Source organism: Scyliorhinus canicula, chromosome 3, assembly GCF_902713615.1.
Source record: "Scyliorhinus canicula chromosome 3, sScyCan1.1, whole genome shotgun sequence".
Taxonomy (NCBI): Eukaryota; Metazoa; Chordata; class Chondrichthyes; order Carcharhiniformes; family Scyliorhinidae; genus Scyliorhinus; species Scyliorhinus canicula.
In genome coordinates, this window is record NC_052148.1 from 16,164,071 (window position 1) to 16,308,249 (window position 144,179).

The following is a 144,179-nucleotide window of genomic DNA, read 5'->3' on the forward strand; positions in this document are numbered from 1 at the left end:
ATTGGAGAGAAGAATTGTTGACTATCCCTCTAGAAATTAATTGTATTGTTTCGCTGTCTTTACTTCGGCCCTTATTAACGTGCGTTACTACTTTTAGTGGGTAGATCCCTCTGTTCCTCTCTTCACATAGTCATTTATTTTCCAGTATAAATCCTCTTTACTCTGCCGAACGAAATGAATGATGTCGCACTCACCGACACTGAAATTCATTCACCAATTACGCACCCATTCTCCAGGTTTCTGAATGGATTCCTGTGCATTTCTGCAGTATTCTTCTCTATTAGCTGAACCCACAAATTTGGGGCCATCCACAAATTTTGAAGATCAGTTGCCAATTCCGGAGTCCAAAACGTTCATGTAAATGGTGAAAAATGTTGAGCCCACCCAGGTCCTTGTGGAACACCACCTTCCTGAGTAACTAGGGGCTGGTTTAGCTCACTGGGCTAAATCGCTGGCTTTTAAAGCAGACCAAGCAGGCCAGCAGCACGGTTCAATTCCCGTGCCAGCCTCCCCGGACAGGCGCCGGAATATGGCGACTAGGGGCTTTTCACAGTAACTTCATTGAAGCCTACTCGTGACAATAAGCGATTTTCATTTCATTTTAATTTCAACTAACTTCTACTCTCCATTCTCTTTTTTGTAACTAGTTACTCATCCATTTTTCTCATTGTTCTTTGACTCTAAATATCCTGACCTTATTGATGAGTCTACTCTGCAGTCCCTTACTGAAAGCCTTCTGAAAATCCCAGATATATTGGGTGGAGAATTGGTTCCCACTCCAAATTCGCGGTGGGTGCCGATTTCACGCCATATCGCAATTGTCCGTTGCCTTGACATCGGCATTGCAGAACGCACGTACAGTAAACACTGTTTGCATATCAATAGCGGGCCCAGCCCGGTATTCTCCGGGGCCTCCGTGATTCTCCCCCTCCAATGGGTTGAATTCCCAATGGTGAGGTTCATCTCTGCTTTTAAAAAGCGTGAAACGGGCACCTTGGCTGTTGAGGAAGAGAGACGGGGTAACGGAAAGCGTCCAACATCTCCATAGTTTGCTGACAGTTGTACTGCTGGCCGGGGGGCTTCTGCCAGGGCCGGGGGGGGGGGGGGGGGGGGGGGGGGGGGGAGTAGTGGGGCATTGCTAGGAGGTGGGTTGTGGGGTCGGGGTGGACTGGCATGGAACACCATTGCCACGACCGGCAAGGCAGCCATGCAGCTGCACACGCCACTGTCTGCTCACTGTGAACTTGAAATGAAAAATGAAATGAAAATCGCTTATTGTCACAAGTAGGCTTCAAATGAAGTTACTGTGAAAATCCCATAGTCGCCACATTCCGCCGCCTGTTCGGGGGGGCTGGTACGGGAATTGAACCGGGCTGCTGGCCTGCCCTGGTTTGCTTTAAAAGCCAGAGATTTAGCCGTGTGCTAAACCAGCCCCTAACTTCGGGCCACAGGTCATATGGGCTTCCTCCCAGGCCACCCTCCTCGGTGCCCTCTGGCCCCAGCCGACCAATTAGCTGTATGGGCCGCTCCAGCGTACCCAGTGCCATCTTGTTCACTGGGATGAGTGTGTGTGGGGAGTGCAGCGTGTATATGCAGCTGCAGCTTGTCAGCCTCCTCAGTGGCAATCCCGGACCCAGAGAATCCAGCACCGTTTCTCATTGCAATAAATAGTGTTCCATGTGGCAATGGTGCTAACTCCTCAACAGTCACTGAATCGGTCCAGGTTCAGCGCCAGTTTTGCTGTCGTGGAAGTCCATGAATTCTGTCCCAGCATCAAACTTCGTCACAGGAACGGCGAATCACGCCCACTATGACTATGGCATTGAACTTACTTACCCGGTCTTCTTCAAACATTAGTCAAGCATAAACTTACTTTTTGAAATCTGTTTGAAACTGTTGCATTTTCAGTTTCTAGATTTTTTTTTCTATTACATCTCTGGTTATGAGCCGAATCCCCCACTATCAATATCCTGGGGGTTACTATTAACCAGACACTGAACTAGACTAGCCACATAAATACTGCGGCTACAAGAGCAGGTCAGAGGTTAGGAAACCTGCAGGGAGTAACTCACCTCCAGATTCCCCAAAGCCTGTCCACCATCTACAAGGCACAAGTCAGGAGTGTAATGGAATACTCTCCACTTGCCTGGATGAGTGCAGCTCCAATAACACTCAAGAAGCTCGACACCATCCAGGACAAAGCAGCCCGCTTGATTGGCACCCCTTCTACAAATATTCAATCCTCCACCACCAACGCACAATAGCAGCCGTGTGTACTATCTACAGGATGCATGACAGTATCTTGCCAAGGTTCCTTAGACAGCACCTTCCAAACCCACGACCCCTACCATCTGGAAGGAGGCCGGTTTAGCTCAGTTGGCTGAGGTCTGGCTCATGATGCAGAACAAGGCCAGCAGCGCGGGTTCAATTCCCGTACCGGCTGAGGTTATTCATGAAGGCCCCGCCTTCTCAACCTTGCCCCTCGCCTGAGGTGTGATGATCCTCAGGTTAAACCACCACCAGTCAGCTCTCCCCCCTCAAAGGGAAAGGAGCCTCTGGTCATCTGGGATTATGGCGACGTTTTAACATCTAGAAAGCCAATGGCAGCAGATACCTGGGGACCCCACCACCTGGAAGTTCCCCTCCAAGCCACTCACCATCCTGAAATATATCACCGTTCCTTCACTGCTGCTAGGTCAAAACCGTGGGACATCCTCCCTAACAGCACTGTGGATGCACCTACACCACAGGATCTGCAGCGATTCCAGAAGGCAGCTCACCAACACCTCCTCAAGAGTAATTAGGGATGGGCAATAAATGCTGGCTGAGGTAGTGAGAAATGGTGCTCCGAACAGGAACACAGGTAATGGAGCTTTTGCAATGTGTGCCCACATCCCAAGAATTAATTCTAAAAAGCCGTCTAGGCCCTGTTGGGCAGTGGATAGCATCCCTGCCTCCAAGCCAGAGACTCCAGGTACAATTCCCACTTCGCAGGACTTGATGGTCAAGGAAGCTTCATTCATATCACGGTATCAACCTGCAAGATCCTTCCAAACGCGCCAATGGCTGGTGGTACGAGTGGGCGAGACTCCTGGTCAGACGTGGTGTGACGCCTCTCAAGCTTTAAGCCTCTGGTGACAGACTAGCAACCTGTTCTGGGAATAAGAGACAAAAATCTGGTTAAGTGCACCACGAGGTGTGGGAAGAGAATTGGAATTATATTTTCCACTGCCTCATAATTCAATGCACTTATTCTATTTCTCCTTTTTATATGTCGGAACCGCATACACTATTCCCTTTAATAATGATTTACACACACATATATATATAATGATACCTTTGCTATTTCCTCCCTAGCTTCCGTATAGATGCAAGGTTACAATCCATAAAATATCCCATATTATTATCCAACACCTTTTTGCTCAAATGATCATATTTGTTTCGATCTTGCTTTCTGCCCATCTCTCCCACTATTAAGTGATTAGTTGTATAGCCCTGTTTCAGCTTCTTCTCTTGTTGGACTTGTAAGAAAGGAGTCTTACACACATTGAAAAAGCTCCATTCCCTGTGTTCCGGTTCGGAACACCATTTCTCACTACCTCACCCTCTGCTCCTATAACACTGGGTTGTCATCATCAGTCCCTTCACCCTCCACTGTACGACTGCCCATTTCTCCGCACACCTGTTCTGGTCCTGCACCCCCTTATTTATTTTTTATTCATTTGCAGGATGTGGGTGTTGCTGGCTGGGCCAGCATTTATTGCCCATCCTTAACTGCCCTCCATCAAGGGCAGCACACTGGCGCAGTGGTTAGCCCTGCTGCCTCACAGCGCCGAGGTCCCAGGTTCGATCCCGGCTCTGTGTCACTGTCTGTGTGGAGTTTGCACATTCTCCCCGTGCTTGCATGGGTTTTGCCCCCACAACCCAAAAATGTGCAGGATTCACCCGGATGAAACCCACGCAGACACAGGGGAGAACGTGCAGACTCTGCACAGTCACCCAAGGCCATAATTGAATGCGGGTCCTTGACACTGTGAGGCAGCAGTACTAGGCACTGTGAGAATCAACCACATTGCTGTGGGTCTGGAGTGACATGGAGGCCAGACCGGGTAAGGACGGCAGATTTCCTTCCCTGAAGGACATTGTGAACCAGATGGGTTTTTCCAACAATTGCTAATGGTTTCTTGATCATCATTAGATTTTTAATTCCAGATTTTTTAATAAATTGAAATTTCATCAGTATTACCCTGGGTCTTTGGATTACTAGTCCAGCGGCAATACCACAACATCCCTGCCTCCACTACCACTCCTTCCCTACAATTGCCAAACTAAGCTATTCTAAAATTTACATTTGAATCGTTTTTAACATTTAAAAACTCGTTTTTGTTTCAATCGCTCACTCTGGTAGTGAGTGCTTCAACCTAATAATAATCATTATCACACGTTGCCTTACATTAACACTACAATGAAGTTACTGTGAAAAGTCCCGGTGCCTGTTCGGGTACACTGAGGGAGAATTCAGAATGTCCAATTCACCTAACAGCACTTCTTTCTGGATTTGTGGGAGGAAACCGGAGCACCCGGAGGAAATCCACGCAGACACGGGGAGAACGTGCAGACTCCGCACAGACAGTGACTCAAACAGGAATCGAACGTGGGACTCTGGCGCTGTGAAGCAACAGTGTGGAACCGTGTGAAGCTAACCACTGTGCTACCGTGCTGCCCAAGCACCCTTCTGCGTAATAAGACATTACTTGCTCCCTGCGCTAAATCATATCATCTTAAATTTATGTGCAGCCATTATGGGCCCCACAACCACTGGAAACAGTCTGTTCCTATCTGCTCTGTCTCGTTCCTTTATAACTTTTAAACACCTCAGTCAGATCACCACGAAATATCCTCCAACTTTGACCTCTTGCACATCGCCCGCTTCCGTCCGCCTGGGGGAGCAGACAGTGCTTCGGTTTAGCATCTCATCCAAAGATCAGCATCTCTGACAGTGTGGAACTGCCTTCTGTCCCAATCCACATCCTTCTGAGTCAGAGGCAAGAGTGGCACCCACTGAGCCACACCTGATGCAGTAAACAGCCCGTGACAAAGTTATAGAGAAACAGCCGGAGTAACAGGGAGATCTTCAAAGTGGGAACAGGGTGGGGAAGGAACCACAATGCGATCTGGGCCACTCCGGATCAGCTGAAGGAACCCTAAGACACCAGTTAAATACGGTGGTCTGCCAATCTTCCACTCAAATCTCTTCATTGTTCGGGACAACATCGGAGGAAATTCTAGCAGTAAATTACTTCATTACGGTCCCAGTCATTTAAACACAGCCAGTACAGTTTACAGCAGTAATCACACATAGCTCATGTTTATGTGGTGCAAGTGCTCCCTCTGTTGGTGACAGATTGACATAACTCTCAGACGATAAACCTTTACCTCTCAGGCCCCGTTAAAATATTGCAATCACTAGAAGCTTTGCACTGAGAGCGCTGTTGCAAGCAGATGAGGAGGAGTCAATCAGCTCACCTCTCCTCAGTTTATCACAATAGATTTTGGGCAGCACGGTAGCACAAGTGGATGGCACTGTGGCTTCACAGTGCTAGGGTCCCAGGTTTGATTCCCCGCTGGGTCACTGTCTGTGCGGAGGCTGCACGTTCTCCCCGTGTCTACGTGGGTTTCCTCCAGATGCTCCAGTTTCCTCCCACAGTCCAAAGACGTGCAGGTTAGGTGGACTGGCCATGATAAATTGCCCTTAGAGACCAAAAGGTTAGGAGGGGTTAGTGGGTTACGGTTAGGGTGGAAGTGAGGGCTTAAGTGGGTCGGTGCAGATTCGATGGGCCGAATGGCCTCCTTCTGCACTGTATGCTCTATGTTCTTTGTATTTCTCAAAAAGGGTATAATTGGGCTGGTTTAGCTCAGTGGGCTAGACTATTGGTCTGTGATGCAGAACAAGGCCAGCAGCGTGGGTTCAATTCCCGTACGAGCTTACCCGAATAGGTGCCGGAATGTAGCGACTAGGGGCTTTTCACAGTAACTTCATACTTGTGACAATAAACGGTTCTTATTATTGCCAATTCAGCAAGTAGTCAAATAAAAGCAAAATACTGCAGATGCTGGAAATCTGAGACGATAACATAAAATGTGGTGGGAAAGTGCAACCTATCAGGCAGCATCTGTGGAGAGAGAAACAGAGTTAACGAGTGTGATTCACACAGAAATGACTCCGGGCGCGATCTTCCCAAAAGGGAACAAAGTCCCCTAGCGAACACGTTTAGCCACGTGTTTCCCGGCACTCACAGTTGCATGGCTACGCAACGCTATTCATGTTGAATAAGGAGCCTATCGAGGAATACGAGACCTCACATAGCCCCGTTTATTACAAAGAGGAGCTCTGCTCGCTGGAACTCCCCGTTGTCGCGAGAGATTGGGACACCATGTTTAAATGGGGTCCCGATCTCCGAGTTCCTCAAATAAAATCCCCGACCTCCCCCCAGCCAGGACGCAACATGGGAGGGTCCGCCGGACCTTCTAAATCCACGGTGGGCAACCACAGCCCAATCACGTGTGTGCAAAATATTCCAGCTTGGCACCCTGGCAGTGCCAGGATGGCACCCAGGTGGCATTGCCAGGGCACCAAGATGGCACCAGCAATGCCACGGCACCACTCTGCCCAAAGGGCATGCAGCTACAGGCCTCCGATCCCCTTGGAGACCCCCCACGAGTGCCGTTCCATCTGGTCCTCGTTCATGGGGACAAGTGCTGAACGGCGCTCGCCTGCGATCTCCGGGGCAAAGGGATTTAATCCGAAAGGCTCAGGTACCGGTGAATCAGCACATTAGAGTGAGGCTTACTGTGAGGTGTTTAAAAGTGATCCCACCCATTGTGGGCGAGATTCCCTTTGGAACGTCTCGCAAGATCGGGTTGAATCTCGCAAGGCGTTGTGAGCCGGGTAGATCCTGGGAGCGTGGTCTCCCGGCTTTCACCGGCCACGCTGTGTCGCAGCGAGGTGCTTATCCGGTGCAGGGTGGCTGGAAGATTGTGCCCTAAGTCTCCTTTAGGGAGAGCTTGGCGGGATATTTTGCACCGGCTGTAATGGGTGGATCTGTATTCACCCACATGAAACCCACCTTGTCTGACTCCCTCGCGTCTGATTCACCCAACTCGCAACTCAGCTGCTCACCGCTAACAAGGGGGAGCTGCTTTTAAACGCTCCCTCACCACTCACTCCCAGTCAAGGTACGAGATGGCAGCAAGGGGAGCTGCTCCTTGCTTTGGGGATACCGACATGGCCGGGCTTCTCAACGCCGCGGATAAGTGACGAGACATCCTGTTCCCTTGAGGGGGGGTCGGAGAACTAGCAGCAGCACTGTCAGCAATGCTGCGCAGCTGCAGTAAGTGCCTGTGCCACCCCACCTCCCCACCAAACCACCGGCTGACACCTCGCACCATCCCAACATACAACCTGGCACCCACCATCAGAACCCCTTCATGTCTAGGTGCAGTGCCCACATATGCCATCTGCTATAGACCCCTCCCCGACCCATCAAGCATGCAGCTCCCAATGTCTTCTCTTTGTCCCCGCAGGAGGAGATAGTCCATAATATGAGAGAGAGGGCAAAGGCGGTGCGAGGTGGGAAGGAATCCCAGAGATTTGGGCCTGTACCCCTTATCAGGAACGGGCCCTGGAAATCACAGGGTTACCCAAGGAAAGAGCAGTCACCGAGCTTGGCCTGCGTGCTGAGAAGTGACAATCCACCCAGATGGCTTGTCTCGAATAATGTCCCAGACAATGATCCTTCCCTTTCACTGAAACCGTGTCCATTGTCTCGCAGGGGACAAAGGAGTTTCAGGAGGATGTTGCCTGGGCTGCAGCGTTTCAGCTACGTGGACAGACTGGATAGGCTGGAGTTGTTTTCCTTAGAACAGAGAAGGCTGAGAGGAGAACTCATCAAAGTTCACAAAATCATCAGGAGCATGGATGGGATAGATGAGGAAGAAACAGTTCCCCACAACTACTATAGTTTTGCAAAGGGGGCATGCAAAGAGGAACAAGGAAATGGGGGGATGGACAGGAGGGGAGGTGGGGGTAGACAGCAGGGGTGGAGATCATACTGTGCCCCTCCTAAATGCCCTTTCTCCCTGAGGAAACATGTGCTTATGTAATGTTTTTCAGACCCACAAGAAGCCCAAGGTGTTTTCCAGCCAATGAAGTCGAAGGTGTAGTCACTGTTGTTATGTAGGGAATGTGGCAACCAAATGGTGCACAGCAAGATCCCATCAAACAGCAATGACATAAGTGTCGTGTTATTCACCCTGGGGTAACACGGACTGCAACACGATGCAGATAAACGATAAAGCATGCACCAAACGTAGGCATTGGTTCAATAAGATTTATTGAACTCCAGTAACGAAGCACACAGCTGCCTGTGGGTTGACTCTCTACTACTCTAAGTAAACTAACACTAACTATCTAGATCAGTCTAGCTCTGATCCACGTGTAGAACGTGTTGAATGATTTGTACACCCTGACTGTCACTACAGTTGTCACCAGTGGAAAGAGGCGGAGTGCTGATGCCTCGTGTTGTGGTATTGTGTGAAGCAAATAATGGCATGATGGGAAAAGTAGTCAAGTTTTCTTGGTACAAGTGAATTTAAACTGATTTCATATAACCTAAGGCACAGAATACACAGAGACAGCATGTCCTGAGAACTGGGTGACTCTGAGAGTCAAGATAAGGCTTGAAACTAGAAGTAGTCTTAATACGTAACAAGCTGAACAACTATTTCTTCCTGTTCCTAAACAAATTCTTCCCTTTCTTAAAACAAAGACAAGATAATGATATGAAACTCAAGTCCCCTAAAGGTCAGCAAGGTGACAATATTACTTATGTTTTACTTTCGATCAAATTCCTGACCAAGTTGTATTCATGTTATCTTGATCCTATAATGTATAAAAATCATCTTATTCTTCTGTGAGATCGCAGACTTGGGACGGACTCAGCAGTTTGTATTTGACTGCCTTCCGACTTCAAAAGTCTCAGCCATTTACTGCTAGCAGTCAGTTCTAATTCGGAAATAAAGTTCAGTTTTGCTTACCTAATGAATCATGTTTATATTTCTCTATCACAGTCAAGACACGGGGAAAATATTGAATATGACATTGTATTTTATAGTTAGAAGCTCCCTTTTGGTGTTCTGTCTGGTGATTGGTCGTGTTCCATTCTGTATATTACCTGGGTGTCTGTCACTGCCTGCTTTTACCTCATGATGTGCACGGGTGCATATTATGACAATAAGGACCAGATAATTAGGGATGTTGATTGAGGGATAAATATTGGCTGGGATACCATGAAGAGCGTTTCTTCCAATAAGACCGTGGGATCACATACATTCACTTAGAGGGCATTCAGCGCCTCAGTAAAGTACGTGGAAATAGGAGGAGTAAACCATCCGGCCCCTGGAGTCCAGATTCAACAAGGTCATCTTGACCTTCAAACTGCATTCCGCTATTGTACCCCATCTCCATAATCGCTTGGATTCCCTTTCGACTTCATAAATCCAATATCTCATCTGTAAGATTGCACCTCCGAGAGTCCAACACTGCTTCAGCACTGTACAAACCATCAGAACTAAAGGACAAGAGTGAAGCACAGATCAACACAGAGAAAAAGTGAACAATGTTAAGAAACAACACAAAGGCAGGTGAAAAAGGGAGGAGAGTGCCCGATGAGTGTAACGTACACATATACACTGCACAAGATTTATCGTCAGTGATTGAATTTGCAGATAATTCATGATGAGAGGAAAAGGTGTGGCACGGTAGCACAGTGGTTAGCACTGCGGCTTCGCAGGGACCCAGGTTCGATTCGCAGCTTGGGTCACTGTCTGTGCAGAGTCTGCATGTTCTCCCCGTGTCTGCGTGGGTCTCCTCCGGCTGCTCCGGTTTCCTCCCACAAGTCCCGAAAGACGTGCTGTTAGGTGAATTGGACGTTCTGAATTCTCCCTCAGTGTACCCGAACAGGTGCCGGAGTGTGGATTTTCACAGTAACTTCATTGCAGTGTTAATGTAAGCCTATTTATAACACTAATAAAAATACTATTAAGTTTATTAAAAGGGAATATGGGTGGAATGGCAGAATAGTAGCCTCAAGAGCAATTTTTGTCGCAAGATTTTACTATCCACCAGATGGTGCTGTTGTCCAACAAGCTACAAATGGTCGCGGAACAAGCCAAATCCAGCATCAAATCAGTGGTCCACAACCTCTGTTCCCCAGACTCACATTTAGGGGGGATCGCAGTGAGGCACTGCTGATCCCTCCAGGGAGCTCCCACGTAAGTGTTTACTCAACAGTTGCCCAGAAGTGCGAACTCCCGCTGGGCAATTACACTGGGCTGGCCTGGGAGCCATCCCGCAGAATTCATTTAACTTGTTAACTTTGGATTGTTCTGCCAGTTTGACCCTTTTGTTAAAAAATGTTTTAATAATCTTTATTGTCACAAGTAGGCTTACATTAACACTGCAATGAAGTTACTGTGAAAATTACCTAGTCGCATTCCCGCGCCTGTTCGGGTACACTGAGGGAGAATTCAGAATGTCTAATTCACCTATCAGCACGTCTTTTCGGGAGTTTATTGCAAAAGAGTTAGAAGGAGAAAATCGCTTCTAACTCCAGAGTAACTAATTAAAAAACCCTGACCCAGGCTTGGACAGGACACCCCCACACCACATGACCCGATCCCCCCCCCCCCCCCCCCCCCCCCCCGTTCACTGAACCAACATCTGGCATCTCCCCTAACCCTCTGACCCCGACTCATTTCCCGACACGACCCGCTTCCCAACACCACTCGCTTCCCAACACCACTCGCTTCCCGACACGACCCGCTTCCCAACACCACTCGCTTCCCAACACCACTCGCTTCCCAACACCACTCGCTTCGCAACACCACTCGCTTCCCAGCACCACTCGCTTCCCAACACCACTCGCTTCCCAACACGACCCGCTTCCCAACACCACTCGCTTCCCAACACCACTCGCTTCTCGACACCACTCGCTTCCCGACACCACTCGCTTCCAAACACCACTCGCTTCACAACACCACTCGCTTCCCAACACCACCCGCTTCCCAACACCACCCGCTTCCCAACACCACTCGCTTCCCAACACCACTCGCTTCCCAACACCACTCGCTTCCCAACACTACTCGCTTCCCGACACGACCTGCTTCCCAACACCACTCGCTTCCCAACACCACTCGCTTCCCAACACCACTCGCTTCCCGACACCACTCGCTTCCCGACACCACTCGCTTCCCGACACGACCTGCTTCCCAACACTACTCGCTTCCCAACACCACTCGCTTCCCAACACCACTCGCTTCCCGACACCACTCGCTTCCCGACACGACCCGCTTCCCAACACCACTCGCTTCCCAACACCACTCGCTTCCCAACACGACCCGCTTCCCAACACCACTCGCTTCCCAGCACCACTCGCTTCCCAACACCACTCGCTTCCCAACACCACTCGCTTTCCAAAACCACTCGCTTCCCAACACCACTAGCTTCCCAACACCACCCGCTTCCCAGCACCACTCGCTTCCCGACACCACTCGCTTCCCAACACCACTAGCTTCCCAACACCACTCGCTTCCCGACACGACCCACTTCCCAACACCACTCGCTTCCCAACACTACTCGCTTCCCAACACCACTCGCTTCCCAACACCACTAGCTTCCCAACACCACTCGCTTCCCGACACGACCCACTTCCCAACACCACTCGCTTCCCAACACTACTCGCTTCCCAACACCACTTGCTTCCCAACACCACTCGCTTCCCAACACCACTCGCTTCCCAACACCTCTCGCTTCCCAAAACCACTCGCTTCCCAACACGACCCATTTCCCAACACCACTCGCTTCCCGACACGACCCGCTTCCCAACACCACTCACTTCCCAACACTACTCGCTTCCCAACACCACTCGCTTCCCAACACCACTCGCTTCCAAACACCACTCGCTTCCCAACACCACTCGCTTCCCAACACCACTCGCTTCCCAACACCACTCGCTTCCCAACACCACTCGCTTCCCAACACCACTCGCTTCCCAACACCACTCGCTTCCCAACACCACTCGCTTCCCAACACCATTCGCTTCCCAACACCACTCGCTTCCCAGCACCACTCGCTTCCCAACACCACTCGCTTCCCAACACCACTCGCTTCCCAACACCACCCGCTTCCCAACACCACTCGCTTCCCAACACCACTCGCTTCCCAGCACCACTCATTTCCCAACACCACTCGCTTCCCAACACCACTCGCTTCCCAACACCACTCGCTTCCCAACATGACCCGCTTCCCAACACCACTCGCTTCCTAGCACCACTCGCTTCCCAACACCACTTGCTTCCCAACACCACTCGCTTCCCGACACGACCTGCTTCCCAACACCACTCGCTTCCCAACACCACTCGCTTCCCAACACCACTCGTTTCCCAACACCACTCGCTTCCCAACACCACTCGCTTCCCAACACCACTCGCTTCCCAACACCACTTGCTTCCCGACACCACTCGCTTCCCAACACCACTTGCTTCCCAACACCACTTGCTTCCCGACACGACCCGCTTCCCAACACGACCCGCTTCCCAACACCAATCGCTTCCCGACACGACCCGCTTCCCAACACCACTCGCTTCCCAACACCACTCGCTTCCCAACACCACCCGCTTCCCAACACCACTCGCTTCCCAGCACCACTCGTTTCCCAACACCACTCGCTTCCCAACACCACTCGCTTCCCAACACCACTCGCTTCCCAACACGACCCGCTTCCCAACACCACTCGCTTCCCAACACCACTCGCTTCCCAACACCATTCGCTTCCCAACACCACTCGCTTCCCAACACCACTCGCTTCCCAACACGACCCGCTTCCCAACACCACTCGCTTCCCAACACCACTCGCTTCCCAACACGACCCGCTTCCCAACACCATTCGCTTCCCAACACCACTCGTTTCCCAATACCACTCGTTTCCCAACACCACCCGCTTCCCAACACCACTCGCTTCCCAACACCACTCGCTTCCCAACACCACCCGCTTCCCAACACCACTCGTTTCCCAACACCACTCGCTTCCCAGCACCACTCGCTTCCCAACACCACTCGCTTCCCAACACCACCCGCTTCCCAACACCACTCGTTTCCCAACACGACTCGCTTCCCAACACCACCCGCTTCCCAACACCACCCGCTTCCCAACACCACTCGCTTCCCAACACCACTCGTTTCCCAACACCACCCGCTTCCCAACACCACTCGCTTCTCAACACCACTCGCTTCCCAGCACCACTCGCTTCCCAACACCACTCGCTTCCCAACACCACTCGCTTCCCAACACCACTCGCTTCCCAGCACCACTCGCTTCCCAACACCACTCGCTTCCCGACACCACTCGCTTCCCAGCACCACTTTCCCAACACCACTCGCTTCCCAGCACCACTCGCTTCCCAACACCACTCGCTTCCCAACACCACCCGCTTCCCAACACCACCCGCTTCCCAACACCACTAGCTTCCCAACACCACCCGCTTCCCAGCACCACTCGCTTCCCGACACCACTCGCTTCCCAACACCACTCGCTTCCCAGCACCACTCGCTTCCCAGCACCACTCGCTTCCCAACACCACTCGCTTCCCAACACCACTCGCTTCCCGACACCACTCGCTTCCCAACACCACTCGCTTCCCAACACCACCCGCTTCCCAACAGCACTCGCTTCCCGACACGACCCGCTTCCCAACACCACTCGCTTCCCAACACCACTCGCTTCCCAACACCACTCGTTTCCCAACACCACCCGCTTCCCAACACCACCCGCTTCCCAACACCACTCGCTTCCCAACACCACTCGCTTCCCAACACCACTCGCTTCCCAACACCACCCGCTTCCCAACACCACTCGCTTCCCAGCACCACTCGCTTCCCAACACCACTCGCTTCCCAACACCACTCGCTTCCCGACACCACTCGCTTCCCAACACCACTCGCTTCCCAACACCACCCGCTTCCCAACAGCACTCGCTTCCCGACACGACCCGCTTCCCAACACCACTCGCTTCCCAACACCACTCGCTTCCCAACACCACTCGTTTCCCAACACCACCCGCTTCCCAACACCACCCGCTTCCCAACACCACTCGCTTCCCAACACCACTCGCTTCCCAACACGACCCGCTTCCCAACACCACTCGCTTCCCAACACCACTCGCTTCCCAACACCACCCGCTTCCCAACACCACTCGCTTCCCAACACCACTCGCTTCCCAACACCACTCACTTCCCAGCACCACTCGCTTCCCAGCACCACTCGCTTCCCAACACCACTCGCTTCCCAACACCACCCGCTTCCCAACACGACCCGTTTCCCAACACCACTCGCTTCCCGACACGACCCGCTTCCCAACACCACTCGCTTCCCAACACCACCCGCTTCCCAACACCACTCGCTTCCCGACACGACCCGCTTCCCAACACGACCCGCTTCCCAACACCACTCGCTTCCCAACACCACTCGCTTCCCAACACCACTCGCTTCCCAACACCACTTGCTTCCCGACACCACTCGCTTCCCAACACCACTCGCTTCCCAACACCACTTGCTTCCCGACACGACCCGCTTCCCAACACGACCCGCTTCCCAACACCACTCGCTTCCCGACACGACCCGCTTCCCAACACCACTCGCTTCCCAACACCACCCGCTTCCCAACACCACTCGCTTCCCAGCACCACTCGTTTCCCAACACCACTCGCTTCCCAACACCACTCGCTTCCCAACACCACTCGCTTCCCAACACGACCCGCTTCCCAACACCACTCGCTTCCCAACACCACTCGCTTCCCAACACCATTCGCTTCCCAACACCACTCGCTTCCCAACACCACTCGCTTCCCAACACGACCCGCTTCCCAACACCACTCGCTTCCCAGCACCACTCGCTTCCCAACACCACCCGCTTCCCAACACCACTCGCTTCCCAACACGACCCGCTTCCCAACCCCATTCGCTTCCCAACACCACTCGTTTCCCAACACCACCCGCTTCCCAACACCACTCGCTTCCCAACACCACTCGCTTCCCAACACCACTCGCTTCCCAACACCACTCGCTTCCCAACACCACTCGCTTCCCAACACCTCTCGCTTCCCAAAACCACTCGCTTCCCAACACGACCCATTTCCCAACACCACTCGCTTCCCGACACGACCCGCTTCCCAACACCACTCACTTCCCAACACTACTCGCTTCCCAACACCACTCGCTTCCCAACACCACTCGCTTCCCAACACCACTCGCTTCCCAACACCACTCGCTTCCCAACACCACTCGCTTCCCAACACCACTCGCTTCCCAACACCACTCGCTTCCCAACACCACTCGCTTCCCAACACCACTCGTTTCCCAACACCACTCGCTTCCCAACACCACTCGCTTCCCAACACCACTCGTTTCCCAACACCACTCGCTTCCCAACACCACTCGCTTCCCAACACCATTCGCTTCCCAACACCACTCGCTTCCCAACACCACTCGCTTCCCAACACCACTCGCTTCCCAACACCACTCGCTTCCCAGCACCACTCATTTCCCAACACCACTCGCTTCCCAACACCACTCGCTTCCCAACACCACTCGCTTCCCAACACGACCCGCTTCCCAACACTACTCGCTTCCCAACACCACTCGCTTCCCAACACCACTTGCTTCCCAACACCACTCGCTTCCCAGCACCACTCGCTTCCCAACACCACTCGCTTCCCTACACCACTCGCTTCCCGACACCACTCGCTTCCCAACACCACTCGCTTCCCAACACCACTCCTTTTCCGACACGACCCGCTTCCCAACACCACTCGCTTCCCAACACCACTCGCTTCCCAACGCCACTCGCTTCCCAACACCACTCGCTTCCCAACACCATTCCTTTTCCGACACGACCCACTTCCCAACACCACTCGCTTCCCAACACCACTCGCTTCCCAACACCACTCGCTTCCCAACACCACTCGCTTCCCAGCACCACTCGCTTCCCAACACCACTCGCTTCCCAACATCACTCGCTTCCCAGCACCACTCGCTTCCCAACACTACTCGCTTCCCAACACCACTCGCTTCCCAACACCACTCGCTTCCCAGCACCACTCGCTTCCCAACACCACTCGCTTCCCAACACCACTCGCTTCCCAACACCACTCCTTTTCCGACACGACCCGCTTCCCAACACCACTCGCTTCCCAACACCACTCGCTTCCCAACGCCACTCGCTTCCCAACACCACTCGCTTCCCAGCACCACTCGCTTCCCAACACCGCTCGCTTCCCAACATCACTCGCTTCCCAACACCACTCGCTTCCCAACACCACTCGCTTCCCAACACCACTCGCTTCCCAGCACCACTCGCTTCCCAACACTACTCGCTTCCCAACACCACTCGCTTCTCAACACCACTCGCTTCCCAACACCAGTCGCTTCCCAACACCACTCGTTTCCCAACACCACTCGCTTCCCAACACCACTCCAACTCTCAACCCGACTCCCCCTTTCATTGCAACACCGTCCATTCCCTCTCGCCCGGACTGACCACCCCAATCCGGTATGTACACCGCCCCACTCCCCCAGCCCGTCTGTTACAACCCCTCCCCCTCCTGTATTGACTCCCTCCACACATAGTCCATACCCCCTTCCCAGTGTCACCCGATTTGAACCCCCCCACAACTCCAAACCCGCCCTGGACTCAACCTCCCCCTCACCAAGCCCAGGCCGTCCCCACTCCTGCTGTGACCCAGTCCGACCCTCCGTCCCAGTGCGACCTGATCCAATCCCCTCTCATGTATCTCAGCCTCCCCTTTGATTGACCCCCTTCTGGACTGACCCATTCTCCCGGTTTGATTCACCCCCTCCTCCCAGAGAGATCGCCCCCCACCCGTTGTCCTGGTGCCACCCGATCCTCCCTGTGGGCCAGACCACCAGACTGATCCCGCCCCACCCAGCCCAATCCTACCAACCTGACCCAACCTCTTGTCCCGGTGTGACCCAGTTCGACCACCCTCCTCCAAATGGACACGCCCCACCCTCCGCCCACACAGTCCGAATCACTCTCCCTGACATTGCCCCCTGCCAGTCTGACCCTCCCTGCCCACCCTCATGGACTGGCCTTCTCTCTCCGGTTAACTTCCCCCTCCCTCCCAGACTGACCGCTCCCCCCCCACTCCCACTCCGATCCGACCCAATCTGCCCACCCCCCGGTTTGACCCACCCCCCTGCTCTTCCGTTGTCTGAACCACTTCCCTGTTAATTGTCCCTTGAAACACCTCCTTTATGGCAGCTAGTGGGGTAAAAAGGGGGCACTCCTTGTCTCTCAGCTCCCTCGTTCCTCCTCGTCGATGCAGCAGGGGCCATGCTTCGCTACTCCTGTCTCACCCAGCCTGAGTGAGGAACGTTGGACGAGACAGGGGCTTTGGAATCCCAACGTGGGGAAGTCCATTACGGGTGGCCACCCGCCTGGCACTACCACCACAAGGAAGCTACGGGCCATTGCCTGGGTTACCAATGAGCCACAGACTAACATTTTGTGTTGTTTCTCCCTGGTTTCACTTTTTAAGCACGCTTCTTAGCCCATAGGATGTAGGAGCAGAATCAGGCCATTCGACCCATCGAGTCTGCTCCGCCATTCAATCATTGCTGATATGTTTCACATCCCATTCTCCTGCCTTCTCCCTATAACCCCTGATCCCCTCATTAATCAAGAAGAACAGATTTGTGCTTGAGATGTTGTTACTTACAGGAATACAGGCCAAAAGCTGGAATTGGACAGAATAGTTCTTTCTTAGAACATAAGAGCCAGGAGCAGGAGTAGACAATTTAGTCCCTTTAGTCTGCTCCACCATTAAAGACGATCATGGCTGATCTATCCTGGCCTCAACACCACCGCACTGCCTGTTTTCCGTAACCCTGCAACCCATTACCACTTAAAAATCTAACTACTGCTTACATTTACTCAACGTCCCAGCAACCACCGCACTCTGGGCTAGCGAATTCCATAGATTCAGAGAGAAGTCATTTCTCCTCATCTCTCTATATTAAATTTGCTACCACTTATCCTGAGACTGTGACCTCCCATTCTAGAATGTTCCACAACAGGAAGCATCCGCTCCATGTCTACTTTATCCATACCTTCTATCATTTATGTACCTCAGTTTGATCTCCCCTCATTCTTCTAAACTCTAGAGTATGGGCCTAAGCTGCTCAATCTTCATTCAAGAAACCCCTCATCTCTGGAATCAACTGAATAAACCTTCTCTGAACTGCCTCGAATGTCACGATCTCCCTCCTCAAATAAGGGGAGCAAAACTGTGCACAATACTCCAGGTGCGGTCTCACCAATGCCTTGTACAGTTGCAGCAACACTTCCTCACCTTTATACTCAATTCCTTTAGCAATAAATGCCAACATTCCATTTCCTTTCCTTATTATCTGCTGCACCTGCACGCTCATTTTCTGTGACTCTTGCACAAGGACACCCAGATCCCTCTGCATTCGGAGCACCCCATTTAGATTATAAGATAATAGGGGCTGGTTTAGCACACTGGGCTAAAACGCTGGCCTTCAAAGCAGACCAAGGCAGGCCAGCAGCACGGTTCAATTCCCGTACCAGCCTCCCCGAACAGGCGCCGGAATGTGGCGACTAGGGGCTTTTCACGGTAACTTCATTTGAAGCCTACCTGTGACAATCAGCGATTTTCATATTCATTTCAAGTTGCCTTTCCATTTCTCCAACCAAAATGGATGACCTCACACTTATCCACGTTAAGCTCCATCTGCCACATTTTGTTTGGAATATTATAACCAACTATCTTCGCTGCCACTTCCTTTAACACCCAAGGATGTCGGCCATCAGGCCCTGGAGACTTGTCTGCCCTTAATCCCAGTAGTTTGTTGAGTACTGTTTCCCTATTGATGCTGATTGTTCTAAGTTCCACCCTATTATCTCTGAATTACCCATTCCTATACTGTACTGCTGGCTGGTCCGGTGTTCCCATGGCGCTGGCGACCTCTGCCACCTGCGCCCAGGCATGGGGTGGCGACAATTCGCCTCTCCTCCATAGCGTCCAGGAGGGTCTCAAGCTCGGCACCAATGAAACGTAGGGCCGTGCGTCTTGCTGCCATCTTGTTGGCTGGTATGGTGTGTGTGGGCAGTGCAGTGTGTATATTCGACTGCAGCTTGTCAGCCGCATGTGTCAATTGTGAATCCGTCAAATCCAGCACCGTTTCTCATTGGAATCGATTGTGTTCACATGGCACCGGTGCTAGCCCCTTAACAGTAGCTGAATCGGTCCGGGTGCAGCACCAGTTTTGCTGTTGTGGTACCCCACGAATTCTGTGCCGGCATCAACACTTAGTCTCAGAAATAGAGAATCCAGCCTCATGTGTTTCTGTAGAAGGATTAAAACTTCAGTTAGTTTATGTCAAACAAAGGTGCCTGCATGTCTGTGGTTGATGACGTGAACAACTAGGTTGTTGATTAGCAAGCAGTGGCTCACAATGAAATGCATAAGCAGTTGTCCAATAAAGCAGCTCTCACAGAAACTGAGAGAAAAGGCAGATCAATAGAGACAGAAAGCAAGTCCGAGAAGTTAAAGATTATACAGTTCTAGAAACTAGAGAATGGAAGAGTCCCAGAAAGACTGAAGTCAAAGAGACAAAGATCTGGAACCTGAACAAGGTACTGTTCACTGAAGGTTAAGAAGGGGCTCCCAGTTAAAGACAGAGCTGAAAGGTGGAGAACTGGAGAAGTCGGCTGGCGAAAAGTCAGACATCCTAAGGACGTTGACATCTTAAAACAGCTTGTGAAGCAGTTGTGTTCTTTTGGCGAGGTTGGGTACCAGAGAAACCATGTGGAAGCTTGAATGCACGTGGATAGCAATCCAAGGCAAAGGAATACTGAAAGAAGAGATTGAAATCCTGGAAGTGGATCTTTGGTGAAGACATCTGAAAGAAAGCGTTGTTTGGGAGAAGATTCCAAGGTGAATTTATTCAAGAGTGGAGTCTGGAAACACTCATGTGGAAGTCAGAGTTCCAGAGACACCAGTTAGCTCACAGTGTGACAAGCATCTGTGTACGTTTGATGAGAAGCCCACGGAAGTTGTTTTGGGTGGTATCTGCCACTTGGTTTCAGAGTGCGGGGTGTCTGACCACATTTGGTCTTTGGGGTCACATGGTTTGTGTACTTACTGAGAACATTATCATATGATGTATTTTGTAACTTGCGTTATCCTTTAAAAATGTGTATATCTGTGAAGATGGGGGGGGGGGGGGGGGCACAGTGGCACAATGGTTAGCACTGCTGCCTCACAGCTCCACGGACCCGGTTCAATTCCGGCCTTGGGTAACTGTCTGTCTGGAGTTTGCACTTTTTCCCCGTGTCTGCTTGGGTTTTCTCCAGGTGATTTGGTTTCTTCCCACAGTCTAAAGATTGAGAACAACAACATCACCCTGTCTACTCAAACGCAATGGTCTGAAGTGTATTTGTTTCAAAGCCAGAAGTATAGCAGGTAAGGCGGGTGAACTTAGAGCACTGATTAGCACTTGGAAGTATGATGTTGTGGCTATCACAGTGGTTAACGAAAGGGCAGGATTGGCAGCTGAACGTTGGAGGATATAGATGTTTCAGGAGAGATAGAGGGGGATGTAAAAGGGGTGGGGGCGTAGCATAACTGGTTAAGGAGAATATTCTAGCTGTACTGCGGGAGGACACCACGTAGGGCTCAGACAATGAGGCAATCTGTGTAGAATTCAGGAACAGGAAAGCGGCAATCACAATGTTAGGCATTTATTACAGGCCCCCCAACTGCCAGCGAGAGATAGAGGAGCAGATAGGTAGAAGATTTTGGATGGGTGCAAAAGTAACAGGTTGTTGTGGTGGTAGGGGATTTTAACTTCCCCTATATTGACTGGGACTCACTGCTAGGTGCTTGGATAGGGCAGAGTTTGTGAGGGATTCTTGATGCAATATGTTGATAATCCAACTAGGGAACGGGCGATACTGGACTTGGTATTGAGGAATGAGCCTGGACGGGTGGTTGAGGTTTCAGTAGGGGAACGTTTTGCGAGCAGTGACCACAATTCCGTAAGTTTTAGCGTACTTTTGGACAGAGATGAGGGTAACCCACGCGTTAAAGTGCTGAACTGGGGAAAGGCAAATTGAGATAACATTAGACAGGAATTGAAGAATTTGGAATGGGTGCGGCTGTTGGAGGGGAAATCAACATCGGACACGTGGGAGTCTTTCAAGCAACAGTTGATTAGGATACAGGAAAGTCACGTCCCTGAGAAAATGAAGTGTGGGAAGTTTAGGGAGCCTTGGATAATGAGGAATATTGTGAAATGCGTCAAAAAGAAAAAGGAGGTGCTTGTACGATCTAGAATGGTGGGGACAGTCAAAACCTTGAGGTGTATAAAGAAAGTAGGAAGGTACTTAAGCAGGAAATTAGGAGGGCTAGGAGGGGTGATGAAAAGTCCTTGGCAAGTAATAATAATAATAATTGCTTATTGTCACAATGGGAACAGGCTTCAATGAAGTTACTGTGAAAAGCCCCAATTCCGTAAGTTTTAGTGGCCACATTCCGGCGCCTATTCGGGGAGGCCGGTACGGGAATTGAACCCGCACTGCTGGTGTTGTTCTTCATTACAAGCCAGCTACTTAGCCCACTGTGCTAAACCAGCCCCTCGGATTAAGGTGAATCCCAAAGCTTTTTATTCAGATCTACAAAGCAAGAGGATGGCCAGGGAAAGGATTGGATCACTTAAGGACGGGGTGAATGAATCTATGTGTTGAGCCAGAAGAAATGGGTGAGGTACTAAATGAATATTTTGCATCAGTGTTCACCAAAGAAAGGGACTTTGTGGAAGATAATTCTTGGGTAGGATGTATGCACAGTCTGGGTCATGTTGACAATGAAAAGGAGGAGGTATTCGGTCTTTTAAAAGACATTAAGGTAGATAAGTCTCCTGGGCCAGATGGAATTTACCCCAGAGTCCTGAAGGAAGCAAGAGAGGAAATTGGTGGGGCCTTAACTGACATCATTGTATCCTCATTGGCTACAGATGAGATCCCAGAGGACTGGGGAAAAGCTAATGTGGTACCACTGTTTAAGAAAGGTAGCAGGGATAATCCAGGAAACCATAGGCCGGTGAGGCTCACGTCGGTTGGAGGTAAATTATTGGACAGAATTCACAAGGGCAGAATTTATACCCATTTAGAAACAAATGGACTCATAAGCGATTGACAGCATGGCTTTGTGAAGGCCTCACTAATTTGATCGTTTTTTGAAGAGGTGACAAAGATGATGGATGTTGGTTACATGGACTTCAGTAAAGCTTTTCACAAGGTGGCTCAAGGCAGTCTGTACAAAAGGTGAAGTCACACGCAATCAGAGGTGAAGTGGCAAGATGGATACAGAACTGGCTCGGTCACAGAAGGTAAAGGGTAGCAGTGGAAGGGTGTTTTTCTGAATGAAAGATTGTGACTAGTGGTGTTCCACAGGGATCTGTGCTTCGGCCTCTGTTGTTTGTGGTGTACATAAAAGATTTGGAGGAAAATGTAGCCGGTCTGATTAATAAGTTCGAGGATGACACCAAGGTTGGTGGAGTGGCAGGAAGTGTTGAGGATTGTCAGAGTATACAGCAGGACATAGCTAGGTTGGAGACTTGGGAAGAGAAATGGCAAATGGAGTTTAATCCGGACAAATGTGAGGTAATGCATTTTGGTAGATCTAACAGAGAGGGGAAATATACAGCAAATGGCAAAACTCTTAGGAATATAGAAAGTCAGAGAGATCTGGACGTGCAGGTCCACAGATCATTGAAAGTGGCAACACTAAGTGGACAAGGTAGTCAAGAAAGCAGACGGAATGCTTGCCTTCATTGGCTGGGGCATCAAGTATAAAAACTGACAAGTCATGCTACAGTTGTATGGAACCTTGGTAAAGCCGCACTTGGAATATTGCGCACAGTTCTGATCGCCACACTACTGGAAGGATGTGGAGGCTTTGGAGAGGGTGCAGGGGAGGTTTACCAGGATGTTGCCTGGTATGGAGGGTGTTAGCTATGTGGAGAGGCTGAATAGACTCGGACTGTTTTCATTAGAAAGACGGAGGTTGGGGTGGCATGTGGCGCAGTGGTTAGCACTGGGATTGCAGTGCTGAAGACCTGGGTTTGAATCCCGGCTCTGGGTCACTGTCCATGTGGAGTTTGCACATTCTCCCCGTGTCTGTGTGGGTTTCACCTCCACAACCCAAAGATGTGCAGGATAGGTAGATTGGCCACTCTAAATTGCCCCTTAATTGAAAAAAAAATTTGGGTACTCTAAATTTAGATTTAAAAAACTTCCAAAACAAAAAGAAATACAGAGGTTGAGGGGAGACCTGGTCGAGGTCTACAAGATTATGAGGGGCATGGATAGAGTGGATAGGCAGGCACTTTTTCCCAGGGTGGAGGGGGGCAGTCATCGGGGGCCATAGGTTTAAGGTCCGTGGGGCAAAGTTCAGAGATGTGCGATGCAGGTTTTTTTATGCAGAGGGTGGTGAGTGCCTGGAAAGCTTTGCCAGGGGAGGTTGTGGAAGCAGATACAATAACGGCATTCAAAAGGCATCTTGACAAACACATGGATAGGATGGGTAGAGGGATAGGGCACCAGGAAGTGCTGAGGGTTTTGGCCAAGGGTGGCATCATGACCGGTAGGGGTTTGGAAGGCCGATGGGCCTGTACCTGTGCTGTATTGTTCTTTGCTGTATCTTGTAGGATAATGGGAACCAGGATACAGAAACATGAAGAATTGGAAGAGACAGGTAGCACTAGGATGAGAAATAACAAGGTAAAAGGTAGAGTCAGAGTAACAGGGATTGCAATAAAGTTTAAATTGAGTTTATTATGCATGTGCACAAAGCAGTAAATAAGCTGCAGGCTCAGGTAACCACATAGAAAAATGATGTTGTGGCGATAACAAAGACCTGGCTCGAGGAAGGACAGGATTGGGCACTACTTGGTCTTGGATACAAGGTGATCAGAAAAGATTCGGAAGGTGGAGAATTGGTAGGATCGATTAAGGAGAGTATTGAAGCGCTGGAGTAGGAGAATGTCCTAGAGAGGTCAAGGACAGAATCAATTTGGTTAGAGCTATGAAACAATAGAGGTAACATTAAACAATTGTGTATTCCATAGACCACCAATTGGTGTGAAAGATATAGAGGAACAAATTTGCAAGAAAGGTTAGAGGTGCAAAACTATATAGTTATAATGGAGGACCTTAGTTGTTCTAATAAAGACTACAATGGTAATAATGTAAAGAGGAGACCGGGTGAAGATCTTTTAGTCATTCTTTGCTGCTTTTACATTGTGTCCAATCTTCTGACCTGCCACCCATTGTTGTGCAATTGTATGAGTTTTCTTTACGTTTGATATCACCATTAACGTTTTTAGTTAACCACGCATGGTGGGTCCCCCCTTTGGACTTCTCTCATTGGAATGTATTCTGCGTATTCTGAAATACCCCTTAAATCTCTGTCCCACATCTCTATTGACCTATCAAGAAGGAGAGTAGAGACAACCCCGGTAACTATAGACCAGTGAGCCTTACTTCTGTTGTGGGCAAAGTCTTGGAAAGGTTTATAAGAGATAGGATGTATAATCATCTGGAAAGGAATAATTTGATTAGAGATAGTCAACACGGTTTTGTGAAGAGTAGGTCGTGCCTCACAAACCTTATTGAGTTCTTTGAGAAGGTAACCAAACAGGTGGATGAGGGTAAAGCAGTTGATATGGTGTATAAGGATTTCAGTAAAGCGTTTGATAAGGTTCCCCACGGTAGGCTATTGCAGAAAATACGGAGGCATGGGATTCAGGGTGATTTAGCAGTTTGGATCAGAAATTGGCTAGCTGGAAGAAAAGGGTGGTGGTTGATGGGAAAAGTTCAGACTGGAGTCCAGTTACTAGTGGTGTACCACAAGGATCTGTTTTGGGGCCACTGCTGTTTGTCATTTTTATAAATGACCTGGAGGAGGGTGTAGAAGCATGGGTGAGTAAATTTGCAGATGACACTAAAGTCGGTGGAGTTGTGGACAGTGCGGAAGGATGTTACAAGTTACAGAGGGACATAGATAAGCTGCAGAGCTGGGCTGAGAGGTGGCAAATGGAGTTCAATGCAGAAAAGTGTGAGGTGATTAATTTTGGAAGGAATAACAGGATGACAGAGTACTGGGCTAATGGTAAGAATCTTGGTAGTGTGGATGAGCAGAGAGATCTCGGTGTCCATGTACATAGATCCCTGAAAGTTGCCACCCAGGTTGAGAGGGTTGTTAAGAAGGCGTACGGTGTGTTAGCTTTTATTGGTAAAGGGATTGAGTTTCGGAGCCATGAGATCATGTTGCAGCTGTACAAAACTCTGGTGCGGCCGCATTTGGAGTATTGCGTGTAATTCTGGTCGCGGCATTATAGGAAGGATGTGGAAACATTGGAAAGGGTGCAGAGGAGATTTACCAGGATGTTGCCTGGTACGGAGGGAAGATCTTATGAGGGAAGGCTGAGGGACTTGAGGCTGTTTTCGTTGGAGAGAAGAAGGTTAAGAGGTGACTTAATTGAGGCATACAAGATGATCAGAGGATTAGATAGGGTGGACATTGAGAGCCTTTTTCCTCGGATGGTGATGTCTAGCACGAGGGGACATAGCTTTAAATTGAGGGGAGATAGATATAGGGCAGATGTCAGAGGTAGGTTTTTTACTCAGAGAGTAGTAAGGGCGTGGAATGCCCTGCCTGCAACAGTAGTGGACTCGCCAACATTAATGGCATTCAAATGGTCATTGGATAGACATATGGATGATAAGGGAATAGTGTAGATGGGCTTTAGAGTGGTTTCACAGGTCGGTGCAACATCGAGGGCCGAAAGGCCTGTAATGCGCTGTAATGTTCTATGTTCTATGATCTATCACTTAGCCTAAATTGCCAGTTCTGCTTTTATACCCTCATAATTGCCCACAAGTTCAAAATATTAGTCTGAGACTTACATTCGGTTTGAGGAAGGCAAGTAAAATTTAAACATATTATGATAACGCCTACCTAGGGACACCCTACACCATGAGGACATTAATTAATTGCACAATTCCATGTCTAGTATAGAGTCCTCCCTGGTTGGCTTCAGAACATGCTAATCTAATAAATTATCCCAAAACATTCTATGAATCTGAAATGTATGCTATCTTTGCCCAGCTGATTATTCAGCCTGTATGTAAATTAAAATCCCCCCTTATAATTACAAAGAACAGTCCAGCACAGTACAGGCCCTTCGGCTCACAATGTTGTGCCGGCCATTTATCCTAATCTTAGATCAACCTAACCTACACCCCTTCAATTTACTGCTGTCCATGTGCCTGTCCAAGAGTCGCTTAAATGTCCCTAATGACTCTGACTCCACCACCTCTGCTGGCAGTGCATTCCACACACCCACCACTCTCTGTGTAAAGAACCGACCTCTGACATCTCCCCTATACCTTCCTCCAATCACCTTAAAATTATGTCCCCTCATGACAACCATCTTCGCCCTGGGGAAAAGTATCTGGCTATCCACTCTATCCATGCCTCTCAACACCTTGTACACCTCTATCATGTCACCTCTCTTCCTTCTTCGCTCCAGGTATAGGGGAGATGTCAGGGGTAGGTATAAAAGCCCTAGCTCCCTCAATCTTTCTTCATAAAACATGCCCTCCAGTCCAGGCAGCATCCTGGTAAATCTCCTCTGCACCCTCTCCAAAGCATCCACATCCTTCCAATAATGAGGCGACCAGAACGGGACACAATATTCCAAGTGTGGTCTAACCAGGGTTTTATAAAGCTGCAGCAAAATCTAGCGGCTCTTAAACTCAATCCCCCTGTTAATGAAAGCCAACACACCATACGCCTTCTTAACAACCCTATCAACCTCGGTGGCAACTTTGAGGGATCTATGTACATGGACCCCAAGATTCCTCTGTTCCTCCACACTTCCAAGAATCCTGCCTTTAAACCTGTATTCAGCATTCAAATTCGACCTTCCAAAATGAATCACTTCAAAATGGATTTATCTAGGTTGAACTCCACCTGCCACTTCTCAGCCCAGCTCTGCATCCTGTCACTGTCCTGTTGTAACCTGCAACAGCCCTCGACACAATCTACAACTTCACCAACTTTGTGTCATCGGCCACCTTACTAACCCACCCTTCCGCTTTCTCTTCCAAGTAATTTATAAAAACCACAAAGAGTAGAGGTCCCAGAACAGATCCCTGCGGGACACCACTGGTCACCGACCTTCAGGCGGAATATTTTCCATCCACTACCACTTGCTGTCTTCTCTCGGCCAGCCAATTCTGTATCCAGACAGCCAAATTTCCTTGTACCCCATGCGCCTTGACTTTCTGAATGAGCCTACCATGGTGAACCTTATCAAATGCCTTACTGAAATCCGTATATACCGCATCCGTGGGACAGCACGATAGCACAGTGGATAGCACAGTTACTTCACAGCTCCAGGGTCCCAGGTTCGATTCCCGGCTGGGTCACTATCTGTGTGGAGTCTGCACGTTCTCCCCGTGTGTGCGTGGGTTTCCTCCGGGTGCTCCGGTTTCCTCCCAATTCAAAGATGTGCTGGTTAGGTGAATTGGCCATGATAAATTGCCCTTAATGTCCAAAAAGGTGATGTGGGGTTACGGGGATAGGGTGGAGGTGTGGGCTTAGGTAGGGTACACTTTCCAAGAGGCGGTGCAGACTCGATGGGCCGAAGGGCCTATTTCTGCACTGTTAATTCTATGATCCACTGTCCGATCTTCATCAATGTGTCTCGGCACATCCTCAAAGAATTCAATGAGGCTTGTGAGGCATGACCTGCCCCTCACAAAGCTATGCTGACTATCTTGTCATACCTTTCTGACAAGCTCCCATTATTTCTTTTGTCCTACTGAGCGATTGCTGTTCGGGAGCTTATACACCATTTCTACAAGTGACTTATTGCCTTTATCGTCATTCATCTCTACCCAAGCCTCTCCTCTATCCTGGTTTCCCGAAATTGGTTCATCCTTGTCAAAGGTGCTAATATGTCTTTAATTAACAGAGCCACTCCGCCACCTTTTCCCAACTTCCTTCCTAAAAGTCACATACCCAATCCATGTCATCCTGCAACCATGTCTTTGTAATGATCATTAGGTTGTACTTGCATTTGCACTACCCATTCATCGGTTTGGTTTCAAATACTATGTCCATTCAGATACAGAGCCTGAAGTTTTATTATTTTTGAAACCTCTAGCCTGATCTGTTTATTTACTCTTAGACTTGCACTCTGTCCTTCCTGTGATCCCTCGCCCCCTCCCCCCCTCGCTATCGCATTCACTGATCTGATGAGGGAGCTGCACTCTGAAAGCCAGTGATTTCAAACAAACCTGTTGGACTTTAACCTGGTGTTGTAAGACTTCTAGTTATGCAGCTTGCAAGAACACATCCCAGCGTGGTTCAGGTGTAGACTGTCCCAATGGTACAACCCTAGCTTTCCCCACCTCTCCCACACTAGAGCTGTATATTCATCTCTCTAATTGTATGTATCGTATTCCAAATTGCATGTGGCTCATGTAGTAATCCAGCGATTATAACCTTCGAGGTTCTGCATTTTAGTTCCTAGCTCCTCATCCTCTCTCCACAGAAACTCCTTATTCTACGTTTGTCATTGGTACCAACTTGTATCATAACAACTGGATCTCCCCACCCCCCCCCCCCCAACGGTTCTCCAGCCCTCAGCAGATGTCTAAAATCCTGGCAATAGGCAGGAAACACAAGTCTGAATTTTTACTCCTGCTGCAGAAAGTGTCTATCTCCTCCCGATAGCGTCTCGAGAGAGTACAGGACGTAGACAGGCTGATGAAATAACATATGGCAGATTAAATTTAATGCAGTGAAGTGATGCATTTTGGCCAGGGAAATGAGCAGAAGCAGTATAAAATAAAGGGTACAAAGAGTGCTGGAACTGAGCGACCCAAGGGTATATTGTGCACAAATTGTTGAGGTTGACGGAGAGGCTAAGGGAATGATTAAAAAGGCATTTTTAAAAGGACCAGGTGGCGCGGGCAGACTCCGGGGTCCTGGGTGGGGGGGGGGGGGCGATCTGGCCCCGGGGGGTGCCCCCACGGTGGCTTGGCCCGCGATCGGGGCGCACCGATCGGCGGGCGGGCCTGTGCCTTGGGGCACTCTTTTCCTTCCGCGTTGGCCATAGTCTTCACGATGGAAGACGCGGAAAGTCACCCCCTCCCCTGCGCATGTGCGGGGATGACGTCAACAGCCGCTGATGCTCCGGCGCATGCGCGGACTTCCGCCGGCTGAAGTCCCTTCGGCCTTGCTGGCGTGGCGCCAAAGGCCTTCCACGCTGGCCGGCGAGGCGCCAACCACTCCGGCGCGGGCCTAGCCCCTCAAGGTTAGGGCTTGGCCCCTAAAGGTGCGGAGAAATCCGCACCTTTGGGGCGGCCCGACGCCGGAGTGGTTCACGCCACTCCATCCCACCGGGACCCCTCCCGCCCCACCGGGTAGAGTATAAAGCGAGGAAGGTACGATGAACTCTTATTTATAAAACACTGGGTCGTGAGGTCCAAATATGTGCACTATACTTTAGGAAGGATAATGAAGGCTTTAGAGATGAGGGGGTGAGGGGCTTTGTTTCTGCAGATATATTGTCCTCAAAGGTGCTCAAAATCATGAGGGATCAAGGCAGAAACTCTTCAGTGACGGAATGATTAGAAACCAAAAACACAGGTTAAAGAGTTTGGCAGAAGCAAAGGCAAGATGAGGCATGATTAGTGTGGTGGAGTCAGACTGAATCTTCGCTAATTTGATAAGAAACTGGACAGAAGAGAAAAAACAGCAGGTAATGGGAAACACCAGGTAAGTGGGATGGGTGACTTGCTCATCCAGAAGTGAGCATGGATAGCCAAATGGCCTCCTTCTATGCTGAATCATTCTACCATTTGAACAAGATATAAAAGGAGAATGGATAAGGAAATAGGCAATTGGTTTTAGTTTGCAAATGGAATTTGATTTTTACATGGAGATAGATAATACCTTCAGCTAAAGAAAATGTAAATGCCATGGGGCAAGTACATTGTTAGGTCGCAGGTTACCCAAACAAATGCAAGATCAGGCTCAAGGGGCTAAACAGCCTGTTCCTGTCATTATTCTCCTACCTCCGCTTTCTGTCACTCCACAATAGGCAGCTTTGCCATCAACCATCTAGGCCCAAATGATGGGACGTACAACCCTCCTCTCCCAAATGTGATGGATAAATGAATCTAAATGTACTTTAATCCAGGGCCAGAAGGATACAGATCAATGATAAAAAGCCGCTGACAAATTGTCCCAAAGCTTCATGCAAAAGGTCACAGAATAATTGCTGTTTTTTAAAACAAAATTCATTCATCGGGTTGTCAGCATTTATTCTCCATTCCCAATTGCTCTTTAAGATGTGGCAAGCTGCCTTCTTGAACTGCCACATTCATGTGATGAAGCATGACCATTTGTATTAAAGTCCTCTGCATAAAAAGACCAGCGTTCAATTCACCTTTTTGATGAGTTGCTGCACCTGTTCATGTCATTTTATTGGTCAATGTATATTCCAGAGGATCCCATCTCCTGTTTAGCGCATCTCCCTGGCATACCCATGAAGAATAGAAACTAGGGTAATGTGCCTTAACCTAGTTGGAGTCAATGCCCATCCCATTTGGGTTAAGGAATAACCTTAACCTAGTTGGAGTCAATGCCCATCCCATTTGAGTTAAGGAATAACCTTAACCTAGTTGGAGTCAATGCCCATCCCATTTGGGTTAAGGAATAAAGGAGGAAGAAATTCAGGTTGGAGGAAAAAAAACCCTCAAAAATGCCATTTGTTTAGATTCCAATGTCAATATAATTTTCATTTTGCAATTTACACGGAGGCACTGAATGCTTTAAGGAACTGAAAGTACAGAACCGTACAAAACAAATCTTACACAAGTTGAAAAACATTTATTCTTCAATACCCTTAAAAAAACAAAGGAATATTTTGAAGTAGAGGAAACTATCGAGGTTACATCACTGAAAATTAACTGCATCAGCGGCAAAAGAAATAGGTTTCAATTTCCACCTGTGGCTGATACCAACTACAAGGGGCTTTAAATAATATAGAAAACACTCTCCCTTTAACAGAATGCTGTTGGCTTCAATACTTGCTCGGTACACATGAATGCAGTTATCATTTCATAGTGCATTATTTAAAAAGCCATTCTGTTAGTGCAAATATCGCTGAAAGTTTCTGGCACTCTAAATATCCCACCAGAAAAAAAAAGGAAATAAATAAGCAGACAAGCTATTTAACTTATATTACTGGCAGCCAGGGCAAGCTCTCCTCGGCGGTTTTGCACCAAAGCACCTACAGGTAAGGCTCCAGGTTTCACCCAGCCCCATCTTGAATTAACTGTTCCGACTTGGTGGAGCCCGGGGTTGCCTTCAACATCCTGGTGTAGGAATAGCTAGGTTTTTGGCACAGGCAGGAGTTGAAACATCTGCATGTGTGTGTTTTTGGGAGGGGCAGATGGGCAAGAGCGAAAACAAGTTCAGCTTTAAATACCCTCCACTTTTGAAAAGGCCAGCCAACAGTCTTTTCCATGCTGATTGGGGGGGGGGGGGGGGGGAACTAAATGACCAACAAGACTTAACACCTGCAGAAGATTGAGGGGGGGGGAAAGACAAGAGAGCCAATAATGGCAGAGTGCCTGGTTCTTTCACAAACTGCCACCAGACTACACAGAACAGATTGCTTTAAAGCAGAACCAAGCTGGTTGGACACTTGTCTATTCAGTAGTTGGCGATACACAGGCTGTACAGTTGGAGGTAGGTATTAATGGTTCCCACCCCTGGCTTGCTCAGCGTGCCAGTTTCTTTTTCTTTTAAAGAACATGCCAGGTGAGTCGTTCGTCCGCCTCAGGCTTTCACCTTCCTCGTTTCTCCTTCACGCTATACTGGAGGATCATCGGTGTCGGCTGAAGGCAAAAGTAGGAAGTGAGGTTAAACAATTCTCGCCATCATATAACAACAAAGGAAATGGTAACAAGGCTGGGCTGTAAGGCCCCTAAAGCCTGTTCCACCATTCAATAAGATCATGCTTCATCTTCTATTTCAACCAATCCTAGCATTGCATTTATATAGCATTTTTCACAACCACCCAAGATCTCAAAGCACTCTGCAGCCAATTAAGTATGACATGAATTCACTGTTGTAATGTTGTAAACGCAACAGCCAATTTGCACATAGTAATCAATGTAATAATGATCGGATAATCTGTTTCTGTGATGTTGATTGAGGGATAATTATTGACCAGGACATACCTCTCCACTTTTTTCCCCCCAGTCCTGTGTGGCATATATTATATCTACACGAGGGGGCCGACAGAGCCCCTTGTTTGGCATTTCTCTGGCTGTTTGCTGGTGGCAGGATTCTCTGGTCCTGCCACCAGCAGCATACCTCCACTCGCGGGTTTCCCAGCTGCATACCTCCACTCGCGGGTTTCCCAGCTGCATACCTCCACTCGCGGGTTTCCCAGCTGTGTGGGGTGGTTCAATGGGAAATCTCACTGACAATAGACACACTCGCACCAGGAAATGGCACACCCCCTCCCCCCACTGCCGAGAAACACAAGGCTAGGGGACGGGAGAATGCAGCCTCTCACCTGAAGGGTGGTACCTCTAACAATGCAGCACTCCCTCAGTACTGGGCTGGTGTGCAAGCTTTGTGTGTTCGTCTTGGAATGAGACTCAATACATAATCATGTGCTATCCTCAATCCAACAAGCACTAAGCCTGTATAACATTAATGTGGGGAGAAAGTTACTGGCCCCTGGACTGTTTCATAGCCATTCACAGGATACTCGAGCTGTCTGTCTCTTTTAATTCTCTTTTCAATGGCTGCCAACGCTCAATGTTCACCTGGGTAGAAAAGTGTGGGTTAGAGCCCCACTCCAAAGACTTGGACACAATATATAGATTGACACACGGGTGCAGGGTCTCTTCATATGGCTCAGTGCTACATTTTGTCAGATAATGCTGTTGTGAGCACCTGGACAAAAGTCTTTGTCAAAGGAACAAACTGCAATTGTTGAAGGTGAAGATTATGGCAGGATGACAACAGACTGGAAGCTTTTAAAACCCCCGGCATCACGAGCCCCCATAGAAACCAAGGGATTCCCGTTCCGACTAAAGAGAATAGCGAGCAGCTGCAGGGGGTTACACAATTTCTGGTGAGAGTCCTTTTGTAATATGGTGCCAGTTCACAAGGGCAAGTTATCCCACTTTCCCACTACAACCCCCCCCCCCCCCCCCCCCCCAACCCCAACCAGTCGTAGAGAAAGTGCATTTGCAGAAGTTGCATTGCTCCGAAAACTCAGCCTCATGTGAGTAATAGCGAACAACAGAAAATCTGACTTCTAAAGCTATTCATCAATGTCACTATCCCGGCTTCTCAACATATGCTGTAAATGGATTCAAAAATTGGGTAGTCATTACAGAGCATGATGAAGTGCACACTTCAACCATCGTTCCCCACACTCTGGAACTCTCCCTAATCTGGTGATGTTACGCTGTATTTTTGCTGTGAATTGCTTTACCATGGACATGTGATTCCTATTTGAGTTACTTTTACCACGGACTGCATGTCATCTCAGCATTGTAGCTGATTCTGTGGACTTGCCCTCAGGAATGGTCAATAAATTTTGGTACAGCCAGCTTTCCCCACATTCCATGAATGAATAAAAATCTCCCCTAATCTCTATCACTTTGCCCTCGGGCACTCTCCCTACTTATAGACTGATCCGTCATCTGCCAACTGGCTTGGCACAATGCACTGTTAAAAGTGGCTCGAGGGGGGTAAATTGTCAAAGTTGGGAACCTGACTCTGAGTTAAGACCAGTGGTGAGCAACATTTGGCCCATCGGGGTTCCGAGTTCGGCCCACAAGTCATTTTGTTGTCTGTTGCCCATCTGTGTAGCTTTTTTCCTATTCAATGTCTGAAGTGATACGTACGTAAAGAAAGATCACATGAAGTGAGCTGCATGGTAATTGCACACAACAGTGATAGAGAGCCGAGCACTCCCTCGGCATCCAATCAAGCATAAATATGTCTTTTTTGTTTTATAATAATAATATTTATTGTCACAAGTAGGCTTACATTAACACCGCAATGAAGTTACTGAGAAAAGCCCCTAGTCGCAACCTGAGGGAGAATTCAGAATGTCCAATTGACCTAACAGCACGTCTTTCGGGACTTGTGGGAGGAAACCAGAGCAACCGGATGAAACCCACTCAGACACAAGGAGAACGTGCAGATGCCGCACAGATGGTGACCCAAGCCAGGAATTGAACCTAGGACTCTGCCGCTGTGAAGCAACAATGCTATCCACTGTGCTACCGTGCCGCCAATTACCACTTGAAGTTGATTACAGTTCTATTAATATGATTAAGCATTTTCTATATCTTAATTCGGATTAAATGCATTCAATCTTATTCAAGTCAAAGTTTGTGAACAAGACCAATTTCGATCTTGCAGCCCACTAAGACGAAGGGGATCATTCACACGGCCCACTCATTCTCTGAGGTTGCCTATCACTGGTTTAGATGGTTATGGGCTCAAGCTTACGCCAAAAAATCCAAACTGTGTACCATGGCAGTGCTGGGAGTGCTGCACTGTTGGAGGTGCTGTCTTTCAGAGGACATGGTGAACAGGGGCTGGTTTAGCACAGGGCTAAATAGCTGGCTTTTAAAGCAGACCAAGGCAGGCCAGCAGCACGGTTCAATTCCCGTACCAGCCTCCCGAACAGGCGCAGGAATGTGGCGACTAGGGGCTTTTCACAGTAACTTCATTTGAAGCCTACTTGTGACAATAAGCGATTTTCATTTCAAACAGAGGCCCTATCTGTTCCCCAAGATGGATGTAAAAGATCCCATGCTGCCATTTCAAAAGGGAGAGGGGGGGGGGGGGGGGGTGGGGGTGTTCTCACCGCTATCCCGGTCAATAGGAATCCCTCAACCAACGTCACTATACAAGATGCTAAGGGGGATTAGCAGGGTAGGCGTAGAGCAGATGTTTACCATTGTTGGGTAACAGTGGCCGGGCAACACAGTGGTTAGCACTGCTGCCTCACATCGCCAGGGACCCAAGTTCAATTCCAGCCTCAGATGACTGGGTGTGTGGAATTTGCACTTTCTCCCCATGTCTGTGTGGGTTACCTCCGGGTGCTCCAGTTTCCTCCCACAGTCCAAAGATGTGCAAGTTAGGTGGATTGGCCACACTAAAGTACCCCTAACTGTCCAGAGGTTAGGTACTGGGATGAGGTGGAAACGTGGGCTTAAGTAGGGTGCTCTTTCAAGGGCTGGTGGAGACTCGTTGGCCGAATGGCCTCCTTCCGCACTGTAAATTCAATGGTTTCAACAAGAGGCCATAGTTTTAAGCTAAAGGGTGGCAGACTTAAAACAGAAACGAGAAGGAATTTCAAAGGGTTGTGAATCTGTGACCTTCTCTATACCAGACTGCAATGGATGCCGGAAGACTAAACAAATTTGAGGAGATAGACAGGTTTTTAAATTAGTAGTGGAATGAACGGTTATGGTAGCGGGATGAAAGGTTATGGGGAAACAGCCAAGGCAAGACAGCATGTGGGTAGATAGGGAAGGGAGTATCTCTGAATTCCACTTCTCTTGCTAACACATGTGACAACAAGGACAATTTCTGCTGATCCCCACTCCCACAAAAAGTAACTCAGTCAGAAGAATGACCACTTGAATGATGCACCAAGGAATCGTACTGGTCTCAGCTGAGATGGGGAGTTAAATTATTTTTAAGACTATTTTCTCTTCAAACCTGCAGCAGGAATCATTTTTAAATTTGTGATGTTACTGTGTATTTTGCTAATGCTGCTTTCAGACAGATTGCTTTACTTTATGTCTGGACTGCATGTCAATTTGTTATGTGTGCAGAGTAAAATGAGCAGGTATGGGGAACTACAGGAGAGACTAGAGGCGCTGGGTTGTTGTCCTTAGAGCCGGTGGGGTGGGAGTTCTGGGGATATTTAATTGATGCGGGGGGTGGGAGTTCTGGGGATATTTAATTGATGCATTCAAAATTACAAAAAATAATAAATAGGAACATAAAAAATAGGAACAGGAGGAGGCCATGCAGCGCTTTGAGCCTGATCCACCATTCGTTATCATGGCTAATCATCCAACTCAATAGCTTAATCCCCACCCCCCCCTCCCCATACTTTAATCCCCTTTGCAGGAGGAGAAACTAATTCCACTGGAAGGAGGGACAGTAACTAGATGACACAGATTTAAAATTGAAAGAACCAGAGAAAGATGACAAAATATAATTTTATTCAGCATTTATTTTTTACAATCTCCACCTATAGTAGTCGATGAAGCAGATTTAATAGTAACTATGGAGAAAGGGAGTGGATGTGGCTTATTGGACTGCTATTTTATGCCAGGTAACACACAATGGGCTGAATAGCCTCCTTCTGTGTTTCAGGTTTTGATAAACTGAGTAAAAAACGAGGAGGAAAATTTTACTTACATATTGCATAGTTTTTACAACTGACCTGTTTATAGAACATAGTGCAGAAGGCCATTCAGCCCCTCGAGTCTACACCGACCCACTTAAGCCCTCACTTCTACCCTATTCCCGTAACCCTCCTAACCTTTTTGGTCACTAAGGGCAATTTATCATGGCCAATCCACCTAACCTGCACGTGTTTGGACAGTGGGACAAAACCGGAGCACCCGGAGGAAACCCAAGCAGACACAGGGAGAACGCGCAGACTCCGCACAGACAGTGACCCAGCGGGGAATCGAACCTGGGACCCCGACGCTGTGAAGCCACAGTGCTATCCACTTGTGCTACCGTGCTGCCCATGAGTATCCATCTACCCTTACAGATCCTTCCACTCCTATCTCTCATGTCCTTACCATGCTACATATTTATCTAGCGACCCGAATATTGATTACCCACCTTGCCATACCATCTCAAGAGCCAGAGCTGTTTCATGGTCATGTGTTCTGGCAGAGGCTCATTGTCAAATAGTATCTGCACCTGCAAAAAGAAACTCCATTAAATTTTCAGAAAGCTTGTGAAGAAACAAACAAATTAATTGCCAGCCCTCCCCAGCTTACCTGTTGCTGATCCAGCACATTAATTCTGTGGCAAAGAACTCTCCTCAAGTGCCTGATCTCTGCTCGGACTGAACACCGGACGTACTTTTGCTGCAAGTGTCAGATTTTTAAAATATGTTTAGGCAATATTTTACACAGAAATATTTTACACATGTAAAATATAAAGACAAAAGCACTCCTGAACCTTTCTATTCAAAAACAAAATCTGTCAGGGATTCAAACCCAGTAAAGCCATACAGTCAATGGTTTGATCACATAGCGGTGTTCTAATGGGTTGTTGTTCCAAATGGACCCATTGGTTTAGGGTAAAGGAAGGGGAAAATATGCAGGGGCTCCAATTCCTCAGGCCGTGCTATGATACTGGAGATGCAGCTGGACAAGTCCAAGCATTGACCCTATCCCAAATCTCAAGCAAGGGGTTATCAGCATGAAAGAGTCGAGTACCATGTCACTTCTACGCAGCACTTTATGGGTATCCCTGATCACAGCGGCATAGGGGTGTATTTTACTCCAATCACTGCTAAAGTCCCTTGTAAAGCTCTGTTAACACTTATGCAGAGTAGCACTTGACCATTTGCCTCTGTGAAACTAGCAATGGACCCCAAACACAACACCGGTGCAATGCATCTCTCTGCTGTATGAAGGCGTACTTATAAGCAGACCCTAGTATGGGAGGCAGCTCCGCCTCTTGTGAGAACTTTAAGATGGAACTGGGAGATGCTGGGGAAAAGATACACACAATGTTAAAATTGGGAGATCTGAAGAACTATGTACCACCCCAAATTCGTAAATACACCTTCTGCATTCCCAGGCATTGTCAAGGCTTCTTCGCCATTCAGTCACATGCACACATACATAAAATGGGAGGCAGAATGTGAGCCGGGATGTCTTTCCAGGGGCACACAGCAAATCAACAGGGACCATTAGACTGGTGTGTATTTTGATGAAGTACTTGGGACTCAGCTAAGAAATAGTACCTCAGGAAAGCAGGCATCACCGTCAAAATTAGAAAAAAATATATATTCTTGTGAAAGGGCAACAGTGCACATTCGCAAAATACATTACGGGTGGGATTTAACTAAATGGGAACAAAGTCCCATAGTGAAGATGCTTAGCCACGTGTTTCCTGATGCTTGCAGCCAGGAAACACAACGCTATAAAACAGTACCCTGGTTAGATAGGAGCCTCAGCGGGGAACACGTGGCTGAGGCTGAACATAGCCCCGTTTTGTGTACCGAGGAGCTCCACTTGCGAAACTCTGGCCTCCTGATCTCTGGAGCCTCCAAACAGAACGCCCTATCCATAGTGCAAAGCACTATGGAAGGGTCTGCGAGCCCCACATGCCCCCCAACACCTATGCAGGGCCTTATCCCTACCATGCATTAAATACCAATACCATCCTGAGACCCAGAAGGCACTGCTAGGGTGCCCAGGTGGCACCAGTGCCAGGGGAGCACCAAGCCCAGAGGGCAAGCACATGATCCCCTGGGAGATCTCTCATGAGTGCCATTCCACCTGGCCGCATTTTGTGGAGACCAGCACTGAACAGTGCTCGTCTGAGATCTCTGAGGCAAAGGGGATAGAGCCCAAAGCCTCGGAAAACTGCACATTAAAATGAGACTAGCTGTTTTGCTTTAATATGTAGATTTGCCAAAAAATAATCCTGGCCAGAATGGACGGGATTTACATTGCAACGTCTTGGGAGATCACGTTAGATCTCGTACGTCGTTTCAAGCCGGGTAGATCGTGGGAGCGGGTCTCCCCACTTCTATCGGCCATGCTACCCTGAAGCGTGCAGCTTTTCAGGCACAGTGTGGCCTTTCGATCACGCCCCAAATCATTCTGGTCATGTTATACTTTGCTTTCGCGATTTTGTTGCCTTTAAACAGTTGGGAGTATTGGTCGTCCCCAAGAACTCTTTCGATACCATTCTTCATACGTGACCGAGTAGATGGAGCATGGCAGTATGAACCTAGACCGATTTTCCCCCCCGCCCCCCAACCCCATACTATCTAACCAACAAACGTGCCCTTCCAGTCTTTCTCAAATAGTAAAGCCCACAATTGCTTTGGTGTTTTAAAAGTATGGAGGGAATGGGACTAAGGAGGTACTGTGAGCCAAACAACAGCCTTCTCTGCTGTAAAAGTTCACCAATCTTGTTCCAGCGAAGGTGGGTGGGCAAAGTCATGTAGAGGAGTACACAAGGGAGCACAAGAACACGTGGGCACGAGAGGGTGGGCAAGAGGGAGTGCGCAGTAGCATGAGTGGAATAGAAAGAAATACTGAGGAAAATAAAAATGAAGACTTGCATTTAGATAGTGTTTTAACATCTCACAGCACTTTCCAGTCAGGTTTGCTTGATGCAAGAAAGTGCAAGCATTGTAAATCTTTAGAATTGATTAGCCCAGAGTATATTTACGGCTGAGATCAATAAACATTTTATCTTTCATGGAATTAAATAAAAGGGGAGCAGACAGGAAAGTGGATGGGAAGCAAAAGATCAGCCAACACTGAGTAGCAGGTGTGGCTCGACGGGCTGTATAGTCTACTCCTATTTCATATGTTCTTATGTGAAAAATACAGACAAGAGCAAGAGAAAAAGAGTTGAGACATTAAAAAAAACTTGCATTTATATAACACCCTTCACAATCTTAACCGTTTCAAAAGTTACTCAAGTATGGAGGAAAATGCAGCAGCCAATTTGTGCAGAGCAAAAATGGCAGTGGTTTGGCCTAGGTTATCTAATGAGGGATAAATATTGGTCAGTAGAGCCATGGGATCTCTTACCTCTCCTTGAAAGGGTATAGACGAGTCCTCAATTTAATGTCTCACTGAATATTGCTACGACCACCAGGACCACTTAATCTAGGCCTGTGCCGTGGGCTTCTGTGCTCACTGCAACGGCCCTCCTACTCATCGTGGCACAGCAACTCCCTGGGCTCTCCATTGTTGTCGACAGCTGAGTATGGATCAGACAGTCTAGTGTAATCTATTTTCAGGGCTAGTTGATTCAGCAGTTGAGTTGTTACATACTTTGTTGTTACATACTTTTAGCAGATTCTGACTTCCATGGCCAATATATGAACAACACCTTTTGTGGAGTCTGTTGAGCATCCGATCATCCAAAAGTAGACGCCTCCAACAGCGCTAAAATGGCTGTGCCAACCTGGTTTCTGGTGCTCAAGCTTCCAGAGTAGAACTCGGAACCACAACCTTTCTTTGAGAGGAGTGTGCTACCCACTGGGCCACAGGTCAACCTACGTTGTACATTATGAGATACTAGTGGAGTGGTGTAACAACAACAAACAATCTATCCCTCAACATCAGCAAAACTAAAGAGCTTGTCATTGACTTCAGGAAGCAAAGTATCGTACACACCTCTGTCTACATCAATGGTGCCGAGGTCGAGATGGTTGACAGCTTCAAATTCCTAGGTGTACACATCACCAACAGTCTGCTGGTCCCCCACGTCGACGCTACGACCGAGAAAGCACAACAATGCCGATACTTCCTCAGGAAACTAAGGAAATTCGGCATGTCCACACTGACTCTTACCAATGTTTTACAGATGTACCATAGAAAGCATCCTATCTGGCTGCATCACTCACAGCCTTGTATGGCAACCGCTCGACCCAAGAAACTACAAAGTTGTGAACACAGCCCAGTCTATCACTCAAACCCGCCTCCCATCCATTGACTCTGTCTACAACTCCTGTTGCCTTGGGAAAACAGGCAGCATAATCAAAGACCCCTCCCACCCGGGTTATTCTCTATTCCATCTTCTTCCATCAGGCAGGAGATATAAAAGTCTGAGAATACGCACTAACAGATTGAAAAACAGTTTCTTCCTCACTGTTACTGGACTCCTGAATGACCCTCTTATGGACTGAACTGATCTTTCCATGCATCTTCCTTACTGAGTAACACTGCACTCCGTATGCTTCACCCGATATTTATGTATTTATTGTATGACCCTCTTTCTTGTATGGAACATTTTCCTGGGCTGTACTTTGCACTGTACCTCAGTGCACATTACAATAAATCCAAATCCAAAACCAAGAGAAAAAAAAGAGGGAGATGGGGGTTAAAAATACAAAGCCCAAGATTTTTTTTATTTTTAAATTGCTTGCAGCACAGCAATATCAATTTACAGCTTGAAAACATGTGACTGGATTACAGATTTAAGAGAGAAGCAAAAAGTTTTGAAACGGACATTGTACAACATCGATATTCGCCAACAAGGAGCAGGTGATGTTTGAATTCCACCTGACACTGTGCTGCATGATTTAACAACTCCAATGTTATTTACTCTATGCACGTGTCTTCTGGGGAAGGGAGGGTGTACATAGACTGCCTTCTGACAAGAGTAGGAATAATTGAATTTTACTTCAATGATCTGAGAACACAGGGCGAAAAAAAAAAAAATCAATAGATCCCATCTGCTGCAGTGTAGCGATGTGAAATGATTCGTGACCCTTGAGCCCTCACATTAACTGCAGGCTTTGTATCTACTTCGTGTTAAATATGTTTTGGATTTACTGAGGGTCTGGCTATTAGAACAGACACACAGAAAAAGGCCTTCTGCATCTGGGAATTGTGTTCGAGGAGCAAACAGGCTGAATGAAGTATTCTCCTGGCAGTGAGTATGATTATATATAGGACCCTTGTGCAAAACCATTCTCCACCTGATTAAGTAATCTCTTCCCCACCCATCCCTCACTCACCCTGTCATGGGTATCGATATGTTCAAAGTTCTGACGCTGAAGTTTGAGTGACCACATCCCACCATAAATAAATTCAACAATTCAGCAAGAAGTTAGGAAAAATCCAGACTGGTTCACTGCTGCCCTCGGGGAAGGGAATGCCCTCTTCTCACCCTCATCTGGCTTCCCTAATGCCCAGTCGCTTAATTCTCTCCGAAAATAATGTCCCAGCAAGCCACTCAGTTCGAAGGCAAATAATGTCAAGACGTCAACCTACATCCACCGCCACTTTCTCAGGATGACTATGAAGATATTGTCAGTGTTGTCCACATCCCAATAATCAACTGATCTCTCCAGCGGAGGAGCATCAGGAGTTTTGTCAACGTTGAGCAATGTCACTTTCCCTACAGTTGAGGATAGTGACAGTGAACAGTGACCCAGGCTGATTTTTCTTCCCACTCTCTCTTCTCTGGGGTAACCCACTATACAGTGGAGTTTCTGAGTATACATTTCTCCTCAGCACGATGGGAGTGCTCTTACCCACAAATTAGGTCATTAGGAAAGCACAGCCATAGTGCATGGGACTGCACAGAGCTATTGCCAACTGTGTACACTGCTAGTGTTGGACAGAAACAAATTGCCACACAAAACATTCTTAGCCATTTGTCGAGAGATCAGATGGTAAATGTAGCACTGCGCCACAATGATGAGAAAGCTTGCAGGTTCAAGCTCATTTAACCTGCAGTGCAGCTGGTACTGGTACAGCTACTGCTGCCAATGTACAGCAACAACTTGCATTTATACTGTGCCCTTAGTGTGGGCAAATCACATTTTTCAGGAGTGCCAGAAAATTTGACACTCAGCCTCATAAAGGAGAAATTGGGACAGGTGCTCAAAAAATAGGTTTTAAGGGGGCATCAGAAAAGGAGGAAGAGAGAGAATGATAAAGCAGCAGAAAGGTTTGGGGCCTAGATAGGTGGAGGTACGTCCACCAGTTGTGAAGTAATACAAATAGAAGATAGAAGGTGAACAAGAGGCCAGAATTGGAGGAGTCTAGCGATCTCAGACGACTGCAGGGCTGAAGGAGGTTACAGAGACAGGGAGAGGCGAGGCAACAGAGGGCAAAAGTGAGAGAGTTCAGAATCACAGATTGTTGTAGCGCAGGTGGTGGTTATGTGGCCTGTTGTGTCTGTGTGGCTCTCTGAATGAGCAGTTCACCTGGTGAAATTTCCCCAACTTTTCCCCATAACCCTTCACATTCTGCCTTTTCAGAGAAGAACAGTCGAATTCCCTTTTGAAAGCCTCGCCAGAACCTGCCTCTATCATACTTGTCAAGCAGTGTATTCCAGACCACAGGCTATTGTAGGTCAGCGAGCACGAGGGTGACTGGCAAGTGTGAACCGAATTCAAGGTAAGTCCAACAATAGATGACTAAGAGAGCCCAACTCAGTATCTTACCTGTAGCACAAGCTTCCCCTTCTCTTTTCCTAGGGAGGAGCTGCAGGACCCAAAGAGAAAAACACAGTCAGCATACAGATCAGATCACTTTGCAAGGAATAGAACTCTGTAAATACAATGGTCCCACAAATTTACCAATTTGGAAATTCTGGGCATCCGATTGGTAAGAGTGTGTCTGGCCCTGGGTCTATGGAGTCTCTGGCTAGATCAACGCAAGTGCAAGTCCCTCGTTCTGGCATTGCTTGTGCGGACTGGATACGCCACAAAATCATGAAGCCAGGCAGGCCCTATGACCAGTTGCATGCCATCTGAAACGTGTTACATGCATCATGATTTAAAGCTAACCAACATAACAAACTCAGCGTGTTTTACAAGGCAGGTCAGGAGCTACCAAACGGTAGCTTGGCAGCCCACAGGCCCATAAAGGAGTGGTTAGAATCAGCTAGGATGGCCTTCTCACTGTAAGTGCCTGCTGGACAAGAGGCCTAGACCTATAAGTGGACACTCGTGGAAAGCTACTGGCACTTGAGGGAACGTGTACCACAGTTAATAGATGGCATTTTTGAAAGTGGAAGGGGATTAAAAGCACAAATTTTTTTAAAAGTGCAAACAAAAGAATCACGCACTCGGGCTACAATCGTCATGGGAATGAGGGAAAAGAATACAAAATTCAAATTAAATTCACCTCCTAATCTTGCAGCAATAATGGTTACAAAATGAATTATTTTCTTAATACACTCACAATAAACTCTTGACTGCGGCTGATCAATCAGACCACGGTGACCATAAAATTGTTTTATTATGCGCAACATTTTATCCCATGTGCAATGGGTGAATAATAAGCAGATTTACATCAGGCTGCCCGAGTCCCAACAAGGTTATCCCTGTTTCATGAATAAAACAGTCTGCATCAATTCTCATTATTTTGGTGGAAGTGTTAACTCAATATGTCTAATGAAATTTGGTACTGAGCCATTTTCTCACTTCCCTGCCTATCAATCCCTTATAACCAGTGCTTTTGTCTCTGCTTAGGGTTTGCTATGGCACCTGGATGGAATTAAGAGTACATTTACACGCTAACTTTAGAAAAGAAAGTGAAGGCTGACCTTCTGGCTACCACTAAAGTAAAGCTGATAGTGAGCCAAGGTTGACAACTTTAGCACCGCGCCAAAGTAGTTTCTGCTAAGGTTGGTGTGTGAACAGGGATTCGTTTCGGATGGCATGCTAAACTGAGGCCCCATCTGCCCTGTCAAGGGAAACTAAAAGATTTCATGGTATGATTCTGAAGAAAGGCAGAGCAGTTCGCCCCACGTACTGGCTAATAATTTATCCTTCAATCAACACCTACAAATTACAGAAGATTTCTGGGAATGCCACAACCTGGAGGTTCCCCTCCAAGTCACCCACCACCCCGACATGGAAATATATCACCATTTCTTCACTGTCACTGGGTCAAAATCATGGAATTCCCTCCCTAACAGCTCTGTGAATGTACCTACACTTCAGTGATTGCAACGGCTCCAGAAGGCAGTTCACCAATGCCTTCTGAAGGGCAACTAGGGATGGGCAATAAATGTTGGCCAAGCCAGCAATGTCCACATCCTGTAAAAATTAATTTAAAAAAGTGATCATCATATTGTCGATTGCAGGGTATTGCTGTGTGCATTTGCTGTATTGCTGTATGTGTGCATTTGCAAGTATCAAAAGTCATTGCTGTCACTGAGACAAGAGTCGAGAGAGGCAGGATTGACAGCTCAATATTCCAGGATATAGGATCTTCAAGCTAGTGGGGGTGTTGTAATTGACATCTTAGAAGGATCTTCAAATGAAGCCTTATGGGTAGAACTTAAAAACGAGCAATCACATTACTGGGGATGTTTTATCGGCCCCCTAATACTCAAGGCATAAATAGAAGAACAGATATGTCGGCAAATTTCAGAAAAGGGTAAAGTAATAGGGCAGTGATAGTGGGGGATTTCAACTTCCCCAACATTAACTGGGGTAGTCACAGGACAATGGGGTGAGGGCCAGATTTAGCTCAGTTGGCTGGACAGCTGGTTTGTGATGCAGAGTGAGGCCAACTGCACGGGTTCAATTCCTGTCTCGGCTGAGGTTAGTTATAAAAGCCCGCCTTCTCAACCTTGCCCCTCGCCCGAGGTTGGTCATCATCAGATTAAATCACCACCAGTCAGCTCTCCCTCTAGGAAAGCAGCCTATGGTCATCCGGAACTATGGTGACGTTACATAGGGCGAAATGTTTAGAGGGAGCGGAATTCTTAAAATGCGCCCAGGAGAACTTTTTAAGCCAGTACATTGAAGGTCCTACAAGAGAGGGGCGGTCCTGGACTTAATTGTAGGTAACAAAAGCCAGGCATTTCACAGATTGCAATCATTAACTCTGTTAGATTCAAGACTGTTATGGAAAGGACTAAATTAAAAGTTTTGGAAAGGACTGAAATTAAAAGTTCTAAACTGGAGCAAGGCCAATTTTGATGATTTGGCCAGAGTGGACCGGGAGCAGACACTATGTGTGACAGAACAGTGGGACGCATTCAAGGAGGAAATGGGGAGAGCACAGGGCCAACATGTTCCAATAAAGAAAAAAAAAGGGTGGGACGAACAAGTCCAGTGAAGCCCGAATATCAAGGGATATACAGCACTGGATAAACAGAAAAAGGGAGGCTATGGCAGTTAGAGGGCTCAAAACAGCAGAAGCTCAAAAAGGTGTGTAGAATGTGCAAGAGGGAACTTATAAAAGGAAAGTAGGAGAGCGAAAAAAACCAAATGGGAATAGAAGGATAGTGGCAGGTAATAGAGGAAAATCCTAAGTGTTACAAGTACATTAAAGGTAAAAGGATAACGAAGAGTTAAAGATCACAGTGGTAATTTGTGTGTGGAGCCGGAGGTTGTAAATAGGGTTCTAAATGAATACTTTCTGTCAGTGTTCACTGGGGAAAAGGCCGGTGTGGGTATAAACATCAGGAGGGTGAAGGACGGTGATAAAATTAAATAAATTAACATACACAAAGAGGTGGTTCTGAGTGGCTGGTCATGCTTTTAGTAGACAAATCTCCAGGGCGAGGCAGAGTGAGGCAAGGCAAGGGAGGAAATAGTAGGTGCTCTGGCAATAGTATTCAATTCATCTCTGGCCACAGGACTGGAGGACAGTCAAGAAGGGAGGAAGGGATAAACCAGGAAATTATCGGACAGTCAGTTTAACCTCAATGCTGGGGAAACTATTGGAAGCAATTCTGAGAGATCGGATTTATTTGCATTTGGAGCGGCAGGAATTGCAAGAAGAAGATTACAGAGTAGAAAGCACTGCTGCCTCAAGCTCAAGGGATCTGGGTTCATTCCGACCTCTGGTGACTGTCTATGTGGAGTTTGCACATCCTCTCCGTGTTTGCATGGGTTTCCTCCGGGTGCCCGGATTTCCTCCCACAGTCCAAAGATGTGGTTAGGTGGATTGACCGTGCTAAATTTCCTCTAAATGTATAATAATAATGTTCTTTACTGTCACAAGTAGGTTTACATTAACACTCCAGTGAAGTTACTGTGTGAAGCCCCTAGTCACCACATTCCGGTGCCTGTTTGGGTCACAGAGGGAGAATTCAGAATGTCCAATTCACCTAACAGCACGTCTTTCGGGACTTGTGGGAGGAAACCGGAGCACCCGGAGGAACCCCATGTAGACACGGGGAGAACGTGCAGACTCCGCACAGACAGTGACCCAAGCCGAATCGAACCTGGGACCCTGGAGCTGTGAAGCAACAGTGCTAACCACTGCAAAGTTTGGATGGGGTTGCAAGGATTGGATCTAGGTAGGGTGGTCTTTCGAAGGGTCTTTGCAGACTCAATGGGCCAATTGGTCCCTTCTACACAGTAGGGGTTCTATGCTTCTATGAACAAGGGGAGGTCACGTCTGACCAATTTGATTACATTTTTGAAGAGGTGACCAGATGTGTGGATGCATTCGAGTAGTCTACTTGGACTTCAGCAAGGCTTTGATAAAGTCCCACAAGGGTGACTGATAGTGAAGGTAAGAGCCCATGGGATCCAAGGAAATTTGGCAAATTGGATCCAGAATTGGCATAGTGGTAGGAAGCAGAGGTTGATGGTGGAGGGATGTTTTTCTGACTGGAAGCTCGTTTCCAGTGGGGTCCCATTGGTGCTGGGGCCCTTGCTGTTTGTGCTTTATATCAAATATTTAGCCTTGAATGTGGGAGGGTTGATCAGTAAGTTTGCGGATGATAGGAAATTGGTGGGGTTGTAAATAGGAGGTTAGCCTTAGATTGCAGGAGGATCTTGGCAGGTTAATCAGCGGCAAATTGAATTCAATCCAGATACGTTTGAGGTGATGCACTTGGGCAGGACAAAGCAGGAGAATACATGAACAGCAGGACCCTGGGAAGCACCGAGGGTCAGAGGGACCTTGGTGTGCAGGTACACTGGTCCCTTAAGGTAGCAGGGTAGGTGTATAAAGTGGTTAAGACGACATATTGTATATTTGCCTTTAGTAGCTGAGTAAGAAGTCTTACAACACCAGGTTAAAGTCCAACAGGTTTGTTTCGAATTACTAGCTTTCAGAGCACTGCTCAGGCTGTACTGAGGCAGAGTTTCAGAGCAGGGAGGTTATGCTGGAACGGATAAAACATTGGTTAGACCACAGCTAGAGTACTGTGTGCAGTTCTAGAATCCACATTATAGGAGGGATGTAATAGCACTGGAAATGGTGCAGAGGAGATTTACCAGGATGTTGCCTGGGATAGAGAAGTCTATTAATGGAGAGAAATTGGTTAAACTAGGCTTGCTTTTCTTGGAACAGGAGGAGACAGAGGGGAACATGATTGAGATGTATAAAACTATGAGGGGCATAAATAGAGTTCACAGGAAGAAATTTTTACCCTGGGGAGGATCGCTGTCAACTGAAAATGGGGGGGGGGGGGGGGGGGGGAAGAGGAAGAGAGAAGAAAAATACCTCTTCTAATCAGGCTTGCCCAATACAAATGGAACCCTTTCAAACCACATAAAACATCCACTGGATCAGTTTTGTTCCCTTTCAAAAATATATATATTTTAAATTATTGGCAGGCAGAAAAAGCACCAGCCTCCTTAAACACCGCTGGTAAACTGTTTATCAGGGTTTCCAACAGCTTTGTGTGAGTGCTTTGCTGATAGCAACATATCCAAACTAATTGCTTTAAAATTAGTATCGACCCCAGTGCCTTCCAGCTGCTGCAAATTCACCAGATTGAGTGATGAATCTGGACTCAGACAAGCCGCTCGATAGGAATTTTTCATTTTTTCCCCTTGGTGTATTGATTGAACATGCTCCCTGCCTGAACATGCTCCCTGCCTTCTGCACTGTACAAAGCCAACTCTCCCTTCTCTCTCTTCCCCATCCCTTCCCTGCTGTCAAGGTAACACTCCACAAGTGCTTCACACAGTAATTAAAATCAATGTAGGTAATAGCCATCAGAAATGCCAATGCAGGCGATAGCCACAAGAGAGAATGAAATGCCAATGCAGGTGATAAGATACAAAGAGGGATGAAATGCCAATGCAGGCGATAAGACACAAGAGAGAATGAAATGCCAATGCAGGCGATAAGACACAAAGAGGGATGAAATGCCAGTCAATATCCATGTAAATAAAACAATATTTTCACAAGTGTCAAGACAAGGGCACAACATCACTTGCATTTGTGTTTAATGTCCCAGGACGTTCATTTCACAAAAGTGTAAATCAGACAAAGATGTATACTGAGCCAATCCCACACACTAACCCAACTTGGAACTATGTCACCATTCCTTCAGTGTTCCTGGGTCAAAATCCTTGAACTCCCTCCCTAACGGCACTGTGGGTGTACCTACACCACATGGACAGCAGCGGTTCAAGTAGGCAAATCATTACCACCTCCTCAGGGGAAATTATGGAAGGGCAATAAATGCTGGCCGAGACAGTGACACCCATATCGCAGGAATGAATTGTTTTGAAATGAAAGACACATCGGGAGGTGTAGTCACAAGACTGGAACCACCTGTTCCTTTGGCATGAGAGAATTTGCTGTGCACAAACATGCCTATAAAGCAAGTTACTCAAGTAATTTGCACTTTGCACTTTGAGATGATAATAAGAGGTGTGACAAGGTATTACGCAGATCCAAGCTTTCCTTCTCTGCCCAAGGCGATGTAAGTGTCAGAACTCCAAAATGAATCAGATATGTGCTCTCAATTACAGAGAGAAACCCTTCAATTCACCTTCATACTCAGCAACAACATTCAGCATTTTCAGGTTAGGCAAGGCAGGAGCCAATCATTAACATTTACAAGATTAAAAACAATTAAGCAGCAAAGATACACCCCGATTTGCTTTAATTCCCGATGTACTGCTTTGTGCTGTCTTTCTCATTTGGATCCCACAAACTGTTATTCCACTCAAGGGACCATTCCATGTGAGAAGGGCGTGGTAGTGGCAGGGGGCTGGGGTGCTGCTGAGATACGTGGCAAAGCTTCATATGATGGTCAAGACCAGTCATTTCAGTGCAGGCAAGGTTAATGGAATATAAACCAGTTTAGCATTGCACAAGCAGTGTCTATACTCGCCGGTGATGTGGAGATGACGGCGTTGGATTGGGATGAGCACAGTAAGAAGTCTTACAACACCAGGTTAAAGTCCAACATGTTTGTTTCGAATTACTACCTTTCAGAGCGCAGCTCCTTCATCAGGCGAGTAGTCGAGGCCAAAATGTTGTGAGATTTCAGGAAGGAATTAGATTTAGCTCATGGAGCTAAAAGGGATTAATAAAATTCATTTATGGGTTGTGGGCGTTGCTGGCTAGGCCAGCATTTATTGCCCGTCCCTAGTTGCCCTGGTGGTGAGCTGCCTTCTTGAACTGCTGCAGTCCTCGAGTTGTAGGTACACCCACAGTGCTGTTGGGGAGTTCCAGGATGTTGCCACAGTGAAGGAACAGTGATATATTTCCAAGTCAGGGTGGTGAGTGACTTGGAGGGGAACCCTACAATGTAGGATATGGGGAGGGGTATTGATCATAATGAATGGTGAAGCAGGCTTGAAGAGCCAAATGGCTGGCTCCTATTTTCTATTTATGGGGCTGGTGAGGGAAACCATCACCAGGCTAGATAGAGCATCTCACCCACTGGAATCCATTTCAGTGACTGCAGGATTATCTTAGCACAAGCTATGAGCTGAGAGGGTTGAAAAAGGAAGAGATGGATTGCTATTAGTAGGAAATTCTTTCAATAACTTACCCATGTCTCTCCAAACATAATGAAACCTGCTCATCATATCTGTAGTAGTGGGCTTTGGAGTGGTCGAAGGTGGTGTAGGGAGAACTGGTCAGGTCCGGTGTCATAGCTGAGAAAGGGAGGAGGGGGGGGGGGAATAAATCAGAAAAATGTGTAAATGACATTCAGACACCAGCAAAAACAGATCAAAAAGATGCACAAAAACTAGCCAGACCAACACATAAACAGACGTGGACTAGCTGGGCCAAAAGACTTGCTGTATATTTTATGTAATTCAATGTAAAAACAGACCAAACACAAAGACATGCCAATTCCTCCGAGCCTTCCAAATTCCTAAAGCCTACATGGCCAATTGTTCAGTTCTCTTTTTGTTTTAAATGCTTATTGAATATTCTATGGGTGGGGACGGAAGTCACTAAAGTCCCATGAGCCTCACCCTGCTCTTTTGTAGCTAATAATGTCCAACATTTAGGGATTTAAAAAAATGGAAAGTTCAGACAGACCACATGCAAAAGGAAAAAGGAGGTTAAACCTGGAGGACTCTGAAAAACATCACTTGCAGTTGCTACATGATTCCAAATAATGTGGTTTATTTTAGTTTTAAAATCATGTGGTGGGGCATTATAAAATGCATTACAAGGTATGAGGAGGAGGAGGGGAGAAGTGGAGGTCACTGACGAAACCTCTAGAAATCTGTCCAGCTGAGAGTTGGCAACACCTACCTGCTCTCTATAAAATTCCTCAGATAACACAGCTTGGGCACAAAGTCTAACAAATAACCTCACCTCCTCAATACAAATCCCACCATCTGCACCCCCACGAGTTATAATTAAACAAGGCCGTCCTAGTCCAGAGCACACCACTGCCCTCAAATAAGGGCCTCTTGCATTGCTTATGAACAAATGCAGTTTTCTACAGCTTTCCCCCAGGCTTCGCTTCAATTTGAAAAGGCTGTGATTATTGTCTCCCGCTTTAGTTTCCTGGTCAGACATACACAGCCCCAAGCATTTCCCATCATGCTACCTTACCAGCAGCTTTGGTTAATTTGTGAGCCAATTTTGAACACTTTTGCCTCCTTTGTGCCAATATTCCTCGTGAAGCTGCTGGCAACCACTGGGCTATTGTTCCTGCAGTTAAATAAAATACATCGCACATAACAAGCCCAACATCTGGTGTTTGTTCTCCACACGGTTCCATAAAACCATAAGGGTGGGTCTTCTCCCACCTCCTTCATCTCACCCTATCTGTATATTTATTTCTCCCCCATGTGTTTATCTAGCTTCCCCATAAATGCATCCATGTATTTCACCTCAACTATTTCACGTGATAGCAAGCTCCATCCCTCCCCCTAGTAGTCTGTTCTTAATGTCAAGGCTGAGACAGAGTACCAACAGGATTTTACAATGGGGTAGAGTGGGGAAACGTCAGTGGAGCCCCAAAGCAGTTATCACCTAGAGTTGCCAGCTCTGGTTAGAGGTATTCCTGGAGGTTTCATTTCATGATCGGACACCTCTAACAAGTCAAAGTGCCTTCCAAGCCACCTCAAATACTGGTACAGATGAAATTACTGGATGAACCTGGAATTGCTTGCTGCCGGTGGGCAGGACCTTACTCCTTAATTTACGAGGACTCAAAGACAATCTAGGCGGGTCTGCAACTCCTATCCTGAGCTATACATTTGCACATTTACAAGTCAGTGTCTGTACTGAAGCATTGCCAGGTACAGCTGCACCAGCACTTCTGGGAAAGGTAAGGGGACGGTGGCAATGTGACCATCTTCCTGGGTTAGCAACCAAAGGCCGAAATAAATTATCTGAGACAGGCATGAATGACTTCTCAGCAATAGCACAATATTTGACAGCACTCTGGTTTAAGCCCTGAGCAGCAAAAGCATCCACTATCCACCTCTCTAATTTCGATACCTTCATTAACTGGTTGGATGATCCTGTCCAAACCCCGAGACTGATAGAATTCTCGAATTCGTTTCTCTTCACCTGTGAAACAAGGGAACATATTTCACAATATTTGGAATCGGATGGGGCAAGATTAATGCCACATTATACAGAATATAAACAAAGTGACATGGGGGTCAGGGCACACAAATCCGCCCCAAGGAAATCAGTATCTATGTGGAGAGGAAATCCAAGACACACAGATACGAACGGCAATGTTTTATGACATGTCCCATTCCTGGAGGAGGAAGATAGTGGGGAGTTAACACAATGAAGCAAAAGGTTGTGCAACATAATGGTTGTCGCTTTTTACATCCACTCTCCCAAATCAGCAGTGAACAGTCTACTCTTATGGTTAGATCTCAGCCCCAAGAATATGGCACTGTGAGGGAAGAGCAGAGCTGGGCCTGCGCACTGAGAGGACCCAAGGGCATCAGGCAGGAATGTAGCTCTTTGACAAATATTAGGCCCTGCTCCCAAACAATATTAAAGGCCCAAAAAGGAAACAGCACAACTCCTGGAATAAATAGACACCTCTGCTCTGGGACTGAGGGACAGGCATGTCACTTTGTCTGGCATTGGTGGGGTGCAGGACAGAAAGTGGTCTCCATCCCAGCTCCCGGTCACATTATTCCAGGCATTTATTACTCTTTTGCACACTGCAGTGGCTTTGAAATCTGATTACACTTCAGACCTGAAATTGCAAATTGGTTAGAAAGTAAAACGGGACCAGGATGAAAGTTCTATATTGAGAATTCACCCTCTTTGCAATTCTTTGGTGGTTAGCGAGCGAATTAACTTACTCTCCTGTAGACCTGGCACTAGTTTGTAGACAATGTCCTGCATCACTCGATCGAGCTTAAGGTTAAGAAGAGGCTGTGTCTCATGGATTTTAATATTGCACATTGGACAGTATTTGCTGGTCTGCAGGTACTTCACGATGCAACTCTTGCAGACTGGAAAGAAAAAAAGGCACGTTGAAAAATACACACTAGGCTCAGCACTCCTGTCAAATATTCATAAGATACAGTCGCAGAAGGAGGCCATGTCACCTATGCCAACTCAGAATGAAGCACAACATTAGTCCCACTCCCCCGCTCTTTGCCAATATCCCTGCAATTTACTGACATATTTATCCAATTTTTAAAAAGTGAATATTGAATTTGCTTTCATCACCATTTCAGGCAGTGCATTCCAGATCACCATAAATCACTGCACAACATGTCCTCTTCTCTCCCACCCCATGCCATTTTTACCCTCACCGTAAGCCCGTTCTATGCTTACTGACCCTGCTGCCAGTGGAAAACAGCGACTTGGAGAAGGAGAGAGAATCAAACAAAGGAACGAATGCCCAGTACTGCTCAATGCAGAGATATTCCATTGGGGTTACAGCACAGAAATAGGCCACTTGGTCCAACTGGTCTGTGCCAGTGTTTATGCTCTACACAAGCTTCCTTCCAATTTACTTCACTGAACCCCATTCACATATTCTCCTATTCCCTTCTCCTTCGTCTACTTATCTGGATTCTCCTCAAATGCAAGTCTGCTATTCACCTCAATACCCCCTGTGGCAGCACGCACAATATTCTACCTTCCGAGTAAAGAATCTTTCCTTCAATTCCCAAATGAATTTATTTGTGACCATCTCATATTTATGGTCCTAGTTCTGGTCTCACCTCCCCCTGACATAGTACAGTGAATTAGCAATTGAATGCATTTTTATCTCCCGACCCTCGCACAGCACCTACAACCTAACCCAAGTTGCAAACCGCCCCAGTTTTCTTTCACTGTGGCAAAAGTTTTTTTTTAAATTTCTGGAAAAACAGCATCACCTGGTGGTAAAATAAAAACCTGCAAGAAATCAGATTGAAGATTTAAGCTGCATATACTGGAAATGGGAAGCATAAAATACTGGAAAAATAATTTCATGTTTCAGGTGGATGTTGTGTCAGAACTACTCATTAGACAAGGAGATTAGACAAGGGTGGGGAAATGGAGGAGTGGAGATGTCAATCAATGATGATCTGATGCAAGTAAAGTTGCCATAATCCCAGATGGCCATAGGTTGCTTTGGAGGGGGGAGAGCTGACTGGTGGTGATTTAATCTGAGGATCACCTCACCTCAGGCGAGGGCAAGGTTAAGAAGACAGGACCTTCATGAATACACTCAGCTGAGGGGAATTGAACCCACGCTGCTGACCCCGCTCTGCATCACAAACCAGCTGTCCGGCCTCGCTCTGCATCACAAACCAGCTGTCCGGCTTACTGAGCTAAAGTACAGGTGTCGATCAACGACAATCTGATATCATAGTAGAGCAGGTCAGAAGGGCTGAAAGGCCTGCTCCTGTTTGTAACCGGAACCATCCACAAAGTGTCCTTTCTCTCTGGTATGCTGACAGACATGTTGCATTTCCAGAATATCTAATTTGTTTCAGATTGGACATTTCTGCTGCGTGTAAAATTGCGAAACAAGGAAGAAAGAATAGCAATTGCAGACAATTATGTAATTTTGATGTGTAGTTACTCTTATATAACGTACAAAGCCTGGGTAATTCTGCATTACAAGCTCCCACACATAGCAATGCGATAATGGCCAGAATATATTGAGGGATGAATTTACAGGTCACTGGGAAAAAAATCAGCCATGATCTGATTGAAAAAGGGCTGAATTGTCTACTTTTGCTCCTAATTCCTATGTTCCTCACTATCTGCTGTGGGTTGTGCCTCTCAGTGGTACTGATTTACTGCCTATCTAGTGGTACATTTAAGTATCCTTGGTGCTGCTGAGCTGCAGCCCGATATTGACAAACGTGTTCCAAATCTGCAGTTCCGTGAGCAGCCACCAACTGTTACAAAGCCTAATGGTTCAAATAACAAGAGGTTCAGGCCAACCAAAGGTAAACCTACGCTCCTCATCCTGTCTACAGCCTCTGACATGGTTAAACTGAGATGAGACAAAGTCATGGAAGGTGGAATTGGGTGTGGTCTTAGTGATTGTATGATTAGGAAATCCAAAGCTGATCTCGGGACCAAATGTGAAACGGAGGTTGTGAACAAATGAGCTTAATCTCATGCTGCCAGGCATGGAGCCAGGAATTAGGAAGTGGAGTTTGGAGCAGGAACCAATGTTTAATTGGAAAAGGTTTCTGCTAGCCAGTACTGGCCATTGAAAAAGCAGTCTGACAATTGGGGACAGTAGAGACGTGGGAGAGGGGTGGTAGTATCGTAGAGCTGGGTGATAATATGCATGTGGTGGATGAGAAATAGGACGGGACTAAGGATAGATCCTTGTGGATACTGAAGTTAACAGTGCAGGAGCAGGAGAAGAAGCCACTGCAAATGATTCTTCGGTAATGGTTAGATGAGAATGGAGCCAAGTGAGAGCAGTTCCACACAGCTGGATGAAAGTGACTCAAAGATAGGCCTGTAAACACCAGTACTACATTACCCTAATGTTAAATAGTTCAAAATCCTACCTCCAGACACAATCAAGTTGAATTTTGGCGTCTTTAAAACATAATAAACACCACAAAATGGATTGGACTGGTTTGTCCCATGTACAGAGGTACAGTGAAAAGTATTGTTCTGCTCGCAGCTCAAATAAATCATTCTGTACATGAAAAGTAAATAGGGCAAACATAAAATACACAAGGTAAATTCACAGACACAGGCATTGGATGAAGCATACAGAAGTGTAGTACTATTCAGTAGAGAAGATGTGTGAATCGATCAGATCAGTCCATCAGTCCATGAGAGGGCCATTGTAGGAGCCTGGGAATGGCGGGGCGGGGGGGGGGGCAGCTGGTTTTGAATCGGTTTGGCATGTTCTCACACATTTGTATCTCTTGCCCGATGGAAGAGTGAGTAAGGTGGGTGGGAGAGGTCTTTGATTATGCTGCCTGCTTTCCTAAAGCAGCGGGAGGTGAAGATGGAGTCAATGGATGGTAGGCGGGTTTGTGTGATGGACTGGGTGGTGTTCACGACTCTGACGTTACTTGCAGTCTTGGGCCAAGCAGTTTCTATACCAGGGTGTGATGCAGCCAGATAGGATGCTTTCTGTGGTGCATCTGTAAAAGTTATGAGTCAATGTGAACATGCCAAATTTCCTCAGTTTCCTGAGGAAGTATAGGTGCTGTTGTGCTTTCTTGGTCGCAGCGTCGACGTGGGTCGAATGCTTTGCAGGCGTGTTATCGAGAAACAAAAATTAACTCCAAGCTGCATAAAGAGATATCAGGACAGGTAAAAGAGGGAAAGTTGGAAAACCTCAGGTCTGGCTCTTTGGAGTTGATGAAGGGTCCGATTGATGAAGGGTCCGATTGAGTTCAAAATGTTTCCTCTGTTTCTCTGTCCATTGGTGCATTCAGACCTGCTGAGTTTTTCCACTGCATTCTGTTCTTATGAGATCTCCAACATTCAATCTTTTGCTTTTATTTTAGGTATTTTAGGCCTTGGCAGAAAGAAGTGTGACTCAGAGTGACATTCTCGGCCATTTCAGAGAGCAAAGTCAACCACACAGACGTGGGTCTAGAGTGGAGTAATGTGGCCCCGTCAGATAAGGAAGGTACATTTCCTTCCCTAAGGGACATCAGTGAACCTGATGGGTTTTTACCATAACTGATGACAGTTTCATGGCATTATCACTTGAGACTAGCTTTCAGTTAATTGAATTCAAATTTATTATATTCACTCATGCTTGAAGCGGCAATCATCGTCAGATTAGTACAACACTCCTGTATCTTTCACCCGATGCCTGTGTTTTTACATTTGTGTATTTTTATGTCTGTCCTATTATGTATTTTCTTTTCATGTTCAGAATGATCTATTTGAGCTGCATGCAGAAGAATACTTTTCACAGTATCTCGGCACACATGACAATAAACCAAACCAACCAATTGTCACTCCACATTTCTTACCTAGAAGCATCAGCAAGCTCCACTGCAGTGCTGTGGTGCCCAGGGAACCGGGGGTCAATTCTGTAGTTATCCAGTAGTTACACCAACTATTCAGATAAGTCTCATGGAACTGTCCAAAGTGTCCAACTCTAGCTCAGGAGTAGAAAACTTCCATGGAGGATCCCAAGGAGCAGGGAAATTATCCATTAGAAGTTTGAACATCCCAGTTAATTCCCATGGAAGTCAGTGAGTCCGGATTTCGATGGATTCCTGATGTGCATCTTGTGTTATATGTCTGGTCTCAGCTGATCCGGACAGTGGATATCCTGGACCTTTATAACTCAAGATCATTTGTTCATGAAATACAAATATTGATACTATGCCAAAATGAAAGTTTGCCATTTCCCAGAACTAATTTCCCTTTGACGTGGCTAAGGATTCAACCAGATGATGCTCGGGCTTCCCAGTATACAATGAACAGCTTAAAAATAAAATGAATTGTCCAAAGACCATCAAGAAGACAGTTATAAGACAGCAATGCTATACTGTAAGCAACTGGCCCAGTCAAAATTCCCATATTTTATTACAGAGCATTTATTTGCACCAAAAACAGCTGAACAATTACAGCTGTGCTTTTGCTAAAGTCCTTTCCTATATCATATCTCTACCACTCATATGCTGCGCATCTGTGAAACATATTTCATTGGACTGTTGCAGGGAATACTTTAAAACACAAATCAAGGTTCGGAGAGCTCTGGCTCACTGGGTGCACTGGCTCACTCTAGAATCTCACCCAAGGAACCAATCTTTATGTGTGAGCTCAGACGGTGAGCACGGGCAGGCTATCCCACTTCATGGAACCCCAACCAATCCCTTGATGCACAGACACACAGCAAGAACTTCAATTTCATTCTCCGTCAAACTCCAGTTTCAAATTCCTACGGGTGCACATCTCCAAAAATCTGTCCTGCTCCACCCACGTCGGCGCTACCACCAAGAAAGCACAACACGCCTATACATCCTCAGGAAACTAAGGAAATTCGGCATGTCCACATTAACCCTTACCAACTTTTACAGATGCACCCTAGAAAGCATCCTTTCTAGGGGCTGGTTTAGCTTACTCGGCTAAATCACTGGCTTTTAAAGCAGCAGGCCAGCAGCACGGTTCGATTCCCGTACCAGCCTCCCTGGACAGGCGCTGGATTGTGGCGACTAGGGGCTTTTCACAGTAACTTCATTGAAGCCTACTCGTGACAATAAGCGATTTTCATTTCATTCCTATCTGGCTGCATCACAGCCTGGTATGGCAACTGCTTGTCCCAGGACCGCAAGAAACTTCAGAGAGTCGTGAACACCGCCCAGTCCATCACACAAACCTGCCTCCCATCCATTGACTCCATCTATACCTCCCGCTGCCTGGGGAAAGCGGGCAGCATAATCAAAGACCTCTCCCACCCGGCTTAATCACTCTTCCAACTTCTTCCATCGGGCAGGAGATACAGAAGTCTGAGAACACGCACGAACAGACTCAAAAACAGCTTCTTCCCCACTGTCGCCAGACTCCTAAATGACCCTTCTTATGGGCTGACCTCATTAACACTACATCTGTGTGCTTCATCCGATGCCGGAGCATATTTAGTTACATTGTACACCTTGTGTGGCCCTATTATGTATTTTCTTTTATTCCCTTTTCTTCCCCATGTACTTAATGATCTATTGAGCTGCTCGCAGAAAAATAATTTTCACTGTACCTCAGTACACGTGACAATAAACAAATCCAAACCAATTCTCGCACCAGAGTTCATAGGCTCTAATTTAGGAGAGCAAACAAAGATCTGACTTCAGATCATACCATGAAATGGGAGATTTGGATCAGCCACCTCGATTTTTACTTCAATTTATAGGTTGGGCAGATCCAATATTCCCTTTTACTTTTGATCTATTAGTCTAAATTACCCTAAGGACTTTACACAGAGGCTGGCTAATGGGATCAACTGATAATGGATGGACAGTGGTGAAATAATTTGCATAATGCTGGCAAATCCTGAACTTGCCCATCCCAAATAGCCCTTGAATTGAACATTTCAGAGTCAGTTAAGAGTCAACCACATCGCTGTGGATCTGGAGTCACAAGTAGGTGAGATCAGGTAAGGACAGCAGACTTCTTTCCCCACAGAGCATTCGGTGTATTATAATCCCAGGCCAGACCCCAACAGTGGCTCGGATGCTGGACCAAAACACCAATATTTTGTTCTATTTTAAGACTGTGCGGAAAGAATGATTCGCTCCAGGAGTGATTTGCAAGAAGAAAATAGGACTTTGGCATTTCTAAAATAAAACTTTTACAATATTAAACTTTAACTTCACACCAGGAAAAGAACAGCTTACAATTACCGCTTAACACAATACATACATAGAAACATAGAAGATAGGAACAGGAGGAGGCCTTTTGGCCGTCGAGCCTGCTCCGCCATTCATTACGATCATGGCTAATCATCAATAGCCTAATCCTGCTTTCTCCCCATAGCCTTTGATCCCATTCTCCCAAGTGCTATATCCAGCCGCCTTTTGAATATTTTCAAAGTTTTAATATCAACTACTTCCTGTGGTAATGAATTCCACAGGCTCACCACTCTTTGGGTGAAGAAATGTCTCCTTATCTCTGTCCGAAATGGTTTACCCTGAATCCTCAGGCAGTGACCCCTGGTTCTGGACACACCCATCATTGGTAATATCTTCCCTGCATCTACCCTGTCTAGTCCTATTAGAATTTTATAAGTCTAAACAACAAGATACAGAAGCTCTTAATCCAGTTTACAAATAGCAGGGTATAGAGTAATACACTTTCCCCCCTATCCTACTGGGAAAGAAATATCTTTATCTGTGGTCTAAAAAAAAACCCACAAGGATTGCCAGATCAGACTACACTTCCAAAAGCCTATTCTCCAAAACGCTGCCTCTTTCTGCAGCTTCTCAAAATGTCTCTGCATTCCTTGGCGCCATCCAATAATGACCTCATCTCCCCAATCACTACAGGCACACATTTTGCCCCCAGGTTTTTAAACTCTTATTAAAATGTGTCCCATTATTTATAATCCAATTTTCCTAATATCTTCCAATCACCACACCTCCCCACTTATAAAAAACGAACGAGCAATGTAAACAGATGGCTCCATTTTTCTAAAACCCTTTTAACGTTAAACATTAGCACAGAACATCCAACTTTTCTTACGATAACATTTTACATTAACATGAACATAGTCCATTTTTGTCTTCTCACACATTATAGTCGTGATAATAAATTTATCCACTCTAGAGCAAGAGAAATTTCCAAAAACATGGGCAGCCAAGATTGCATCCACATGGTTACATCAAAAACTTCATCAACAATTCAGCTCCACGTAGTTGCCTGGCCCTGCCAGCAGAATTCTTCACTCGATAGAAGAGTCATTGATCGATGCTGCAGCATTCATCATCAGTTCTTCACATTTATCAACTGTTTTGTATTTTGCTTCCTTTGGGATCTGTGGAGGATAGTCAAAAATAATTGATAACAGCTGGTGCAAGGCAACTGTGACTGTATGCTGAAAGTTTGCTGAATATTTTGGCTTTTGTACCAGCTTCTGCCAGCATTCTACTACTGAAGATGCTCCTTGTGAAACGGTGAGACAGTTCCAGTCCTTCATCTGTCCCTCCTGCCCAGATGTGGGTTTCATCACCTCCTGTGTCACTGTAATGATAGGAATTTGACTGCTCTTCAGGGCTCCACAGTTCTCCAGTTCCTTGCATTTTCTTTCACTGCAACCTGATGTTTTGAGATTAATTTGACTGCTGGCATGCTGCAGCTCCTGTGCAAATTGATGCTGGATCCCAAATCTGCTTTGCCAAGTTAGCTTTCGCTTCTGTATAACCATCACCGATACCTTCTGCTGGAGCTGGATGTATGAGGCTCCAATGCCAGCTGCTCTCTAGCCTTCAGCTCTTCATTAACTCTGTCGAGGAGTTCTGTTTGGCATCTAAATCAGCCATCTCGGTTTGTACCTGTGCTAACTTTAGTGGATTGAGCCTGCATAGATGTTGTTCAATGGGAATAGTATATAATTACTTTTGTATTCCCAATTTATTCCCACATACAGCTCTACGTGACTGTAATCACTCTTTTAGGACATTTTCGTCAAGATAACTCAATAATTTATCCCAATTAAAAAAAAAAAAATTATGAGTACCCAATTCATTTTTCTCTAATTAAAGGGCAATTTAGGGTGGCCAATCCACCTACCCTGCACATCTTGTGTTGTGGGGGCGAAACCCATGCAAACACAGAGAGAATGTGCAAACTTCACACGGACAGTGACCCAGGGCCAGGATTCGAACCTGGGACCTCGGCGAGTGAGGCAGCAGTGCTAACCACTGCATGCCCACGCTGCCCTTATCCCAATTTGTTAATACTTCCTCAGTATTCAATTTAATTTGAGGAATGTCACATTTAGAATCAAAGAACAAAGAAAATTACAGCACAGGAACAGGTCCTTCGGCCCTCCAAGCCTTCACTGCCCATGCTGCCTGTCTCAACGAAAACCCCTTACGGGACCATATCCCTCTAATCCCATCCTATTCATGTATTTGTCAAGATGCCCCCTTCCCATCCTATTCATGTATTTCTCAAGACGCCCCTTAAATGTCACTATCATATCTGCTTCCACCACCTCCTCCGGCAGCGAGTTCCAGGCACCCACCACTCTGTAAAAAAACTGCCTCTTGCATCTCCTTTAAACTTTGCCCTTACACCTTAAATCCATGCGCCCCTCGCATCTTAAATCCATGCCCCCTAGTAATCGACTTCCACCCTGGGAAAAAGGCTTCTGACTATCCACTCTGTCCATGCCCCTCATAATTTGGTCGACTTCTATCAGGTCGCACTTCAACTTCCATTGTTTGAATGAGAACAAACCACGGCCAGGATTCTCCCCTACTCGGCGGGGCGGGGGTCCCGGCGTAGCAAAGTGGCGCCAACCACTCCGGCGTCGGGCCTCCCCAAAGGTGCCGCACCTTTAGGGGCTAGGCCCGCGCCGGAATGGTTAGCGCCACGCCGACTGCCGCCAACGGCCTTTGACGCCCGCCGGCCGGCATCAGGGGTGGCCGAAAAGCCTTTGCCGGTTCGCGCATGCGCCGGTGCGTCAGCGGCCACTGACGTCACCACCGGCGCATGTGCGGTAGGGAGGGGTCTCTTCCACCTCCGCCATGGTGGAGGCCGTGGCGGTGGCTGAAGAAAAAGAGTGAGCCCACGGTTGGCCCGCCGGCCGATCGGTGGGCCCCGATCGAGGGCCAGGCCACCGTGGGGGCACCCCCCCGGGGTCCGATCGCCCCGCGCCCCCCCAGGACCTCGGGGGCCCGCTGGCGCCACAAATCCCGCCGCCACCAGAGGTGGTTGAAACCACGTCGGCGGGATTGGCCTGTCAGCGGCGGGACTTCGGCCCATCGCGGGCTGGAGAATCGCCACGGGGGGGCACGCCAATCGGCACGGCGCAATTCCCGCTCCTGCTGATTCCCGGATGGCTGACAACTCCGGCCACGGCGGGAACCGGATTTACGCCGGCCCCGGGCGATTCTCCGACCCTGCGGGGGGTCGGAGAATTCCGCCCCACGTTTCTCCAACCTCTCCTCACAGCTAATGCCCTCCAAACCAAGCAACATCCTAATAATTTTTTTTTGTATCCTCTCCAAAGCCTCCACATCCTTCTGGTCGTGTGGCGACCAGAACTGAACACTATATTCCAAATGCGGCCAAACTAAGGTTCTATAAAGCTGCAGCATGACTTGCCAATTTTTAAACTCAATGCCCCAGCAGATGAAGGCAAGTATGCCGTATACCTTCTTGACTATCTTCTCCACCTGCGTTGCCACTTGTGACCTGCGTACCTGTACACCCAGATCCCTTTGCCTAGCAATACTCTTTAAGGGTTCTGTCATTTACAGTATATTTCCCATTTGTATTAGACCTTCCAAAATGCATTACCTCACATTTGTCCAGATTAAACTCCATCTGCCATCTCTCTGCTCATGTCTCCAACTAATCTATTTCATGCTGTATCCTGATGGTCCCCATCGCTATCCGCAATTCCACCAACCATAGTATCATCCACAAACTTACTAATCAAACACATTTTCCTCCAAATCACATATTACAAAACAGCAAAGGTCCCATCACTGATCTCTGAGAAACGCCACTACCAACAGCCCTCCATTCAGAAAAGCACCCTTCCACTGCTACCCTCCGAGACAGTTCTGTATCCATCTTGCCAGCTCACCACTGATCCTGTGTGACTTCACCTTTTGTTCCAGTCTGCCATGAGGGATCTTGTCAATGGCCTTACTGAAGTCCATGTAGACAACATCCACTGTCCTACCCTCATCTATCATCTTCGTCACTGCCTCGAAAAGCTCGAACAAGTTAGTGAGACACGACCTCCACTTCACAAAACCATGTTGCCTCTTTCTTATACGTCCACTTAGTTCCAAGTGGGAGTAAATCCTGACTCAAAGAATCCACTCCAATAATTTCCCGACATCACATTGTCACTTTGCGATTCTGCTTCTCTCCCCTTCTCCTACACCCCATCCCTACTGTTGTCCCCCACTCTGTTCTCTACTGCCCCCTCACCGTCTACCCCTAGCTATCCCCCCCCCCCAATGGTGTCCGACCCGCCTCTCTTCACCAGGTGCTCTCTCCCCAGTGGGAAATGCGCCGCAGCCCCCCACTCACTCGTACCTCCTGCCGCTGGCTTTTAAAAAATTTGATTTATTATTGTCACATGTATTGGTATACAGTGAAAAGTACTGTTTCTTGCGTGGGGTCCTTAATTATGCTGGTTACCTTTCCGAGGCAGCGGGAATTGTAGACAGTCAATGGATGGGTTTGCTTGATGGACTGAACTTTTATAGTTTCCTGCGGTCCTGGGCAGAGCAGGAACCATACCAAGCTGTGATACAACCAGAAAGAATGCTTTCTATCTGTAAAACATGGCGAGAGTCATAGCTGACATGCCAAATTTCTTTAGCCTTCTGAGAAAGTAGAGTCATTGGTGGGCTTTCTGAACAAGTGTCGGAATGGGGGTTGGGGACCAGGACAGGTTGTTGGTAATCTGGACAACTAAAATCTCTCGACCCTTTCTACTTCGTTCCCATTGATGTAGATAGGGGCATATTCTCCACTACGCTTCCTGAAATCAATGACAATCTCCTTCGTTTTGTGACATTGAGGGAGAAATTATTGTCGTCGCACCAGTTCACCAGATTCTCCATCTCATTCCTGTACTCTGCCTCGTCATTGTTTGAATTCCGACCTACTGCGGTGGTGTCATCAGCAAATTTGAAAATAGAGTTGGAGGGGAATTTAGTCACACAGTCATAGGTGTATAAGGAGTATAGTAGGGTGGCTGAGGACACAGCGTTGTGGGGCACCAGTGTTGAGGATGATCGTGGAGGAGGTGTTGTTGCCTATCTTTACTGATTGCGGCCTGTGGGTTAGGAAGTTCAGGATCCAGTCGCAGAGGGAGGAGCCGAAGCCAAGGCTATGGAGTTTGGAGATGAGTTTTGTAGGAATAATGGTGTTGAAGGCTGAGCTGTAGTCAATAAATAGGAGTCTGACATAGGTGTCTTTGTTATCTAGGTGTTCCAGCGTTGAGTTCAGGGCCAAGGAGATGGCATCTGCTGTGGACCTGTTGCAGCGGTAGGCGAACTGCAGCGGATCAAGGCAATCCGGGAGGCTGGAGCTGATTCGTGCCATGACTAACCTTTCAAAGGACTTCATAATGATGGATGTCGGAGCCTTTGGACGATAGTCATTAATTCACGCTGCTTGGCTTTTCCTTGGTACAGGGATGATGGTCGTCTTCTTGAATTCAGATTGTTGTAAAGAGAGGTTGAAGATGTCTGCGAATACGCCGGCCAGCTGATCCGCACAAGATCTGAATGCCCGTATGGGCACCCCATCCGGGCCAGTGGCTTTCTGTGGGTTGACCTTCGAGATGGCTGCTCTGACGTCTGCAATAGTGACCTCAGATAAAAGTTCATCGGAGGCTTTCCCGCTAGTGTGGGGGCCCCCACCTGGAGTCGGCCCGAGTTTAGGGAAAGGAGCAGTGATTCCATTTATGATTTAGGAGATTGATAGGGTTGAGAATCAAGAGGTTGCGTTCTTTGGCTAATGAGTAGAGAACATGTGGCAATAGTCTTGATAAGAGATTGATCATCTAGAACTGAGACAAAGAAACTGGGACAAAGAAAAATTCCGTCACTTGGTAGGTGGTGAATCTTTGGAACACATGCTCCAAGTGTATGGATGCTCCATTGTTGAGCGCCTTCAAAGCAAAGATTGATACATTTTTGATCTTTTGGGGATTCATATGGAGGGCCAGTGGGAAAGCGGAATGGAGGTAGGACATCAACCATGATGTTATTGAATGATGGGGCCACATGGTCTATTTCTGCTCCTAGGATAGGTGTTTGAGGGAGTGGACAATGAAGATCATTATTTCTTAGAGCTGGCCATCTACAGTGAAGATTCATTTTTAGGTGCTGTGTTTCTAATGTTCAAGCGAGCATAACTTAACACCTCATCAGCTGACTTGACTGTTTGGAAGACCCCAAAGTAAAAGTTGTCTATTTTGAATGGAGCATTCATCCTGTCGGTTGTGTCCTGCAGTTTCTTATGGTTCAATTGAAGAGTGGCATAATATGGGCATGGAGCCTCACCAGGGAATGATAATCTTCAGTCTGGTAAAGTACCAGAATCTAAAATATGCAACTCAACATTTGAGTAAGTTGAAGCACATCATGTGCCAAGTTTAACAGGTTAGGAGCAACAGGTAACTTTGGCCAATAGTTCCCAAAGTTCTGCACCAGTGGGGGCTTTCCTCACCTCATATCAATGTATGTTGCAGGTGAATGAAAATATGTTTATCCTAACTAGACAACAGTGCCATTATTGTTGGATCACATAAATGCAAGGATGTTAGAGGTGACCTCGATATAAATTTGTTTTTTCCTTCATCTGGAAACTCCTTATGTTTCTATAAAATTCCAATATGGTTTTGAAAGACTGGAGTTAATCAGGACCAGTCAGAATTATAGGCAAAGCTGGGGAAAAAGATCTTTAACCAGAGGGTGGTTGGACTGAGGAAACCTTTGCAACAAATATCACTGACGTACACTCTATAAACTCTTTTACCAGCGAATTAAAGATTGGCCTGCAAGAGAAACATATTGAGGAATACTGGAAAGCCAGATTAGACTGGATAGTGATCAGTGTTTTTACAGCACAAGAGGTGGCTATTTGGTCCATTGGGTTTGAACCAGCTGTAATGTTCGATGTTCTCCGAAAGAGCAGCAAGACTTAGTGCCTTTCCTCTGCCTTTTCCCCGTAACCTTGCACTAACCTTGCTTCAAACAAACAACCGTCTAATGCCCTCTTGACTGCCTCGATTGAACCTGCCTGCACCACATTACAGGCAATGCATTCCAGATGTGAAAAAAAATTTCAAGTCTATGTGTATACGTAACATTGTCCTCCAATATTCTTTAGGTCAGTCACCTAACCACTTTTTTCTCTTGAAGCATCACTGATGCTGAAGCAGGGGCCAAGCTGCTGCCTAAAATCTCCATTAAGAACAATAGGTGGGACAGATAAATCGAGGAAGAACTTCTTCAGACACCCTGAGTTACAGGTTTCTCTCTTCCCTTCTTACACAGCATGCAATACATGGGTACCAGCAACCTTCCAGTGCTTCATCCAAGTGTTCATTCTTCCCAGTGCTTCATCCAAGTGTTCATTCTTCCCAGTGCTTCATCCAAGTGTTCATTCTTCCCAGTGCTTCATCCAAGTGTTCATTCTTCCCAAGAGTCTAGATTGTCATGGCAGACTATGATTTTTACTTTGGCAACAAGGTGTAACAGTTGCTGGTGTTTGCAAACTACTTAACATTGAGCATGTAGCTATGTGTGTGTATCAAGTTTGTTAATGAATTATTAAGCCCCATGCCAAGATGTTCCAGTACAGCTACAACATTGGCATCTATCTGATAACCAGGGCAATTTTTCTCATTTATATCCCATCCATACAAAGCAGGATGAAGCCAAACCAGTTATTACTTCAGCCTCCTCTCAACTATCAGCAAAGTGATAGCATCGTCAATAGCTCTGCAATGCAGCACTTGTGCAGAAATAGCCTGCTCACTAATGCTCAAGTTAGCATTCCGCCAGGTTCCCAATTTCATTACAACCTTGGTCCAAACATGGACAAATGAGCTGAAGTCCAGGGTGTGGTGGGAGTGACTGCTCTTCACTTGACAACATCTGGCAGTGTGGCAGAAAGGAACTCAGGAAAAACGAGTCAACGGGGAAAACTTCTCACTTGTTGGAGTCCTACATAGCACAAAAAAAGATGGTTGTGGTTGTTGGGTCCCAATCATCTCAGTTCCAGGACATCACTGCAGGGGTTCCTCAGGATAGTGCCCTTGGCCCAACTATCTTCAAGCTTCTTCATCAATGACCTCTCCACAGTGGCACAGTGGTTAGAACTACTGCCTCTCAGCCACAGGTTCAATTCCGACCTCGGGTCACTGGCTGTGCAGAGTCTGCACGTTTTCTCCGTGTCTGCGTGGGTTTCCTCTGGGTGATCGGGTTTGCTCACACAGTCCAAAGAAGTGCAGGTTAGGTGGATTGGCAGTGATAAATTGCCCCTCCCAGTGTCCAAAAAAAGTTAGGTGGTGTTACTGGGGTAGATTGGAGGCATGGGCTTAAGTAGGGAGCTCTCTCCAAGGTCCAGTGCAGACTCGATAGGCCGAATGGTCTTCTTCTGCACTATAAATTCTATGATTCTATGACACATTAGAGGGTCAGAAGTAGGGATTTTTGCTGAATGGTCAGTACCATTCACAACACTTCTGATGCTGAAGCAGTCCATGTCCATACGCAGCAAGGTCGAGACAACATTCAGGCTTGGGCTGATATGTGAAAAGTGATGTTTGTGCCACACAAGGATCAGGCAAAGACCATTTCCAACAAGAGGGAATCTAACCATTTCCCATTGACATTAAACAGCATGACTATTGATCAGAAACTAAACTGGACCAGCCATTCAAAGAAGTCAGAGATTAGAAATTCTGAACGCAATAACTCACCTCCTGACTCACCAAAACGTATCCATCATCTACAAGGCAGGAGTGTGATGGAATACTCTCCACTTGCCTGGATGAATGCAGCTCCAATAAGTCAGGACAATGCAGACTACTTGATTGGCACCCCATCCACCAACCTAAACACTCACTCTCACCCACGTGCTTCCAACCAACCTAAACATGGACTCCCTCCCACCTACAAAGTAATGGCAGCAGTGTGTACTATAAATGAAAACACTACAGCAAACCACCACGGGTCATATTACAAATTTGATACGTTTACCACCCAAAAGGACTGCCGACCCATGGGAACACCACCATTTTTACAAGCTTCCCTCCAAGCCACACATCACCCTGACTTGGAAAAATACTGCTGTTCTGGGTCAAAATCTTGGAATTCCAACCCCCACCCGTGAATGTACCTGCACCACATGGACTGCAGTGGTTCATGAACTTGTCTCAAGACCACCTTCTCAAGGGCAATTAGGATTCGGCAACAAATATTGACCTTATCAGCAGTGCTGATATTCACCACCCCCCCCCCCCCCCCCCCCCCCCGCCCTCATGTTCCAGCATTCCTAACCCTGCTCCCCTCACACACACTACTTTTTAAGCATTATTCAGATTTTCTCCAAAAATAACTTTTTAACAGTCTATAACCCTGATTAAATTTCACAACCACTCAAAATTTGCTCCAGTCATCTCTTTTCTGTAGATATAGAGATTTAAGTGGTCCAATAAAAGCCACAATTACATTAAGATTTACAATGTATTCAGTTACTGCTAAGAAGTAACAATATCAGCTGTATTTATTACGAGAGGTCAAGTTCACATATGGAGAACATATTAATTGATTCACAACTTGCGTGAAAATTTTGGGCTCAACAAGGTGAGAACATTAGTAGTGGATGATGTGGAGATGCCGGCGTTGGACTGGGGTGGGCACAGTAAGAAGTCTTACAACACCAGTTAAAGTCCAAAATGTTCGTTTCAAACACTAGCTTTCGGAGCACGGCTCCTTCCTCAGATGAATGAATGAATTAGTAGTGGAGACAGACACAGCACTGGAAGTAAGCAGTGTCAGGACCAAGCACTTTTGGGTCAGAGAATCTCAAGCGGGTGCCGTCGAACATAAGTCACCTTTGCCACCCAGTATTCCAAAGACAACCATGAGTTCTAAAGTGCTACAAACAGAAGATACTGTAAATTTGTCTCAGTCATGACTTAATGTGTGGCACTCACTAGAGTCAGAAGGTTATGGGTTTACGCCCCACACTAGACACTGAACACGATTTGATGCCCCCAGAGCAATCCTGAGGGAATGGTGTAATGTTGGGAGGTATAAAATTTTGGGAAGACATTAAATGAAGGCTCCCCATCTACCCTCTCAGGGCTACAGAAAAGTTCCACTCTGCTATTTGAAGAGCACAAGATTCCCCTGGTCTCCCAAACAACATCACCAAAACAAACTGATCATTATCACATATCTTGTTTGTAGGAGCTTGCAGTGTGTAAATTGTTTGCTGGTGTTTCTGACATTTTATGACAATGCAGTCCATTAGTTGAAAGCGCTTTGACTGGAGGTTGCCACAGAAATGCAACTTCATTCTTTTACTGATTAATTTTAGTAGAAATAAGACGTTGAATAAGGAACCAATAAAATTAATAAAAAATTATAAATACCATAATCAGTGTTATAATAATTTGAAAGGGCAGATATCACAAATTAAACATAGACTGGATTTAGACCTCACAACAGCCATCTTTCCTCATCTGAAATTTCCCAAGCTGCACCAGATTCACATGGTTCAAAGCAAAAATTTATCACAACAAATCCCATGCTAATTGAAGCCACAAGGTCAAAAATCCACCAGTGAGCCATATCTGGGGCTGGTTTAGCACAGTGGGCTAAACAGCTGACTTGTAATGCAGAACCAGGCCAGCAGCGCGGGTTCAATTCCCGTAACCGGCCTCCCCGAACAGATGCTGGAATGTGGCGACTAGGGGCTTTTCACAGTAATTTCATTGAAGCCTACTCGTGACAATAAGCAAATAGTATTATTAAAATCTGCTATCCAATAGCACATTTGCCATAACCAACTGCAACAAAGACAATCCACGACCTTCTCATGGGCAACTCCAGGTGCACAAGAAACAATGGGCATTGCCAGCAATGCCCAACTTCTTTCACATGATCTCAGCATTAATGGCAACACAAGCATTTATTGTCCATCCCAAAGAATGTTTTGGTGAGCCGCCTTCATAAAGGAGTGTTTTGCCAAGACATTTCAGAGTGGACAACCTCGAGGAAAGGTGGCAGATTTCCTTCCCTAAATGAACCAGATGTGCTTTTATGACAAATCGGGTTGTCCCATGGTCACCATTACAGAGATTTGCATTTGATTCGGATTTATCTAAATTAACTGAAATTTTATTCCCCAGTTGCTAAGGAGAGAGTTGAACTTGGTGACTCTGATCTTTAGTCCAGGCTCTCAAATTATTATTCCAGCAAAGTAACCACTTGCTACTGTACCCACGTCCCAAGAATGCTCTGGCAAAGAGTACTTACTGACTGGAGAAGACAATGCAATGAGTCGAGAGCGAGAACGCGACCCCCCCTCTTCCCCCCCCCCCCCCACCACACAGCGGTACGAGAGAAAAATCAAGATAACATATGCAGAGGTGGGAACAGTGCCCAAGGCTTCGCCACTGACCAGGTTGTGTCTCCAGCAAGTATCCCCCATTTGAAAATTAGTGAGCAGAAAGCTTCTTTGCATCTCCTCCCTGCGTTCTCCTGAGATTATCTAGACCAGATTTCATGGCAGTTCTGAACACACCCTTTAATGTTAAGTTTCTACCGAGGTAGTATCTCATTAGATAAATATACTCGCTTCAAAAACTCACATGTATGTAAACACTCCGTGATAGTGGTCGCATCTATGAAGTAGCCAGCACACAGATAACAGACGATGTGTTCATTCAGGTCTTTAATCTTCACTTTTACTTCTTCCTGCCAATGATAAAGCACAGCCTCGCTAGTCACGCAATTGATCATAATCGGAGGCCAGCGTCAACACCCTCTCATGACACCAATACAAAAGAAAAAGCACGCACATGCAATTATGTCCCAGATCTACATGGCAGGAAGGCTGGTAACTCAAGGACCAGAATGGCAAAAGTGGAGAAATAGGACCTTTTTTATTTTTAAAAGCAGCAAATTGTTGTGATCCGGAAACACTGCCTGTACGGGTAGTAAAAGCAGATTCAAAGGTATGTTTCAAAAGGGAATTAAGTAAATATGCAAAGGACAACTTTTCAGAATTATTAATAAATCATTGGATTGCTCTTTCAAAGAGCTAGCATGGAGACAATGGGACAAATGGACTAAAGGAAAAAGAGAGTTATAATGCTTTACTGCTACCTCTATGGAGGCCAACCAAACCAGAACAGAGACTTAGTAAATGATGTAATGCTCAACTTTTACCCATTATCGGAGCCTGCCCTCAGTCTAGACCGACTATATTTTCACTTTTGTTTGATTTTCAGCCTCAGATTACTTCCTCAGAAATCTACAGACCAGTGGGGAGTGAAATGGAGCTCCCATTCCAGTCTAGATCACTCTACCCAGTCAGACCACCCAGACTAATCTAATTGAACTGATTCCTTACAGACCAAAGGTTAAAGCAGGATCTTACAGAGGGAAACAGGGATGGATTGGTTGAATGGTCGCCTTACATGTCATATGATTCTGTGATACCAGAGACAAGAAGGAGACTGCTACAATTTGCCACAGTACCAGAGTTGGGGAGGGGCAAGCTAACCAGGGGTCATGTCTGTCAATCACTATCCCGCCGTGGAGGGTGCAATCCAGTGCAACTGGATGCGGTGGATCAGCTCGTCAACATTCCCTATCCAGACTCAAAAAGGAATAAACCCTGTAGACTTAAAGGACACCATGGAGCTACACTCCAGCCTGAGGCACAGTCGCTAGGATAGAGGATCAGCACAAATATAGTCAGCTACAGTCACACCTCCTCAGATACCGAAGCAGTGCATGCACAATGCAGCAAGATCTGGACAACATTCAGGATTTGGCTAGCAAGCAAAGTTTGCACTGTACAAGTGCCAGACAATGACCATCTTCAACAAGAGAGAATCCAACCATTGCTCCTTGACATTCAACAGGTAAACGTGAAACCCCCACCATCAACATCTTGGGGATTACCATTAACCAGAAATGCAATTGGGCAGCCATATAAATACTATGGCTGCAAGAGAGGCGTATCCTGCAGCAAATAACTCACCACCTGATTCCCCAAAGCCTGTCCTCCATCTACACGGCATCATCAAGGAAGAAATAGCGAGGCATCTGGATGGAAATTGTCCCATTGGGCAGACACAGCATGGGTTCATATAGGGAAGGTCGTGCCCAACTAATTTAGTGGAATATTTTGAGGACATGCGGTAGATAAACGGGGAGCCAATGGATGTGGTATATCTGGATTTCCAGAAAGCCTTTGACAAGGTTGCTGCATAAGATAAAGATGCGTGGCATTAAGGGTAAAGTAGTAGCATGGATAGAGGATTGGTTAATTAATAGAAAGCAAAGAGTGGGGATTAATGGGTGTTTCTCTGGTTGGCAATCAGTAGCTAGTGGTGTCCCTCAGGGATCAGTGTTGGGCCCACAATTGTTCACAATTTCCACAGATGATTTGAGTTGGGGACCAATTGAAATGTGTCCAAGTTTGCAGACGACACGAAGATGAGTGGTAAAGCAAAAAGTGCAGAGAATACCGGAAGTCTGCAGAGAGATTTGGATAGGTTAAGTCAGGGGTGGGCAAACTTTTCCGTGCAAGGGCCACATTCAGAAATTCACAATTCACAAAGGGCCGCATAAGTAAAATAATTACTTCACCCGGTTATGATTCTGGGCGCCTCATATAGAACATAGAACAGTACAGCACAGAACAGGCCCTTCGGCCCTCGACGTTGTGCCGAGCAATGATCACCCTACTCAAGTCAACGTATCCACCCTATACCAGTAAGTAACCCAACAGCCCCCCCCCATTAACCTTAAAAAAAAAATTTTAAATAAAAAAAAAATTTTAAAAAAAAAATTTTTTTTTTTTAAATGACTTGGTGGGCCGCAGAAATACCTTTGGCGGGCCGCATGCGGCCCGCGGGCCGTAGTTTGCCCACCCCTGGGTTAAGTGAATGGGCTAGGGTCTGGCAAAAGGAATACAATGTTGACAAATGTGAGGTTATCCATTTTGGTAGGAATAACAGCAAAAGGGATTATTATTTAAATGATAAAATATTAAAACATGCTGCTGTGCAGAGAGACCTGGGTGCACTAGTGCATGAGTTGCAAAAAGTTGGTTTACAGGTGATTAAGGAGGCAAATGGAATTTTGTCCTTCATTGCTAGAGGGATGGAGTTTAAGACTAGGGGAGGTTATGCTGCAATTGTATAAGGCGTTAGTGAGGCCACACCTGGAGTATTGTGTTCAGTTTTGGTCTCCTTACCTGAGAAAGGATGTACTGACACTGGAGGGTGTGCAGAGGAGATTCACTCGGTTAATCCCAGAGCTGATGGAGTTGGATTATGAGGAGAGGTTGAGTACACTGGGACTGTACTCGTTGGAATTTAGAAGGATGAGGGGGGAAATCTTATAGAAACATATAGAATTATGAAGGGAATAGATAGGATAGATGCGGGCAGGTTGTTTCCACTGGCGGGTGAAAGCAGAACTAGGGGGCATAGCCTCAAAAAAAGGGAAGTAGATTTAGGACTGAGTTTAGGAGGAACGTCTTCACCCAATGAGTTGTGAATCTATGGAATTCCTTGCCCAGTGAGGCAGTTGAGGCTCCTTCATTAAATGTTTTTAAGACAGAGATAGATAGTTTTTGAGGAATAAAGGGATTAAGGGTTATGGTGTTCGGGCCGGAAAGTGGAGCCGAATCCACAAAAGATCAGCCATGATCGCATCGAATGGTGGAGCAGGCTCGAGGGGCCAGATGGCCTACTCCTGCTCCTAGTTCTTATTAAGTCAGGAGGTGATGGAATACTCTCCAATTGCCAGGAAATGAGCAGCTCCAACAACACAAGAAGCTGGACGCAATTCAGCCCGCTAGATTGCACACACCCCAGATCTTAAATATTCACTCCCTTCACCACTGAGGGAAAGTAGTAGTGTACATCATCTCCAAGATGCACTGCAGTAACTTGCCAAACCTCCTTCAATAGCACCTGCCAAAGGGTAGACAAGGGCAGCAGATTAATGGGAAGACCACCACCTGCAAGATCCCCTCCAAATAACACATCATCCTGACTTGGAACTATAAATCACTGTTTTTCACCGTCCTTTATGTGACTCACCATTCTGAAACTCTCTAGCTAATGGTGGTGTGAGAATAACTTAATCACCCAGACTGTGATGTCCTCTATAATCAAACGTCAATAAGCATCCACGATCCCAATTGAACACTAACTCTCGAGGAGGAACCTTGCATCCATAGAACCCTGACAAGGAAGATCCGGAGGAGGGCAGAAAACATCAAAAGGCCCACAGGGAGGATAACAATTTAAAATTCAGAGTCTACACTGCCTGTAAATCAAAAAAAAAAAATCCCTGTGGATTCCTCCTCTTTCTAATGCAGGGTATTTAGAAAGACTGAATCGCTGGAAATGACCATGCATATGTACAATCATAGGGAAGCTCACTCAATAGACTTGGTTTCTTTACCTTTCTGGCTGCTGACCTTCCAGGGAAGATCCTCAAGAAAAGATCAAAAGAAGTCTTTCGTGGCAGCAACACAAAAAATAACTACTATTTTTTTTTAAGATGGGAGCATCACTGGAGGGTCATCCATTCCCACAGCCATCTGAGAATCCGATAGGCCACTTTGGAATAAAGTTAATATTCAATCACATACAGGCTAGACTAGGCAAGGTTTGCTTCCCTAAAAGGACAGTGGGAGGGTCTTTCCACAGAGCGTATCATTGCGATCCAGTTAACAGTGACTGGGATGGAAGTCACGAGACTCAAGTACATAAGCTAAGAGAGACATTACCAGAGCAATATTGAGGGTGCAAGCTGTCTGGAATAAAACAAACCTTATGCACAAATTTAAAAAAATTGGGAAGTATGCCTTCCACATATATAATGCAATCTCTATTTTAAATGAGCTATTTCCAACGTGCACATTTATAATAATGCTTCTTGCAACATGGGAGCTTGCAGCTTTAAAAATTAAATTCCAATTGCATAGACACGTTACAGCACTGTGTTTTTAGGTAAAATACATTAAATCCTGTGGCAAATTTTCAAAGGCCTCATTCATTCACAGTGACACGAAAATAGGTGATGGGGTAAATAGTGAGGAAGACTACAGGACGATATAGACAGATGGGCAGAATAGTGCCAAATGGAATTTAACCGTGCAAAATGCGAAGTGATGCATTTTGGGGAACTAACAAGACAAGGGAATACACAATGGACAATGGGACACTAGGAAGTAGAGGACCAGAGGGACGTTGGGGTGCACGTACAAAGATTCTTGAAGGCAGCATGTCCCTCTTAATCACCCCCCCCCCCCCCCCCCCCCCCCCCCCCACCCCTCCATGGGCTATACTTACCTCTGCATCCCTGGAGGTATCCCAGACTGCCTCACGCCTGGACAAACTTGGTGTGCGGCACAGTAATTAGCACTGTTGCTTCACAGCAGCAGAGTCCCAGGTTCGCTTCCTGGCTTGGGTCACTGTCTGTGCAGAGTCTGCATGCACTCAGTGTCGGCGTGGGTTTCCTCCAGGTGCTCAGGTTTCCTCCCGAAAGATATGCCGTTAGGTAATTTGGACATTCTGAATTCTCCACCGGTGTACCCGAACAGGCGCCGGAATGTGGTGACTAGGGGCTTTTCACAGTAACTTCACTGCAGTGTTAATGTCAGCCTACTTGTGACAAGATTATTAAATTATGCCGGCATGTCGTCACGCCGGCACTGGTTCAAGATTACAAGAGGGGGTGAAGGTTTGGAGTGAGAATGAGAGTGAGGGCTCCTTACTCCACCCGGGGTTGGGGGACGGGCAAATAAGATAATTCCAAAATCCGATCACGCCGGAGAGAATCACTTTTTTTTTTTTAAGATTCGCTCCGGATTTCGGATTTCAAACCCACACAAAAGTTTCTCATGGATGGAGAGAGGGCTCAAAATCGCCCCAATGTGATTTCACTGGAAAGGGTGCAGATGAGATTCACCAGGATGTTGCCAGAGTTGGAGGGCTTTCTGTAGCGACTAGGGGCTTTTCACAGTAACTTCATTGAAGCCTACTCGTGACAATAAGCGATTTTCATTTCAGCTGTGAAGGGAGGCTGGTTGGGCTGGGGTTGTTTTCCTTGGGAGCAGAGAAGACTGAGGGGGGACCTGATCAAAGTGTACAAAATTATAAAGGAACATAGATGGGGTGGTGGGAATCTGGAACTCACTGTCCGAAAATGGTGATCGAGGCGGAGACTCTCACATTTAAGAAACATTAGATGAGCACTGGAAACACCACAGCATACAAAGCTACGGTACAGGAAAATGGGATTAAAACAGAAAAGTGCTTGATGGCTGGCATAAACACAATGAGCCTGTGGTAAGGAGTCTGATCCAGGTGACTACATTCAAATGCTGCGCTGTCCTTGCAGTTCTGTTCACGGAGGCGGTGTGACCTCCTTGCAGAATGTGGATCCTGTTGAATGTAGGCCACTGTTTGAGGAATGTCAAATCCTGGAGGCTCTACTGTCAGATCAGTCATTAGCAATATTAGCGTCAGCCTCTGCAGGGTAGCATAGTGGTTAGCACAATTGCTTCAAGGTCCAAGGTTCAATTCCCAGCTTGGGTCACGGTCTGTGCGGAATCCGCATGTTCTTAGCTCAAGTCAGGGAGAACTTGCGTGGGTTTCCTCCAGGTGTTCCGGTTTCCTCCCACAGTCCAAAAATGTGCAGGTTTAAATTTATTGACAAACTTGCCATGTGACACTGTATCAAATGCTTTCTGAAAATCCAAATATACAACATCCATGGCACTATCCTCTTCCACCGCCTGTGCCACCTCAAAGAACTCTATTAAATTTTTCAGACATTTTAAAAAAAATAATCTAGAGTACCCAATTCATTTTCCAATTTAGGGTGTCCAATCCACCTACCCTGCACTTCTTTTTGGGTTGTGGGGCTTAAACCCATGCAAACACTGGGAGAACTGACACTGACAAGTTGGCCAAATGGGCAGACACCTGGCAGATGAACTTCAATGCAGTGAAATGTGAGGTAATGCATCTTGGTAGAAGAAACATGGTGAGACAATATAGTCTAAATGGTACAACTCGGAGGGGAATAGAGACTTATACCCCTAAGTGGGGTAGCTCCTTCAGGAAAGTGGTGCAAAAGGTGTAGATGAAGAGGTTTCCCCAAGATTGTTATGTCTACTGGCCACCATTCCCGGTAAACAGTCAAAGGCCTGGCTAAGGAATTGGAGGGGATCTATGGCGCAGCAACAATTGTGAAAATGGCGGATGAGGAAGGGTCGACGCCAGTGGGAAAGGCCCTGATGGAGCACTTGATGGCCTTCATCAGAGACAAATTTTGACAGCAGAGGAAGGAGATGCGTGGGGACTGGTTGAAGGCCATTGAGGCAGCAATAGCACTTCTGCGAGGATCAATGCACAGACTGGAGAAGCACAAAGGACGAAGATACGAGAGGCGGAGACGGTGGTGTCGGAGCAGAACGACCAGGTAGTGTCCGTGGGGGTCCTGGGGTACTTGTGCAAGCCGTTGAGGGTGAAAGTGGAAGAGCAGGGAAACACGTCCAGGAGTAGAACCTTATGGATTGTGGGGCTGCCAAAAATGTGTCAAGGGTGTTGACCGGGATGGTGGAATGCTGGACAAAGCCCCAGAGGTGGACAGAACCCATAGGTCTTTAAGTGGGAGAGCGGGGGAGCCGCCGTTGGTGGAGAAGGAGCAGATCTTGCGATGGGCCAGGGAAAAGCGAGACTGCGAATGGGAGAGGAACCATGTCAGAATATATCACGATATTGGTGAAGAGCTGGCGAAAAGGATTTAACAAGGCCATGGCGATGTTGTACCTAAGGAAGATGCGGCTCGGTGTGCTGTACCCGGTAAAACTGTGGGACACATTCGAAGGCTGGGAGCACTTTTTCAAAACGCCAGAAGAGGCGAATGACTTTATGAGGGACCAAAAACTGGGGAGAACGGAGAGTTGGTGGGGAATGGAGGAGCTGCATCTGTACAGGTTAGAGGATATGGTTTATGGTTTTTGTATGTTGCTAGAAGGTGGCGGTGGGGGATTCCCTTTTGTTTGTTGATGCTGTTGTATTTTGGGGAGTTATAACGTTGTACGGGTTTTAGGTGCTAATTGAATGCATAGCTAAAGAGTGAAATTATTTTAAATGTCTTGACTGTGAAAATAGTCATTAATTTAGATAATGAATCAACTATTAAACTAGTGTCTTGTCTGTGGAAATTTATAGTGAATGTTTCATATAATGAGCAGACTATTGTATTTCTAGTTACAGCAAGGTCTATGACCAGCAGTGGTATGAGAGAAACCTATTCTCATTAGGCTGCGCACGTAGACACTGAATTAACATAGTGGTGTCCAAAGTAATGGCCAATATTTCATCCTCTTAAGTAACAGACATCTATTTAGGACAGCACGATAGCATAGTGGTTGGCACTATGGCTTCACAACGCAGGGGTCCCAGGTTTGATTCCTGTTGGGTCTTGTGCGGAGTCTGCAGGTTCTCCCCGTGTCTGCGTGAGTTTCCTCCGGTTTCCTCCCACAGTCCAAAGATATAGAACATAGAACGATACAGCGCAGTACAGGCCCTTCGGCCCTCGATGTTGCACCGACATGGAAAAAAAAACTAAAGGCCATCTAACCTACACTATGCCCTTATCATCCATATGCTTATCCAATAAACTTTTAAATGCCCTCAATGTTGGCGAGTTCACTACTGTTGCAGGTAGGGCATTCCACGGCCTCACCACTCTTTGCGTAAAAAACCCACCTCTGACCTCTGTCCTATATCTATTACCCCTCAATTTAAGGCTATGTCCCCTCGTGCTAGCCACCTCCATCCGCGGGAGAAGGCTCTCACTGTCCACCCTATCTAACCCTCTGATCATTTTGTATGCCTCTATTAAGTCACCTCTTAACCTTCTTCTCTCTAACGAAAACAACCTCAAGTCCATCAGCCTTTCCTCATAAGATTTTCCCTCCATACCAGGCAACATCCTGGTAAATCTCCTCTGCACCCGTTCCAAAGCTTCCACGTCCTTCCTATAATGAGGCGACCAGAACTGTACGCAATACTCCAACTGCGGCCGTACTAGAGTTTTGTACAACTGCAACATGACCTCATGGCTCCGGAACTCAATCCCTCTACCAATAAAGGCCAACACACCATAGGCCTTCTTCACAACCCTATCAACCTGGGTGGCAACTTTCAGGGATCTATGTACATGGACACTGAGATCCCTCTGCTCATCCACACTACCAAGAATTTTACCATTAGCCAAATATTCCGCATTCCTGTTATTCTTTCCAAAGTGAATCACCTCACACTTCTCCACATTAAACTCCATTTGCCACCTCTCAGCCCAGCTCTGCAGCTTATCTATGTCCCTCTGTAACCTGCAACATCCTTCCGCACTGTCTACAACTCTACAACTCCACCGACTTTAGTGTCGTCTGCAAATTTACTCACCCATCCTTCTGCGCCCTCCTCTAGGTCATTTATAAAAATGACAAACAGCAACGGCCCCAGAACAGATCCTTGTGGTACGCCACTCGTAACTGAACTCCATTCTGAACATTTCCCATCAACTACCACTCTCTGTCTTCTTTCAACTAGCCAATTTCTGATCCACATCTCTAAATCACCCTCAATCCCCAGCCTCCGTATTTTCTGCAATAGGTTAGGTGGATTGCCATGCTAAATTGCCCTTAGCATCCAAAAAGGTTAGGAGGGGTTATTGGGAATAGGGTGGAAGTGAGAGCTGAAGTGGGTTGGTGCAGACAAGAAGGGCTGAATGGCCTCCTTCTGCACTGTGTTCTATTTCAGGCATTGTCAAACTCGGGGGACGTGACCTGCGGGTGGGTCGCAGAGCCGTCCGTCGTGGCACTCCCGATCGCGCAAATCTGGGCGCAACAGCTGCAGCAGCCGTCTGTTAATAACGCCGGCTGCAAGCGGCCTTCAAAATGCCCGTGAACATGTAAGTAAAAATGCAGCCGCACTGCACATGCGCGATGATCTGACACATATGTGCAATGCAGCCGCATTTATTTTCAAACGGCCGCAGCATTTTGTTTTACAAGTTCGACGAGGTTTTATTCATTTATTTTATTCATTTTATTTATATTAATGGGGGGGGGGGGGGGGGGGGGGGTTTATTTGATAAAATTTTACAGGAAAAAAGTGCAGACCTTTGGACAGGAGACTCCATACTTTCCAACACCGGAAGGCTTCACCTTCATCCAACAGGTTCCATTGGAGAAGCGTGTACAAGGGCCAAGGGACCCAAAACCATTTCCTCCATTTTTGTCAGCAGCAAACAAGGTAAGGGAAAATGGTGGGTTGCGCAGGTAGGTAAAAGATGGGTCCCTGGAAAAAAAAGTTTGAAGAACACTGTTCAATTTGAAGAAATCAGGACGTCTCAGCTGCGAATTAGAGACCAATGAGAGTAAATGAGGGAGTGGACCATAGCTAAGGATTCCCTTAAAGTAAGACCTTGTGACCGAGATCTCATTCTTGAAATTCTGCCTTCCTGAATCATCTATCCGTTTGTTAAAGTGATTTCTTTATGCTTTTATATTTGATTGCAAGAAATGTTTTGATTCAGTTCTTTTGCAAGTGCATTAAAGTGAATAATTAGCAATAAAGTTGTATTTGACTCCTCCATTCAACGGGACAATCGAGTCTCATTGGAAGAGATTTCTTACAGGCCAAATGGACTCCTTCATTTTTTACAAAATTGCCTAGTGTTGGGTGGGGTTACTGGATTATGAGGATAGAGTAGAGATGTGGGCCTGTGTAGGGTGCTCTTTCCAAGAGCTGGTGCAGACTCGATGGGCCGAATGGTCTCCTTCTGTACGGTAGGAATTCTATATTAGCAAATTTAGTGATCTGGAACCAAGCTAGGTAACAGCCATGATCCTACTGATGATGGACTGAAAGCCATCCTCCTGTTTCCATGTTTTCTGCTGCCGTGGGTGTCAACTTTCCAACTGGGCAAGGAGAAGGGGTTGCTACAGGGTCAACAGCAGCATGGCAAATTTACATAGGAAATTACCATTATACATGTGGGCAAATAAATTTACATTAGAAAAGAAGTGGGCAGAAATTGAAAATCAGCCATAATTTAATAAGATCGTCATAAAGGTTGTTCGCTGGATCGGTGCTTCTTTCAGCTGATTTTGCAACTGGATAAACAACTAGTGGCATAAACAGCCGCATGCGCATTGGGGCGAAGTGACTGGTTGCCCATGCGCAACGTCCGGTGCCAGTGACCTTTTGCATGCGCAGCCCGCCGGTTACCCACCGGCCGTCAACTGCGCGTGCGCGGCCCGCGAGCCACCAACCGGCTGCGCCAATAGCGCGTGCGCAGCACCCAGCCAACCACGCGTGCGCCATCTCTCAGACGCCGGACCTCACTCCCCACCCCCACTCGATCGCAACGGTTGCGAAGAGGAAACAGGAGCGGCGACCGACTCATCGCCGGAGACCTTACAACGCGATCCTCCCCCGACCGTCCGGCCTCACTTCACACCTCGTTCCGAAGGGGGTCCAGTTTGTAGACGGTCTGAAGCTGGTTCCTGAGCCGCATAGCGTTCGCCATCGGAGCGTCAACCGCCATGGCGCTGCGTCACCTTGCGTCCGAGCGGAACGTCATTGCGTTGCCTTACGTGCAGCGCAGCACGGACGGCAGCGGGACAACTGGGGCGCTGCAGGTGCAATAGCGGTGGCTCAGCAAGACGCAAGGTGCAGTGAAGTGTAGAAACCATGGAACAGTATGATCAGACCTAGCATGATACCAATTAGACACCTAACAGAGCATGGAAAACAATAGAATGTCCAGCATCAGATCAACACACAAACTACTGCACCAGAGCCACGTACAGTTTCCAGTGAGCACAGTGAGAAGTCTGACAAAACCAGGTTAAAGTCCAACATGTTTGTTTCCAAACACTCGCTTTCGGAGAGGAAGGAGCAGTGCTCCGAAAGCGAGTGTTTGAAACAAACATGTTGGACTTTAACCTGGTGTTGTAAGACTTCTTACAGTGCTTACCCCAGTCCAACGCCAGCATCTCCACATCATAATTTCCAGTTAAGTACGGAGAACGTAGGACATACAGTGCAGAAGGAGGCCATTCAGCCCATCGAGTCTGCACCGACCCATTTAAGCCCTCACTTCCACCCTATCCCCGTAACCTAATAACCCCTCCTAATCTTTAGGGCAATTTATCATGGCCAATCCACCCAACCTGCACGTTGTTGGACTGTGGGAGGACCGGAGTACCCAGAGGAAACCCATGCAGACACGGAGAACGTGCAGACTCCGTCCAGACAGTGACCCTCCCGGGAATCGAACCTGGAAGTATGAAGCCAAGTGCTGCCCACTGAGGGACCACAGTTGCTGGAAAAGTGGTTTTCGATTCTGTTCTTGAATTAGTGTAGAATCGTAGCATGGTAATAGCACAGAATAAAACCTTTTTAACTCTGAGGTTCTGGGAATGTTTTCACTGGAACGAAGGGAGCCTGAACGGCGACCTGATTAAGTTTACAAAATTATAAGTAGCATGGAGAGGATAGAAGTTTTTTTACCCAGGGTGGAGAAATCAATTACTAGAGGACGTTTAAGATACGAGGAGCAACGCTTAGGAGATGTGCGAGGAGAGTATGCAGGTAGAAAGAATTTCCCCCTTAGCAGAGGGGTCAATAACCAGGGGGTATGCAGGTAGGAAGAATTCCCCCCTTAGCAGAGGGGTCAATAACCAGGGGGCATAAAGGAGGAGATTTGAGGAAAACCTTTTGCACTAGCGGGTAGTGGGAATCTGGAACTGCCTGAAATGGTGGTAGAGGCAGGAACCCCTCAACATTTAAGCAGCATTTAATAATAATAAGCTTATTGTCACATGTAGGCTTCAATGAAGTTACTGTGAAAAGCCTGTTGTTGAAAATACGGAAAAATGTTTCATTTGAAACATGGAGGTCTGGCAATATCTGGTCTGAGAGAAACCCGAAGGGATACAGGGAAAGATCCCATGAAGGGTTAATAGCAGCTGCAAAGAGCAGGATTAAAAAATGCAGATTCTTTCTCTCAAGCAGGCTTAGCAAACACACAGGATTCTTGTATTAAGCTAAAAACAATGGCTCATACTTTCATTGAAAGTAACTATCTTAGCATCTGGAAAAGCATGGATGAAAGTTTCAATTGAATTAAGTGACAAATGTTTAAAACAGGCAGGTCTTTCAAGTTATAACCAAGTGGATTTTAGCATACAGCTAAAAGCAATGTTTCACATCTTCATTGAAATTAACTATCTTAGTAAACAGCTGGAAAGGAAAAGATGAGGTTCAGTTGAATTAGGTAACGATTCTAAGTGTGAAGTTCTGCCGATATCAAGTAAATTAAAGAAAATTGGAGACAACCTGTCTATGAGAAACATAATTTAAAGTCAAAATCAGAGTCAAAAGTTATGAGCTGGGACACAATTGGAAAATTAAACTATTGAAATGACAGGAATTAAAAGTAACACCTCTTGAAACCAAAGTATTTTGAATATCACAAAGGAACTTTGAACATCACAAAGGACAGCGTAATCAGATGAGAGGTGAGGTTATGCCCAAAATGGATATTTAGTTGTATTGGAATGTTTAGATCAAAAAGTAAGTTAATTGACAATAAGTTAATAAAAACTTGATAACTGTTAGAAAGAGTATATAAACCCAGAGACCAGAGCAGGAACTAGCAGAATCAGAACTCAGAGAGGAGAGAAGCATATTCAGCTTAGCCAGCTCGGTCATGAGAAAGATGAGACAAGCATCCGAGCTTAAACAGCTATACATCTAAGGAAGATTAGAATTTAAACAGGAGTCAGAGTCAGCTCAGAGATAGCTAGCAGAGCCAGCTCTTATAGCTCAGTACATGGGATCGACAAGACATAGCAATGGAGTTAACCAGCTAATACATCTCAAGACCAGACTTTAAAAGAAGATTGATTGTCAAGTTGGGCCTGAAGGTCCCTTCAACCAACCAGCAGGATCCAGAAGCAAGATCTTTTTACCTTTCTGTAAAGAAAGTGATTTCAGCTTTTAAAAGAAAAAATATAATAATAAAATAACTTAATTTAGCCTGAAACAGTGGTTATTCCTAAAGTCTACTTTACTTACTTAGAAATGCAGGACATCGATGCTACTAAGTGGTAAGTAGATAAAATCTTCGGTGAAGGTATGGGTTATACCGGGGGATAACTTGAAAATATAGTTTGACCTGAATAGCACCCACCGAAGCCTGCATCGAAGTCAGGGAGTGAGAATCCCTGTTCACCATTTAGAATGTCAGCCCTTTTTGGTATAGGGGGAATTCTAAGAATAATGGTGAGTTTTGAAAAACAAGCCTCCAGTCACCACATTCCAGCACCTGTTCGGGGAGGCCGGTACGGGAATTGAACATGCATTGCCGGCATTCTGCATTACAAGCCAGCTGTTTAGCCCACTGTACTAAACCAGCTCCTATTTAGATAAGCACTTGAAATGCTATAACAAAGGTGACAGAAAGTGGAATTAGACAAGATATTTGTTGGCCAACACAGGCATGATGGGCCAAAGGACCTCTTTCTGTGCTGTATGGCTCTATGAATTATACTATTACTGGGATTAGCCTGATGAACCTCTGTTGCACTCCCTCTATGGAAAGTATATCCTTGGTCAGGAGATTAAAAACTGTACACATGACTCCAGGTGCAGTCTCACCAAAGCTCTATACAATTGCAGCATGACATCTTTACTCCTGTATTCCCTGCAATAAGGGCCAACGTACTAGTTGCCTTCCTAATTGGTTGGTTTACCCGCATGCTGGCTTTTAGTGACTTATGAACAGGGACACCCAGGTTTCTTGGGGCATCAACACTTCCCAACGTTGCACTCAACAAATATTTTGGACTTCCAGTTGCGGTGATGCGGAGCTAAGCCGCAGGTCGGAGGCTCCCTCTTTTTTTGGACTTTTGGGCTCTTTTAAGGGCCCGTAACGGCGCTGGTTGGAAGTTTCCCGGTGTGGGAAGATATCAGCTGCCACTCTCTGTCAGTGGATTGACTGGACCAGGAGCGGGGCGGTCAAATAATCGGTTTTGGAGCAGAGAAAGGTGCGAGGGAGGAAGACCAAGATGGCGGCGGGCGGGGAATCGGCAGTGGGCGCAGGAGCTGCTCCATCGCTGCTTCAGGGAGCTGAAAGCTGAGCTGCTGGAGCCACTAAAGGCCTCGCTTGACAAGCCCACAGCGACTCAAGACGGTCCTGGGGGCAGAGATCCACGAGGTCCGGCAAAAGGCCTCAGAGAATGAGGACAAAATCCTAGGCCAAGCGGTGAAGGTGGAGTCGCACGAGGCACTCCACAAGAAATGGCAGGCGAGGATGGAGGAGGTGGAGAACCGTTCGCGGCGGAAGAATTTGCGGATCCTGGGTCTCCCGGAGAGACCGAATTTGGGGGCCAACGTGGTCACGATGCTGAACTCGCTAATGGGAGCGGGGTCCTTCCAAGAGCCCTTGGAGCTGGAGGGGGCCCATCGAGTGTTGGTGAGAAGGCCCGAGCCGCCAAGGGCGGTGCTGGTGCGATTTCACCGCTTCGTCGACCGAGAATGTGCGCTGAGTGGGCTAAGAAGGAGAGGAGCAGCAGGTGGGAGAATGCGGAGGTCCGAATTTACCAGGACTGGAGTGTGGAGGTGGCGAAAAAGAGGGCTGGTTATAACCGGTCGAAGGCAGTGCTGCACAAGAGAGGGATGAAGTTTGGCCTGTTACAGCCAGCGCGCCTTTGGGTCACTTATAAAGACTACCAGTACTACTTTGACTCCCCGGAAGAGAACTGGGCCTTTATCCAGGCAGAGAAGCTGGACTCGGACTGAGGATTGAGGGGGTTTTGGGGACTGATGTATAGTGTTTGGAGGCTCTGTTCTCCCTTGCTCTTTTCTGTTTTTTCTTTCTTGTGGGAAGCTTGGGTGATGTTTTGTAGGCCCGCTGTGGCACGAGCCTTCTCTTCCCATGTTTTGGATTGAGGGGCGGGGCTTAAGCTGGAGTCGGAATGGGGGAGGGGGTGGAGACTGTGCCGGTCGGGAGGAACGGTGGTTGGGTCACACCAGGGGGTTGTTGGGGTGGCGGGAGCAGCCGGGGTCAGCAGGAGTCGGCTGACTTACTGAAGTAGAATGAAGGGGGCAACGCAGCTAGGGGGGCACCGGGTTGCAGCTGGAAGGGCTGAAGGGGAACGGGCCGTGCGGGGACTGCGGGCATGTGGTTGGCCGAGGAAGAGTTATGGCTGACCGGCGGAGAGGGAGGGGGAATAGCCCCCCGATTCGGCTGGTCACATGGAATGTACGGGGGCTGAACGGGCCGGTCCTGCGGGCCCGGGTGGTGGCGCGTTTGGAGGGGCTGGGGGCGGATGTGGCTATGCTCCAGGAGACGCACGTTAGGGTGGCGGATCAGGTAAAGTCGAGAAAGGGGTGGGTTGGGCAAGTGTTCCATTCGGGGTTGGATGCGAGGAACCGGGGGGTGGCTATTTTGGTGGGGAAGAGTATGTCGTTTGTGGCGAATAGTTGTGGCAGACATGTGATGGTGAGCGGCAGGCTCCAGGGGGAGTGGGTGGTGCTGGTTAATGTGTACGCCCCAAATTGGGACGATGCAGGCTTTATGCGGTGTATGCTGGGCCGGATTCCAGACCTTGAGACGGGGGGCTTGATAATGGGAGGAGATTTCAATACAGTGCTGGACCCAGCACTGGATCGCTCCTGGTCCAGGACGGGTAGGAGGCCGGCGGCGGCCACAGTGCTGAGGGGGTTCATTGACCAGATGGGAGGGGTGGATCCTTGGAGGTTTCTGAGGCCGGCGGGGGAGGGAATTATCGTTCTTCTCCCATGTTCATAAGGCTTACTCCCGGATTGACTTTTTTGTCTTTAGCAGGGCGTTGATTCCGAGGGTGGTAGGGGCGGAGTATTCGGCAATAGCCATCTCGGATCGCATTGGGTGGCCCTAGAGCTGGGGGAGGGAGGGACCAACGCCCGCTGTGGAGGTTAGAGGTGGGGCTGCTGTCAGACGAAGAGGTATGCGGGCGGGTCTGGAGGTACATAGAGGGGTATTTAGAAATTAATGATAATGGGGAGGTGCAGGTGGGGGTGGTCTGGGGGGGAGCTGATTGCCATTAGGGCACAAAGGGAGAGGGGGGAGAAAAGGGAGTGGGAGGGGTTGGAAGAAATGGTGAGGGTGGACAGGAGGTTCGCGGAGGTGCCGGAAGGAGGGCTATTGAGGAAGCGTCGCAGTCTCCAAGAGGTGTTTGCTATACATAGCACCAGGAAAGCGGAGGCGCAGTGGAGGAGGGTGCAAGGGGCGGTATACAAATACGGGGAGAAGGCGAGTCGGATGCTGGCCCACCAGCTCCAGAAGCGGGAGGGAGATAGGGGGAAGTCTGGTGCGGAGTGCAAGGGCATTAACGGAGTGTTTAGGACCTTTTATGAGGAGTTATACGGGTCAGTGCCCCCTGGGGAGGAGGAGGGAATGGACCGCGTTTTGGACAAGCTAGAGTTCCCGAGAGTAGGGGAGGAGCAGGTGGAGGGTCTGGAGGCACCAGTTGAGCTGGAGGAACTGATCAATGCGATGGGGAGTATGAATGAGCTTGAATGAGGCAAGCGAGGCGGGGGGGGGGGGGCTTTGCCCCGACGATGTCCAGGGCATTAATTTCATTGATTCTGGTGGGATAAGGACCCCCTCCAGTGTGGGTCATACAGGCCGATATCGCTTCTCAATGTGGACGCGAAACTGCTGGCCAAGGTATTGGCCAGGAGGGTGGAGGATGTGGTGCCGCAGGTTATTCACAAGGATCAAACAGGTTTTGTGAAGGGGAGGCAGTTGAACGTTAATCTGCGGCGGCTTCTTAATGTCATAATGATGCCGGCGGTGGACGGGGAGGCGGAGATAGTGGCGTCGATGGATGAGGAGACGGCCTTTGACAGGGTGGAGTGGAGATACCTGTGGGAGGTTTTGAGGAGGTTCGGGTTTGGTGAGGGATTTATTAGGTGGGTGAGGCTGTTGTATGATGCCCGGTGGCGAGTGTGACAAATGGGAGGTCGTCGGAGAACGTTTGGTTGTACCGGGGGAACAGGGCAGGGGTGCCCTCTGTCTTCCCTGCTGTTTGCGTTGGCGATCGAACCCCTGGCCATGGCGCTGAGGGAATCGAGGAGCTGGAGGGGGATAGTGCGGGGGAGGGGGGGGGGTGATGGAACCATCAATTCTACGGACACGTGCTTGTAGGATTAGAATAGCGGTTCTAATATACTTACAACAGAGCCAGCCTGTTCGCCGTTGAACTTTCGATGAACTCGCTGGCTGGCTCTGTGGCACGGATCTTTATACAGCAGCTCCGGGGGAGGAGTTCAGGGCGGAGCCAAGGGGGAGCCCAGTACAAACTCTCGAGTACTCCCAGAGCTACTCCCCCTGGTGGACAGGTAGTGCAACTGCACTTACAGTATCGGTACATGTATACAATGGGAACAGAGTGACATTGGTAACTTATAATACCGTGTGAATCTCATTCACCACAGTGGGGGGGGGGGGGGGAGGGAGCACCAGCTGTCGTTGTACGCAGACAATTTATTGTTGTACGTTGCAGATCCGGCAGGGGGGGATGCCGGAGGTAATGAGGATTCTTGGGGAATTCGGGGACTTCTCTGGGTATAAGCTCAACGTGGGGAAGAGTGAGCTGTTCGTGGTGCATATGGGGGACCAGGAGAGAGAGAGAGAGAGAAAGGGGAGCTTCTGCTGAAAAGGGCAGAGAGGAGCTTCAGATCCCTGGGGGTCCAGATAGCCAGGGGCTGGGGGGCCCTGCATAGGCTAAACTTTACGAAGCTGATGGAGCAAATGGAGGAGGAGTTTCGGAGGTGGGATGTGTTGCCACTCTCCCTGGCGGGCAGGGTCCAGTCGGTTAAAATGATGGTGTTCCCGAGGTTTTTGTTCATGTTCCAGTGTCTGCCCATCATGATCCTGAAGGCTTTTTTCAGGAGGGTCAGTAGGAGTATTACGGGGTTTGTGTGGGCGCAGAAGACCCAGAGGGTGAGGAGGGTATTCCTGGAGCGGGGTAGGGAAGTGGGCGGGTTGGCACTGCCCAACCTGTGTGGATACTACTGGGCTGCGAATGTGGCAATGATACGTAGGTGGGTGATGGAGGGGGCAGCATGGAAGAGGTTGGAGGTGGCATTCTGTGTGGGCACGAGCTTAGAGGCGCTGGTGATGGCATCGTTGCCGCTCCCCCCAGCAAGGTATTCTACGAGTCCGGCAGTGGTGGCTACCCTCTAAATCTGGGGGCAGTCAAGGCGGCATAGGGGGGGGGGAGAGGTGAAGGCTTCAGTTTGGTCCCCGATATGGGGAAACCAGCAGGGAGGATGGACAGAGGGTTTTTGAGCTGGCACAGGGCAGGTATCAGGCAGATGGGGGACCTCTTTCTTGATGGGAAGTTTGCGTCCTTAGAGGAGTTGGGGTCTCCCCCCAGGGAATACCTTACAGGTATATGTGGATTAGGGCGTTTGTTTCCACTGTTGCCGCCAAGGGGGGTTCAGGACAGGGTGCTCTCGGGGACGTGGGTCGGTGAGGGGAGGATCTCGGCAATCTACCAAGTGATGGGGGAGGAGGCATCGGTGGAAGAGAAGTGGGAGGAGGAGATCAATGAGAGGACATGGGCGGATGCTTTGGAGAGGGTGAATTCCTCCTCCTCTTGCACACGGCTTAGTTTAATCCAACTAAAGGTGCTGCATAGGGCGCATATGACTGGGACAAGGCTGAGCCGGTTCTTTGGGGGAGAGGACAGGTGTGGCAGGTGTTCAGGGAGCCCAGCAAACCACACCCACATGTTCTGGGCGTGTCCTGCGTTGGAGGGGTGTTGTGGGGACCTTGTCAAGGGTGGTTGGCTCCAGGGTGGAGCTGGGCTGGGGGCTCGCAATTTTCAGGGGAGCATCGGAGCCGGGAGTGCAGGAGGCCGGAATTCTGGCCTTTGCATCCCTGGTAGCCCGGCGCAGGATTCTTTTACAGTGGAAGGATGCGAAGCCCCCAAGCGCGGAATCCTGGATCAGTGACATGGCCGGGTTCATCAAACTGGGGAGGGTCAAGTTTGCCCTGAGGGGTCGGTGCAAGGGTTCTTCCAGCGGTGGCAGCCGTTTCTAGACTTCCTGGCGGAGCGTTAGGGGGCGGTCAACTTCAGCAGCAACCCGGGGGGGGGGGGATTGGTGTGTGGTTTCATGCTCATTATTGCTTTTGTATTGGGGTGGGGGGGTGGCGGGTTACTGTTTTTCTCTGTTTTGTTGGTTAAAATTTGAATTAAAAACACTTCCCAACGTCTCACCATTTAAGAACTACTCTGGTATTAAAAAGGCAAAAGTGTATAACCACACTTATTCACATTCTATTCCATCTACCATCTTTTAAAAAAAAAATTTAGTGTACCCAATTAATTTTTTCCAATTAATGGGGCAATTTAGCGTGGCCAATCCATCTAGCCTGCACATCTTTGGGGTTATGGTGGCGAAACCCACGCGAAACCAACGCAAACACGGGGAGAATGTGCAAACACCACACGGACAGTGACCCAGAGCTGTGATCGAACCTGGGACCTCGGCAGCAGGGTCAACCCACTGTGCAACCGTGCTGCCCAGTATCTACCATCCTTAGCCCAATCAATTAACCTGTCCAAATCTCCTTGAAGCCTCCTTCCATACGCCTCACAATTCACATTCCCACATTGTCTTGTGTGTAATCAACGAATTCAGAAATATTACCATTGGTACCCGCATTCAAATCTGGTGTATTGATTGTGAAAAAGCTGTGGCCCAAATCCCTGCTGTCCTGAAAACTTGTTTTGCGTAACCAATTCTCAGTCCTTAGTATAATCAAAAGTCTTCTGAAGATCCAAGCACACCACATCCACTAGTTCTCCTTCATCTATGCCACAAGTAACATCCTCAAAAAGCACCAAAGGTTTGTCAAGCGTAATTTCCCATTCTAATTCATGTTGACATCATATCTTTGGTTTTCAGGCGCCTCCACCTCTGGAAACAACCTGCTTATTTGGAATCTGGCTAGGTGCGTTCTGTGCAGCACCTTTAGCTGTATCAGGTTCAGCCCTGTGCAAGTGGAGGTGGATTTCGACCCGTGTAGTGCTTCGATCCAGATTCCCCTACCCTACTTCTGTGCCAGTTCTTCCTCCCATTTTTCCCTCATCTCAGCCGGGATGGGAGTGGGGGCGAAATAGGCTTCTTCCAGCAACCGTCCGTACAGATTCCCACAGTTCCCCTCCTCTAGCTTGCACACGTCCAACAGCTTCTTAAGTAGCTTGTCGTCTGGGGGAGGAAGTAGATAATTGGAACCTCCGTGGGGTCGCTAGTCTGTCCCTGTGTACAGCCTAATTTTTAAAAAACTGTTCCCTCGACCCATTTCCACCTTTGGAAGGTGACGTCCATTGTTGTGGGCGTCAACATGTGATTGTTACTGATAGGGGCCATAGTGGACATTCGGTTAGGCCAAAGTGATATCATGTTCAGAGCATGGCCTCCACCACTTGGCTTTCTTGTTTGGTCGGAGGGGGATGAGTGTGCGGTCATGACTCGGGCGCAGAGGGTCATCTTTTGCAGGAACTCCCTTCCATCCTCACCCATCCCGCGCCCGGTTCCTTCACCCATCCCCTCACGCTTTCTGCTGTGGCTGCCTAGTGGTAGAACTGTAGGTTTGGGAAGGCCAGGCTCCCCACAACTTCCTTTCCTTCCCTTTCAGCTGCAGGATCTGGTCTGTCTGGCCCAGTTCAGGATTCTTCCCGGTCCTGGTATCAATGTAGCTTTGCGATTATGGCCCTTGGTTGTTCCCCAGCCTTGGGCCGGAGTGACCCGTGTCTATTTCTGGCGGCTTGGGGATGTGAGCCATGCATTCCGTGGGGTCCCTGCCCTTGGTTCCCTCCAATAGGCTCATTAAATCTAGGTCCTGGCGCCGCGATCGGTTCTCCTGAGCGTGCCTTGCGCAGACACCAACCTTGCCATTTCCGTTTCCAATGCAACGATCCCGTCACTTTGGTCAGTCGAGGCTGTCTCCATCTCTCTTATGGTTGTGTCCTGCATCTCCAGCCGTCCCCATGACTTTTCTAAAAGGCGGCCTGCAGTGTGATCAGCGCCTCTACCACCGGCTCTAACCATTGCCCTCATCTCTGCTTTAATGGCCTCCTTGGGCTCCTGGAGTTCCTTTGTAAGGAACTCCTTCCATCTGTTTGTCAGGGATGGGAAAGTTCTTGTATGTTGCCTGGTGGTCCCTCAGTCAGGCGTGGCTGGGGCCTTGTTACACCGCAGGCTTGCCATCTCCTCGATTTAGTTTGCTGTTTTTCAGCCCCTGGAGCTGCTGCTGCTCGGCCCATATAGTCCTGGTGTTGTTGGAAGGGGGGGGGGGGGAAGAAAGAATGTTTATTCCCTGATTTTAGTGGGCTATTTTAAGCTGCCTAAATCTCAGGGGGAGCCATCTTTTGTGCGTCTTCTCAGCACATCCCCGTCAAGTTATTTTCTAAGTGTCCCAATTATCACATCCTTTACTGACATCAAATAATGGTTACATTTGCTATTTCCAGTCTGCAGGAACCAGAATCTACAGAATTTTGGCAGTTCACAATGAATTGACAATCTCTCTCTTGCCATCTCCTTCAAACACTCAGCTCATTTGGTCCAGTCCAGGGGATTCATCAAACCTACAAGTTTGTGTGTCCTTATTAATTCTAATTTATTTCAGGTCCTCATTTTTCTCTATTTATTCGTTCCTGGTATGTGATCATTACTGACAAGACCAAGATTTGTTGTCCATCCTCAACTTTCCTCGAGAAGGTGGTACGGAAACTCTTTTAGTTACAACCTTAGTGCTGTGTGGAAGGGAGCTCCAGGATTTTGATGCACTGAAAAGTGGTGGTGTTCTCATGTATCTGTTCTTGTGCTTCTAGATGGTAAGAAAGGTTTGTTGGGAAGGTGGATCTTGTAGATTGTACACAGTTGCTGTTGTGCAGTGGGGGAGGGGTGCCAATCAAGTGGGTTGCTTTGTCCTGGATAGTGTTGAACTTGCTGTTGGCATGCACTTATCCAGGCAAGTGGAGAGTATTATAATCATGCTCCTGACACACAAGAATTAGCAGCAGGAGTAAATGATCTGCAAGCAGAGTGTAAGATAGCAAAATTTGCAGATGATGTTCAAAATTGATGGGAATGCAAGCAATGAAGAGGAGGTAGGATTTTACAGATGGATAGGCTTGGAGATGGGGCCAAAATTTGGCAGATGGGGTTTAATGTAGATAAGGCGAGAGGTTATCCATTTTGGCCAAGGCAATTGGCAAATCATTTATCTAAATGGAAAGTAGATTCAAGAGACGTCTGGAGATGAGGAGGATCGACTTTTCGCAGAGGGTGATGAATTTGTGGAACTCACTGCCCCATAGTGCGGTGGAATCTGAATCATTAAGTTGTTTAAAGAAAAAAAAATGGGTTAAAGGGCAGCAGGTGGATTAGAAACCAGGAGATCAACCATGATCCGATTGAATAGTGGAGCAGGCTCAAAGGGATTGAATTGCCTACTTTTGCTCCTATGTCGCCAATTCACCCTCTCTAACCTGTTCAGTCATTCAATATAAGCATGTCTCAACTCGGCCTCGGCTCCACCTTCCTGCACATTCTCCATAATTTTGAATCGAATTTGATTTGTCACACGTACCAAGGCGCAATGTAAAGTACTGTTCTGTGTACAGTCCAGACAGATTGTTCCATACATAAAAAAACCAAAATGAAGCATGTTCATTCAGGAGTCTGGTAACAGCAGGGAAGCAGCTGTTTTTGAATCTGTTGCATGTTCTCAAGACTTTTGTATCACCTGCCTGATGGAAAAAATAACCCAGGTGGGAGGGAGGGAGATTATGCTGCCCGCTTTCCCAAGGCAGTGGGAGGTGTAGATCGCGTCAATGGATGGGAGGCATTTTCTCTGGGCTGTTTTCACAGCTCTGTAGTTTCTTACGGTCTTGGTCCGAGCAGTTGCCATCCCAGGCTATGATAGCCAGATAGGATGTTTTCTATGGTGCATCTGTATTTGATGGTGCATCTGTAAAGGGCAAGAGGGCTGATTTAGCTCAGTGGGCTAGACAGCTGGTTTGTGATGCAAAACCAGGCCAGCAGCATGGGTTTCATTCCCATACCAGTTGAGAATTCGGAATTGTCCCTGTGTACCCAAACAGGCACTGGAATATGGCGATTTGGGGCTTTTCTCAGTAACCTCATTGTAGTGTAAGCTTACTTGTGACAATAAACAATCTTTATCTTATCTTAAAAATTTGTAAGAGTCAAGGTGCCAGATTTCCTTAGTTTCCCCCAAGTATCATGTCATGTGAGAGTACCTTTAAGAAATGGATGTTTAAGCAATGTACCGTTAAGAAATGGAGCAGCTCATATTACTGAAGTGATGTCAGAGGGTGGGGGTAGCTGAGTTGAGCTCACTTCTGCTTTTAGTTTCAGTTTTGAGAGAGCAGCTAAAAAGTGCCTGGCTGGATTGCTGAGAGCTGCAAGAAGAAAAAGAGCTTGCGTGTGTCTGTGTTTGCAGTGAGCTGGATCTGCTGTGATCTCTGCCAGGAAAGACCATCTCTGAATCATTTGGGGGATTTAAACTCATAATAATAATGCCTTTAACCTGATGTGTTTCTGTTTAAAGGTGTTACGTCTTTTGGAGGTTTGAAGGAACATTTTGAGGGATTATTTAGTGTTGTATTATTTTCGGGGTTATCTTTGAAGTAAGGGGTGATAAGGGATCCAATGTTTATGTAAAAAGGTTAAGTTGAATTCATGGAATAAACATTGTTTTGTGTTTAAAAGTCCACATGTCCATAATTGTAATACCACACCTGGAGACCAAGCCGTGTGCTTCAAAAGCAACAATACATTAAAGGGAGAGGTTGGTTGAACTCCATGATACATTTTGGGGTTCTCAAAACGCCGCTCCCATAACAATAGGCACAGTTTTACTTTTGTTCCCTCCTCTTACCACATTTTCAGGCAGTGAGCTCCAAATTCCCACCACCCTCTGGGTGAAAATGTTTTCCTCAAATCCCCTCCATCTCCTGCACCTTACTTTAATCTATACCCCCTGGTTATTGACCCTCTAAGGTGAACAGTTTCCTCCATCTATATCCCTCATAAATTTGTATACTTTGATCATATCCCTCCCCTCAGCACTCTCTGCACTAAGGGAAGCAACCCCAGCCTATCCAGTCTCTCTTCATAGCTGAAACACTCCAGCCCAGGCAACATCCTGTGACTCCTCTACATCCTCTTAGTGCAATCATATCCTTCCCGGACGGACAGACGTGCGCGCGCACACTGGAGCCTTTATCACCACTATTTATAGCTGCGACATGTAAAAATGCATGTTCCCAGAGCAACTCTCAACTGATCTGTAATTCATCATCACCACCACCGCTAGGTAGATCCTAGTCTTTTTCCATAGCTAACCTAAACCTTACCTACAATCATTGTTCCTACAAATATTCCATGGATCAGTTCTTTCTGATATACCCATCCCTCAACAAACATATCAAGGCCTTGGAGAAGGTGTAGAAGTGATGCTTCAGAATGGAAGCAGAGTTCAGGGTCTTGAGTTGTATGGAAAGACCAGAGAAGCTGGTGATATTCCCAAATCTGGGCTGGTTTAGCTCACCAGGCTAAATCGCTGACTTTTAAAGCAGACCAAGCAGGCCAGCAGCACGGTTCGATTCCCGTACCAGCCTCCCCGGACAGGCGCCGGAATGTGGCGACTAGGGGCTTTTCACAGTAACTTCATTGAAGCCTACTCGTGACAATAAGCGATTTTCATTTCATTTTCAAATGGGACACAGAGCCGAAACAAGCCAATCCAGCGGGCCAAACACCTCCTGTGATTTTATAGTATCGCTAAACCCAGATTATCTGCTCATAACAACAACCCCAAATTGCACACAGTAAGATCCCACAGTGACTACACGTCAGAAAGGTAATTAATTGGCTTGAAGCACTTTGAGATGCTGGGAAATGTCTAGCCCATTTTATTTTCTTGCAGTCAGACACAGTGATTGAGCACGGTTCATTTAAGTACCAGAGCTCCATGCAATCAGATGAAGAGCAGGAGATGACTGGGCAGAGAACAGCATGAGAAATGCAAAATGCTTCACCAAGGTAATTGGGAAAACATGGGTCTGGATTCTCCCAAAATGGCTCCGTCCCCACGCCAGCATAAAAACAGTGGCGTTTTACTCAGAAACCCAGAGTAAATTTTGCAGCTTTAGCTGCGGATACAGCCCTCCCCCCCCCCCCCCCCCCCCAAGCATGCGCACGGCGGCGGCCTTGCCGAGCTCAGAGCCAGACGGAAAAAGGAGACCCCCCCGGATCAGCTGCGCTGGGCCTGATTATGGTGTGAAAGTGGATTCTCCACCCCTGCGCTGGGCATGATTTCAGCGCGGGGCTGCGGAGAATCCAGCCCATGAAGTATGGTGCAGATATATAGCAAGCAAACAGTGCATTCAGACAACATGCAGCAAGAGACAGATAGGAGAGTTAATGGGAAATGTAGTCCGATGTGGAGTACCAAAACACAGTCCAATTAAAACATCTGGTACTAATAAAGGTGATCATAAAGCTGTCAGGTTGTTGTAGAAAGGTTAGTCGTTCACTAATGCTTTTTAAAGGAAATCTGCTTACTTTATCCATTCTGGCCTATGTGACTTATGCCACAGAGTCTTCAAAAAAGCAAAACACCACATAGCATCAGGTATGGGCAGCAAGGTAGCACAGTGGCTTCACAGCTCTAGGTCCCAGGTTTGATTCCCGGCTTGGGTCACTGTCTATGTGGAGTCTCCACGTTCTCCTCTCAGTGTCTGCGTGGGTTTCCTCCGGGTGCTCCGGTTTCCTCCCAGTCCAAAGATGTGCAGGTTAGGTGGATTGGCCATGCTAAATTGCCCTTAAAGGTGGGATGGGGTGGAGGTGTGGGCTTGGTTGGGGTGCTCTTTCCAAGGGCCAGTGCAGACTCGATGGGCCGAATAGCCTCCTTCTGCTCTGTACATTCGATGATATATCTGACATAGGTTGCTTCTGCTATAAATGACTGACATGAGCAACATGAGGGAAATCTTGCTTGATCAAAACTCTGCATCCTGCCCAGGATCCTCCCTTCCTTAAAATGCAAGGATAGTGTTGTCTTGCCCAACTTAAGATGTCATAATTTCTAAACATAACAAAAATTGTACTTGGGCAGCACAGTGGCGAGCACTGCACGGAGGACCCGAGTCACTGTCCATGTGGAATTTGCACATTCTCCCCATGTCTGCATGGGTCTCACCCTCACAACCCAAAGACGTACAGGGTAAGGTGGATTGGCCTCACTAAATTGCCCCGTAATTGGAAAAAAGGTGGTCGATGACCATTGGACTCAGCCTTTGAATTGGCCCACCATCTTGAAAGGACACATTCCAGACTAGAGATGTCACTATCCATCCCCCGAGTCCATTCAAAACAGTATTTCTTGATTCAAGTGGGTCACTGCGAAACCAAGATGGTGATTGTCTCAAGCCCCCAGGCCAATTGATTGTCTTCAAACAATAATCCAGGTTGTGGCTCATCAACGCAGGCCAAGTACAACATTTGGAAGGGGAACTGTTAGAATTCCTGAAGTGATGTGTGTCAAAAGATTGAATAATGCAGAAGGGGGAGGGGGAAGGGGAAAAACAGGGCAGCAACACCTATGCCTCAAAAGAACCAAAAACATTAACCAATGCAAGATCTTCAAGCCTGTTCCTTTCAAATCCTATATAGCAAACCAACTTTCTGATGTAACAACTTCATGACCTACAGAAAGTCCATCTTGAAGAGAATCCTGTAGAAACTCTTCCTTCCCAAGAACAAATGTTTTTTGAAAACACAAAGGGTGCAACCAGGTGCACAGCACAAGAGCAAGATGCAACTAGGTAAACAGTACAGCACAAGTGAGGAATTGCGTTGGAACACCGTGCAATGAGAAATAACACTAAAATTAAATATGCATTCTGTAATTACATATAATGCTTCTTAGCACCCTTGGGTTACATATTACATTGATGTTACCATCCTTGTGAATCTAGGAGAAAGAGTTATGAGGAAAGACTCAATGGGGTAGAACAAATCCAAGCAGAGAGTTACTGGAGGGGTATCAAATTTCTGACACCTTTACTCCGGTCAGTGGAGAAAGACTTCATCTGGGATGTCTATGATGAAGAATAAACAATTTAAACTGGTCAGTAAGAGAGCAAGGTGATCAGGAGAAAATGGAATTCTCTCCAAAGGGACGGGTGATGGCCTCCGTTGTCCTCAGCCTTAGTTAGGCAGTTACCATGCTCGGCACAGGCTTGGAGGGCCAAAGGACCCGTTCCTGTGCTGTACTGTTCTTTGCCTGGAGGAAATGGAGCATTGCATCTCATAAGGAACCTGTCCGGGGAGGCTGGTACGGGAATCGAACCATGCTGTTGGCCTGCTTTAAAAGCCAGCAATTAGCCCTGTGAGCTAAACCTTCGTCAGCCATCATCAAATCCACATCCTTGCCCACAATTTTTTCATCCCCAGTTTCCTACTCAGGCTCAATCCAATGGTGCATTGCTTTGGCTTCTTCGAAACCCACGTTCAGAACTTCAAACCCCATATTCACCCCACACCTACTCCGATAAATCCAACACAACGTCTTCTTGTCCTGTGGTGCTGAAACCTTCATCCACCCAATGTGGGAACACCAGATTCAATTCTTTCGATACCCTTGACCGTCATATGTATAAAGATATGGAACCCCTTTGTCCAGTAATCAACAGAAATTAAGAGCTGACAGTCACAAGCACAATAGCTACATTTGCAGATGTTACGAAGCTGGGAGAATCCAAAGAAACAGGATAAACCGCTGCGGGAGCTTAATATATTAGGGAATTGGGCAGACAAATGGCAGATTAAGTTCTAGATAGAAGACTGAACAAACTAGGATTATTCTCTAGAAAGGAGAAGTGGCCCGCTAGATTATTAAAAAGGCTCGATAGGGTTGACATTGCGATGTTTCCACCTGTGGCAGATTAGGGACCATAACTATCAGACAGTCATTACTAAATCCAGAGGATTTAGAAGCAAGCCACTCAGCACTCAAAGCTGCTCCATAATTCAGTAAGATCATGGTTGTGGTTTCAACTTCACTATCTCTCTTCCTTCCCCCACCCCATAATCCTAGACTCCCTTTCTAACAAAAAATCTGACCTAGCTGCCCATGACCCAGCCCCCATTGGTCTCTGGGGAAGAACATTTCCACACGCTTAAGGGGCAACAGTGGGTTAGCCCTGATGCCTCATGGTACCACTGTCCCAGGTTCAATCCCGGCTATGTCTGTGTGGAGTTTGCACAGTCTCCTCGTATTTGTGTGGGTTTCATCTCCACAACCCAAAGATGTGCCGGGTAGGTGAATTGGTCACGCTAAATTGCCCCTTAATTGGAAAAATTAATTGGGTACTCTAAAATTATTTTTTTTAAATCCACATGCTTATTAACTGCTGAGAGAACAAAAAGAAAAAAAAATCTCCTGATCTCAGCCTTAAAACAACAGACTCCCTTATTATTAAACCGTGCCCCCTGGTTCTAGTCTCTCCCACAAATGGAAACATCCTCCCTCCTGGTATCAGCCCTCTCAAGATCTTCCATGGAGGTCACCTCTCATTCTTTGAAACTCCAATGGATCTAGGCTAAACCCTACTTCATAAGCTCAGCCACTCATTGCAGGAATGACTCAAATCCAGTGGGGAATTCAGGAGAAATCCCTTTACCTAGAGTGGTGAGACTGTGGGACTAACTGCCTTCTAAGCGGAAACAAAATAATCATATTTTTAAATTATTTACAGGACATGGGTGTCACTGGTTGAATCAGCGTTTGTTGCCCATCCTCCATTTCAGAAGATATTTGAGAGTCAACCACTTTGTTGTTGAGGGAGCATGGAACAGTTAGGTATGTTGATAGGGTAGGGTTTGATGAAAGAGTGACTCTCAGAAACCAAAAACTAGTTGGACCACTTAGCTGTTTCTGTAAATTCTTCACATGGGGGTTAAAGCATCAAGGAAAGGGATATTAATGGAGAAAGAAAAAGTGGAAAAATGATGATTATAGTAATGATGGGTTCAAATACCACAAGTTAAAAACAAGGCCATTATGAATAAGAGACAAAAAGGAACATTGAAGTAGGAATTAAGTGTATGGAAGAAACAATTTATTGTCATTCAGGAGGAGGGACTGAAGGACACAGTAAATCAGTAGAGTTGATTTATATCCTTAACCATCACATTTGCTCTCTAAAACTACTGGAACATGAACAATACTGACCTCTCGAGTGAATTTAATGGGACTTAGAAACTTAGAACAAAGCAGAATATCACAGCCCTCAGGAAAGAACTTGAAGTCATTGAAGGACTTGGCCGGCAAATCACTCTTCGGCTCCGACATGGTGTGTTTGACCAAGTTCAGCAGAGAGCAGTAACTCACACGTTCTTTGAGCAGGCTCCTTTCTTATGTCAATCACCTGGTTAATTGGACCGGAGGCAAAATATGGACTGGAGTATGGACAAGCTAATGGAATGGATGTGTCAACCAGAGGAACTGGGGTAGGCCATTCACTCCCTTGAGCTTGTCCTGCCATTCAGTCAGATCAGGGATAACATAGCTTAGCTACTTCTGTCCAACTCTTAATGCCTAAACCTAATTAAAATCTATCAATGTCAGTTTGAAATTTTCAGTAGATCTCTCATTACAGATGCCGGATTTTCACTACTCTTTCTGTGAAGAAGTGCTTTATGACACCACACCTGAATGGTCCTGCCTAATTTTAAGGACACACCTTGATTTGGACCCAACTCCCTCAATCTACCCTGTTAATTCCTTCAATCATCTTAAATTAGATCACCGCTTAATCTCCTAAACTCAGGGGAAGAATAGTCTGTGCACTTGCACTCTTATGTTAACCCTGACAATCCTGGTATGATTCTGAAACGCAAAACGTGGATTGGAAATTGTGTTGTCGACTTGAGGTTCAAGATGGGGCTTGGGGTCACAAGACTGTGCATTTTGTCTCAAAGTTCTTTGGGTAGATACGGTTGTTTTTTAAAAATCCATTTACGGCGTATGTGTTATGGGCCAGGGTTTAGAGAACCCCAAAGTGTATCATGAGTTCACCTGACCCACAACTTTTAATAAATTGTGGTATGGGGAGCACACATGAACATCTTGCCAAGGTCATCCCCACACCCCCACTACTTGCCTTCAAACAACCGCGCAACCTCAAACAAACCATTGTTTGCAGCAAATTACCCAGCCTTCATAACAGTGACCACGACACCACACAACCCTGCCATGGCAATCTCTGCAAGACGTGCCAGATCATCAACATGGATACCACCATTACACGTGAGAACACCACCCATCAGGTACGGGGTACATACTCGTGCGACTCGGCCAACGTTGTCGACCTCATACGCTGCAGGAAAGGATGTCCCATAGCGTGGTACATTGGTGAGACCATGCAGACACTACGACAACAAATGAACGGACATCGTGCGACAATCACCAGGCAGGAATGTTCCCTTCCAGTCGGGGAACACTTCAGCAGTCAAGGGCATTCAGCTTCTGATCTTCGGGTAAGCGTTCTCCAAGACGGCCTTCAGGACGCGCGACAACACAGAATTGCCGAGCAGAAACGTATAGCCAAGTTCCGCACACATGAGTGCGGCCTCAACCGGGACCTAGGATTCATGTCGCATTACATTCACTGCCACCATCTGGCCTGGGCTTGCGAAATCCTACCAACTGTCCTGGCTTGAGACAATTCACACCTCTTTAACCTGGGGTTACCCCTATCTCTGCATCTATAATGACTTAATCACCTGCTAATGCTCGCATTCTAAGCATTGTCTGGCATCTTTGAATTTGTCTATATAGATGTTTCTGGAACAAACCTCTTCATTCACCTGAGGAAGGAGCAGTGCTCCGAAAGCTAGTGTTTGAAACAAACCTGTTGGACTTTAACCTGGTGTTGTAAGACTTCTTACTATCTTTCTTTGTGCCAGGGATGACTCCAACCAGCGGAGAGTTTTCACCCTCATTCACATTGGCTCCAGTTTAGCTAGGGCTCCTTGAAGCCATGCTTGGTCGAATGCTGCCTTGATGTCAAGGACAGTCACTCTCACTCACCCCTGGCCATTCAGCCCTTTTATCCATGTTTGCACCAAGGCTGTAATGAGGTCAGGAGCTGAGTGACCCTGGTGGAACCCAAACTGAGCATCAGTGAGCAGGTTATTGCTGAGTAAGTGCTGCTTGACAGCACTGTTGATGACTCCTTCCATCACTTTGCTGATGATGGAGGGTAGACTGATAGGGCGGTAATTGGCTGGGTTGGTTTGTCCTGTTTCTTGTGTACAGGACACACCTGGGCAATTTTTCACATTGCCAGATGGATGCCAGTGTTGTCGCTGTAATGGAAAAGCTTGGCTCCGGAAGCAGCTGGCTCTGGAACACACGTCTTCAGTACTATTGCCAAAATATTGTCAGGGCCCATAGTCTTTGCAGCATCCAGTGCCTTCGACCATTTCTTGATATCACGTGGAGTGAATCGTATTGGCTGAGGACTGATACCTGTGATACTGGGGACCTCCGGAGGAGACCGAGATGGATCATCCGCTCGGCACTTCTGGCTGAAGATTGTTGCAAATGCCTTGTCTTTTGCACAGTTGTACTGGAATACTCCATCATTGAGAATAGGGATATTTATGGAGCCTCCTCTCCAATGAGTTGTTTAATTGTCCACCAGCATTCATGGCTGGATATGGCAGGACTGCAGAGCTTAGATCTGGAATCGATTCGCTCTGTCAATTACTTGCTGCTTATGCTGTTTGGAAGGCAAGTAGTCCTGTGTTGTAGCTTTACCAGGTTGACACCTCATTTTTCTGTATGCCTGGTCTTGCTCCTGATGTGCTCTCCTGCACTCATCATTGAACCAGGGTCGATCCCTTGGCTTGGTGGTAATGGCAGAGTGGGGAATATGCTGGACGACGAGGTTGCAGATTGTGGTTGAGTATAAATCTCTGCTACTGACGTCCCACAGCGCCTCATGGATACCCAGTCTTGAGTTGCTAGATCTGTGCAAAGTCTATCCCATTTAGCAGGGTGGAAGTGCCACACAACACGATGGAGGATGCAAGGATAGGACTTTGTCTCCACAAGGACTGTGCGCTGGCAACTTCTACCAATAATGTCATGGACAGATGCATCTGTAGCAGACAGGTTGGTGAGGATGAGTTCAAGTATGTTTTTCCGTCTTGATAGTTCCCTCACCACCTGCTGCAGTCCCAGTCTCGCAGCTATGTCCCTTAGGACCCGGCCAGCTTGGTCTGTGGTGGTACGACAAAACCATTCTTGGTGATGGAGGCAGTGGCGTAGTGATATTGTTGCTGGACTAAAAGTCCAGACACCCAGAGTAATGCTCTGGGGACCCAGGTTCCCACCATGCTAGATGGGGAAATTTGAATTCAATAAAAAAGAAATCTGTAATTAAAAGTCTAATGATGACCATGTAGCCATTGTCGATTGTTACAAAAACCCATCTGGTTCACTAATGTCCTTTAGGGAAAGAAATCTGCCATCCTTACCTGGTCCGGCCTACATGTGACTCCAGACCCAAAGCAATGTGGTTGACTCGTAAACGTCCTCAGGGATGGGCAATAAATGCTGGTTCAGCCAGCGATGCCCTCAGCCTATGAACACATTTTTAAAAAACATTGAAGTACCCCACCCAGAGCATATTCTGCTCTCTAGAGAACCTAGTGGAGTGGTGCAGCGACAACAATCTCTCCCTCAATGCCAGCAAAACTAAAGAGCTGATCATTGACTTCAGGAAGCAAAGTACTGCACACACCCCTGTCAGCATCAACGGGGCTGAGGTGGAGTTGGTTAGCAATTTCAAATTCCTTGGGGTACACATCTCCAAAAATCTGTCCTGGTCCACCCACGTTGACGTTACCACCACAAAAGCACAACAGCGCCTATACATCCTCAGGAAACTAAGGAAATTCGGCATGTCCACATTAACTCTTGCCAACTTTTACAGATGCACCATAGAAAGCATCCTATCTGGCTGCATCACAGCCTGGTATGGCAACTGCTCGGCCCAGGACCGCAAGAAACTTCAGAGAGTCGTGAACACCACCCAGCCCATCACACAAATCTGCCCCCCATCCATTGACTCCATTTACACCTCCCGCAGCCTGGGGAAAGCGGACAGCATAATCAAAGACCCCTCCCATCTGGCTTAATCACTCTTCCATCTTCTTCCATCGGGCAGATGATACAGAAGTCTGAGAACACGCACTAACAGATGTGGTGATTGTAGATCTGAGTAGATGCAATACAACTGAGCAAGCACTAGAGGGAGCACGGGAGAGCTATAACTACACCGGGACAGGTAGTGAGGAGACACTTCACGGAAGGCAGAACTCATAGCAGGACACAGACACAGGAGACAGCATTTGAGGTAGCCGTATGTTAAGCTCTGAAGACAGAACAAATTCACAATAAAGCATCTTCTCCAACTTTGAGACTACGAGCTTTATAAACACACGAGGAACAACACATGGTACCAAGAGTGGCTTCAGGCGCTTACTACAAGACAACTCAGCTGCAGACACAGAAAGAACAAAATGGCATGGAAATCTCCTACTGGACATTCGACTTGGGAAGACATCGCTTATTCGAGGATGTGGCTTGGAACCCCACCTCAGCTGGACACGACTGGCAATGTAAGAAATGTCTGGAAAATATTTAAACAAATGTTCGATTTTTATATCATAGCTAATGATGTAGCAGCAGCCTCAGACGAAATTAAAATAGCAGTACTCATCGCAGGACATGAAGCTAGGAAAGTATATAATGGATTTAAATACTCAAAAGATGAAGACAGCAACAACTTACAAACAATACTAAACAAATTTGAAGAGTACTGTATGGAATTTGAACAGCACGGTATGCTCAGAGGCCAAACTGCACAGAGACTGGGTGATGCAAAACTCTACAAACAGAAAGGCTTCAGTCAGGAAATCGCGAGTGAAAAGTACAGATCAAAAAGAAGAAATAACTTTAATTTTTCACAAAGCTAAAACGCTGAAATCCAGTCCAGATCGAAAGGAAAGGATAACTTACAACTTTCAGAAAGAAAAAACGCTGAAATCCGCGATAAAATGGCGTCAGAGCACATTTTACAGTCTCGGGCAGACAAAGAACTAAAAACTGCGTCTGCGCATGTGCAGGAAACGGAAGCCGTGCAGGCACAGTTACAATCACCCATTTTGCGTTCTGCGCATGCGCAGTCTCAAAACGTTTTGGTCGCGGATCGTTATGCGCATGCGCAAGCCGCTCATGCGCAGTGGACACAAAACCGCACAGTAAAGGAAGGCCGATTTGCGCATGTGCAATTCATTCCTACGCATGACGTCACGAGCGTCATGACGTCTGAGCATCCGGATCACGCCTACTTAAAAGGGAAATGCCCGATAATTGAAAACAAGATACTTAAAGCGGTAAAACCAAACTTTCTTGCCTCAGAAGACAAAAAAACACCTGAACTTAAACCAGCAGTTGAAAACAACTCGCACAACACCCTGGAAAAGCAGTCTGCACCACCCGAAGTGAAGAGAACAAAAAGAAATCCGAAACAAAAAAAGATGACTTGTTTTTCGAAGATTACTTCTCAGACATGGCTGAGTTATTCGGATATGCTGATCACAGCATCAGCGACACGGTCGCAAAGCTCAATACGAATCTACTCATGGTAGATGAATCCAACACCATGGTGCCATGGCAGATCGTCGATACATTGGATGACAGCAATACCCAAGACGAAGACGGCGCCACACAGAGAGCACAGAAAAACTCCACAGAGAGAGCGATGACAGGCTCCACAGTGAGAGTGATGAAAGACTCCAAAAGGGAAGCAAGCAATCACTCCCTGGCAAACACCATGCATGAACAAGACCATGAAGGTCAACCCGCCGTATCTGAGCAACCGCAAGCAGACTATGAAAGTCTACCAAGCTCACATAAACAAGAAGAAGACAATGTGCATCTACCCACTGCATGCGAAAACAGTGACAAGGTGATCACACTCGACATACAGGAGGTACAGGATCACAGCGAGACTGACAGTTCTCAGCTTGTCTGTACAGAAGCACAGAGTAGGGCCACCCAAGAGTCCAGAGAGACCACGGCAATAGAAACCAAGCAGATTTCGACTCCAGAAGAGGAGCACCAAGAGTCCTGTGAGACCACGTCAACAGAAATCATGAAGGTTTTGACTCCGGAAGAGGAGCACCAAGAATCCAGAGAGACCGCGTCAAATGAAATCGTGAAGAATTTGACTCCAGAAGAGGAGCACCAAGAAAGCAAAGACTCAAATTATCCACACGGGACACTCATTGAGCATAAAAAGAAAAACAAAAGCCAAAAGAAGCACAGCAGAAACGAGAACAACAACAGCAAGAACAAAAGCAACATGAAGCGCGACAAGAACAACAAAAATCGCAAGAAGCACAGCAGAAACAAGAACAACGGCACCAACAAAAACTACAAGCACAACGACAAAAACTACAAGAAGAACAACAAAACCAACAAGAACCATAACAAAGATAGCGACAACAACAAAGACAGAAACGACAAAAACAGCAACAAGAACGGCAACGAAAACAACAAAGACAGGAACGACAGAAACAACAGCAATGAAACAACGACTTGTACAAAATGGTACAACTCTGCACATGAAGGACAATGCCACAGCACACTGCAAAACAATGACAATGAATCGCACAAACTCACATCTGCTCCAGAACAAGCAAGCACACCAGCTTTCAAGGCAGATGACATAATAAATTGATACCACAAGCACAGAAAAAAGCCCATGTCAGTCAACATCAGTGGTTCGACCATGCAAACACCTTGGGATGACGCATTGGTTACTTAAAATAACAAGAACACCGACAACATTCACCACGTCAACAACAACAAAAGAAAAAACTCAGTGAACAAATTCATCAAGTTTGGACTCATAAATGTTTTTATTAAGAGTGGACTCATAAATATATATTGGGTTTGTAAAATATGCAATAGCACCATCACTTGTATAGATACACATATCATAAGTAACTGTTTTGTACAATTTTCTTTAACGATGTACAGAAAATATGTAAAGAAAAAAGGGGGATGTGGTGATTGTAGATCTGAGTAGATGCAGTACAACTGAGCAAGCACTAGAGGGAGCACGGGAGAGCTATAAATACACCGGGACTGGAAGTGAGGAGACACTTCACGGAAGGCAGAACTCGTAGCAGGACACAGACACAGGCAGGCAGCATTTGAGGTAGCCGTACGTTAAGCTCTGAAGACAGAACGAGTTCACAATAATGAATCTTCTCCAACTTTGAGACTACGAGCTTTATTAAGACACGAGGAACAACACAACAGACTCAAAAACAACTTCTTCCCCGCTGTTACCAGACTCCTAAATGACCCTCTTATTGACTGACCTCATTAACACTACACCCTGTATGCTTCATCCGATGCCGGTGTTTATGTAATTACATTGTGTTGCCCTATTATGTATTTTATTTTATTCCCTTTTCTTCCCATGTACTTAATGATCTGTTGAGCTGCTCACAGAAAAATACTTTTCACTGTACCTCGGTACATGTGACAATAAACAAATCCAATCCATCTCTTGCTACCCCCAGTGCTTTCTCCAAGTGGTGTTTAATAGGGAGGAGTACTGATTCATCAACTTGCTGGACAGTACGTGGTGATCAGCAAGAGGTTTCCTTGCCCATGTTTAACCTGAAGACTTCATGTGGTCCAGAGTCGATATTGAGGCCAGACCCGGTAAGGATGGCAGATTTCCTTCCCCAAAGGGCATTAGTGAATCAGATGGGATTTTACGACAATTGGCAATTATTTCATGGTCGCCATTAGACTCCTAATTCCAGATTTTTAATGAATTCAAATTTCACCATCTGCCATGGTGGGATTTGAATCCACGACCCCAGAGAATGGGCCCCTGGATCACTAGTCCAGTGATAATCCGCAGCTCTACCGCCTCCCTAGGTGCAGCCGCGTTGGCTGCTGTACAATTCATCCTGGGGCAGCAGGGTAGCATGGTGGTTAGCATAAATGCTTCACAGCTCCAGGGTCCCAGGTTCGATTCCCGGCTGGGTCACTGTCTGTGTGGAGTCTGCACGTCCTCCCCCTGTGTGCGTGGGTTTCCTCCGGGTGCTCCGGTTTCCTCCCACAGTCCAAAGATGTGTGTGCTAGGTGGATTGGCCATGCTAAATTGCCCCTTAGTGTCCTAATGAAAGTAGGGTTAAGGGGGATGTTGTTGTGTTGCGGGTATGGGGTGGATACGTGGGTTTGAGTAGGGTGATCATGGCTCGGCGCAGCATTGGGGGCCGAAGGGCCTGTTCTGTGCTGTACTGTTCTATGTTCTATGTTCTATTATTAAAAAATACCATTTGTGTTTCTAATGAAGTCTGTGAGAGTGCATCATTAAATGACCCCTGCTGTAATGAAAACGAAATGAAATGAAAATTGCTTTATTGTCACAAGTAGGCTTCAATGAAGTTACTGTGAAAAGCTCCGAGTCGCCACATTCCGGCGCCTGTCCGAGGAGGCTGGTACGGGAATTGAACCATGCTGTTGGCCTGCCTTGGTCTGCTTTAAAAGCCAGCGATTTAGCTCAGTGAGCTAAACCAGCCCCTGTTAAAATACCCCCTGTTCCAAATGAAGGCGACGTCAGAGTGAGCCATGATGCTCATTTAACAGTTTTCTGATACCCTGTGCCAAAGCTGTCCGTGAATGTAACTACCATTCCGCAAACCATGAGAAGGCAATTAATATTTATGGGCCTGTGGGCATCCAGATGTTGGATTGTATAATAATGGGGTGGTGTTTGAAAGTAATTTTGGGCCGAGGTGTTGGATTCTCCTCAGAGTTGTAAAGCTGTATAAATACTGGGATTTGTTCTCTCCCCACTGAGTTCTTCACTTCCACCAATTCCCTAATGCCTATCACCCTCCCTCCCTCATTGGCCTTTTATGTCTCTCACTGAACAGATTATCTAATCTCTACTTCCTCCACTTAAGTATCAACTAGGAATCATTGGACGTGACAAACAGGTACAAGGTCTCAAACCCAACCCAACAGCTGCCTGCTTTCAACCTGGCAAGGAAAGAGTGGTCCACTCTTATCAGGCTCAGGGCCCACCACAGCCCCTGCTTGTCCAACCTCCACAGATGGAGCATTAGTGCCAGCCCCCTCTGTGCCTGTGGACGAGAGCAAACTGCATCACAACATAGAAGACTGTCCAACCCACAGACCCGTACCAGCCTCCCCGGACAGGCGCCGAATGTGGCGACTAGGGGCTTTTCACAGTAACTTCATTGAAGCCTACTCGTGACAATAAGCGATTTTCATTTCATTTCATTTCAGTGGAGGCCGATCTGCACTCAACACAGCGGCACTGGGAGAAACTGCTTTGCTTCGGGATTTTGCATTCACTAAATAAATAAATAATACCAGCATCCCTCAAAGTTATTGTCCCCTCAATGATATTTCCCCCACGTCAGTGGTAGGGAAATTACTGGAGAGAATTCTTCGAGACAGGATCTACTCCCATTTGGAAGCAAGTGGACGTATTAGTGAGAGGCAGCACGGTTTTGTGAAGGGGAGGTTGTGTCTGACTAACTTGATAGAGTTTTTTGAGGAGGTTACAAAAATGATTGATGCAGGTAGAGCAGTGGATGTTGTCTCTATGGACTTCAGTAAGGCCTTTGACAAGGTCCCTCATGGCAGACTGGTACAAAAGATGAAGTCACATGGGATCAGGGGTGAGCTGGCAAGATTGATACAGAACTGGCAAGGTTATAGAAGGCAGAGAGTAGCAATGGAAGGGTGCTTTTCTGATTGGAGGGCTGCAACTAGTGGTGTTCCGCAGGGATCAGTGCTGGGACCTTTGCTGTTTGTAGTAAATATAAATGATTTGGAGGAAAATATAACTGGTCTGATTAGTAAGTTTGCGGACGACACAAAGGTTGGTGGAATTGCGGATAGCGATGAGGACTGTCAGAGGCTACAGCAGGATTTACATTGTTTGGAGACTTGGGCGGCGAGATGGCAGATGGAGTTGTGTTGTTCCTTGTGTCTTAATAAAGCTCGTAGTCTTAAAGTTGAAGTAGATGCTTTATTGTAAGTTTGTTCTCTCTTCAGTGCTTAACTTAAAGTTACATCGATGCTGCTTGTCTATGTCTAGCTACCAGTTCCCGTTCTGTGAAGTGTGCCCTGACTTCCTGTTCCTCTGTATTTATATCTCTCCCGTGCTCCCTCTAGTGCTTGCTCAGTTGTATCACATCTACACAGATATACAATCACCACAGGAGTTTAATCCGGACAAATGTGAGGCAATGCATTTTGGAAGGTCTAGTACAGGTAGGGAATGTAGAGTGAATGGTAGAACCCTCAAGAGTATTGACAGTCAGAGAGATCGAGGTGTACAGGTCCACAGGTCAGTGAAAGGGGCAACACAGGTGGAGAAGGTAGTCAAGATGGCATACAGCATGCTTGCCTTCATTGACCGGGGCATTGAGTATAAAAATTGGCAAGTCATGTTGTAGCTGTATAGAACGTTAGTTAGGCCACACTTGGCGTTTAGTGTTCAATTCTGGTTGCCACACTATCAGAAGGATGTGAAGGCTTTAGAGAGGATGCAGAAGAGATTTACCAGGATGTTGCCTGGTTTGGAGGGCATTAGCTATGAGGAGAGGTTGAATAAACTTGGTTTATTCTCACTGGAACGAAGGAGGTTGAGGGGCGACCTGATAGAGGTCTACAAAATTCTGAGAGGCATAGACAGAGTGGATAGGCAGAGGCTTTTCCCCAGGGTAGAGGGGTCAATTACTCAGGGGCATAGGTTTAAGGAGCGTGGGGCAAGGTTTAGAGCAGATGTACGAGGCAAGTTTTTTATACAGAGGGTAATGGGTGCCTGGAGTCGCTGCCGGAGGAGGTGGTGGAAGCAGGGACAATAGTGAAGTTTAAGGGGCATCTTGACAAATACATCAATAGGATGGGAATAGAGGGATACGGACTCCGGAAGTGTAGATGATTTTAGTTTGGACGGGCAGCATGGTCGGCGCAGGCTTGGAGGGCCGAAGGGCCTGTTCCTGTGCTGTACTTTTCTTTGTTCTTTGTTTATATATATCAGCTAAGATGATTGACCCCCTCCTATCGATCAGTTCAGATTCCTCAGCCCAAACGCTCTCTCAACCCTATGGACCTGCATTATTGTTCTCCCAAAGGAATTCAAACAGGTCATCTGGTCTTTAAGGGGATTTTTTTCATTGCAGAGTTAAAGTATCTGTGACACAAATTAAGATTATTATTTTCTCCTTGCTCTGAGTAACAGCCTGCTGTGCACAACCCAGCCACTGAATTTCTTGCAAAAGTCATTTGGGAAATTCAGAGGTCGTCAGGGGCGCTACAGAAATGTTCTAGGTTATTATTTCCTGTGTTGAAGAACATGGTCGTTTTTGTTATGGCCGGAAGCCCACCCGTTGGCACCAATTTTCAGGGAATGGGAGACATGGGCCTTCCAAGGAGACGCAGTAAGGATGAAATTGGGCTGGGAGTGAAAGGGCAGCTTCTTTTCCTATTGTGCCTGATCCCTTTTTCGGCATCACAACGATACAGACCCAACTCTTTTTGGAGACTCATTTCCTGGCGTTTCTGCTGCTGTGTTTTGAAATGAAAAGCCTTGGCCATGGTTTTCAAGTCAGTGGACGATAGAAAAAGCTGGAGCAACATGGAACAGGCTATTGATTCCCTACGAGCACATTTCACACTGCTGGCCCAGACCAATTTCAGCTACTGTGTGGTCTCTCACTCCCAGCAGGAAATGAACAGTTCAGGATAAATGGTCTGCCACGTTGCCTTATTTCTTAGCTCAAGACGACCCCTGATACAGTAATGGAGATGCTAAAGTACAGGTCGCACCAGATAGAACCAAACAAAAAAGTAGGACTTGTTCCACCAAGTTCTATTACAGGTGGTTAGACTGCCATCGGGTGGTAGCATTCAGTAACTGTTCAATCCTGGCTTTCTGAGGGCAGCAGGTAATGTAAAAGAAAGACTTGTGATAATGCAGGTGAAGTATCCTGGGCGGGATTCTCCAATCCCACGGCAGAGTGTCCACGCCGTCATAAACGCCGTCGCGTTTTACGATGGCATGAACGGGCCACTCCCATGTCTGATTCTGGCCCCTACAGGGGGCCAGCACGGCGCTGGAGCGGTTTGCGCCTCTCCAGCTGCAGGTCCCGGTGTGAACTAGGCACCGCGGGATCCCGCGCATGCGCAGTTGCGCCAGTGCCAACGAGGACATGCGCAGTGGCGCCGGCGACAACACACGCATGCGCAATGGCCTCCTTCAAAGCGACGGCCCCGACGCAACATGGCGCAGGGCTCCAGGGGCCAGCGCCGAGGAAAGGAAGCCCCCAGCCAGAGAGGCCGGCCCGCCGATCGGTGGGTTCCGATCACGGGCCAGGCCACATTGGAGCCCCCCCCCACAGGCCGCCACCCGACCCTTACACGCCGAGGTCCCGCCGGCTCGGAGCAGGTTAGAACACCGCTGGTGGGACTCGGCTCTTTTCCTAAGGCCGCTCGACCCATCCGGGCTGGAGAATCGGCGGGCCGGCCATGTAGAGCGACCGGCGCCGTGCCAACCGCGCAGGCGCCAATGGCATCGATTCTCTGCAGTGCGGAGAATCATGTGCCAGCGTCGGGGCGGCGTGGCCCGTTCGCGGGGATTCTCCGGCCCGGCGCGGGGCTGGTAGAATCCTGCCCCCTTCATCCGTAAACCCAAAAACTGAACACGAAAGAAATGCACTTTTTAAAAAAAACTCATCGACCTTTAGCGCGGGAAGTCTAATTTGTCTGCACTGTTTACCTGCTGATTTTTGTGGTGATCAAGTCAAAATGACCCTTATGGCTAACAATGAGAAAAGGACAAAGAAGCATTATTCATTATCAATTGCTCAGAAAGTTAGGTTGTTGAAATGAAAATCGCTTATTGTCACGAGTAGGCTTCAATGAAGTTACTGTGAAAAGCCCCTAGTCGCCACATTCCGGCGCCTGTCCGGGGAGGCTGGTACGGGGATCGAACCGTGCTGCTAGCCTGCTTGGTCTGCTTTAAAAGCCAGCGATTTAGCCGAGTGAGCTAAACCAGCCCCAGTTTGTTGCAGAAACCTCTGCGAGAAACTGAGTGAGGAGTATGGGTATCAGCATCCAAGACCATGTAAAGGAGCAGAAAAGTAAACTGTTGAAAGTTTATATTGAAACTGATTCACAAAATAATGAATAATAAGAAAACTTGGTGTAAGTGTGTTTTTAATTCGTTCATGGGTTTTGGGCGTCGCAGGCTGTGCCAGTATTTATTGCCCACCCCTAATTGCCCTTGAGGGGACATTTGAGAGTCAGCCACATTGCTGTGGGTCCAGAGTCACAGTAGACCAGACCAAAAGACCAGAAGACATAGGAGCAGAATTAGACCACTCAGCTCATCGAGTCTTCTCCGCCATTCAATCATGGCTAATATTTTCTCATCCCCATTCTCCTGCCTTCTCCCCATAACCCCAAAAGGGGTTGGTTTAGCACACTGGGCTAAATAGCTGGCTTTTAAAGCAGACCAAGGTAGGTCAGCAGCATGGTTCAATTCCCGTGGCCTCCCCGAACAGGCGCCAGAATATGGCGACTAGGGGCTTTTCATAGTAACTTCATTGAAGCCTACTTGTGACAATAAGTGATTTTCATTTCATTTTTCATTTCATAACTGTCAGGGAAGGACACAAGTGAAATGTGGAACTTGTTCAAGGAACAGGTACTGCGTGTCTTTGATATATATGTCCCTGTCAGGCAGGGAAGAGATGGTCGAGTGAGGGAACCATGGTTGACAAGAGAGGTTGAATGTCTTGTTAAGAGGAAGAAGGAGACTTATGTAAGGCTGAAGAAACAAGGTTCAGACAGGGCGCTGGAGGGATACAAGATAGCCAGGAGGGAACTGAAGAAAGGGATTAGGAGAGCTAAGAGAGGGCATGAAAAATCTTTAGCGGGTAGGATCAAGGAAAACCCCAAGGCCTTTTACACTTATGTGAGAAATATGAGAATGACTAGAGCGAGGGTAGGTCCGATTAAGGACAGTAGCGGGAGATTGTGTATTGAGTCTGAAGAGATAGGAGAGGTCTTGAACAAGTATTTTTCTTCAGTATTTACAAACGAGAGGAGCCATATTGTTGGAGAGGACAGCGTGAAGCAGACTGATAAGCTTGAGGAGATACTTGTCAGGAAGGAAGATGTGTTGCGCGTTTTGAAAAACTTGAGGATAGACAAGTCCCCCGGGCCTGACGGGATATATCCAAGGATTCTATGGGAAGCAAGAAATGAAATTGCAGAGCCGTTGGCAATGATCTTTTCGTCCTCGCTGTCAACAGGGGTGGTACCAGAGGATTGGAGAGTGGCGAATGTCGTGCCCCTGTTCAAAAAAGGGAATAGGGATAACCCTGGGAATTACAGACCAGTTAGTCTTACTTCGGTGGTAGGCAAAGTAATGGAAAGGGTACTGAGGGATAGGATTTCTGAGCATCTGGAAAGGCATTGCTTGATTAGGGATAGTCAGCACGGATTTGTGAGGGGTAGGTCTTGCCTTACAAGTCTTATTGAATTCTTTGAGGAGGTGACCAAGCATGTGGATGAAGGTAAAGCAGTGGATGTAGTGTACATGGATTTTAGTAAGGCATTTGATAAGGTTCCCCATGGTAGGCTTATGCAGAAAGTAAGGAGGCATGGGATAGTGGGAAATTTGGCCAGTTGGATAACAAACTGGCTAACCGATAGAAAACAGAGAGTGGTGGTGGATGGCAAATATTCAGCCTGGAGCCCAGTTATCAGTGGCGTACCGCAGGGATCAGTTCTGGGTCCTCTGCTGTTTGTGATTTTCATTAACGACTTGGATGAGGGAGTTGAAGGGTGGGTCAGTAAATTTGCAGATGATACGAAGATTGGTGGAGTTGTGGATAGTGAGGAGGGCTGTTGTCGGCTTCAAAGAGACATAGATAGAATGCAGAGCTGGGCTGAGAAGTGGCAGATGGAGTTTAACCCTGACAAGTGTGAGGTTGTCCATTTTGGAAGGACAAATATGAATGCGGAATACAGGGTTAATGGTAGGGTTCTTGGCAATGTGGAGGAGCAGAGAGATCTTGGGGTCTATGTTCATAGTTCTTTGAAAGTTGCCACTCAAGTGGATAGAGCTGTGAAGAAGGCCTATGGTGTGCTAGCGTTCATTAGCAGAGGGATTGAATTTAAGAGCCTTGAGGTGATGATGCAGCTGTACAAAACCTTGGTCAGGCCACATTTGGAGTACTGTGTGCAGTTCTGGTCACCTCATTTTAGGAAGGATGTGGAAGCTTTGGAAAAGGTGCAAAGGAGATTTACCAGGATGTTGCCTGGAATGGAGAGTAGGTCATACGAGGAAAGGTTGAGGGTGCTAGGCCTTTTCTCATTAGAACGGAGAAGGATGAGGGGCGACTTGATAGAGGTTTATAAGATGATCAGGGGAATAGATAGAGTAGACAGTCAGAGACTTTTTCCCCGGGTGGAACACACCATTACAAGGGGACATAAATTTAAGATAAATGGTGGAAGATATAGAGGGGATGTCAGAGGTAGGTTCTTTACCCAGAGAGTAGTGGGGGCATGGAATGCACTGCCTGTGGTAGTAGTTGAGTCGGAAAAGTTAGGGACCTTCAAGCGGCTATTGGATAGGTACTTGGATTAGGGTAGAATAATGGAGTGTAGGTTAACTTCTTAAGGGCAGCACGGTAGCATTGTGGATGGCACAATTGCTTCACAGCTCCAGGGTCCCAAGTTCGATTTCGACTTGGGTCACTGTCTGTGTGGAGTGTGCACATCCTCCCCGTGACTGCGTGGGTTTCCCCCGGGTACTCCGGTTTCCTCCCACAGTCCAAAGATGTGCAGGTTGGGTGGATTGGCCATGAAAAATTGTCCAAAATTCTATGATTAACCTCGGACAAAAGTTCGGCGCAACATCGTGGGTCGAAGGGCCTGTTCTGTGCTGTATTTCTCTATAACTCTATAACTAGCTGGGTCCCGAGTCAAGCTGTTTTAATACAAATATGATATTGAAATCTACTCAAGAATGTGAAACATTTTACATTGGGGCCTCACGGTAGCATGGTGGTTAGCATCAATGCTTCACAGCTCCAGGGTCCCAGGTTCGATTCCCGGCTGGGTCACTGTCTGTGTGGAGTCTGCACGTCCTCCCCGTGTGTGCGTGGGTTTCCTCCGGGTGCTCCGGTTTCCTCCCACAGTCCAAAGATGTGCGGGTTAGGTGGATTGGCCGTGATAAATTGCCCGTAGTGTAAGGTTAATGGGGGGATTGTTGGGTTACGGGTATGCGGGTTACGTGGGTTTAAGTGGGGTGATCATGGCTCGGCACAACATTGAGGGCCGAAGGGCCTGTTCTGTGCTGTACTGTTCTATGTTCTATAACCCCTGATTCCCTTCAAGAACCTATCTAACTCTGTCTTAAAGACGCTCAATGATTTGGCCTCCACAGCCTTCTCCGGTAAAGAGTTCCACAGATTCACCACGCTCTGGCTGAAGAAATTCCTCCTCATCTCTGTTTTAAAGGATCATCCCTTTCGTCTGAGATGGTGTCCTCTGGTTCTAGTTTTTCCTACTAGTGGAATTATCCTCTCCACATCCACTCTATCCAGGCCTCACAGTATCCTGTAAGTTTCAATAAGATCCCCCCTCATCCTTCTAAACTCCAACGAGTACAGACCCAGAGTCCTCAACCGTTCCTCATACGACAAGTTTTTTATTCCAGGGATCATTCTTATGAACCTCCTCTGGACCCTTTCCAAGGCCAACACATCCTTCCTTCGATAAGGGGCTAAAAACTGCTCACAATATTCCAAATGGGGTCTGACCAGAGCCTTATACAGCCTCAGATGTACATCTCTGGTCTTGTATTCTCACCCTCTTGACATGAATGCTAACATTGCTTCTTAACTGCTGACTGAACCTGCACATTAACCTTAAGAAAATCGTGAACAAGGACTCCCAAGTCCCTTTGTGCTTCTGATTTCCTGAGCATTTCCCCATTTGGAAAATAGTCTGTGCCTGAATTCCTCCTTCCAAAGTGCATAACCTCACACTTTTCCACATTGTATTTCATTTGCCACTTCATTGTCAACTCTCCTAACTTGTCCAAACCCTTCTGCAGCCCCCACTTGATTCCTCAATACTACTTGTCCCTCTACAGATCTTTGTATCATCTGCAAACTTAGCAACAGTGCCTTCAGTTCCTTCTTCCAGATCATTTATGTATATTGTGAAAAGTTGTGGTTCCAGCACAGACCCCTGAGGCACACCACGAGTCACCGGCTGTCATCCTGAAAAAGACCCCTTTATCCCCTCTCTCTGCCTTCTACCAGTCAGTCAATCCTCTGCCAGGATCTTACCCTGAACACCATGGACTCTTAACTTATTTAATAGTCTCCTATGTGGCACCTTGTCAAAGGCCTTCTGGAAATCTAAAGAAATCACGTCCACTGGTACTCCTTTGTCTAACTTTCTTGTTACTTCCTCAAAGAACTCTAATAGATTTGTCAGACAGAACCTCCCTTTGACAAAGTCGTGCTGACTCAGTCCTATTTTACCATATACTTCCAAGTACGTCACGATCTCATCTTTAATAACAGTCTCTAAACTCTTACCAATCACCGAAGTCAGGCTAACCGGCCTATAATTTCCCGTCTTCTGCCTCCCTCCCTTCTTAAACAGGGGTATTACATTAGCCACTTTCCAGTCTTCTGGGACCCTTCCTGCCTTCAGTGATTCCTGAAAGATCATCACCAATGCCTCCACAATCTCCTGAGCTATCTCTTTTAGAACCCTGGGGTGTAGTCTATCCGGTCCAGGTGACTTATCCAAGTTCAGATCTTTTAGTTTCCCTAGAAACGTCTCCTTAATAATGGTCACTGTATTCACCTCTGCCTCCTGGTTCTCCTGGAGCTCTGGCATCCCACTGGTGTCTTCCACCATGAAGACTGATGCAAAGTAACTGTTCAGTTAGTCTGCCATTTCTTTGTTTCCTATTATTACTTCTCCAGCCACATTTTCCAGTGGTCTAATGTATATTTTTGCCTCGAGCTTACCTTTTCTATATTGAAAAAAACTCTACCCATCTTCCTTTATATTACTAGCTAGCTTGCACTCATAATTCATTTTCTCCCCCCTTATTGCTTTTTTAGTTGTCCTCTGCTTGCTTTTAAATGACTCCCAATCCTCTGGCTTCCCACTAATCCTCGCCACTTTGTATGTTTTTTCTTCAGCTTTTATGCTGTACTTGACATCCCTCGTCAGCCATGGATGCCTAGTTCTCCCCTTAGCATGTTTCCTCCTCCTTGGGATGAATTTCTGTTGTGCCTCCCTAATAACCCCCAAAACCTCCTGCCATTGCTGTTCCACTGTCTTCCCTGCTCGGCTCCTTTTCCAATCAACTCTGGCCAGCTCCTCCATTGTGTCTTTGTAGTTACCCTTATTTAATTGTAATACCGTTACATCTGATTGCAGCTTCTCCCTCTCAAACTGCAGGGTAAATTCTATCATTTTGTGGTCACTGCTCCCCAAGGATTCCTTCAACTTAAGTTTTCTAATCAAGTCTGCCTCATTACACATCACCAAATCCAGAATTGCCTTTTCCCTAGTAGGCTCTGTCACAAGCTGCTTGAAAAACACATCTTACACATTCCACAAATTCCTTTTCTTGGCATCCACAACCAACCTAATTTTCCCAGTCCACCTGCATATTGAAGTCCCCCATGATTATTGTAATGTTGCCTTTTTTAACATGCCTTTTCTATCTCCTGATTTATTTTCTGCCCCACATCCTGACTACTGCTCAGGGGCCTGTACTCAGGTCTTTTTACCTTAGCGATTCCTCAACTCTACACATAGAGATTCTAGGCCTTCTGATCCTATATCGCTCCTTGCTATTGATTTAACTTCATTCCTTTGCCCATCTGCCTGTCCTTTTGATAGGACATATATCCTTGGATATTTAGATCCCAGCCCTGATCCCCTTGCAGCCACGTCCCTGTGATGCCCACAACATCGTATCGGCCAATTTCAATGTGCCAGACCAGATAAGGACGGCAGATTTCCTTCCCTAAGGGACATAAGAGAACCAGATGAGTTTTTACCACAATTGACAATGGTTTCATAGGCTTTTAATTACAGATTTTTTTATTGAATTCCAATTTCACCATCTTCAATGGCGGGATTTGAACCTGGATCTCCAGAGCGTCTGGTTTACTAGTTTAGTGACAATACCACTATGCCACTGCCTCTCCATCAAACTGAAACATGATGGGCATTATGGTGCATCACTGAAAACATTTTGCCTGAAACAATTTACAATGCTGATGAAATGAGCCTGTGCTGGTGGGCAATGTATGAGGAGAGTGCGCCAACAGGTGTTAAGGTTAGGCCAATGCGGCTGTAAATTGTAAATTGATTGTCGTCAGGAAGAGCAAGTGCTTCAAGGGTATTCGGACATTATTTTATTGGCCCGTCCCTAATTATTCTTGAACGGAGTGGATTGCCATGCCAGTTCAGAGGGCATTTAAGAGTCAGCAATCTTGCCGTGAATCTAGAATCACATGTAGGCCAGACTAGTTAAGGACAGCAAATTTCCTTCCACATTTGTGAACCAGGTGGGTTTTTACGAAAATTGTCATCATTAGATTTTTAATTTCAGATTTTTATTGAATTAAAATGTCACTCTCTGCCACGAGTATTGCCCTGGGTCTCTGGATTACTAGTCCAGTGACAATACCACTACCTCACTACCTCCCCTGTTCACTGTTATGCCGATAAGAGAGACTGGGTAATATGTTCTGACTGGCTTCACAGCTACCTGAACATGATAAACGCAATAAGAACATGTTGCTTCTGAACAATTGTTCAGCATGTTCTCCCTGTTGAACTGTTGTTGAAGAATAATGTTTTTGCTGCTAACTTTCCCATCTGGGGCTGGTTTAGCTCACTGGGCTAAATCGCTGCCTTTTAAAGCAGACCAATCTGGCCAGCAGCACGGTTCGATTCCCGTACCAGCCTCCCTGGACAGGCGCCGGAATGGGGCGACTAGGGGATTTTCACAGTAACTTCATTGAAGCCTACTCGTGACAATAAGCGATTTTCATTTCATTTCATTTCATCAATGCAACGTCATTGGGGCAGCATGGTGGCACAATAGTTAGCATTGCTGCCTCACGGCGCCGAGTGCCCAGGTTCGATCCTGGCTCTGGGCAATTGTCTATGTGGAGTTTGCACATTCCCCCCCGTGTTTGCATGGGTTTCTCCCCCACAACCCAAAACAAGGTGGATTGCCCACGCTAAATTGCCCCTTAATTGGAAAAAAATGAATTGGGTACTCTAAAAAAATGTAACGTCATTGATTCAGCCGATGGACCAAGGCATTCCTTGGTCCACAAAATGTAAATATAAAGGCCCCTTTTTGAATTGTATGTTTGGTGCTGTGGACAGAGGCCTAGGGGGAAAAGGCTTTCAAAAGGATTTTACAGTTAAGAATGCCATCTCTGCATCTGCTCACGCCTGGTGCCATGTTGACAAAGGCACCTTGACAAATGGCTGGCACAACCTTTGGCCCACAACAATGTTAATTAAAGATGATAATATAGATGAAGACTCCAAAGGTTTTTGTGTGAACAAGGAAAATAATCTGGTAAACCAGCCCCTTGAGAAAGGAAAATGTATATCAATAGGATGTGTGAATACACTGACAGCCGAGTGTAGTGTTTATTCCTAATTGGAACGAGGTCACTTTAAGAGTCCAGTCACATGACGTATTGATGATGTCACTGCCTGTTTCCTGGGGCAATCTGTCCGAACAGCCTGTCGAGTAAACACCTTTCCAATAAAGCTCTTGTTTGTCTGGCGAAAAGGATGCGGCACTACGCTGGCAGACTCTAGAAAAATCGTCAAACCCTGCACAGACATCCGAAAAGGATTGAGAAGCTAAAAACGTGCCAAATATCAGTAGCCATCGAAGGAACCAACATTTAAATGTAGATTTCGGAGGAAACAAGGTTGAAAAGAAGCTCACCACGTGCCCTGCACGGAAAGGTCTGGAAGAGTACAGGGAGCACTGTGGGTAGCAAGTACCTTGCAACAATAGTTTAGAGCTGGGAGTGTTCCAAAACTCGGAAGGAAACAGGCTGAGCTCAGGGGTAACTTGTTTGAGAAAAAAAAGCAAGGTAGTGCTAAAGGTGGCACATCATGCAAGCCCTTTCCATTGTAAAAATGGTGGGTATTTCTGTCGCCTTGGGACCGCATAATGAAAACTCCGATCGGTGAAGCTCATCTACGGAAATATTAGATTATTTTGCCCAAGTGAATAAAATTGCAGCAGATATAGTAGTCCCAACGTTCCTGAGTACAATGTGGGGCGGGGAAAACATTCAACCTCCTTCGAGCCTGAACAAACATATGATGAGATATTACAGGGCCACTACTCACGTAAACCTTTGGTCATCGCCGAGAAGTTCAGGTTCTATAAACCTAACCAACAAGAAGGTGAATCAATCACAATTCATACTTACTTTGATAAATTAGCTGAATGCTGTGAATGACACCATTGGAGACAGACGAGTATGCGTGTTAAGAAGCGAAGCTATCCAAAAAAAGTTTGTTCACAGAAAGCAGCTTAAACCTAAAGAAGGCTTAAGTTCAGCGAAGGAAGCCCAGCCATTAAGTTTGAGCACTAGAATCCATAAGGTGTCTGCAGAGACCCGAACACTGAGCTGTGAGGAGAGATTGGATAGACTGGGTTGTTTTCCTTGGAGCAGAGGAGAGTAAGGGTTGCCATGGTTGAGATGTATAAAAGTATGAGTAACAGGAAGAAATCGTTCCCCTCGGTGGAGGAATCAATGATCACAGGGCACAGATTTAAGCTGAGGGGCAGGAGCTTCAGAGGGAATGTGAGGAAAAACTTTTTTATCCAGAGGGTGGTGGAAATCTGGAACTCGCTGTCTGAAAGGGTGGTGAGGGCAGAGACCCTCATAATATTTAAGAAGTATTCAGATGTGAAGTTGCCATGCCAAGGCATACACAGCAATGGACCAAGTGTTGGAAAACGGGATTAGAATATTTAGGTGATTATCTCTGACTGGCGTGGATGTGATGGGCTGAAGGGCCTTTTCTGTGCTGTAGATCTCTATGACAGGTTCAAAATTGTCACCGATGTGCAAAAAGTGGGATTGCAGCAGCAGACTGCTGCAAAGATGCAAAATGCAGGAATTACGATTAAAAGACTCACATCAAACATGTGGTTTGGAGAATGGAGCAACAAGCTCTAAACAAGAACTATAAAAAGCAAGAACCTCGTGTATCAAATGGAAAACCGAATAGAGGGAAAAGGATCCACAGGGTTCAAAAAGGGCCTGAAAAAGGATCCGAGTCACAGTCAGGCGTCGAACTGTTGTTGAACATTATGGCCATTGTGGGTCCAGCAAACCGTCACTGTGTCACTACTTTACTGGATGGACAGCTGGTGATAATGGAAGTGGACACTGGAGCAGCAGTTTCGGTGGTAACATAAACTGTTTACAAAGAGAAATTATTGTGGTGATATGCATCACTGTAGATACACAAGGGGTTAATGTAAGTACACGTAGACTAGCTAGACACTAGAGGGAGCACCAGAGACATGACACACAGACACTCAACCAATAGGTCAGTAAGATAGGACATGACCAATGGGCATTCACGATACTCACAGAAGTGACACTACCACATTACATCAACACATATATAAAGGACACAGCACACATGATCTTCCTCTTTCCAGTGGAGACACTCAGTGAGTACAGACACAGGGTTGATTCAACATCACACCCACTACGTGGATTGTAGCAGACTGGTTCGCCAGTCTGAGTAGCTACAGAAGGATTAACAGTAGAGGCGAATCCGAGTAGGAGAATTGTAAATAGTTTAATAAAAGTGTTGAAGTTATCTCCACATCTGAACCTTCCTTTGTCAGAGTGAACATCAAGGAAGCAGCTTATGCTATGCCAAGAGCATAACAAGACATGGTACCAGTTGAGTGACTGTTTCAATCCATATAGTTACAACTCAGCAAACAGTGACAACCAGCAACAACACCCAGGCAAGATGATCGAGATTCCGGTTCCACAGCGGCTCAAGTGCCACGGCAATCTCTGCGAAAACTGGCGAGCATTCCGGCAAAGGTTTGAGATCTTCCTGGTATCAGCCGACCTACAAGACATGGCCGATGCTGAAAAGACAGAGCTTCTGTTCACCATCTCCATGCCAGAGCAGAAGAAATCTTTAAAACATTCAAGTTCTCCAAAGGGCAAAAACAGGGGGCGCGATTCTCCGCTCCCCACGCCGGGTGGGAGAATCGCGGGAGGGACCCCCGACAAATTTCACGCCCCCCTGGCGCCCCCCGCGATTCTCTCCCCCCCCCCCCCCCGGGCTCGGAAGAATCGCGCTCGCCGTTTTTCACGGCGAACGGCGATTCTCCGACCCGGATGGGCCGAGCGGCCTGCCGTTCACGGCTGTTTCACGACAGCGGCAAACACACCTGGTCACTGCCGTCGTGAAACGGGAGTGAGAAGCCCGTTTGGGACTTGTAGGGGGCCTAGCAAGGAAAGAGCACGGGACAGGCCCGCGATCGGTGCCCACCAATCGTCGGGCCGGCGTCCAAATCGGACGCATAATTTCCCCTCCGCCGCCCCGCAAGATCAAGGGGATCTGAGGGGAAAGACGGCCACCGTGCCGGTTGGTGCCGTCAGCATCATGACGTCAGCCGCGCATGCGTGGGTTGGAGTCGGCCAACCTATGCATGCGCGGCTGACGTCATTAGGCGCGCTGGCCGCGTCATTCTTGGCGCGATGCCCCCGCGGCCGAGAGTTACGGAGCGCCGCTCCTAGCCCTGCCGGGAGGGGAGAATAAGGGGCGAGGAGCGGCCTCCGAGGCCGTCGTGAGACTCGGCCGAGTTCATGATGGCCCTCCCGATTTTTCCCGGGAGCAGAGAATTCCGCCCAGGAATGACTTCCAGGCAGTCCTGGACAAATTCGGTAAATACTGCGAGGAAAACACTATCAAACCAACAGAAAGCGGTAAGAGAGGCGCCAGTACTTACCACGAGGCCGAGTTCCCGGAGCAGAGAACAACAATTTTAATCAGCAGCCATCTTAGTAAAGGTACTGCACATGAGCAGTTGCGCGAGAAGCGCACAGAACGGGAAGATCCGTTTGCGCATGCGCAATAAGCCATCCATGCGCAATTGCGAAAGAGGCCCCCAGTAAAGGAACAGCGATATGCGCATGCACAATCGCTTCCTATGACCGACATCACACGCTTCGTGATGTCAGAGGCCCTGGACCACGCCCACTTAAAGGGGAAATGTCCCAAAACACGGAAAAAAATTCTTAAACCCGTAAAACAAGATTCTTTCACCTGGAATGACAGCACAATGCCTGAAATTCAACCAGTAGCTGAAAGTAACCTCCGCAGAACCCTGCAACAAGCAGATAGCACCACCCAAAGAGATGATACAGTCCTTGAATACTACGACTCCGACCTTTATTTCTTCTTTGGACGTCACTAGCCCAATGCCAGCTCCGACACAAACAGTGATGATATGGTCCTAGAATACTACGACTCAGACGAAGGTTTTTTCATTAGCGATGGCGACCCCAGTACTGAATCCGACACAGATGCGGATGTGTTCTTCGAATTTGAGAATCTTCAGCCCAGCATATATGACATCCTGACTCGTGAGTGCAGGATTATGCTGCGGCCTGACACCAAGAGACAGAGAGCGGTACAAGCCCACAGAGAGCGGCCTGCTGCCACACCGAGAGTTGTCCACGCACCGCGAAGGGTTCCCGACTCCACACAGAGAGTGGTCCATGCACCACAAAGGGTCCCAGCCTCTACACAGGAAGCGATGAAAGACTCAACAGCGAGACAACTGCACGTCTCCACACAAGAAGTGACTCGAGTGACACAAGCCTCCACAGCGAGCTCGTGGACAGACTCCATGATAGAAGCAACGCAAGACTCCAAAGCGCAGTCCTTGCATGAACAAGACCATGAGGGTCTAGCAACCTCCTCTGAGCAACCAGCAGCAGACGATACAAGTCTGCCACGCTCAAGTGAACAACAGCAAGACTATGACAGTCTGCCATGCTCAAGTGCACAGTCAGAAGACTATAACAGTCTACCACCCGCCAGTGAACAACAAAGCAACTATGACAGTCCACCCACATTGTTTGAGCCACCAGAAGAAGACTCTGACAGTCTACCCAGCTCAAGTGAACAACAAGAAGCTACTGAGGCTCTACCCACTGTATGTGAGACAAGTGACGACAGCATCCCACTTCCCATACAAGATTTGCAATGTAACAGACCTCAGCTAGTGTGTACAGAGGCACTCGAGACACCACATTACTTCAAACCTCATTTGCTCGAGCCTCTCCACAAGCAAATGTATTCCTGAATGTTTTGACTCCAGACGTGGAGCATCAAGAAATCTCAGCCGACTCCAGTGAACCTGCTATGACTCCAGACGGGGAGCATCGACAAACCAAAACTGACTCAGGTGACACAGACCAGAGTCCAGATGGGGAGTAACCACAAGCCAAAGCTGATTCAGGTAAGCCGGACTTGACTCCAGACGGGGAGCGCCGCAAACTCAGTGACGGCACGCTCATGAAAACAGCAGATGTCACAGAGCATGCTGACATGAGTAACATGTGTGAAGGACTCGTATTATCCGCAGTGTGGTCCTTGAGCGCAGCGAACACAACAACAGAACCATCCAACACAACATCACAACCTATGAAAACCATATCAAAGACAACACGACGCGTACCAAAGGCAACATCGTCGACAGCAAGCACAACAAAGACTACACCAATGGAACTACGACTGGTACGACATGGTACAACTCTGCCCATGAGGGACACTGTTACTGCTCAGCTCAGTACAATGACATACCAGGGCAGGACGATGCATCTTCCCAATTCACGTGTGCTGCACTACAAACAGGCAACCTGTCTTTCAGGGCAGATGCCATCCAACATCGCTATAACAAGCATCGGAAGAAGAAAAATGACTCCAAATCAGACAATGAAGTGATGTGACCACTTCTTGGTTCCTTCTGCACAGGGACACTGATGGCGTTCACCAGGACATACCACCATCAACATCACCAACTCACCAACCCAACAAGAAAGACATTCGACCATGATAATTGATGGGTTTTGGACTCATACATATGAGTTGGACTTATTGTTTAATGACTGTGATCATAACTTGTATAAAGCATTGCTTATCTACCTATTTTTTGTTCAATTTTCTTTAACAGTGCACAGAAAATATGAAACACGAAAAAAGGGGGGTGATGTGGTGATATGCATCACTGTAGATACACAAGGGGTTAATGTAAGTACACGTAGACTAGCTAGACACTAGAGGGAGCACCAAAGACATGACACACAGACACACAACTAATAGGTCAGTAACATAGGACACGACCAATGGGCATTCACGATACACACAGAGGTGACACTACCACAGGGGAGCATTACACCAACCCATATAAAAAGGACACAGCACCCATGATCTTCTTCTTTCCAGTGGAGACACTCAGTGAGTACAGACACAGGGTTGATTCAATATCACACCCACCACGTGGATTGTAGCAGACTGGTTCGTCAGTCTGAGTAGCTATAGAAGGATTGACAGTAATGGAGAACCCGAGTAGGAGAATTGTAAATAGTTTAATAAACGTGTTGAAGTTATCTCCACGTCTGAACCTTCCTTTGCCAGAGTGAACATCAAGGAAGCAGCTTATGCTACGCCAAGAGCATAACAAGACAATTATGACATTGCCTTAAAACCCTCAAGGATAAAAGTGAAAACCTATACTGGGGAAGCGGTTCTGTTGAGGGGCCATATCGATACAAATGTGCAGCTAAACAGACAGACCACAGACTTGTCCCTCCAGTTGCTAAAGGTAACTATCCAGCCCTAATGGGGAGAACCTGGCTGCAGAGGATCAAGCTAATCTGGGCCGAGGTGAATCTCATATCTGAAGCAGGCTGACTGAAGATTTTAAAGAAACTTGCCATAGTCTTTAATGGAGAGTGGGGAAACATTAGAGATCTCAGTCAGGCTAAATATTAAGGTTGAAAACCAAGCAAGGTGCTTAAAAAGTCAGCGCAGTACATCATCAGGCCTAAGGTCGAGGCAGAACTAGAGAGGCTGGTCAAGAGGGGCGTCCTCAAACTCGTTATCGTAAGTGATTGGGTCACGCCGATTGTAACCTTGATGAGGAAAGATGGTTCAGTGCGAAAATGTGGTGATTTTAAAGTCACTGTCAATCCAGCACTGTGCAGAGAGCAGCGCCCTCTGCCTTTAATTGCTGATTTATTTGCTAGGTTGACTGGAGGCCAGCATTTCAGTAAAGTTGACCTTAGTCAGGCTTATCTCCAGATAAATGTGAATCCGGATTCACAACAATATTCGACAATCGTGGCACAAAAAGGACTATTCAGATATAAAAGACTTCTATTTGGCATCACACCCGCACATGCATTGTTCCAACATGCCATTGATCTAATTCTAAATGGATTAGGAGGAGTCCAGTGCTACTTGGATGATACCTTAGTTACTGGAAAGAATGAAGACGAGCATGTTCAAAATTTAGATGCTACACTCCAGAGACGAGAAGAATACGGACTATGAGTGTGGAAGGATAAATGTGAATTCTTCAAATCTTCTATTGAATACCTGGGACATGTCATTGATGCGAAGGAACTGCACAAATTGCCTTAAAAAGGTAAAGTCGCCAGCACCTCAAAATGTAAATCAACTTTGCTTTGGAGCTTATTACATTTTTATAGGAGGTTTATCCCTAATCTAACAACCATAATCAATCTTTTACACAACTTATTGTGTCAAAACAAGAAATGGAAATGGGTGGATCATTGCACGAAGGCCTTTTTACAAGCTAATTAGGCATTACTAAAGTCAGAAGTCCTGACCCGAAGTTACCACTGCAATTGGTTTGCGACACATCACCTGACCCGAAGTTACCACTGCAATTGGTTTGCGACACATCACCTGATCCGAAGTTACCACTGCAATTGGTTTGTGACACATCACCTGATCCGAAGTTACCACTGCAATTGGTTTGCGACACATCACCTTACCCGAAGTTACCACTGCAACTGGCTTGCGACTCATCACCTTATGTGTTGGGAGCAGTGGTTTTCACATAATGCCCAATGGTAAGAGAAGAGCAGGCAATAGTGTTTGCATCAAGACCCTTGAATAAAGCAGAAATGAACTATGCACAGAGAGAGAAGGAAGCTCTCGGAATCATTTTTGGATCAAGCATTTTTACCAATACCTATATGGAAGGAAATTTCCTTTGCGAACAGATCATCCACCACTGATGACAACACTTGGGCTGCATACCGGCATTAATAGTAATAATAATCGCTTATTGTCACAAGTAGGCTTCAATGAAGTTACTGTGAAAAGCCCCTAGTTGCCACATTCCGGTGCCTGTTCGGGGAGGCCGGTACGGGAATTGGGCCCGTGCTGCTGGCCTTGTTCTGCATTACAAGCCAGCTGTTTAGCCCACTGTGCTAAACCAACCCCTATTCCATCTCTAGCAGTGAGCTAGATGCAGAGATGGGCATTGCTGTTGTCAGCACACACATACACAATAAAATATCTTCAATAAAATCTCCTTGGGAACGTTAATGAACTCTCTAGGTTATCTTTACCCAAAGATTCATCAATTAATAGTTCGAGCGATAATATTTTCTATTTCAAAGGAAATCACAGGACAAGTTAGGAAATATACCTGAAATAATCCACTGCTGTCAGGAGTTATGGACATGCTACTTTGCGGCAAGACTACGGGGGCAAATCGGAAGTTGAAGCCATATGTTACCCGAAGACTCAAACTATCCAACCAGGCTGGTTGTCGCCTATGGGAAATGAGGGTCACCATTCTGCCATTATGAAGGAAACGTGTCTTAAACCAACTTCAAGAAGGTTGGTTTGGGATAGTAACGATGAAGGAGATAGCCAGAAACTGTTTCTGGCTGCCAGGGCTCGATAGTGAAATTGAGGAGAAGGCGAGCTTGTGCAAAGGTTCGGAACCTGCCACCACAGGCACCATAACACCCATGGGTAATGGGCAGAAGGTCCATGGCTCAGAGTTCATATAGATTATGCGCAGGATGAATGTTTTTAATTGTGGGAGTTGCACACTCGAAATGGACTGAAGTTGCCATTGGAAGACTACATCCTCGGGCAGAACAATTGAAAGACTGGGTGAGATTTTTGCAAGATTTGTTTACCCTGCACGACATAGTGACAATGGGCTGCAGTTCATTTTGCAAGAATTCACAAAGTATCTAAAGGAGAACAGAATTCAACACATACCGAGGCGACAGTTACCTACATTTCCTGCATTGAGGGTCTCCGCTCGTCAGTGCAGGAAGAGATCAGGGCGACAGTTAAAATGGTGCCCTCATTTCTTGACCTTCTAACGTGATCCATGGAACCCCCCCCCCCTCTCTGCCTATGCTCCAACCTACCGATTTGGGGGTCCTCAAGCACCCATCACCCCACCTCAGAAGGACAGGGCACCCAGGCCCGATCCTTGGCATGGGCAAGATGCCACATTGGCACTGCCATTCTGGCACCTGGCAGTTCCCCATCCAGCCTGGCAATGCCACCTGGGCACCCTCTCAGCTCCAGGACACTGCAGGGTGCCCAGGTTGCACTGCCAGGGTGCCAGGCTGAAGTGCCACAGTGCTGGAAGTGCCACAGTGCCCAGGTGGCATCAGCAGTGCCAGTGTACCACCCTGCCCAGAGGTCGACCATCCAGGGGCCTCTGATCACCTAGGAGACAGCCCCAAGTGCCTTTCCGTCTGGTCCATGTTTGTGGAGAGCAGTGCTAAACAACACCGGCTCAATCCCTGGCATTGGGTTGCTCCGGCGTAGACATGTTCGGTTGAATATGCCATTGTGGACAGGATCCAGATTGTGGCACCTCGCGAGTCCCGTTAGATCTCGTGAGGCGTGACGAGCAGTGTAAATCTTGCGATAGCCGCATTGTGTCCCGAGCTGGGTACGGCCTTCAGATCGCACCCAGAGTCAACCAAGAGTCCGCAAGAAAATGTGAAGATCTAGACATTCCTAAAAATACCAGAAATAATTATGGAAGACAGTGCTCCAGTTGACAGTGCTCCTGTGTTGCTTCAACACAGAGTCAACCTCGAAATCCTACATTGACTCCGTTGAAACAGCTACGGGCAACGTCCAAACTAAACCAAAAACACCAGAGGTTACACGGAAAAGCAGACACCTGAGGTTCACCAACAACCCCACAGAATTCGATGCCCTCCGAAACGTCTAACCTATTGACTTTTTAAAAATTCGTTCATGGGAGGTGGATGTCGCTGACTGTGCCAACATTTATTGTCCATTTCTAATTGCCCTCGAGGGGACAATTAAGAGTCAACCACATTGCTGTGGGTCTGGAGTCACATGTAGGCCAGATCAGGTAAGGACGGCAGATTTCCTTCCCTAAAGGACTTTCGTGAACCAGATAGGTTTTTACGACAATCGACAAAGGTTTCATGGTCAAATCGCTGGCTTTGAAAGCAGACCAAGGCAGGCCAGCAGCACAGTTCAATTCCCGTACCAGCCTCCCCGAACAGGTGCCCAGAATGTGGCGACTAGGGGCTTTTCACAGTAACTTCATTGAAGCCTACTTGTGATAATAAGCGATTTTCATTTCATTTTTCATTTCATTAGATGTTTAATTCCAGATTTTTATTGAATTCAATTTTCACCATCTGCAGTGGCAGGATTTGAATCCAGGTCCCCAGAGAGTTACCCTAGGTTTACAAATCCAGTGACAATACCATTATGCCACCGCCTCCCCACAAGTTGTGTTTTTTAATTTTGATTGTTAACGTTATATCTTGTTTCATTGCAGAAACCTCTAGTGTGAAAGGGGAGGAAAGTGTTGTGTATTCATGTTTGTTCCTTTCAGAGGTCACTTTAAGAGGCCGATCACATGACATATTGATGACGTCATTGGCCATTTACACGGGCAAACGGGCAGTCTCTCTCAACAGCCCGAAGAGTGAACACCTTTTCAATAAAGCTCTTGGTTGTTTGTTCCATTGTGGTATGCAAGCCTATCCTTTAAAAATGTCACACCGAGAATATCGAAGAAGGTTTGAACATTGATAACAATGCCCCCTTTGTGTATTTATTAACTGACGAGGAGATTGCAGAAATGACGTTATATCACGATCAGCTTATTAAAACAGTAATGACGAGGATGGCACAGAGAATAGAGCAGAGAAAGTGCCCTGAGATTATAATATTAAGATGTGGAAAGGTTTGCAAAAGGGATGCACAAAGTGAGCAAGAAATAATGTCAATCGATCAAATAAACGACAAAAAGCACTGTTGATGAGGCAGATGAGAAGTTGGTAGAACTATTGGAGAATGCCTCCCAGTAGAGTACATCGTCATTCTGAACCCTTAGATTTAAGGTAATGGGCAGGAGGTTCAGAGGAGATGCGAGGAAAAACTTTTTCACCCAGAGGGTGATGGGAATCTGGAACTCACTGCCTGAAAGGGTGATAGAGGCAAAATCACTCACAACATTTAAGGAGTATTTAGATGAACACTTGAAATGGCACAGTATACAAGACCACAGGCCAAGTACTGGAAAATGGAATAGTTAAGCGCTTGATGGCCAGCGTGGGACACAATGGGCCGAAGGGCTCTTTCAGTGCTGTAAAACTCTATGACTAAGCAGAATTGCAGTTGGCACCACTGGGTGGAAACTCATTGTATTTGTTATTCAGTGATACATCTTTACTTTCCTAGCTGTTTTATTGACTTTAGACAATAACGAACGTAGGCATAGGCTATTGTAATATAAGCAGGCCAAGTCCTATATGTGGTGTACAAAAACCAAAATTAAAATAGTTAGGTGCTTGACGGCCTGTGCAGATGCACTGGAATCTGATGCGCCCCAAGGATTTTGGATAATGGATATGTGACCTGTGTAGTGCCTTTCATGACCTCAGGATGCCAGTCAGTAAAATGCTTTTGAAGTGCAGTCATCTCACCAAGGTTCATTCAGCAGCGCCTTCCAAACCCAGGACCTTTACCACCTAGAAGGGCAAAGCCAGCAGGCACATGGGAACATCACCACCTCCAAGCCACCCTCCATCGTGCCTTGGAAATATATCCACGTTCCTTCACTGTCACGGGGTCAAAATCGTGGAACTTCCTCCCAAACAGCACTGTGGGTGGCTGTACCTACACCACATGGACTGCAGTGGTTCCAGAAGGCAGCTCATCACCACCTTCCCAAGGGCAGTTAGGGATGGGTAATGAATGCTGGCCTTGCCAGTGACGCCCACATCCCAAGAATGAGTTTTTTAAAAAGGGGATGCGATAACCAATTTGCGCAGATCCTTTTGTGAATTCCTTATGTGGAGAGCCCAAAAGTGCCAATGGCCTCGATTGCAAGGTTCCATCGAAACGTTTGCACTCCTTAATACAACAAACGCTCGAAGATTAAACATGCGACCCCTGTGGCATTATTAGCAGGCTCAAGGGGCCGGACGGCCTACCCCTGCTCTAGTTCTCTTATCTTGCTCTCTTTATCGCTCTCTCTTTCCCATTTTAATGTTATATTATTGTGTTGATAGCAGCGCGCTCTAACCACCTTGAGCTAACCAATAGATCAGTTCCTCTTTATATGTGCTCAGGATCCATAATCCAGCTGTATATCCTTAACCTTATCAACACAATTAACATAACATTAAAATGGATTGCCCAGAAAATCATGCACATTTCTTTGGTTTTCCTGATCTCCTGGCATCAAAGTTTCATAATGGAAGGGAACAAGGAGGAAAGAGAGAGGGAAAAAGAGAGCAACATAAGAGAATTAGAGCAGGGGTAGGCCGTCAGGCCCCTTGAGCCTGCTCCACCATTCAATAAGATCATGGCTGCAATTCGCCATTAACTCTACCTTCCAGCCCACTCTCCATCCCGCATCAAAAATTCTCATTCATAATATTAAAAATCGCTCATTGTCACAAATGAAAACTCCTTATTGTCACAAGTAGGCTTCAAATGAAGTTACTGTGAAAAGCCCCTAGTCACCACATTCCGGCGCCTGTTCGGGGAGGCTGATACGGGAATCGAACCATGCTGCTGGCCTGCCTTGGTTTGCTTTCAAAGCCAGAGATTTAACCCTGTGCTAAACAGCCCCTTAATAATTGTTTATTGTCACAAGTGGCTTCAATGAAGTTACTGTGAAAAGCCCCTAGTCGCCACATTCCAGCGCCTGTTCGGGGTGGCTGGTACGGGAAAGTAGGCTTCAATGATGTTACTGTGAAAAGCCCCTAGTCGCCACATTCCAGCGCCTGTTCGGGGTGGCCGGTACGGGAAAGTAGGCTTCAATGAAGTTACTGTGAAAAGCCCCTTGTCGCCACATTCCGGCGCTGGTTCAGGGAGGCCGGTACGGGAATTGAACCCGTGCTGCTGGCCTTGTTCTGCATTACAAGCCAGCTGTTTCGCCCACTGTGCTAAATCAGCCCCTCATATCATTCTCAGGATATGAGTGTCACTGGCAAAGATAGTGGTGGTAGACCTTTCTCTTGACTCGCTGAAGTCCATGTGTTGAAGGGAAAGACTAAGGAAGAGGAAGTCGACCAGCTATTACACATTGCCTTTCCTCTGCAGTCCATGTGATGGATGCAGCTTACTAATTTTATTTCCGTCTTTTCAAAGGAGGTTGGCTTGCCTTTATTTAAAGTAATCAAATGTAATCAATAAGACAAATAGAATATTATTCTTTATCTCAAAGCTGCTGGTTGTTTAGAGTCTTAGATCCCACCATCTACAGCCTCTTTAACAATGATCTTCCCTCCATCATAAGGTCAGGGGTGACTGATGACTGTGCAATATTCAGCACCATTCATGACTCTTCAGAAGCAGTCCATGGCTATATGCCACAATTCCTGGGCAACATTATAAAGTGGGAAGTTACATTTGCATCACACAAGTGCTAGGCAAAGACCATCTTCAACAAGAGAGAATCTGACCATCTCACTTTGACATTCAATGGGATTACCATGGCTGAATCCCCTACTGTCAACATCCTCGGGGTTAACCACTGACCAGATATTGAACTGGACTCGCCATATAAATACTGTCGCCAAAAGAGCAGGTCAGAGACTAGGACATTTGCAACTCACCTCCTGACTCTCCAAAGCTTCCACCAGGCACAAGTCAGGAGTGTGACGGAATATTCCCCACTCAAGGTGAGTGCAGCTCCAACAACACTCAAGAGGCTGGACATCATCTTGGACAAAGCAGCCCAATTGACCAGCAGCCCATTCCTCAGCATAAACCTCCACTACCAATGCACAATGTTCTGGGCCTCACGGTAGCAGGGGGCCTCATGGTAGCATGGTGGTTAGCATCAATGCTTCACAGCTCCAGGGTCCCAGGTTCGATTCCCGGCTGGGTCACTGTCTGTGTGGAGTCTGCACGTCCTCCCTGTGTGTGCGTGGGTTTCCTCCGGGTGCTCCGGTTTCCTCCCACAGTCCAAAGATGTGTGGGTTAGGTGGATTGGCCATGTTAAATTGCCCATAGTGTAAGGTTAATGGGGGGATTGTTGGGTTACGGGTATACGGGTTACGTGGGTTTAAGTAGGGTGATCATTGCTCGGCACAACATCGAGGGCCGAAGGGCCTGTTCTGTGCTGTACTGTTCTATGTTCTAATGACAGGAGTCTGCACCATCTGCACGATGCACTGCAGCAACTCACCAAGATTCCTTTGACAGCACCTTTCAAAGCAGTGACCGCAACCACTTAGAAGCACAAGGGCAACAGATGCATTGGAGCCCCACCACCTGCAGGTTCCCCCCCAAGCCTCACACCATCCTGACTTGAAACTAAATCGCTGTTCCTTCACTGTCGCTGAGTCAAAACTCCCTCCCGAAACTCAATGACGGTGAGGCTGGTGAGTGGGCCGCATGAGTGACCCTTCCTTATCTCAATGGGCCGCAAGTTTGAAATCAGGCTTATCTGACCCCATGAATAAGATTAAATGCATTTAATGCACGCCTAATATTTCATAACGAGTTCTAGAAAATGCTTAATCATTTGTATATAAATAGAGCTATCATCAACTTCAAATGGTATAAACAAAATAAACATTTACACTTTGAATGAATGGGCAGCACACAATGTTGTGAGCAATCAGCACGCTGCTCACTTGGCTTCCCCTTGCTTTCCATGCGTAACATCGCACCAGGAGGAAGAAAACTACACGGATGGAGATCAGAGGAATGTGGCAACACTGTGCAAGGGCAATGGTCAAAATGTCTCGTGGGCCACGCGCAGGACCCAGATGAAGCGCAGGTAGCCCTCAGGCCGCAGGTTGCCCACCGCTGGTGTGGTTCTCCTAGATGTACTGCCGTGTTTAAAGTGTACCATCTCATGAAAAAATTTTTTAAGGCCTTCTTGAGGCCCGCTGTGTATAAGATTGGCAGGGGATGGAATCAAGAACAGGGCACATTCTTAAAATTAGAACAATGCTACTCCGAAATGAGATCAGCAAACACTATCATCCCCGCCCCCCCCCCCCCCCCCCCCCCCCCCCCCGCCCGCCCCTCTCCCGACTCCCATGCACCCCCAGCCTAAAACAAAAGTCTGTGGACAGTGAAGGCCACTGAGAGCTTTCAGGTTTACGAGCGATAGATTAGATAAAGCTGTCAAGGAGCAAAGGTGGGCAAACGGAGTTGAGGTGATGTCGGAAAGCACTGATTCACACAAAGTGCGGCGGAAATCCGCAACTCCTTCCCCTCCCCCATTGAAGCGGGTGGGCAATTGAAAGATTGGAGACCGAGAAGGGTAGATCTTTGCTCAGCAGGTTTATCATTAAGGCAAACAGGACCATAAGACCAGAAAACCATAAGACATAGGAGCAGAATCAGGCCACTCGGCCCATCGAGTCTGCTCCACCATTCAATCACGACTGATATTTTTCTCATCCCCATTCTCCTGCTTTTTCCCCATAATCCCTGATCCCCTTATTAATCAAGAACCCATCTATCTCTGTCTTAAAGGCACTCAGTGATTTGGCCACCACAGGCCAAGGTGAGGAGATCGAGTTGAGGTACAGGGCAACCACGGTCTAAGTGAATGATGGAGCAGGTCTGAAGAGTTGCATGGCCTCCTCTTGCTCCCCCGCTTCCTAATACAACAGGGGAAAGATGGGACCAATAGGTGAATGCAGGAATTCTTGTGCCCTATGTTTTCCGCAGCCAGGTTGAAAGGGAGTAGAAGGCGTGGCTGTACTCGGCAGCATTTGTTGGGTGAGCGGGGTGCACGGGGGGTGGGGGGGGTGTCTGCGTTGTGGGGTGAGGGGGGGCATGCTCCTCGAACAAACAGCACCCTCGATAGCAAGCTGAATACGTGGGTTGTTAAACCATTGTATCTGAAACCACTTAGTGCTGACTCCAATTCTGCTAAGTACTCTCGGCAGATCAAAGCAGAGGTGATTAATAAGACAGCAGAAAAAATATAAAAGGCAACTCGAACAACAAAATAAATTGTAACAAGGGGCAGTAGATAACGGCATCTTTGAAGCTCTCCTGGGTTATTGCTGTCAAATCTTTTTTCCTCGCTTTGTGCACAGGACCCATCTCGAAGGACAGATTAAAGGAACCCATATCTTATGGTCCATCAATAATGTATCTCACTGTCGCTGAATTCATTCTGGCATTCCTTTTCATCTTCCTGTATTATGCAGGCACACTTTAATCTTTCTTTACTTCGCCGTGTGTTCATCACATGGAGCAGAGAGAGAGCAATCGCTCACACTTACGCTGCACAGGTACAGCAACACACACATTCCTCTACCTGTGAAGCACACTCGCTGTTACACCTTCACACTCGCAATGACCTGTTTTTGGATGATGTTGATTGAGGGATAATTATTGACCAGAACACCTGGGAGAACTCTCTCACGCTTCTCCCACTTGATCTTTTAACCCACCTGAATGGCCCACTACAGCATCTCACCTGCGCAACAGTGCATCAGCACCTTGGATTGGATTTGGATTTGTTTATTGTCACGTGTACCGAGGTACAGTGAAAAATATATTTCTGCGAGAAGCTCAACAGATCAATAAGTACATGAAAAGGAAATAGAAAATACATAATAGGGCAACACAAGGTATACAATGTAACTACATAAGCACCGGCATCGGATGAAGCATACAGGGGTGTAGTGTTAATGAGGTCAGTCCATAAGAGGGTCGTTCAGGAGTCTGGTAACAGCGGGGAAGAAGCTGCTTTTGAGTCTGTTCGTGCGTGTTCTCAGACTTCTGTAACTCCTGCCCGATGGAAGAAGTTGGAAGAGTGAGTAAGCTGGGTGGGAGAGGTCTTTGATTATGCTGCCTGCTTTCCCCAGGCAGCGGGAGGTGTAGATGGAGTCAATGGATAGGAGGCAGGTTCGTGTGATGGACTGGGCTGTGTTCACGACTCTCTGATGTTTCTTGCGGTCTTGGGCCGAGCAGTTGCCATACCAGGCTGTGATGCAGCCCGATAGGATGCTTTCTATGGTGCATCTGTAAAAGTTGGCAAGAGTTAATGTGGAAATGCCGAATTTCCTTAGTTTCCTGAGGATGTATAGGCGCTGTTGTGCTTTCTTGGTGATAGCGTCAACGTGGGTGGACCAGGACAGATTTTTGGAGATGTGTAGGAATTTGAAACTGCTAACCATCTCCACCTCGGCCCGTTGATTCTGACAGGAGTGTGTACAGTACTTTGCTTCCTGAAGTCAATGACCAGCTCTTTAGTTTTGCTGGCATTGAGGGAGAGATTGTTGTCGCTGGACCACTCCACTAGGTTCTCTATCTCCCTCCTGTATTCTGACTCCTCGTTATTCGAGATCCGGCCCACTATGGTCGTATCATCAGCCTTCAACAGCGCAGCACCCCCTCAGTACTGAAGTGGCCCTTGAACTCCTGCAGTATTGAAGGAGGCCATTCTGCCTGTCGAGTCTGCACCAACCTAATGAATGAGCACCCTACCCAGCTCCACTCCCCCACCCTATCCCCGTAACTTAACCTACATCCCTGAACACTACTTTTAACATAGTCAATCCACCTAACCTGCACATCCCGTGAGAGGAAACCGGAGCACCCGGAGGAAACTCAAGTGAACACGGGGAGAACATGCAAACTCCAGACAGTCACCTAAGTCTGGAATCAAACCCAGGTCCCTGGCACCGTGAGGCAGCAGTGCCACCTTGCTGCCCACAACGTCCTAGCTCAGATGGAAGAGTCCTACCAACCGAACCACAGTTGTAAGTCAAACTTTAAGATATGTTGAGTGCGATCTGGGCATCATAATGATTTAACTGGCTAAATCTATGCCATTTGCCAGTAGGAAGCTTTCTACTGCTGGGTCAGTGTCTCCATTATCTACAGTCAAGTGTTTCATGAGATCACATGATTGATAGAAATTAGGAAACCCATTTGACCTACGTTGATTCATCGCTCCAAAAACATTCCCTCCTTTGTGAAATCCAACTGGTTCTTAAATTATCCCTGGGAATTCACTTCCACTGCGTTACGTTGAGTTCTCAGTAACTTGTGATCAGTCTCTCTTTAGAACATAGAACAGTACAGCACAGGCCCTTCGGCCCTCGATGTTGGGCCGAGCAATGATCACCCTACTTAAACCCACGTAACCCGTATACCCGTAACCCAACAATCCCCCCATTAACCTTACACTACAGGCAATTTAGCATGGCCAATCCACCTAACCCACACATCTTTGGACTGTGGGAGGAAACCGGAGCACCCAGAGGAAACCCACGCACACACGGGGAGGACGTGCAGACTCCACACAGACTGTGACCCAGCCGGGAATTGAACCTGGGACCCTGGAGCTGTGAAGCATTGATGCTAACCACCATGCTACCGTGAGGCCCCAGATGTTTGGCAAACATTTTATGGCATTGGTCCTATTTGTACTTTTCATTAGTTTGGAATCTGTGTCCACAACAATGAACTGGCTATAGACTTCTCTATCAATGATATCTTATTACCTCAACAAGGTCAGCTTTCAGTTACCCCCATCCCAAAGGTCAAATACTTCCAACTTCCGCGTGTTTTATCACAGTTCAAATACTGAGTACCAGTTTTTGGAGTATAAGAATCTATTTGTACTCCAGATCTCTTTCAACTTAATTTTCACCTGTTTCAACGTGAATCTTGGAGTATTATGTTTATATTCACCCTTTTATTTATCCACAACCTTCCTTAATTGCAGGCCTCTCCTTTCCTGCCTCGCGTCTTTCCTGTCTGGCCCCCGATCCTGTAATTATTTATCTTCTATTCTGACCCGCACTTACCCTCTCCAATCCCTACTGTCCATCCGTCCAATTTATATCTTGCCCTGATCTATCTCGTCAGACCCTGTCTTCCTCCACCCGTATCTTGCCTCCGTTCAGATCCTGCGTCCATCCGACCTTATTCACCCATATCCTAGCCTGCCTTATCTCCTCACTGACCTGCACATACCATGCCTCACTCAACCCTGGTCCGCCAGAACCTTCAGCCCCTATCCTGACCAACACCGACCCAGCCCCAGCGTTGTCTAGATTTTGTAAGACCAAACTCAAATCCTCAATCCATTCGGCAAAAAAAAATGAAACTACTTTCACAAAATTCAGTGCAGCTTAGCCAGGCTATTCAGCACACCCAGATCACCTCCAGCATCACCACCGGCCCATTCCAGAACTTTGAGAGTCTTTGTTCCCTCCGCCTCCATGGTGACCTCTGTGTTGTCCAATAACCAGCCCTACCAGTTTGTACCTACTTCCCCTCGCCTTGCAGACGTGGCCTGGATTTGTAAAGTGCTCGGGACAAAGTCACCTTATTACATTTAAGTTAAAGCTGAAAAAAAATCAAACACCTGGGAAAGGTGTATGAAGGTTAAAGTATTCTGAACATCAAACAGAATTCCTTCTTAATCCGTTTATTTTAATCTTGCGGCTTTTTTTTTTGTAACCCAACATTCCTATATAACGTAAGGAGGGCCAGCAGCACTCTCGAAAAGAACGAGCAGTGCATTCCACAGATAGGTTTACTTAGCTGGCCAGCTTCAGTGGCCACAAGTTAGGATGTTGAGTTCCGCTGTTTGTTTTTCACATGCTTGAGCACACACTCATGAGTTTGACCCGTGCGCTTTCGAAGATCTTTTTACTGCAAAACAAAACTAGGGTAAAGTTAATAGCTCCGGATAAAGGATTGTTGATGTTAACGTCAGTGAACACCTTGAGTACATTCAGCAGCAAAACTAGTTTTCAATTTCCTTATGGATCCAAACAGGTCAGAACCGACAGAGATGTGGCCACAGATTTATCGTGAGATTTTGTTTAAGTTGTGTTTTTGTTTCCAATTTTGTTTTTCTTGCAGTTTTCCAGTGTTTCAGTCCGTGCTGCGTGAGCATCAAACACTCCCAGGACAAGGGTTAACTGCAGAGTAAAGTTCACTCTACACTGTCCCTATCAAACAGTCCCAGGACAGGTACAACACGGGGTTAGATACAGAGTAAAGCTCCCTCTGCACTGTCTCCATCAAACACTCCCAGGACAGGTACAGGACGGGGTTAGATAAAGAGTAAAGTTCCCTCTACTGTCCATCAAACACTCCCAGGACAGGTACAGCACGGGTTAGATACAGAATAAAGCTCCCTCTACACTGTCCCATCAAACACTCCCAGGACAGGTACAGGACGGGGTTAGATACAGAGTAAAGCTCCCTCTGCACTGTCCCCATCAAACACACCCAGGACAGGTACAGCACAGGGTTAGATACAGAGTAAAGCTCCCTCTACACTGTCCCATCAAACACTCCCAGGACAGGAACAGCATAGGGTTAGATACAGAGTAAAAGGCACATCCTCCCCATGCCTGCGTGGGTCTCGCATACAAAACCCAAAGATGTGCAGGGTAGGTGGATTGGCCACGCTAAATTACCCCTTAATTGGAAATATTTTATAAATAAATAAATAAAGATACAGAGTAAATCTGTTTCTACACTGTCCCATCAAACACTCCTGGGAAACGTACAGCACGGGATTAGATACAGAGTAAATCTCTCTGCACTGTCCCCATCAAACACTCCCAGGACAGATAGAGCACGGGGTTAGATACAGAATAAAGCTCCCTCTCCACTGTCCCCATCAAACGCTCATAGGACAGGTACAGCACATGGTTAGATACAGAGTAAAGCTCCCTCTACACTGTCCCCATCAAACACTCCCAGGACAGGTACAGCACAGGGTTAGATACAGAGTAAAGCTCCCTCTATACTGTCCCCATCAAACTCTCCCAGGACAGGTACAGCACGGGGTCAGATACTGAGTAAAGCTGCCTCTACACTCTCCCCATCAAACACTCCCAGAGCAGGTGCAGCACAGGGTTAGATACAGAGTAAAGCTCCCTCTACACTGTCCCCATCAAACACTCCCAGGACAGGTCCAGCACGGGGTTAGATACAGGGTAAAGCTCCCTCTACACTGTCCCCATCAAACACTCCCAGGACAGGTACAGCACGGGGTTAGATACAGAGTAAAGCTGCCTCTACACTGTCCCCATCAAACACTCCCAGGACAGGTCCAGCACGGGGTTAGATACAGGGTAAAGCTCCCTCTACACTGTCCGCATCAAACACTCCCAGGACAGGTACAGCACGGGGTTAGATACAGAGTAAAGCTGCCTCTACACTGTCCCCATCAAACACTCCCAGGACAGGTCCAGCACGGGGTTAGATACAGAGTAAAGCTGCCTCTACACTGTCCCCATCAAACACCCCCAGGACAGGTCCAGCACGGGGTTAGATACAGGGTAAAGCTCCCTCTACACTGTCCCCATCAAACACTCCCAGGACAGGTCCAGCACGGGGTTAGATACAGAGTAAAGCACCCTCTACACTGCCCCTATCAAACACTCCCAGGACAGGTCCAGCACGGGGTTAGATACAGAGTAAAGCTGCCTCGACACAGTCCCCATCAAACATTCCCAGGACAGGTACAGCACGGGGTTAGATACAGAGTAAAGCTCCCTCTGCACTGTCCCCATCAAACACTCCCAGGACAGGTACAGCACGGGGTTAGATACAGAGTAAAGCTGCCTCTACACTGTCCCCATCAAACACCCCCAGGACAGGTCCAGCATGGGGTTAGATACAGGGTAAAGCTCCCTCTACACTGTCCCCATCAAACACTCCCAGGACAGGTCCAGCACGGGGTTAGATACAGAGTAAAGCACCCTCTACACTGTCCCTATCAAACACTCCCAGGACAGGTCCAGCACGGGGTTAGATACAGAGTAAAGCTGCCTCGACACAGTCCCCATCGAACATTCCCAGGACAGGTACAGCACGGGGTTAGATACAGAGTAAAGCTCCCTCTGCACTGTCCCCGTCAAACACTCCCAGGACAGGTACAGCACGGGGTTAGATACAGAGTAAAGCTGCCTCGACACAGTCCCCATCAAACATTCCCAGGACAGGTACAGCACGGGGTTAGATACAGAGTAAAGCTCCCTCTACACTGTCCCCATCAAACACTCCCAGGACAGGTACAGCATGGGGTTAGATACAGAGTAAAGCTCCCTCCACACTGTCCCCATCAAACACTCCCAGGACAGGTACAGCACGGGGTTAGAT

The 144,179-nt window shown here is 47.1% G+C and overlaps 1 protein-coding gene across 2 annotated transcripts; it reads right to left on the reverse strand.

The window, feature by feature from the left end:
• Positions 1 to 31,010: 31,010 nt before the first annotated feature.
• Positions 31,011 to 101,612, reverse strand: pcgf1 (polycomb group ring finger 1). 2 transcript variants are annotated; one of them, XM_038793176.1, is made up of 9 exons: positions 101,478 to 101,612; positions 71,672 to 71,777; positions 53,505 to 53,657; positions 52,672 to 52,743; positions 50,753 to 50,858; positions 43,482 to 43,521; positions 37,321 to 37,410; positions 37,160 to 37,240; positions 31,011 to 32,145 (listed from the first exon to the last, which is right to left on the reverse strand). In XM_038793176.1, exons 1-9 carry the CDS (start codon positions 101,595 to 101,597, stop codon positions 32,095 to 32,097), a joined length of 819 nt encoding a protein of 272 aa, XP_038649104.1. In that variant the 5' UTR covers positions 101,598 to 101,612; the 3' UTR covers positions 31,011 to 32,094. The 2 variants fall into 2 exon arrangements, with proteins under 2 accessions (XP_038649104.1, XP_038649105.1); XM_038793177.1 differs by lacking the exon at positions 101,478 to 101,612 and adding an exon at positions 82,599 to 82,724.
• Positions 101,613 to 144,179: the final 42,567 nt, after the last annotated feature.

Excerpts from the sequence above, each read along its gene's own strand:
- pcgf1 (XM_038793176.1), bottom strand. The coding sequence starts at position 101,597 with ATGTCGGAGCCGAAGAGTGATTTGCCGGCCAAGTCCTTCAATGACTTC. Across the intron at positions 71,778-101,477 it reads CCATTAAATTCACTCGAGAG|GAAGAAGTAAAAGTGAAGAT; the intron begins GTCAGTATTGTT and ends TATCATTGGCAG. Across the intron at positions 37,411-43,481 it reads AGGGGAAGCTTGTGCTACAG|CAAAAGTACGTCCGGTGTTC; the intron begins GTAAGATACTGA and ends TGACACTTGCAG.